Source organism: Rhinolophus ferrumequinum, chromosome 3 (assembly GCF_004115265.2).
Source record: "Rhinolophus ferrumequinum isolate MPI-CBG mRhiFer1 chromosome 3, mRhiFer1_v1.p, whole genome shotgun sequence".
Lineage (NCBI taxonomy): Eukaryota > Metazoa > Chordata > Mammalia > Chiroptera > Rhinolophidae > Rhinolophus > Rhinolophus ferrumequinum.
The window spans coordinates 75,450,450-75,584,180 of NC_046286.1; the positions used below are offsets into that span (position 1 = coordinate 75,450,450).

Consider the following 133,731-nt stretch of genomic DNA (forward strand, 5'->3'; position numbering starts at 1 on the left):
ATCCAAAGGATAGCTCCCCACAATTCTGAGAATAACCACTCATTCCCTTCATATTGAACCCTAAGACTTTCAATCAAGTTAATCATTCTGGTGTGCCCTCTCTCTTCCTCTAAAAACTTTGGTTATTGTCATGCAGGGGCAGGGTCTCAACTCCTGCTCCCTGAACAAGAACGCAGGATATGATGAGGCCAAAAGGGAACACCAACGGAGCCATAGATAGGGGAGTCATATCACTATACTCTCAATGATGGCTGGGTTGGAGACACAGGCAGCAAACATCCGCCAGTACCTAAATGAGGGGTCTTCCTGCACACCAGTCTTGCTGGTGGCCCCGCAAGACATAGGAAGTAGGATCAACATGATTCGCAATGTAATCTGCTTGCTAACCACACTTTCTAGCTGCAATCCATCATCTGCTTCTCTGCCAACCAACCACCCCTTGCTAACTGCAATCCGTGCTTGCTAGTCTAGCCATAGCAGTTGTATCAGTGGCTAATGGCTAACTGGTCACAGCTGATGGCCAACTAATCACAGCTGATGGCCATCTACTAACTGAGCCAGCCCTTACCACATGAGGTCAAGAGCCTGGAAATTGCTCTCTGGGACTCTGTCCCCACAGTTATCTTCTCTAAAATGTTCGCTTTCAGCACCAACCCTTCCCTGAACAGAGATTTAGAGTTGTTCAGAATCATTCTCTGATCTAGGTGCAGTGATGGCTCTTGATAAAGATAAAGGGATGCAGGTTGATTTGAGCCCCACCTCCACCTTGGCTCCCACCCTATCAGATATTTTGAACCTATATCTTATCCCATATTCTTTCCTTTCCATATTTTCCTCCCTGCTTTGTGAGTCCACACCCTCTTGTCACTTGGTAAAAAGATATAGGCTCACCAAGACAAAAATAAGCTCCTACAAAGTCACCAGATGAAAGGACTGGAAAATCATAGGATTACCAGCATATCCTAGGCTTCCTTGTTAATAAATGTCACTTGAGTTGCTTGTTAAATATACAGATAAACAGGTACCTCCCCTGGAAATTGACCTCTGATTCAGTTGGTCCTAAACCTAGACTCTGAAATCTATTTTATTAGCAAGGGTTCTAAGTGATTCTTATTTTTAGGTATATTTGGGAAAGAGTAAAGCAGTGTGCCATTCAACCCTGATGGCACACTAGAACCTGGGGGAAGTATTTAAATCATACAGATGCCCCAGTCACCAGAGATTCTGATTTAATTGGGTTGAAATAGAACCTGTTCATCAGAACTTTCAATGGCTCCCTCAAATGTTTAGTATATCATTGATGCAGCTTCTCAAACTTGAATGTGCATACAAATCACCTGGGAGAATGGTTAAGATGATTCGGGAGATGTGATTCAGCAGGTAAAGTGTGGGGCCTAAGTTTCTGCATTTCTAACTAGGCAATCTCAGGGCTATTAGTCTGTAGACCACATGTGAACCGCAAGGCCTAATAAACTGTTATCTTTGGAAATGGAGCCAGAGCTAGAGCTACTGCTCACTCACTCCCCCTCCCTCTACCCCTCCCCCTCCCTCTACCCCTCCCCCTCACACATTATTTATATATTTTAGATTTTGGTGGCGAATAAGACAGATAGCATGGAAGAAAAGATTGAGAATAACCTGCGATCCTGCCTGGATGCAAGAACTATTAGGCAAACAAATGTGACGACATGCTGTCATGCAGGAGACCCTGCTCGCTGCGCCATTTGTCCAGCAAGGTGGCCTGCAGGGTCTCAGCTCCCGCTCCCCACATAAGAACGCAGGATGTGGCTAGGCCAAAAAGGAACACCCACAGAGCCATAGGTAGGGGAGTCATAACACTATAGTTTCACTGGAGGCAGGATCCACACGACCTGCAACTTGTTGTCCGCTTCTTTGCCTGCCAACCAATGGACTCCCCAACCAACGCAGCCATGGCAGTTATATCAGTAGCTAATTGTCTAACTGGTTACAGCTGATGGTCAATTAGCCACAGCTGACAGCCATCTACTACTCAGCACCTTTCCACGTGAGGCCGAGAGCCTGGAAACTGCTCTCAGGGACTCTGTCCCCACACATGCTATAGTGCCTTGCCTAGGGCCTGGAGCGTGAGTGCCCAGAAATTGCCAGTGGATGTGAATCTGAACATTCTGAAGGGCATTTGCACAGAGTAGGCTATTCTGTTGGTCTCCAAGGAGAGAGGAAAATCTTTGAGCCTAAGTCTTTCCTTTGAAAGTAATAACTTGAACACCTGAACTGCCCTTGCCACTGCCCTTCCCCTACATTTCAATAAGATTTGCTTCAAAATCTGGCTTAGCCTTCAAGTCTTCAAACACTGGTACCTTGACTGAACAGACCTAGTTCTACTCATTTCTCTGTAGTCTAAGAGTAATCTTTTTCTAGGGATCAGGAAGTATACGCAGCATAACATTTTCATTGTTCACATATTTCTTCTAATCTTCTTCATGACTAAATTATGAGCTCCCAGAGACCTGTATCCTTCATTTCTTTGGTGCTACTCTCATAACATTTAATAAATTTATGTTTCTCACCCACATAGTAGACACTTAGTGTCATGCGGGGTCTCTGGTCCCGCTCCCCGCATAAGAACGCAGGATATGGTAAGACCAAAAAGGAACACCAACAGAGCCATGGATAGGGGGTTCATACCTCTATAGTCTCGCTGGCGCCTGGGTTGGAGACACAGGAAGCAGGAGCCACATGATGCGCAATCCTCTGGCTGCTTCTCTGCCAATCAACCAACCCCACTTGCTAGCTGCAATCCACCCTTGCTAGATTAGCCACGGCGGTTATATTAGTGGCCAGTGGTTAACTGGCTACAGCTGATAGCCAACTAGGCACAGCTGATGGCCATCTACTACCCGAGTGAGCACCTTTCCACGTGAGGCCAAGAGCCTGGAAACTACTCTCTGGGACTCTGTCCCCACACTTAGCACTGTCACTAAGTGACATTGTGGAAGCAGAATCCAAGTGATTTTTATATATTGCAGTAATTTGAAAATAAATAAATAAATTTCAGCAGTACAACTATAGGGAAATAAATGGAATAAACACATTGCCTTATTTATTTGAGCAGGATATAAATTTTTTTTCTTAAGTATAACTGATAAAAAAAATATGGCCACTTCTATAGCAAATTCATATTTATCTATTATTTTAAAAAATGGGCTTCAGTTCAGGAAGTAAGTGCAAAAATATTAGATCTTCCTTCTATTTAGAATTCACCTGAACCTAGACTTTGCAAATACTAATATATGAAAGTCAATGAAATATTAGTAAAAGAGCCAGAATTACAGTGCTTAATCCAAGAAAACATATAAAATCATAATTATTTTAAACTATATAAAGGGTTCTCTGTTTGAAAATGGTATTGAGGATGGAGGACAATGCCCAGAGATGGCACTAAAGGAATGCTGAATAAAAGTGAGTGAATGAATGAATGAACTGGTGAATGAATGAACTGTTCTCAGACTCCATTGACAGGGAACAAAAGAATATGGAGATCCAAAGCAGCATGAGTGATGAAACACTGGATCCTGAATAAAATAGAATTCAGAATTCTGGTGTAGTCGAAAGTATCCTGATAATGAGAGGAGAGGGAGGGAGTTTTAGTCTCAGCTTTGCTAGTATGGCCTCAGGCAAGTCATTTAATCTTTCAGGTCTCAGCTTCCTCATCTACAAAATAAACTAATGTATACTAGATAATCTTTAAGAGTCCTTCCAGTTCTAGAAATCTGTGAATTTTGCAAGCGAAATTAAACTAGGACTTTTATTAAGAATCAGACATTTTACCAATTTCTAGGCAAAGACTCCAATTTGTTTTTGAACTTTCATACCAGTATGGGTAACTTATGCTGGCATCACTGGCCATTAGAGAGAAACGCAATTTGTTCTGTCTTTTTAAATCTTGCAGAAAAGATTGGAAAGGTCTTTAAAACTAGTATGCACAAAAGGTCTTTACAACTAGTATGCACTTTTGTCTCTCAAGGATTCTTTAAATGTTCTCTTACCTCAGGTTCACGTGACAAACAGGTTTCCCTCTTGTACTCCTGCTCCCATCAACTGGCAGTGACAGCTTAGAGCACTGTGTGTGAAGGATCCTGGACTGGTGATTCAGTGCCAAGATCACATAGATAACATGTACTTCAGAGAGAGGGAGTTGTGGTACCAGACTGAATATTTCCCACATGTGAAAGATTAGATTAACCACCAAACCCTTCAAGTTCTCTAAAATGTGTGTATTGTCAACTGGGTATTAAAGGTAATTATTCTTTAATAATAGACAGAAAATAAAAGAATCCATCCTTGTATTTAACTTTTAAATACTTCTTAATTCCACAACAGCAAACGTATCTTATTCCAAAGGACTCAGCTCTTCCGTCTTTCAATCAATCTTGCCCATTATCAATAAGGACCTTTTGAATCTCACACTGCAAATTATCCATTGATTCTTTCTTTGTTATTTTAGTGGAAATTGTGTATTTTTATTCCCTCATGTATTCCCCTTCTGCACACATATCTTAATTTGTATATGCTAGGACCTATGCTGACAATGGAATCAGAATCTGATTTAAAGGAAATTGTAGTAGCCTGGTAACTACCAAGTTGTGTTTCTTACTCATGCTGTGTGTCCAGCATAGTCAGCAAAGGGTGAGGAGTGAGAGCGCTGTTCACCACAGTTCCAAAGGGACCGAGTCTGATGAAAGACTCATTTTCTCATGGACTTCCATGACCGTCACAGCACTACAAAAAGAATGTTGTCAACTTGACCCTGGCTCTTACACTCTTACAGCTTTTATCTTGCAGTGACTTAATGTCTGTCCCTTCTGCTCTCATTTCTTTCAATTTATATGTTCTATGCCTAACTTTAAAAGGAGGAGGGGTGGGGCAATGAAATCTCTACAGGTGTTCAGAGAGCACGGTGAAGAGATGCAGACTATTTGCTGAATAGCCCCATGGTTACCCATAAGGCCATGCCAGGGCCAGCATTATAGGGAAATGTCCTTTGGTCACTTTTTACCCATGCTTGAGTGCTGTATAAGATATCTCTGGCCCCCAAGCAAATCTGCCTTTGACATTATATTAGGTCCCTCCAATATAGGGAGGAATTTTGGGTCATCCTCTGACTTCTATTATAAATTTCTTATAGACAATTTATACATGGCCCTAGATATCCATAAAAATTCTACCCCTCCTACATGAAAAGGGACATGAATTAATATAAGACCCAGTATTTTATATTATTATATCATATTGTATTGTATTATATTATATTATATTATATTATATTATATTATATTATATTAAAGACCCAGTCTTATATTATAGTAAAATAAGACTGGATCTTATATTAAGTTTTGCTCCAAAAGACGCCTTAGAGCTGACTGTCCGGCTAGGTCTTATTTTCGGGGAAACATGGTAGTATCTAATCAAAAATATTTATGTTGTCACTGAAGGTTCCCCCCAATGAAGCATTTAGAAGTCAGTCATGGCAAAGAAAACCCTTTCATGCAATCCTTACTAACAAGTATCAAAAATATCATTTTCAATAACAATTAATTTTAAAAAGGAAATAGATGTAGAGTAAAAATGGTACAGTACGTTTTATCTTACATATATATTTATGTCTGAGAGTGTATTCTCATCTACTTTTGATGTTCAAGTGTACTTTCTTCTTTCTTATCTCATTGGGCATGCTAACTCTCCGGTGAATCTACATCAGGGAATTTTAAGTTAATTTTAGAATAATCCATTGTGTAATATTTTACACAAATTCTTTCTATTGCAATAAGGTGTCTAATTTAAATTTATATTAGTGCTTCATAGGGCCATGCCTAGGAAACTGAGTTCATCCTTGAAACACTCACATCTCCCGTTCTGCTGCTGCTTTTTCTTGCAGCTTCTGTTTCTGCCCTTACTTTTCTACCTCCTATTGTCACTAAGCATCCTTATTAGACACAAGTCTCCCACATACATTTCAAAATGCCCTGCACAAGTCAGACCTTCTCCCCTTCCCAAACGCCAGAGATCTGTTAAGAAGAAAACAATCTAATTCAAGTAATTTGCTCATGTTTAACTTTCTTGGGAGTATTTGCATTTAGAATAAATTTCTAATTGTGATGATTTCAAGTAGTATGTGTAATGATGTGAGTAATTTCAGCAATGAGAATAGAATGTTACAGAGAGAGAGAGAGAGAAAGAGAGAGAGAGAGAGAGAGAGAGAGAGAGAGAAGAAGAGAGAGAAAAAAAAGCTATACATATCAATATTATGTGGGAGAGACATCTGGAGTTATTACCTATCTATTAGAAGTCAGGCTGGCCTTACCATTTCTAAGTATTATACCATGTATCTTTAACAAAAATATGAAAGACACCATATTTTAAATAATTTAAATTAATTACCATGTTACTAAAAAAATTATTGATTCTTATGATTATGAATAATGAAAATTCACTATAAAGTCATGCAAAATCAATGCGTCATTCTTAAGTAAGCCAGAGAATTAATTAACACTGAGGGAGAAATCCACTAGTTTACTTGCCTCCTTCAACACTTAAGGAAAAATTTTGCAGAAATAAATGAATCTATTTCACTAAATCTTACAATTATGGAATTTAATAAGATAGTGGCTTTTTATTCCTGTGCACTAAAATGATAAGACTTTCCATCAATTTTAATAGACAAAAGGAAGCTCTCTTGGGAAGACATTTACACAGTGGTTCTTTTAAATGAGGAACCTTCTATGTTGTAGTCACAAATCTTAAGTAATGCTCTCCTAACTCTTGAGACAAGAGAGAAAGGAGGGAAAATAACAGGCTGGTGTTACCTCTATATAAGGGAAGCCCTTGTGACTTCCCCAAGATCAGAATGCCCCAACAATTTTTTCTCTATGAGTTCCAAACCATAATGGCTTTCTACTTATGGACTGAAGGCCAAAAATTCATTCCAGCAGTGGCCTGGAACTTTCTACTTATTTAATATTCTGAATCCTCACGACTGAACTTGAAACTCAATCCAGAGAGAGAACTAATCTAGAAGCAGAACACTCTTTACAGAAAAGGTACATGGTAAACCTCAGTTTTACTTTTTTGTTTCAATTCAATGTTACTTTTCTGACCAGACAAAAGATTTAAAAGCTTCACTTTGAAAAGATAAATAAACTGTTCATCAGCTCTATAGTGGATTAAAAACAGCCAACAATTATTTGTCTGTTTTTGATATCAGTCCCTTTGATATCAAAAGATGGAGTCTATTGGGTAAACCCTGGAATCTGGGCTGGCCCTGTAACATGCTTTGACCACTAGAATGTAGTAGAAATGACATTGGAGAACTTCCAAGGGGACTTGGAGCTTCCCCTTTTATGTATCTAGCACCCAGAAAGCTCCATACTCAGAGGATGAAAAACCGCTTGGGGACAAAGTCCTACCTTCTCTGCCATCTCTGTGGAGTCCAGGTCCGGTGACCCGACAGCTAAATGTAGCATATGAGTGATGCAAATGAGCATATGAGCAAAGACCAAGAGAATAACCAGTCAACTCACAAATTTGTGAGAAACCATAAATAGTTGACATTTTAAGCCACTAAGTTTAGGGATAGCTTGTTATACAACAATATGTAACAGATACAAGTTCCCTAGGAGGCAAATCCTTTGTTTCCCTCCATCTTCTTGCAGAATACTTCTCACTGAGGCAATCTCACCTATAAATATAGAATACCAGCTGCCAAATTGGAAAAAAAAAAAGTGTCAAGCAGGCTAGCATCCAAATGTTAGTACCACCAGCCAACCAGAACCATTTTTATTCCTCATATTGAAAATGGCTTGAAATTCCATACCTCTGGGGTACACCCCAGAGGACAACATGAAATCAAAACATATTTCTAGAAAGAAGGGACTATATGGGGAGAAAAAAAGAGAAAGGGGCAGAACTAAGCTAATGCTTTATCACTAATGTGTGCATTAGGGTTAGTCTGTAGAATAGAGAGCTTCTAATGTGACAGGGCTAGACAGCAGAATGGGCGAGACTCAGTGGGGAATTTTGGGGTAAGGTTGGGTACACAAAACTCTGTCTGGGAAAACATGTTGCAAAGGCATACTAGAATCTGTGGGGAATGGTGGAGCACGGGGGTTGGAGCAGGAGAGTAAGAGCAGCCAGACACCTAGGAAGGCCAATCCTCATTTCTTTGTTGGTTACTCTAAATATACTCAAACACTTGTAGGAAACAGGAGAAGTGAAATGCCATTTTTTTCACATGAGAGGAATCTACCTACAGTGTAGCTACAGTAAACTGGTCAAATAATTAACCTGCATAGACCCCCCACAGGTATCAGTCATTAACAACACTCCCACGTGGTCAATACTAAGCCACATTGAATTGGGGGAGGAGGAGGCAGCCTATACCACTCCCAGAGTATGGCTGCCTCCCTAGCAAGCAGGCAGACAACCGTGACCACTGACTTCCACAAAACAAGATAGAAGAACTTACCCCTCCACCTCTGAATCAGGGCCAGTCTAAAGAAAAAGAAAGAATCCTTTCTTATCCTCATTAATATTCACCATTAGTTCTTTAAAAGCTGCACATCTTAGACATAGAGTTTATCTCCTCCCCAACCCCAAGCATTGCTCCTATTTCCTCTTCCCACAACGTACTGCACAGCCCTTATCACATAGCATTTATTTTATGGAGGCTTTAATGGTTTAGGTGCCTGCCTCCCTTATGGAGTGTGGTGACAGAGCCCCAAAAAGCAGTTTCCAGGCTCTCGGCCTCACATAGAAAGGTGCTGGCTCAGGTAGTAAATGGCCATCGACTGTGATCAAATGGCCATCAGCTGTGGCTAGTTGGCCGTCAGCTGTAACCAGTGAGCCATTGGGCACTAATATAACTGCCGTAGCTAGGCTAGCAAAAAAAAAAAAGGGGGGGAGCTAGCAAGAAGATGGTGGCTGAGTCTGCAAGCGGCACAGTGAGGGTTGAAAATTGTGTTGCTCCTGGTTCCTGTGTCTCCAACCCAGCCGCCAGTGAGAGTATAGAGATAGGACTCCCCTACTTATGGCTCCGTGGGAGTTCCTGTTTGGCCTCACCATGTCCTGCGTTCTTATGTGGGGAGCGGCAGCAGAGACCCCCCCTGACACCCCGCACGACACATGGCAAAGTTGGCAGGATCCCCTGCACTACAGGAGGGTGTTCTACTTGAGGGCAAGGCCCTAGTCTTCATAGTTTTGTATCTTTGTATTTGCCAGATGTTCAGTGAATGTTGATAGAAGAGTTGCTAGCTGACCAAAAGTAGCTACTCAAATGCATCAATATTAACAAACATAAACCATAAATGATAGGTAAGTATTTGTAGATGGAGAGAGGGTTTGTTTGTTTGTTTTTTTTAACATAGCTGCTTTAAAGAGATGTTTCCTAAAGCTTATTGTTGAGCATACCCTTATGTGCCTCGACATGCCATTTTATTTCTTTCATAAATCATACCCTTGCTTTTAACCAGAGCACCAATGCAACCTGTAAGGTCATCCTTTAATAGTCTTAAAGGCCATGCATAAAACTTTGTTTCTTTGTCTAGCCTGGAATCATCTGTAGTAGGCACCATCAACAAACATTTGTGGGATGAATGGACGACTGATTTACCTTAGTTGACGGCCTCCACTACTCTTTCCAGTACGGTACTCTCACTCACCTATAGATTGTGAAAGACTAGTTTTAGACCTAGCAGGAAAAAAATAAATAAGTAAAACATGCATTTGTCAAAACAGCCTTAAAAATCAATGTCATCCTTTGCTGCTGCTGCTGCTATATACTGACTGCCTTGTTCCTTATTTTCCTATTTATCACCTTGTTTCTGAAGCCTGAATACCATTTTGAACATGACCTTTGTTTTGTTCTTTGCCATTCTGATTCTAGTTATTCACTCTGGTTTAGCCCACGACCTTGCTCTGAAGTCTGTTATGTGCCTGCTTCCTTACTTGATAAGCCTTCCTGACTTGTAAACCTCCAGCCTCTCCTGATCCCCTCCCTTTCACCCAATTCAGTTTTAATCAGAGTGCATTCCAGTGGAAAGGCCAGAGGACATGGTAGAAAAAGCAAAGTCTTTAAATCAGACAACCTGGTTTCAAGTCCCAGCTCTGACACTTATGTGTCACTTAGGGACCCAGCAAGAATTTTTGGAAGATACTTCTACAAAAAGACTATTTATAATAATGCAGAGTTCAGGGAAACAACGGGACATATGAGATACCCAGGGACGAGAAACAGTGGGAATCTATTTCCACTCCTATGCTTAAAGAGTGGGAAGAGTAAATAGTGTTATTGAAACCTGTTTGAGAGTTAGGGCCACAGAAAAGGGGCTGCTTGACATAGCTATAGTCACCCACAGGGGTACGGCCACTTCAAGAACTAGGCCAAAGCAAGGAGGAAGCAGGAGCATTTTCCTCTCATGCTCCTGCTGGTGTCCCCAATTGACTGAACCCAACCAGAAACCAGAGGAAGAAAGCTCCCAACCGACTAGTTCATAGATGCTGACATTGGGAGGGACAGGGAAGGCAGGGAAATAAATGTTGCGGTAATATAAAATAACCAGAACAGTTTCTACATAAGCTCAGGCAAGTGAATCACCTTTCTGGCTTCAGTTGTCTCATCTATGAAACAATATTTTTTTAGGCTGTTTTGAGATAACACATGCAAAAGCAACTGCAAAAGAATTGCTCGTTAAAATTATCCCTCCTCTAGCCTTGCACTCTACCTCTTACTCTTTGTATGTATTTTTATGTCTTTGATAGTAATCCCTCGACCTAAAGCTGTGACCACAGCCACTCAAGCTTCACTGTTGGCTTTCTGAAGACTTTTCTGGGACAGAGACATGGATCTAAATCCTCATCCAAAGATATGGATAGGAGAAAGAAAGGAATAATACAAAATAAAAGGGACAGCCCTCACTCAATGAAATCCATGCTCCTTCCTCACCTACAATGCCTGAAAACAAGTAGAGGCTGAGTGGTAACTCCAGGAGTTTCAAAAGTTCTTTTCCCTACTCTCTCTGGGCACCTGCCCAGAATCTGAGGTTTAAAATTTGTGCTTCTTTGTCCCAAAGTCTAGAGACATTTGGAAAAATTAAAGTAGTCCTGGACCTATTTTGCTAAGCCAGAGTTATCTAGGATTCTTGTAATGGGTTAGACATTTCCAGAAAATCAACGAATTGCCAAGCAGATTTCTAAATCTGAACCTGTTCAATTTAACACAATTCCGTAAGTGAAAGCTGTGATGTCACATAACTAGAAATAGCTTTGACATTTGCAATTATAAGTCTGTCTTTCTTTTTTGGGTATATTGTCTTGTTTTCAGAGTTAACAGGGAGTTTGGAGATCATGTAGTTGAATTCCCTCATTTTTCACATGAAGAAACCTGAAACACAACAACAAATACAGAAAAGGACCGCCCTTGATCCCTACATTGCTGTCTAGTGCACCACACATCCTCTTTACATTAAAGCTCTATAATCAAATAACGTTTTCTGCGATATTAAATTCTTTACGTTAAGTACTGTTGGACACTCATTTTTTAAATGAACCCAGCAGTTAACTGATTTGTGAAAGAAAGAAGTTATTAAAAATAGGCACACCTGGTTTCAAGACAGTGCTCACCACAATTTTATAAGTGTCCCATTAACTTCATCTGGGAGGAAGAACATTCCTTCTTTTTGACAGAAAGTAATCCATCATGGGTCTTGATTTTCTCATTTTCTTCATGCTCTATAATCATTTAATCACTTTTTAAAAATTGCTATAATAATTCTGTCTCCTTGATTTCTCTCTCTAAAAATAGCAGTTGTCCTTCATCTAATTTCAATGGCTTTCAAATACTGGTGTCTGCTCTATATTTCAAAGATGACTTCTAGCTGCTTCCGTTAAACAGACCCCGCCAGCAGTACCCTGTTTCACTTACTCAGATGCCTTCAGATCTGAGTAACTGGAGAGTTGAGCATTTTCGGGATCTGCATGTCAGCCCTGTGGTATTATGACTGATGTCAGCCCAAACTTTGCCAAACATCTCTCATCACTACTAGTTATACCCCATTCCAAACTATGGGCCTTGCTCTCTCTTTGTGGAGCACACCCCCTTTCACATATTTGCAGTATGGATTCAAAAGTATGACAATCATTGTCTCTTCTTTAAGTGCCATTGCTGTGACGGACAAAAATAACTTATTACTGTTGTCACTGCCTGGTGGGGCAGGTGGTAAAGGAGAGATGAGAAGTTTGAGTAACTAGTCTGGATTTGTTTAATCCCCTATCTTTGTCCAAAATTATTCTGTTCTTCTGGCTCAACCCTGTTAAACTCCTGGTTATCCAAATTCCCTGGGACTTTAGTTTTCTGGAGAAAAATAACAAGCAAATATTGAATTCTATGCTGAGCCTATGGTTTTTAATTTGCTTTAAGCTTGGGCCCTAGAAATCATTGGCAGCCCCAGGCTTCTGTGAGTGTTGCTTTCTTGATTTGAGGGGGGTGGGGAAAGATACTATGTTGCACAAAATAGGCCATGGCATGCTTTTATAAGCTGCTAGGACAGTTAAGGGAATGTAAGACTCAGCCAGGCAAGCAAACACACATTTAATAGTATGGTAACATGGATCAGGAAAAAGTTATTCTAAAGCATAGCGTCAAGAGAGAAAGAGTACACTTACCGTTTATTTAATGTTTTCCTTATGTTTCCTCAGAACAGCGCTTATTCCTTGACAAGCTTTTCCTGCCCACTGCATCTAGTACTTCTTTTCTGGGATGGCTCAAGAACTGCAGCTTCTCACTGTGTTTATTTATTTACACTGCCATTCCTGTTCTCATCCAAGCTAACATGTGTCTGCACAACACACAGTGAAAAGTAAATGTCTTTCTTAGTGTTTATTTCCCTAAAGTTGTTCACCAAATTGCTTTTTTACATCCCTTTTGCAATCTCATCCCATCCGGCTCAAGTATCCTGGATTAGACCTGCCTTCTCTGGAGTCCTTTTCAAAGGGAGCCTCCCACAGCCTTTAAATCCCCCACATTTTATGGTGCAGATAGTCAGGATCTGAGGTATTAAGTGAGAAGGAAAGGAAAGCTGACTGTGACTGGCACAGAAAAAGAGTAGCTTCTTTTTTGGATAATCATTATTGGAATTGTCCTGTTATTTGTGCCGTTTCTATTTCAAAGCGATAAAACTCAGTCATTTGCTACTGGACATTATGCAGCAGATAAAGGAGGGGAGTGGGTGTGTGTGTGTGGGGGGGGGGTAAATACAGTCCCATCCCAAAAGAGAAATGTTGCAAATGGGGATCCTTAAAGATAAGCCAAAAATCATAATCTTGATGGGACTGTTTTCTTCCCCATAACATAAAACCTAAAGTAAACTATTCTTGTCTTCAAAACTCCAATACAAGTATGCAAAGTAATAAAGAATATTTAATTAAGAAATTAGTTAATGCATGGAAAGGTCAGTCTCTCAGATTCAATTTTTAGCACCTTGACAAGAATTCATGTTTCATATTCCCTTTCTTTTTCATACAGGCCATTTTATCTCCTCCATCCTCACTTTTGGGAAGTATAACTGACGACTTCAGAGACTCACAATTGGAAGTGTTACGAGCTTGCAAAATGGGGTGGATAGGACCAATAACCTTTTTTCTCCTGTCTCTTATCAACACATAAATTGAAGACAATCCGGTACTAGGGATTACAAATGGAGGAAAGAGAGAGGAATACAAATCTTACTTGTCCCAATCCTCTCCCAAAGCTTAGCTATTTTCTAAACCTAAATTATTTGAGCATAAGAATTAGCAAGGTGCCTATGATTCGGGGACTTTTTCAAAATGACCTCTCAGAAGTTTGGAGCCGTGTAAAACTGTCATGCTACAGGGTGCAGTCCTTCCGCTATTCTGTTAACTGCAGTACATAGGACAGGTTTATTTTAAAACCACTTTGGGGGCTTGTGACATTCAACTAAATACTTCTTCAGTAACTACTAGAAGCTCATTGATTTGTGCTACTGGAGAAGAGGTGGGACGCTTACCATTACTAATAACAGCCGGCCCTCGATTCTCCCACCCCTGGGTGGACCAGCAAACCTTATTTTACGCAGCCATGAGACTCCTACCTGCGCTGGGAACAGGAGGAAGTAGTGGACCCTCCCTTCCTCCCGTAAGACCGGGGAAAATCTATCCAAATATCATTCCCAGTCCCCCAGATGAGAAACCAAATTGCACAACAGATCCTCTCAAGAAGACTGGGAGACAGAGGGTGAAAGAGCGCCGAGGAGGACAAGCTGACTACGGAGGGAACTGCCTGAGGGAGGATGAATCTTCCCGAGCCGCTGCGACAGCTCGATGTGGAAGGAAGCAGCAGCACAACTGAATTTCCAAAGGGACGGTCCTGAGCGCACAAACCTCTGGGTCCTGCCCCCTCCAGGCAGGTAACCCGCAGCGGAGCTGACCATCGGCAGCCACCGAGCTTCCTGCGGACCACCCGCCCAGCGCCCAACTGCAGCTACTTTAATTGAAAGGAAGGGAGAAAAGCAACAGAGGAGGGGCTCAAGAAAACTGGGAAGGAGTCCGCAGCCAGGAACCTTCCAGCGATCTGCCAAGCGGGCAAGGGGAGAGCTGCTCAGGGGCAGTGGTTGCGCGCCGGCGCTGGGGGAGAAGGCGCGGGGATGCAGGGGCGTTCGGCCCGCCAGAGCAGGCTATACCCAGCCTGACTAGGAAGTAGGGGGCGAGGGTCTCGTGCCCGCTGGACCTTCGGCCTCAACACTCCCAGGCCGAGCGTGCCCACCTCTCCCCGGGAGAACAACCCTTCGGAGGTCTCTTCTCCGCAAGCAGTGCCTCCCCCACTCCCCCTCCCGTCTCGTGTTCTCCCTCCTTCTTTGTAGTGTCCAGAGATGCTCCGCCACAGACTCGGGACCCCTTAGGCGCCTCTTCCCGTCCCTCTGCCAAATCGCAACGCCTGTACTTTTCCAGCTCCCTCTTTCCCTCTTGAAATTGAAAGTTATTGAGGTCGCTCAGGGTTGTTGCTCCAGCAGTTTCCTTCCCCGCCCCCGAGCTCCCCCCGCCCCCCGCAGCCATACCCCCTCCCCTTCCTCGCCCCGTCTTTCCCTCCCTCTCTCCCTCCTTCCCTCCCTCCCTCCACCCCTCTGGGGTGCTCCCGGCAGCCCAGCCCAACACTGGAGCCGCTTCTACTCGTGAACGGCAGAAGCAGCTCAGGGTCTCTCCGCCGCCCCTTGGCCATGGCCGCGGTGCCGACGGCGCCCGCTCCCCTACGCTCCCGGGGCCTCCACCTCTGCCGCCGTAGCCGCTGCAACCTCTGAGCCCCAGGGGCCGCCGCCGCCGTCGCCCGCCCGGATCCAGCCCGCGGCCCCGCCGCCGCGCACCATGCTACCTGCGGCCGCCCGGGCGAGGCCGCTCGCTGCTCCTGGAACCCTCGCTCGCGGCGTTGACAGCCACCCTTGCGGACCCGCCGCATTTGAGGGCTCGGACAATTTGAAAGTACAATAGTTGGTTTCCCTATCCACCCGACCCGCTTCGTTTGCCATCCCAGCACGCCCATCGGATCTGAGTGGAGAAGTCCGCTGCTTGGGTTCTCTTCTGCTCTCTCTCTATACGCTAACACCTACATCTATTTCTAAAACATTCAATATAATTAACAATCACAAGAAAAAGGAGAAAAGGAAGGGAAATATTACTGGGTTACTATGCACTTGCGACTGATTTCTTGGTTTTTTATCATTTTGAACTTTATGGAATACATCGGCAGTCAAAACGCCTCCCGGGGAAGGCGCCAGCGAAGAAGTAAGTGCAGGGTTTTTTACGCGTTTGTTCCCTCCCGCCGCGTTCACCTGTCGGGTCGCTTTGCTTGTCCGGAGTTGGCTCCCAGCGCAGCTCTCCTCGCGCCCTGCACCCCACGCCTCCGAAGGAGGTAACAGTTTGGGCTCCGGTATTGACGGCGTCTCTCACCGGTCCCTCTCCGCTCCCGGCTCTTCCCCCGCATCCATGCGGGTGCCAGAGTCGGGTGGAACCCCGCTAGTGTGGCTCCCGCCCCCTCGTAACTTCAGGTTCGCACAAAAGTTCGGTCCTTCGTTTGATTAGCTCTAGGGATTTGTGCTTTACTCCGGAGACTCGAATGGGGACTTCGAGCCCCAGGGATGCCCCTGACCACTGAGTAAACGCCAGGGGAGGCGTCCTGACCGTGGTGCCTGCTCACCTCGAGTCGCCGCCTCCCGTAGGGAGACCTGGCTGGGTTCTCCAGCGGCGCTCGGCTACGAAGAGCCCGCGGGGACAGCCAGGGAAAGAGCCAGCGAGCGCCTGCGCGACCACTTCCCCCGGCCACGCGCGAGTGGAGAAGGGCGCTCAAAGCGCTCAGGTTTCGCGTGTTTGCTCGCTACACAGAACAGTTGGCGGTCCCATTCCCGGGGCTGTGGGGACCTCTGAACAGGACGCTGGGAGCCAGGTTTCCAGTAACAACGTGGCTTGTCACGCGTGAGCGCGTTTACTGTCTCAGTTCCTTTCAACCGGGTCCCCTGGGACAGACACACACCGAGGGTGGGATTCCCCCTAAAATCTCAACCTTGCCTCCTCGATGTGTCTTACTCTGACTCCTGTTACTTGGAAGGTTGGCTTGTGAAGGCTCCTTAAGACAGTGTCCTAGCTGAAATTAAATGGGCACTCCCAGAGCACCCTCAACACGGTTGGTCTGTGTGAAAAGTGGCGTCTTCCTGAGATGAGGGGACTGACGCGAGAACGGCACCTCTCCCTGCTCCGGGGTAGCCCCGGGCGCGGGCCGCTTTGGCCTCTGTGCCGCGTGGGGGAGTCGCTTCGCAAACAGCAGAGCTGGAGGTGGGGACCCTAGCTCCAGGATGTAAAGGGGGGAGTTGGTGAATAGAGGGAGGGAGGAACTTTCCCGAGCTCTTGGGGCGCAGAGATCGATGCTATTGCTTTGGCCCCTCAGACCTCCAGGCCCGCGGAGCCAGAGACATTGGTCCCACGCGCGGAGCTCTCTCAGCCCCGCGGTGCAGGCGCGGGTGCAGCACAGAAGACACAGGACAGGCTTGTGTGAGATGGAGATTTAGTAATCACTTCTCCACCGCTGTTTGTCTCTGCCCTGCCCCTGGATGTGAGCGTCGCCTGAAAGCTACCTTTGTACCGCTCGCCTAGGGTAGACAAGGTTTGATTCACCTGAAAATTGCCTTTAAAAAAAAATGTAGCTCGGTCGGAGCGCCAGGGGCTCCAGCCGGGCCTCACCGGCTCTAGGATCGCGTAGCAGGGCGCCGGAGGATCTAAGCTAAACATGTCAGGGCATCCGATTTATTATTCTTGCCCTCTGAATGGTTTGTATTCTTCGTAACTCCTCCAACTACCCTTTCACTCAAGCCTTGCCCTCGCGCCTGGCGGTCCCCGCCTCCTCTCCTCGAAGGGTCCGACCAGGGAATTTAGTCTCAGGTCTGTGGGGAGAGGGAATACCGAGCACAAGCGCAGCCTCCTGCTTCCCATCACTCTTCCAGCCAGTACCCACCCGGCGCCCAAAGCCCATTCCCGCTTTCGTCCCACTAAGTCTCCGCAGAGCCAGGAGCTACACAATTGCTGAGGCGGGACAGGGACCTGAGTGTCAGTGTCAGAGGTGCCTCCGATTGCAGTTTTGGGACCCCTGTTTCTGAAAGACACGGGAAAGAAAGTTGGCCATTCTTTTATTCCCACCGCCCCCAGCGAGGACAACGGTGCGGTCATCTACCGAGTAACGCTCCCGCAAGGCTGCGGGGAGCAGCGGGATAAGGCACCTCTAGGATCACACTAGAGAGGAATCCCGGAGTCAAAAGGCGAACTGCTTTCCGACCTGCCTTGGTCGTCTCAAGGCCAAGTCAAAGGCGCCCTCTGGTTGTGTAGCGGGAATGAGAGAGGGAGTGGGTGGAATTGGGTTGAAATTCCAATTATTCTGTGGGAGTGGGACTGGGACAGAACTCCCCGTAGCGGGCGAGGCTCCTTGCTCCTTAGCACGTAGGGCTGGGTTTGCTGGTGCAATCCTGGGAGAGGGGCGACCCCTTGCGTTCTCCGAGGAGACAGGCGAGTCTTTCTTGGCAGGTGCAGTTTGGGGTTTTTGTTGTTGTTGTTGTTTGTTGTTTGTTTTGTTTTTTTGAGAATGGGGACGGGGTGGAGGGTAAGGTGGGAGTTTTGCTAAATGTCCAGAAACTCAAGGTCAAATTGTATGTGCACATACTCATTTCTTTGGACATTTCTGAAAGAAAAACGCATAAAGAGCCTTTTTCTCAAATAAGTCCTAGGAAATGTTTTTTAGTGAAAAATAAGGCAATAGTCAAAGATGTTTTAGAAAGAAGTGGTCTTTCCCTTCCCCCCACCAAGAGACAATTAAAATGAATATTTAAGAGTATTTCTCCTAAGCTGTAGTTAAATAGCTTCACTTTCCTAAACTCTTAAAAATCTTAACTAACTATATAAGAGAAAATTGAGGTGTAAGATCTATTTTTCAAAGCGGTCTCTGAAATGTTTTAGTAGAAAAGTGTCCTGCAAAAAATGATATTCATTTGTAGAGTTATTATTGTCAAGTTTAAGAAACTATGGCTAATCCTCAGATATAGCAGATAAACAATACCAGTGTTCTCGGTTCCCTAAAACAACTGTTATACCATATGTCTCGATTTTGTTGCACGTTAGTGATCTTGTTTCTGTTTCTAATAGAAACAGCATTTTAAACAGCAGTTTTGTACTTTAAAGATATCTATTGAGTTATGGGTGAATACACAATAACTTGTTTACCTATTTGGATTCATATACATTTGAATTCATAGAGATGATGAAATTGAACTTATTCCAAATAAAAATGAAATGCAATCATTATTTAAAAATCCTCAGGCAGCAATGTTTTCAGAGGCAAGCCTTAGGTTTAAGTACAGAATGGTTAATCAAGAACACAGAACCCAGTTAACTTATTTCCAACTCAGCATTTGCAACTTGGTACAGTCAGCTTCTAAACTACAAGTTATCCGCTAATAATATTAATGGTCTAATTTGCCGTAATAATAACCACAGTACCTTACTATTGCACTACATTTGCCCTTGAGTTGTTCACTTGGGCCCCTACATAGCCACTTGAAGTACAGAGGCAGGTATTAATATTCCCACTTTACAGAAAATGAACCCAAGAAACAAAGGCTAAGTAACCTATAAAAGCCATACAACAAGTAAGTGGAACTTGTCTCCTGCTATTTATACTAGTATATGGTCATTCATGTCCAAAAGAAGATGTCGGGTGTGTTAAATAATAAATATTATAATCTCCAGACCATCAGTTTTCCCAATATACTTGGAAAATATACTCTTCTATTTGACCGAAAATTTTTGAAATGATATAAATACAAATTTGTATGTATTATATATTAATGGCCATTGCCAAATAATGAAATCTCTAATAGCAAAGTGAAGCTTGTTAAATATAATATTATTTGATTACTCAGAAGAAATTGTAGGATCATATTATGCCAAAAGACTATTGTTAGAAACGTCTGTTGCCATTGTAATATTCTTTTTATTTGATGCCATCTATTAATTGGGTTTTAATTGTTTAAATTCCAGATAAATACAAGTTTTAAAAAGCCATTGTATGCATACTAATTACAAAGCATCTGTTGCACAATCTATAAAACTTTTAAATCTTTCATAAAAATGCTTTAAATAAAGGAGTAAGAATACAAGGAAAATAATTTAATGGTTATAAAATAAAATCCATTTATTGGAATATACTGGTTATTGCTCATGACATTGTTTCAGATGTTGAGCCATTCTTTGACATTCTGATGCACTCTTTGAGATTCTGATTACACTGCTACTTCTGGAAAACAACAAGCTAATTATAAGGTAGAAAAATATTTTACCCTGCTATGAATTTTGTAATATTAATTTTGAATGGAAGTATGGTTTGCATATTGGCTACAATGTATTTTCTCACCTGTCTACTTTTGTTACGAGTCTACCATGTTTTTGAGATAAACATTGTTTAATAGATGGAGACATGTAAAATTTGCTGGAGAACATATATTCCACAACATATGTGATACCTGTGTGCATCAAAAACACAAATTAAAATTCTTAGGCAGTAATGGCAACATCTTAACTACAATCAAAAAACATTTATTTTTGTGAATTCTAATTTAGTCATCATTACTCTATCAGAACTATTTCTTAAAATACCCCTTTGTTATACTATTTTAACGCTTTCTTATTTCAATAGAAGGATTTTACTAGAACATTAAGAATAATAATTTTAAATATTATCTTTTAGTTTTAAGTTATTCTATGTAAAGTAATTGAGAATACAAGAATGTGAAAGTGATTTAATGTCATCATTTCAATATCCCTTTAAGCATGAAATATGAACACTATTTCAACTTGTAAGGAGATAAGTTTTGCTAAATCATTTCTCAATTAAATATTTCCTTTGAATTTAATATTCTACAAATTAGGTCCCAGGAAAGCTATGAATGAAAATTACAACATGCAGTTAAATTTGATTTTCAAGTTATCATGGAGAAACCCTTGCCACACTACTACAAAACAGATTTCTTAGTCATCTGATCATTCTAGACTATTTGAATCTGGACAGAGATTTCCAGATTGCTACTACATGTCTAAAATATTTTAAAGTTAAATGGTTATCTTTTTTAAAAAATACAATAGTTCTTCTAATTCTATGTAATGTTGATAGACTATTATGTGTAGTCAGAACCCTATGTAGGGTTAAGACCAAATGATCCCTCTGCAGTTATTAGAATGAACTATCAAGAAATACAACTATTCTACGTATAGTAATTTAGTCAATCATCTTTCCCCCCATATTCAAATGATTCATTTTGGACATTGTGTTAACCTCTCTTCCCACTGCCTTACTATTCACTCACTCCATCCCCCAGAAATTTTTTTCCAAGTAGTGAATTCTTGAAATGCCATCAGAGTGGGTATTATGTTTCATGAAATGTAAGAATCAACTTTGGTTACCATTAGGAAAACATCATTCAGTTTTGAGAGCATGGTAAGGATCATGCAAGACAGTGTGTTGAAATTGTATGTTTTACTTGGTTAGGACTATTTCTTCTCTGAACTGAGCATTGTGCACTGGCATTCTTTAGAGAATGATTTGAAAAAGTGTTGCATCATAAATTAGGGATTTTTTTTTCCCCCTTGCTTTTGATTTTGAGGAATAATGTGGGACCATGATTTTTTTCTTAAGGTTTAAAATGATTGGATTATCTTAGAATTTATCATCTGATGGACAGCCTAGTAAGTTTGAAATGTTTTGCAGTTATACCATAACAAAATTATATAAAGCATAAAATATACATCTGTAGAATATGCTGCACATTTTTTCTACTTATTTAATTCTGCCCATTGGATCTTTCCATTCAGGAATATTACTAGCATTCTGATTAAAATACTCATCCAGCAATACTGAAAATAATGCAATATTCCATTCTCAAGAATTGTGACAGTGCTGAAAATGCTTGCCATCTAAGTGCCATTGAATGGGAAGTAATCTCATTTTCTTCTCCAAAGGTGTTTCAACAACATGAAACTTTTAAGCAAAATACCTGAATTCTTTTCACATATGAAAAGTTGAAATAATTTCAGACATTCATTTAAAAAATATGGTTACAGGTGCCTCTTCTCTGATGAGAGTATTTCTGCCTTATTTGTAATCTTGGCAAGGGATCTAATTACCTTCTGCTGTCACTAAAATTCTTCTAGAAGTTTTTTAGTGAAAACTCACTAAAGAATATGATTGCCCAATTAAATATGTATTTTATAACTTTTAATTGTCTTTTTGCCTTATGCAAGCATCTAATTCAATCTTCAAAACACAGCTTACAAGGGTTCCATCTAATCTTTAACAATTTGATGAATAGCAAGCATCATAAGCTCACGATAGGAACTGAGACCTAAGAAGCCATTGAGGGACAAGCCCGAGTGTATGTTGGGAAAAGCAGACTGAGAAGAAGAAGACTGGATTCTAGATCCAGCACTGCTGCTAGTATCTGGGTAACCCATTCAAGTCCTTTTCCCACAGTAGGTTGCAGGTCCTCATCTTTAAATGAGGTGATTGGTCAAAAATTTAGATCTAAGGGATTCCTATAGACTTTTAAACTTAAAATCTTTTGGTGAGAACCTAAGTCATGACTACAGAGTTAAACAGTGCTTCTAAACTTAAGTGATTTCATTTAATTAAGTTTAGTGAATAAAGATGAAGAATGAAAACAAACATAAGTTGCATTAATTGTAAGTAGATTCATCGTACAAAGATTAATTAGTAACTTACCAAAGTAGATAATGAGTTTATTATGATATTCCTTATCCTTCACAATTTCTAGTGCCTGAAAGCCATAGCCAAAGCGTATCAGCATACTCTGTCTTCAGCAGGTCCATCTTTTCCTTGGGCTTAGAGTCACAGAGAGCTCGTTTGGAATATAAACTAGAGAGATGCTTCAGAACCCCCCTACCACAACAGGCTTTCCGAATTGGCCCATGCTGGGATGGGCAATTACAATGGCCCAGGTTTAGGGTAATAAGCCCTGTGCTACAATTACAGATTGAGCAAGCGAGCATATACAGCAGATAATTTATATGAATCAAATCCATAGGTCTTGGCAACTAATTGGATATTAAAGGAGAAGAGGAGGAGGGCCATATTTGGCACTAAACTTTGGACTATAAAGACTAAAGTCTAGGTAAATGGAAAAACTATGGAGATAAACAAAAAGATGGAAAAATAAGAAAAGCAGCTTTGGTAGGAAACTTATTTTTCTTTTGAGTTATCTTTACTTTGAGGGCCAGTAACTCTAACGCAAAGTTTCAGAGAGAGTCAGGGGCTAAAGAGAAATATTTTGGAGTCATTCACACTCACATAAAGGGGGTAGTTGAATGCATGAGAAAATCGATTAGTGTTTTGCTTATTATTTAAAAGTGTTTGCAGTGCTGACGTTGAGACTCACTCTTATTGGTAGTATCAAAATAAGAATAATCACATTAAGGTGCTTTGTCTATTTTAAAGAGTCTAGTATGTCATTCTCAACTGTGTGGCTTTTATAGTACTTTTTGTATTAATTATATAAGAGAATGGTCACTGGTATCATGAGCTGCAATTTTAAGTTGCCAAATCATTCAATTAAAGATTATACTTGGATGTCTTATCACCTGTGGAACTATATTGCTTTGCTGCAGATCATAGGAAACTGGAAAAACTTTATGGTAATGAAAAATAAGTTTCCTTTAGGTGTAAAAATGATTTTTTATATCATTTCCTTTGGTTTTAGCATCTACTCCTAACAGTGGCATTCTGCTTTCAAGTAGATTGATTTCTCTACAAAGTGTGTTCTTGTAAAATAAGAGAATCTCAGGATGGGATGAAACTTGAAGGAATCCAGTCCATCTACATAGAGCATGGATTACCTTTGCAATATCTCCATGGAGTAATTGTGCAGCCTTCGTAACAACCTGGCCCCATGCCCTCTCTTTTTCTTCCTAGTCAATTTGGGCCTTCTGCATCAGAAGCAGGTTATATTTTCTAGTGAGTCTATTCTCCTAGCTCTCTTCTGAGACCTTGGCATGGCCATGGGATTGGACTTAGTTACCTTGAAACATCTTTCTAAAATGAATACACAATAATGCAATGCACTATTCACTCCCAAAAATTGACCTCAGAAAACTAGCTGGTAAGCATATTTATAATTATACCCCAATACAAAGCACATTCCTGAGAGTAAGTGGTAAAGCAGCCCCCATTTTATAACCACATAATACAAACCACCACCACACAATATAAAATAACAGAATTTGTGAGTTGCTTATTTTAGAACACTGTTTTCTTAACATATGATTGATAAGTTGGAAAGAAAAAGAATAGCTAGTTTCTCAATGTTATGTTCTCCTCTCATACAAAGGGACCTCACTGATACGAACACAGTCATTTCAACAAAGGCTGTCATATAAGGAGAGGAGATAACAGTCACATTTTCCTGATAAGGAACAGGTAAAATACTATGCTAAAGTGTGTGTAAATGCTTCATAGCAAAATACAGCTTCCCAGTTCTCAGAGCCACTGTTAGTATTTATATACATTTTATCTTAATATACATTTATATTTACTTGTTGAAATGAGTGTTGTGATAATGATCACTATTTAAATAGCTGTCGTGGTTTGATCATCTGTGAAGTGTCAGACCCTGTACTTGATGTTTTTGCAAATATTATTTGATTTAGTCCTCACCCTGACCCTGGAAGGAAGGTACCAATAGGCCCACGTTAATTGCCTCAGATCAGTCAGTGAAGGTGGGGTGCTCCTGGAATTCCAGCCCAGGTCTGACTCTAAAGCCCATATCCTTCCTTGATTTCTTCACATCCCCTCAGCTATCGGGATTGGTACTGGAGGTGATCGTGGAGGCATTTTTGCAAACCCCACCGTATTTTTTCTTTCCCATACTCTCTCTTTGCTCATTATCTCTTTCTCATTTAACAAACCACAAATCTTTTTCAAACATTTGCTGTGGAAGTTGCTTCTGGTATTCTAATACCCTCTCCCACATTGCTTTCTTTTCTCTACCCTTTTTCCTCTCTTTCCTTAAATCTTCCCTCTTCATGATTCTTAAACATCAAAAGTTGCTGGGTTTTTTTTCACTAGAAACAAAAGAATAGCACAGTTTATTATGAAACACTCTAAGATTATTCTTCCCATCTACAGTTTGCATGTCCAAGAGAAGATTAACTTAGGCATGAGGATGTGGGCAGAGTCTATAATTTTGCAGTTAAATATCAAAATCCTTCTATGTAATTTACAACCACAATAGATATTTCAATGGCTAGTTTTTGTGATCCAGAAAAGTTATCTTTATGGTGCTTCATAAAATTTGTTATTTATATTACGTTTACCATGAACATTAACAGTAACCTCCGCTCCAAATTCTTGCTTTATGGGCTTTGCTACAGTAATTTTTCAACCCTGATTTCAAATGAGAATCACCTGGGAACCTTTCAGAACAAAGAAACCAATACCAGACTCCACCCTAAACCCAATGAAACAGTGTCTGGGGATGGGGCCTGAACACCTGTATTCTCAAAAGTAGTCCTGGTGAGTCTAACGTGCAGCCAACTACTGTTGGACCCTTCATTCAAGAATAACTATTACGGTTGAGCAACTGTTGTAAACAGTGCCAGTTCACAAGGGTGAGACAGACGAAACAGACTTGTGTGGAGTGAGATAAGAGACAAGGTATCTGTCATTTGAACAGATAGTAGTTTAAAATATAAAGAAGTCCGATAGTCCTATGTTGTTTATCAATAGAGTATTGTTAAACTTGTGGCACTGACTAGTGCAGACAAGACTATCTGATAGAGAATTGTCTCAGCCAAAGAGTCTAAGAGAAGAGAGCGAAGTGCACAGTCGGACGTGATGGTGAGTTTCACAGATTCTGGCTTCATAGAACAAGAACACTGCTGCTAGATACAGTACAGTCCGGGCTGAGTGGGTGTACTGCTGAACTCTATATGCCTTGGGTGAGTGAGGTACTACAGGAAATAGGAAAGAAGATGGGGGATCGGCCATACCAGAAATGTTTTTCAAAGCTACACTTAATAATAAGCAACTGTGTTCATGTCTTACCAGATGATTGGTAATATACCCTAGCGTCCTCTTTGATTTTAGGAAAAACATAATGGTTAGAAAACCTCCTAACAATAAACCTCCCTTTCTTTTGTAGTTTCTATAACTCCTGACCAACTTTAGATTGACTACTGGTGATCAGTAAAACTACTATAGATAGCATAACTTTAACTCTATCTTAATGGGTTAAGTTTTGTGGTACATTGTTTATTTGTGAACTTACTGTTTTTACTTCTTTCCTAATGTGCTCTTCGTTGGATGGCTATCTCCATTAAATCTTGTTTATTATTCTTTTCTAGTCCATGAAGGATTTTCAAACGTTTCATAAAGCAGGGAAAGCTCCATGTAAAAGCGAGGTGGAAGTCTGGGCTTCCTGTCAGACTTAATTCTGCTTGTTAAGGGGGCTCCTTGGGAGAATTTGGGTTCTAGTGAGTCACTAGGCCAAATCCCAATAACCACAATTGCCAAAAGTAATTAGACTGAAGAAAGCCAGGCTCCCTGGGAGAAGGGTCATCACAGCACGCTTGAGCCATTGCTCCGTGGTCAGACCCAGTTACTTGTCCCTAAGGATTGGGAGCAATCATGAGTTACAGAGAGCAGGAAATCCACCAGAAAACAATGCTTTCCACCAATTTTTTTTGCCTCAATAGGTTATTCACCCTAAGCATGCAAGAGATGGAAGTATGCACTGGTATACGTGCATTTATGTCACCATCATCTTATAAACCACCTTGTCTGCCTGCATCAGTACAAACGCACACATACAGAACTCCTGTCGTCATCATTCCAAGTTCTCCTCCTCCCTTCCGGAGTAGATAAAAAGAACCCAAGGAATTTAGTCTGAATCTTTGTAAAAGAGGTGTCTGATTAGGAATGGAAAGGGAAGGGAAGGGATCCTTGTAAACATCCTTAGGTCAATGTAGATATAATATTACCAAAGTAACATTTGGAAATAAGAAAATAGTAGTACATTCCACCGGGATAGGAGTTCTAAAATCTCTATAGAGCTTGGAAAAGGCCAAGAGCAAACTTATGACTTCTTGTGCTGAAAACAATACCATGCGGAAACACGGTGCTATAAGCAGCTAAGCAGAAGTTCTTGATACTGTAACTAAGCAGTGTTCTAATTTTAAACTTTTAATAGGTTACAAACTAGAAGATTGGTAAACCTTTCTATAGGCAAATATTCAAGTAGTGCAAATATATCTGTGTGCTTAATAACCTAAGTGAAAATTCACCTTTGCAACTATTGGCAATGCCTCAAATACTGGGGCAAGATACTCTTGTCACCTCTTGTGATTGATCATTAATGGAACAAAGACACAGAGCTCCCACTGATTGTATCCTTAATGTGATGAGTTTCACATTCCTTTATGATTCAGAACGACTTCAGTATATTCAGCATGCCTATGACTACTAGCTCTTTTTGTTTAAATACGTGGATGTGTAATATTGCTTACTTTAAACCCACAGACAGGCAGGCAGTCAGATTCACTTTCTGTCCAGCTTTCTCTGGCAGCTGGCGATCTCCAGGTAATATTTGGCAAATAAACACTGACCTCCTGCACGGTGCACACTAGAGGGTTATAACGACCTGCAGTCCGTGTATTACCAATCTAGTGGAACTATATATTTTATTTTCTTTGATCTTAACTTTGACCATGAAATAATCTAAGAATAGAAGAATCCTAATTTTTGGAAACTTAGCTGCAAAACCGTGACACCTGTGTTTCCCTGTATCACTGCCTTTGGATGGCATGTACTTTCTGCCATGAAACACAAATGAGATGGACAAATGCTGCTTGGCCACAAACTAAATGAGCACATCCTGAGAGCAGTTGAATATTTGTTTCTTACAGAATTTAATCTTGTTTTCCAATTTACGAGTGATTTGTTGATCTAAGTCCAAAAGTACCCTCATTACTATTTGGTAACAAGAAATAAAGCACAAAAGTGGTCTCCCCAGCCCCTCTGGCCTCAATTCACCCACTCATTTCACATCATCCTCAAGATGGTAACTCTTAGCTCCCTCTACAAAGACTAATATAATTTTAAAGGGGCAGTTTCTCTTTCACATAGCACATTTCTAAGACATCCACCCAACTTCCCAGTCTGTCCAGAGCTTGTTGTAGACCCAAGCCTTTAACCTCGATCAGCGGGATTCCTTTGGAAGCCAATTAGCTTGCAGGACCATGTCGATGCATTTGGGCCCTAATACAATCAATAGCATGTGCTGTTTCATCCAGCTCCAAGCCTCCAGGACCCAGCCGTGATTCATGTGTGTTTTCAGACTTGTGAGCATTATGTGCTCATATGTCAAAGTTTAATTGCTAAAGGAATAAGGGAGAGTTTCAAGAAGAGGAACTCCAAACCATTTCAGGCTACTGCTGCCATTTTCAGCACCCATGTAGACATCTCACATTCCAGGAATTCATTATAAACTGTTTGCTTCTGAACTTAATATATTGCCCATACTATACATGGAGGGCTTACAATACCAGAAAACTTTAAGTAATAGCTTTTAACCAAACTACTTAAACCACAGGCTGAGGGACATAAGTGCTTATCATTCATCAGATAAGAACACATCTCAAATGAAAATTGCCAAGATTTTCCAGTGCAGGATATTTTCTCCACCCTTCCTAGCCCAAACTCACTTCCTCATCCACACCCCAAATTCTAAACCACTACTAAGATGAATTGAACACCCTTAATTGTAGAATCTTCCAACGAAAAAACAAACACACAGATAGCAGAGTTAATTTATAAAACACTGCTGCATTTATCTTGGCAGATTTCAATTCTCTCCTTTCTGACTCTTGCATGCTGACTTGCACTCAGCAGCTCATGGAAGAAGCAAGTCATTTCTCTATATTAAGTGCCTTGAGGACCGCTGCACAGAGTAAGTTTGGTGTTTCTTCGTGCTTCTTGTACAGGTTTCTTTCCTCAGATACAATTTATTTACTGGGTCCCTGAAACCTGAATAATCCCTTTAAGCCTGAAGCAAATGGAGAGTCATTTTTATAAGCACAATAAATGAAAGTGGCTGTTCAGATATTTCCTTGATCTGGTCTATACACTGATGTATCCTTTTGTTAATACAGACCCTTGATATTCTAGCAAGCAGCTCCCTGAAATTCTAGGGCTGCTTAAAATTACATGACCAGGACCCAGGCATCTCCCCTCCCCCACACCCAGGCCGCTATTCCTGGGAGAATGCCAACAATTTTGCAGGATTCATTCTGACAACTGTTCTGGTGTAAATATTTAGAGAAATCCTTTCCATTAGAGATTAAACAAAGTGTGAGTAACTGTTCCTAAATAATAGATCTTATTAATGTTTGCAACAGCAGGCCTTATGCTTTCTGATGCACGGACTCCAATACTGTACACTGAAGAAAAGACTAAGGGGAAAAGAATCAAGACAGGAATTGGTTTGAACTGCATGTAATCTGAACTGCAAAATATTATTTTAAGTTATCACTATAGAGATGACATTAAGTGCACAGAATTTAGGGGAAATGAGTTCATTTAAATTGAAAGTAGCAAAAATTTGCTACTAGTGTTTTAATGGCTTAAAAAAGGTTGAGGGTAATTACAGGGTTTTTTTTTTATTGCTATGACAGTTCAAACGTAGTTCTTAACTATTTCTCTATATTCCCACCAAAATAAACTAATACATCTGAGACCCCATCTGATGTATGCTCTGGTTTCTATATCATTATTCAAGAACTATTGAAAGGCATAATGGTAGGGCTCTAATGCTGATATCAAATGACACTTGTTAAAATAGCCTCAAGTCCGCTAGCTCAAGGAAGCTCACCAGTGTTCCACTTCTTGCTTTTCTGTTTGCATGGCATTTTCAAGTATTTATTATATACCGGGGGATTAAACAACTAAGTAATTTAAAACATCAGAAGCTTCATTGACTGAATTTCTAAATTAACTTTGCAGTATTAATGATTACTGTGATACTTGATTAGAACAGGTATATATATCCTTTAGACTAGTCACTGTTTCCTCCTTCCTTTGATGATTTAAGGTCTACACTAAAATATGAAAAAACATAAAGTTTAATTCAATTTCTTTATTGACAAGTCACAATCTAAGTTTTCTCATTAGTATATGCAGCAGCTTTTCTTTACAGGAGAAGGATTTTTTTTTTTTCTTTTTGCTGTACGTTAGGATTTTTTTCTATAGAAAAGCATTTTAGAAAAAAAAGATGCTATGTAAATAATATTGAAATGTCCATAATGGGATTTTACTTCTCTTTTATTTCAAGCAAATAATGATAACCATTCACTGCTGAGTCTCCAGTTGAGTCCCACTCGAATCCTGTATTTATTCAAGATTTAAAAAAGAAAATAATAAAAATAAATATAAGAGAAATGAAGTCGAAACTTCATAAAGTTCAGTGAAGGAGAATGGCACCTTTCTAACTGCCTTCCTTGAATCTAGATCTTCTTGAGTTCGGACTATGGTTAGAGAAATCCATATTAGGGGGACAGATGGATTGATTTCTAATTAATACTCTACTGTAAAATTTAGACAAATCACTTAGTGTGTGATTCAGCTTTATTCATTCTGAAATGGGACTCATAATCTTTCATTTACCTGAAAGCAGGAGACTGATCTTGAAGGCTCTCGAACAAGATGTTCTTTTCCTTTTCCTTCTTGTAGCATGCTCTAACCTTAGACGGTTGTCTGACAAAATTTCAAGAATGTGGAGTTAAGGCTTGAATTCAAAAACATAAATTTCTTTTTGTACTTGAATGCAGTTTCTTAGACCATAGGTTTAGAAAGATAACAAATAAAAAAAACGAAGGTTGTGGGGAAAAATTATGGAGGAAAATTGAAATTAAACTTAGTCCTAATTTAAACAGCATAAATTCATTTATTCAACAGCCATCTGTTGAACCTTTAGTATGTGGTAGTATTACAAAAGTGAGCAAAACACTCATGAAACCTGCCATTGTTGCCTGTAACAGTGGTTAAGGAAAGAAAATATGAAGCCAAAATTAAATAATATTTGGCTTAAGATAAATTAAAACTGTTACTCTTTATAAGCTGTATAACATTTTTAAAAAGGCTTGTCTAAATAGAATTGGAAATCAGATAGTTTACAAATGAGCCTAATGTATACCCAGATTCTTCCCTGGAAAACAAAGATACTAGACATCATGGGGATGAAGCAGGAAGGTGGAAGGAAGATCAACTGAAAACACTGGAATTTATTGGGCCTCTCAGTGTTTTCTTGTCTGAAAATTTATGACCAATGAACGAGAGTTATCATTTAGCATGACGTTTGTGACAATCATAGGAAGTATGCTATGCGCACTGTAAACGTAGTTGGCATTGTTAGGTAAAGCTTGTAATGGAGTGGCATAGTTTGGCTGAGTGAATTTCCATTTTTGGCACATTGACTAATTTCTATAGTTGAACTTTCACACTAGTTCATTAACTGGAATTACTTTTACCAAACAAACATTAAAATATTTTATGTTTAAAAATAGTTCTTTTTTGTCCATCTCTCTGAGGCATTTTTCAAACCTTTTATGGTAAACCCTTGACCACCGCATGGAACATACAATCCCATCTACTTTAAGTACCAGTTTGGCAAACACGTATCAACAAGTTATTTGGATTTCTTATGTAAGTCTGTTGATGACCTTTTTCCTAACATCAATTGATAGCATTAAACATGTCAGTTGCCAGAATTCAGAGTCTTCAAAATAGCATGATCCAGTTCTTTTCTGTATGTCATTACTAAGTTGAGAAGGGTTTCGAGTAGCTATCACGTATTTTTATGAGTTATCTCGTGTAGCCCTCAAAACAATCTCATGATATATTGATAACTATTTTATAAATGAAGAAACTGAGACTCAAAACAATTAAGGAACAGACCAAAATGACATAGCCAGAAATGGTAGAACTAAGTGTATATCCAGATCTTCGGACCTGAAGCACGGTTTCCCCATTATACTCTGCTTTTCATTAAGCCTGTTAAAGGAGAATGCCAGAGGAGGTTTAAATGATGGAGAGTTCCCTTTCTGCAGCTCAGACTAAACTACTAATGCCCCCTTAAACAAAATGCAGTGAGAGTAAACCGGACTCATTGACAGAAGTGGTTACTTGGGAAGTGCAATGAGAAGCCTTTAAAATGTTTTTAAAGCAGGAGCTTGATAAGATCATAACAATTGTTCTTAAAACATCACTCTAATTGCTAAATGTTAGCAGTGGTGGTGGTAGGAAATGGAAAGTTGTGAGCTCTGTTAATTAAGGAGATAGAATCCATAGGAAACGGTGATTGGAAATGGATGCCATTTAGTGAAATAGAAAATACTAGAGAAAGAACATGTGTGGGTTAGATGTTCAACATATTTTAATAGTAAGGAAGCTTTGGGGATACAGCATAATCCCCTCATGTTACTTTCAGGAAAAAAAAAGGCCAAAGATTGAAGTCACTTCCCAGTGGAGAACGGAGTAGAAACAACTCCTGTGGCCATTTTGTAACACCAAACGCCACATAGCAGATGGATGGCTCAAGGACTAACATTCTAGAGAAGTGCTCTGCAGATATTCTGGCAATCTCACTTCTTATTTGTTTAACTCATGGTCATTTCAAAGAGAATTATCTGTTCACTGGCTGAAGAGTTATTTCACAATCTCTTTATTTCCTTACTCCATGAAATCCAAATCTTAAAAAGTTACTATAACTATTGGCCTAGTCTAAGGTGGCTCATGATAGGGCACCATTAAAAAAAAAAAGTTACACATACTCTCATCAAACACAGTTGTCAGTTTTCTTATCCCATGTGTTCTTATTCTATTCCTGAGACTGGTTAGGTTCAAGTCTGGCACTGAGTTTCTAAAGTATCTGTGGGACAGACGCCCAGAGAGCAACTTCCAGGCTCTCGACCTCACATGGAAAGGTGCTGGCTCAGGCAGTAAATGGCCATCAGCTGTGACTAGTTGGCCATCAGCTGTAACCAGTTAGCCATTAGCGACTAATATAACTGCCGTGGCTAAGCTAGAAAGCGTGGATTGCATTTTGCAGGGTTGGTTGGTTGGCAGAGAAGCAGACGCGGATTGCACCTCATGTGGAGCCTGCTTCCTGTGTCTCCAACCCAGCCGCCAGCGAGAATATAGTGGTATGAACCCCCATCCATGGCTCTGTTGGTGTTCCTTTTTGGCCTCACCATTCCTGCGTTATTATGTGGGGAGCAGGAACAGAGACCCCGCATGACAGTGTCACTATGCCCATTATTAATAATAACATATCATTATAATTTTGTATAGCTTATTTGATTTTTTCAATAAGCTTTTGAAATGGGCAGAGCAGGTTTCACCATTCTCATTTTACAGATAAAGCTTAACAATATTAAGTGGCTTGTAGAGTATCACAAAGGTAGTAAGTGGCAGAACTCAGCCTCAAATTTCTTATAGGGGACATTTATTTTGTTTTACTAGAAGTTCATGGCCTTTCCTGCATTGCCAATATCCCTGTTTATCTCATGTGAAGTTCCTGCTGTTAGTATAATTTCTTTGGATTTGACATTAAAAACGTGTAAGTTAGGGGAAATCTTTGATGAGATTATTCTTACTGGCGGACATGGTGAATTGGTGGATCTTTAAAGTCCTTTCCTATTTGAATACCCGCGTGTGAGCCCCCCATGGGGGGTAGGAGATAGGAGGGAAAAGGGTGCCAAATAAGCTATTTTAAAGACTTAACAAAAATGCTTTGAAATCTAAGAATAAAACTCTAAGCCCGTGGCTCCCCTGACAGTTCTTATCAACTAAAAGTAATTTTTAAAAAGAGACTTGTAGTGATATATTATTTTGTAAAATGATTAAGAAAAAAAATCCTATTTTGTTATTTCACCGTCTATAATCAATTTTTTGTTAGATTTAGGGCAATGAATTAGGATCCTGAAATTAGCTCCTAATTAAAATTGATCAGCGAGCCTTTTGGTGAGTCAGAGTGTCCAAAGCAACATGCCTGTTGGAGGTGTGACGGAAAATGAGCCATGTTGGATCTTTTTGTAACAAAAGGTTTTGCCTCTGTAGTCTCAGTGTAGGTTGGTCATTTATAATGGACCACAGGAAAATTTGTTTTATCCTCTGGAGAAGAGGGAAAATCAGAGGAATTACTGACAGGTGTCTCTGCTCTTACTCTGGGCAATTTTCATGGCTAACTTTCCAGGTCCTGTCTCTACAACGATTCCTCACCCAGAAGTGAATGATCGCAAACCCTGGAAAACGTAATGGGATGTTGTTACTTTAAGAAATCAAGCTTAGCTCCAGCTATTTAGCTCTCTTTGACTCTGGAAAACGCTTCGATTCCATACCTAAACTCTTGCATGCTCAGGTGTAATGTTTGAATTGCTGTATTGGAAGCATCCCCCAACTTTATTCTCTGAAATCCTGTAACTTGTGAACATTTCCTAAACTTTTATCACCTCTAAGCAGTGATGTTTCCTTACCTTCACAGTGAACTTCTTAGCCTGCTCCTAATGTTTAATTTTAATGTTTTTTCTCCCTAAATTTTACATTTCAGTCAAACAAAAAGAACCCAGAAGTGTGCCACTAACGCTGGGTGATCCTAGTCAAGGTACCAAAACTCCATAAGCCTCAGTTTTGGTTTTTTGGGAGTTTTGTGGGGTTTTGCTTTTTTATAAAATGAAGGAGTGTATTTATTCTTTATGATTTATTATGAACCTGTTAATATACTTAGTCCTGGGCTATGTGTTGAAATACAAAGGGGAAATGGGGAAGTAAGACGAGTCCAAGCCCCCAGGACCTCACAATGAAATAATCATTTTTACCTGCTGTTCTCCCTCCCTCACTTATCTTTCTAGTTTGATATCTGAATCCCCTTTTCTCAGTTAATTACGTGATTTTGTGCTTGGTTTCCTAAGTTGGAAACCACAATATCAACATTTATTACTCCTTCAGTTGCCCACTTAAAATTGATTGTCAAATCCTGTCAATCCTGCCCGTTCTTCTTTGGAAATAACTTTAAAATCCATGCCCTCTTTTTGCATACCATCAACACTATCCTTATTCAGCTAACAACAGTACCAAGTACAGAACATAACATCCCATTGACTCTCAACTTTTAATCTCTCCTTCATTGATTCTTCTCTCTGCCGTCAGATCTTAAAACCAAATTAGATAATGTCACTGATCTGTCCATAAGTAGTTATTCCAAAATGCATATAAGGTTAAATTCAAATCCCCACCCAGTTTCCCCTTATTTTAAAAATTCAGTTCAATTGTCGAGTCTTCCAAGTAGGTACTGCCAGGTGGTTAGTTATTTCCTATCTGGCAAGGTCTTGTACATAATCCTTACCACAATGGCTTTACTTTGTTTATGGTTTCTCACCATACTTCAAATTCCTAGGTCTTATCCACCTTTCCATTTAAAGCACCAAGTACTGTTTGACAAACTGTCTTTAAAAAAAGGAGAAAATACAGTAATACCTTTGTTTTCGAACATCTCCACTGATGAACATTTCAGTTTATGAACGCCATAAGTTTTATGGATCTATGCTATCATTAAATAGTAAACTTCATGCCAAATTTGCAGTTTTAGGGGTTGATTTTAAAGGTCTGGAATGGATTAATTCATTTTGCATTACTTTCTATGGGGAAACCGTGCCTTGATTTTCGAACATTTCAGAGCTCAAATGGACTTCCGAAACGGATTACGTTGGAAAACCAAGGTACCACTGTGTATTGGGTATGCTCTATGTAGTATTAGAACTTCCTGAAAGATAGGTTGACATTCAGTATGGGGAGATGTTTTAAGATGTTCAATGTGAGGAGATGCTGTAAAATAATTATACTGGCTGCCCACAGATATCATAAGATTTGTTCTACTAGGCTTTTCTGGGAAAGTTGTTTAAACTAGATCCCTCTGAAGTTCAAAGGTTTGCGATTCTATCAGCTGGGAGCTAATCAACTGTATAGATCTGTTCTCCATTTGTCTAAGTTCTTCTTTTTCTTTAAGTTTCATAACTGTTCCTAACTGTTTTCTATAGTCTTCAAATACTTCAACCATCAGTAAATCTTCCTGCCTTTTAATTTCTGTTGCACTACATTTCTGGTCTATATATTTATGGCCTGTAGGAATAGAAAAAGACTATTTTAGTAAATGTATGGTAGGCTTCTTGATCAGAGACCATGTTTTGTCTCTCAGTCCCTATAAGGGTTATTTCCAATAATCACTGAAAAAATACTTATTTGTAAAGATGGGAATTATGTGATACTGAACATATAGTGTTTATATCACCTGTATCACATTTACCTGGGGTACTTATAAATGCTCTACCTAGGCCTACCTCTTCATTCCTGAATCAAAATCTTTTGGAGTAAAACCTATGCGTCTGAATTATTACAAAGTACTCCAGGTTATTTTTATACATAGTAAAGTTTTGGAACCACTAGAATAGACCTTCAGGTACTATATACCCTTTGGGGATCATTTCTATAGCATGCCTTACCTCTTTCAGTATGTTTAAGCAGGTTTTTGTCTTCAGGGTAGATCCCAGAGGACTTCTTGCCCAGAATGCTGTGTGAGAGCATCATTTATACCCATTAAAGGCTGTGTCTGCAGCCTTTTAAAAGTAGCCTCTTCCTATGACTATTAGTCTCTGGCTCCCTGAGGTTCCCCAAATCTTCTGTGTTAGAGGGAAGCATCAGCATCTGCCCTCTCTCCAGCCTCCTTGCTTGGAGGTTTCTGAGAGAATTATTATTGACTAAAGTTTCTAGCTACCTCAAATGAGTGCACATAGCACAAGGATAGAGTTAGTACTTCTCGGGTAAAACAAAATGTCTTACACCTACTGATTTGTAATGAGTGCCTGTAAGAGGGCTGGGTGCCTACATATCATCTCAGTTAATCCCCCACTACCCCCACTCCCACCCCGTATCTATCCAGTAGATATTCTCATGTTACAGATGAGGAAGCTTAGGCTCAAAGAGGTAAACAATTTTGTCTAAATAAATAATCAGACTGTGAACTCCCTGACACAGATTATGGGTTTTATCCATCTTTAGATGCCCACTAACAAGCAAAGTGTCTGGATATTACATAATTTGTTTAAATGAATAGCTGGATGAAGAGATACATTTTGGTTATTCAGTTAGTAAATGTCAGCACTCTGTATGAGTCCAAAGCCAGTTCTCCACGACCCGCTCTCTGTGCTCCTCTGGGAAGTATGCAGGGCCCATCTCTGCATAAGGTGTGATAACAGTGAGTAGACACATACGTCCACAAATGCATCATACTCACAAAGGTGCACGTTAGTACCTCCTGTTCTCTCAGCAATTTTGTGAATCTAGGAGAAAAATCCACTTATTTTTCAGCTCAGGACTTTAAATGTAACACATAAAGCTGGATTTATTTAATGGTATACCCACTATTTGCACATCTTCTCGTGCCTGTTAAAATACCACAAGTCCCTTGCTTGCTGTTTGCTTATGCTAAGACTTCAGCCACCAGATATTCTACTTGAGCATGTTATGTGGCAAGAAGATCCAAGTTTATTCATAATATAACAAAGTGGAGTTTGTTTTTAGCACAAACTGAAGTTTGTTTCATTCAAGAATATGAACTTAGTAGTTATGGAATCACACCCATGCAGATTCATTACCATTAAACTATCACATTTTCTGTTTATGTTGATTTCTAATTAATTCTCTCCTTAAAAAAAAAAAAAAAAAAAGGAACGGCTGTCTCAGCCAGACCAGAGCACATAATGATTCCCACTGTTGGATGAATACTGTTGGATCTGTCTCATGAAAAACGCTGTTATTACCACCCACTAACTCATCAACAGGTCCTGGCTCTCTACAGAAACTGGGTCTCCGTTACCCCTATCCACACCCTCTTGTCCTCTATTCACCTCCACTTGGGAACATGGCCACTTGGAGAAGGAGAGGCTTTCCCTCCCTTAGCTACAGCTGGAGATGCTGATTCAGTACCTTACATTTCACACCCGTAGCAGAGTGCAATAACCTTATGATAGAATTTCTACTTGTGGTTAGGAAAAGAACCACTATTTTTGTTTCTACAAATGTTTTTTTGTTGCAGCTTCGGCTGCAGAATCAACTATAGCGATCTGGTAGGTCATAGGAAAACTAATATAGTTTTCAATACTTTTGAAGAAGCGATTTTGGGATTAGCTGGTAGGTCATTAACTCATTTAATAGAAAACGGAACATAATGTTGATATTCTAAAAGGAAGGTTATTCTAAAGGCAAAAACTATAGTGTTGTTCCTCTAAATTAGACTGTGTCAACATGCATCGCTAATGTCAAGAATTCAGAAAATACAAAAAGATTATACACGAGATTGCAAAATGTTTGTTTTTATTCTCTTTATCCATTTCTATAACCTCTTATATATTTCATAACTTTCCTATCTCTCTTCACCACCATCACCACCACCACCACCACCCTACACACACTCCAGTAAAAGAGAATGAAAATTTAAAACCCCAAAGCAAATTGAAATTACTGCGAGAAGCAGATGGGAGGAACAAAGGAGAAATGAAATGTTCCCAAGGAAGTTTCCCAAGAGCAAAGAACACGTAGATCAATGCACAGTCTCTTCAAAGGTTATAATCTGAATGTAAATTCCCAAGTTATGGCTAGTTAGAACATTCTCCTCTAATATAAAAATTAATGAGAGAACATGTTTTTATGGAATACAAGATGCTGGTTCTGTTTCATAACCCATAAAATTAACAAAAATTAAAATGAATAACTGTATCAGGCAAAATGTGTTCTTGCCTTCTCTCTGATATTTACTTGCAATGCAGAATTTAAATGCACTTCGTATAAAATCCCAGCTTTTTTCTTTGGTAAGAGAAAGAAATCCCTTCTCTAATCTCTCTCATACCACTCACAGCACAGAGTCCTCATTAGCTCCCCTTGTGCTGCTCCTCATGCCTCATTCTTTCCCATTCTTTCCCTTAAAATCTTTGTACTTGCTGATGCTCCGCCTGGAATACTCTTTCTCAGGTTTCATGGCTGACTCCTTCTCATTCTTCAGGTCTCAGCTAAAGAGTTACCTTCTTAAAGGGGCTTTCCCTGACTACCGTATTTAAAGTAGTTCCCTAGAGCTACTCTCTACCTTATCCATCTGTTTATTTCCTTCACAGCACTCATCACAATAATGAATCAATTATTTGTTTACTTGCTTATTTACTGATTAACATCCTGGGGTCAGGAACCCGATGTCTTGTTCATTGTTACATTTTCTGCATCGTGTGTAGTGTTGGGCACATAGTGAGTTATCAGAAGTTTTTGTTGTAAATCTTAATCAGTCTCCCCAATGTATATACGATGCAGCCCACTTTTGTCCATCTTTTATTTCTAGTCTGATTCTATAGCCTGTGCATAGACAAAGCACAGCCATCAGCCACCAAGTTGGCATCTAGCTACCAAATAGTCATCATATCTTAGATTTCAGGAATTCTATATCTGTCATCATTTGCTAGCCATTTTCTTAATATTTTGAGCTGGCTTGATTTTAGTGGAAAGTCTAGCTAATTGCTACCTAATGTTAGGTCTGTTTTATTGCTGTGGTTTTATTTTAAAGTATTTATAGAATATAAATATTAGACTCCCTTCAGGAAATTATTATTCAGTAAGAGAGAGAGAAAGATTTTCCAAGTTTTCAAAGAAATAGTTTCCATTAAAAACAGTATGTTTCCCCACATAATAATGGTGGAGCCCTAACTGGGCTGTATTCAGCAGCTAGCGATCACATTCCTCTCTGAGACTGGTAGGAATTTGTGAACCCATTGGTGTGGGCACAAACTTGCAGAGTATTTAAGGTTGACTCACTGGGACAAAAGATGTGACAGACACTATTATCCTAACTGTTCAGGTCAATTAATGTCTGTGCTCTGTGCTCTGCACGTTGATGAAAGACCAAATAGAATGTGCGTGTGTGTCGTGTGTCTGTCTATCTATCTATCTATCTATCTATCTATCTATCTATCTATCTATCCATATATATGTATATTTAAATAACATCAATAAATTTAGTTCATGTAATAATTAAAGCATTGGTATATTAAAACTTTAAACCCATTAGATGATACACAGTATTTCAAAAATAGTAAAATTTATACATGTTTGTATTTATAAATGTGCCTCTTTCAACAAATTATTAGTCAAAAATAATAGAGGATCATGGTAGACTTTTATTCATCCACATATCATTGTTTGAGAATATAAAGGAGTGTTGTATGCCAGTAAGTAATTATATTTATTGAAGCAGCTTTTGATATTTTGCTGTCTGTACCAATCGCTCTCAAAATGTCCCAATGGTTGTGGAGATCTAGTTATTGTCAGTTCTGCCTTGAATGCTTCAGCTTATGAACAAATGAGAAATATTGACTCTCAATGTTTTCTGGGGTTGGTTCAATAGAATTTGAAAGAGATTGCCAAGCTCAAATGTTTAACATTAGATTTTTCTTAAAGTGAATATGATCAAGCATTCCAGAGGAACCACAAAACATGTCTTTCCCTAACCATAACATTACATTACATGTAAAAATGATTCTATAGCAATTGAGTCCCAAAATTTGATAGAAATATGCTGTCCTAGCTTAGGCAAGAAAAGAAGTCTACATTTTTCTCTAGGTGAATGGCTAACTGAAGTAAACAGCACCTAGAAAAGCTTTCATTATTTTGAATGATTTATTTCATAATTAAGCATCCTCAAAGTGTATGTTTTGAAACTTGATTTTTCACTAGATGTGCACAGCCCAAATAAAATTAATTTTTCAGATATTTCCTGTTAAATGTTTATTAGTTTGACACCTATATATATTTTAAAAAACACAAACACGTAGCTTATCTTTTATATTTATTCCTTTTATCCATTCAATAATCAAAAATTCTTCATTGAGAACCTATTCAATAAACAGCAGCCCTGTGTAGAAGTTGGGATTATCAAGAAATTATGAAGACCAATCAGACTCCTGCCCTCAAGGAGCATCCAGTCAATGTGGACACCCTTGTGAAAGAGGAGAGAACATGGAGGAAAGGACAGATGTAAAAATAACTTTGATTATAGAATCCCATTGGTCTCTTCTCCTTACCCTGTCTCTTACACCACTACGTAGAGAACAGCAGGAAGAGCATGTTGTGAAGACCAGAATGCCATAGGGGGAATCTGTGGTTTTCGGGGTTTTTTTTTGGTTGGTTGTTTGTTTTTTGCCTAAAAATAACTTTTATCAAATTTGTTAATTTATTAATTTTTCATTATATGAACTATAAAATCAACACATTAATATCACGTATGTAACACTTCCTTTAAACTTAGTCAATCCAGTTTTAGCGCCTAAAATCTATTAAATTTCGTACTTCTGTAAATTCTCTAGCCACAAATAAATGACCATCAGAGGTAATTGGCAGCCTGCAATAATGGATTTCTTCCACATGGTAATTTATAATAGATGTTAGTAAATTTGCAGTTGGGCTTTAATAGGGGATTAAAGTAAGGCAGAACCTTAAAGCTTGCACTTAAATTGTTACAGAAACAGAACTGAGTTTGCAATGTTGCAATTGGTTGGGTATGTCATAAACATTGAAAATAGCTAAATATTGTATATAGCAAATGCTCTAGTACCATTTAAAATTCTATTTTCTGGAAGTTTTATAAAAAAATTTGAATAACTCTCATGACAGTAGCCTTTAGAAACTGTTACATCAGTTATGCATCACAAGCTTTAGGAAGCCTTGTGATGCGTAGGAAGCCTTGTTTAACAGCTAAAGAAAAAAACTGAAGTCACTTATTCAGAGTATAAATAGTTCAGACACTGAAAACTGGTCTAAGTTATGCGTTAATATAATACTTGTTTCATATGTAACCTTCATATACAAGTTAAGAAAAGATGCTTTCCTGTTTTTTAATTTTGGGGAAAGATATACTGATTTTACCATGTATTTGACACATTTGTAATTAGAAGATCCCAATTTAAAGTTCTCAGGAATTCAGCCCATTTTTTCACTTACAATTACCCACATTGCACATCTAAAGTTTACTTGTATGTAAAAAGATTGGTATGAGATATCAAAGATCTAGGTTCTCACTTTTGATCTAAACCCACTATTTGTCCAGTAGTTTACAGCATTTATTTGAGTATCACCTTGGAGTTTCAAAATAAATACTTGTGATAGCTTCTACCATTTCTCATAGCAGTTACCACAATTAATTTAGTTTTCTATGAGACACATGCTTTGAAATCAAAAGTGGTACAGAAATACAAACTGTTATTTAAGGTAGCTGGTAATATATCTTCTTTTTCTCTTACCAAATGTCCCTTATTTTGGACATTTCCTTCTTCTGATAGTCTTCAGTACCTCCCTGTTTCAATATGTCTTCTCTAATTAAGTAGCTACCACCAGAGACTCACATATACATCTCTAGCAACTATCAAAATATGAAGCATCATCTATTAAGCATCACTTTCTAGATATTTCACAAAATCTGCAAAATCAATGATCCCAAACCATGTTTATATTTTTAGTCCTTTTTATTCTTATGTATCTTGCCCCAAACCTCCAACTAAAGGCTTTTACGCCTCCCAGCTATCCCTCTTCTTTCCATTGGCTGGAACTCAAAACACACCTCTGCAATCCTCTTTCTTATGTAATTCTCATTCTGTTGGTCAGCATGTTTGATTTCACGTCCTAAACATCCTTGGACTATGCATACCTTCCTCATCATATTACATTCACTGTGCCATATCTTAAGCTATCATCAGTCTTTTATCTTAATCACTACATCAGTCTTCTGCTTTCTGTATCTGCCACACTCGCAGGGAAATTACCTTTCTAAAACAAATGTGATCACATTACTCACCAGATCGAAATCCCCCGTATCTACAAAATAATTTCCTCAGCACAGCTCACAAAGGGTTCCATAATTTAAATCTATCCTGAGCTTCCGATTTCCTGGATGTTCTTCATACCTCCATTAACCACTACTTATGCATCAGTTGCACTGAACTCACGCTGGTCTCCTTCCTGATATGGTCATTATGGTGTTTCTTTCTCTAGCTCCCCCATGGCCACTTCCATACTGAAAAGTTCCACTCCTTTTCTAAAATTAAGTACAAACATCAGATATTTCAGGAAGCCTCCCCACCAACAACACCTCCATTGCCCATGTGAAATATAGTACAAAAACATTGTTTGAAAAAAAGGTGATTCAGAAATACAAAATGAAGTTATTATTAAAGGGACAAAGAAGAAGCATGACAAAGTGGAATTCTATTCTGTCTTAGAATCATAAGATTTTAAGGCCGAAAGTGTTGTTACAGTCAACCCAGACCAAAGTTTTCTGTGGTTTCCATATAAAAAGTAAAAACACTTGCCTGAAGATGAAGTTTGGGAAATTTGTGTCTAGTTGTGTAATACTGTCTGTATAATTTGAATGATCCTTATACAGCATTCAAGAAAGCAATCAATGGCAAAAAAAAAAAAAAAAAAAAAATCTAGAATCATAGAATCTGAGCTTCATAGTCTTAATTTTTCTTACTTCCCACAACATAATACTTAAACCTTCCTGAAGAAATAAAGTCTGCTGTCATTTGTACCAGCCATATTTAAAATTTCCCTGATTAAAAACAAACAACCAGGAATGTTCTTTGCCAGTTAGGACAACTAAGTCTTTTTTCAAAAATCTATTTTGTCGAAAACTTTTGTCTAAAAAGAAAAAGTAGGGGGCAGAAAGCAAACAGAAAGGATGATTGTAACACAGTGTGTGAGTCAACGGGGCTACATTTCATCAAAGTTTTAAAGAGGGTAATGAGCAAGTACTTGGGTGTCCTCACAATTTTGGTGCAAACTTCTAATCATTGGGCTTATATAGCTTTTCCATGGAGAAGTTTCCAAACATCCAAAACCCAGTTTTTTAAATGAAATTTATGTTAAGGTATGTCTGTGTTTGAGGCTCTGAACATGAGTCATGTTTGTTTTCATAGATGATTTATTTAAATCTATATCATAATTGACAAACGTTTCAAGGTGCTCAAAATTACAGTTGTGTTTCCTTTGAGCAGCTGCATTTCAGAGATAGGGATAGATTGACGTGGACCAGTCCAATCTGTCTTCATTTAAACTCACTTAGTGCCCTGAGCTTGGAGTGATTTCCTTTCAAACTGAGGTCTACTTTTCCATAGAGTTTTTATGAAAAGGTTTTACAGGTTTTTATCTACACCTCTTGCTTCTTAAAGTGGGCCAGTTAGATTTAGAACACATGGAGCTCTCTTCACCCCTTTCCTTTTTAGGGTCTTTTCCCGCTTAAAATATTTACACATTTTCTGTAAGTCTCCAATGCTGAGTTACTGGCATGAAAAATTACCTTGTTACTTGGAAAGCAGTTTTCACTTACAAGTCCCTCAGGTCCTATAATGTCTAAACCTCCTGTGGTCCTTTCTATGTCCGCCCCACCCCACAGAGGACCATGTACAGGAAAAGCAGACTTCCCTTCCCCCACACATTTCCTCAGTTTATTTACAAAACGTCTTGGAATGAGAATGAGCTGCTTGTGGTTCCTGTGGCTGATCCAGGGATGGTTTCCTCCAGGCAGAGGATGCTGGTCAACTGAGTGACCTCTCTGTAGCTAACCCCAGCACCCCTGTGGTAAAGATAATTGGGCTTATGGGTATCCCTTCTAACTAAGCCTAGTGGGATTTGTTTTTGTGGTAAAGAACTTAGTAATAATCAAATATCACTGTGAAGAAGACTTAATAACGGTAAGATCCGTCAGAGCTTATCCCTCTCACCACCAACAAAAGTTGACAAATACACTGGGATGCTTTTATATGACTACACATCAACCTTTGCTTCTCATAAGACTCAGAATTTTTCTCTTCTGGATTCCTGAAAGGACAGTAAAGCTATTAATACTGTATTTAACTAGAGAATACATTAGGAGAAGTAATCATTCCAAACACCAGCTAGATTTGGGATTCACCTTCGTCAGTAATTTTCCAGCAGCTCACACGTATGTGTCAATGACCAGGTGGTAGAAAGAAGGCTTAAAATTGTCACTGTCTCAAGTAACATGAATTTTCCAAATGTTGGTTTGTATTTGTTCAGATTTGCTAATGAATAGACTTACCACACCACTAGGTGACTCTTGGAAACCTTGGAATTCTCAGGAATATGTGCAGCAGTAGTCCTTAGTGTGGATGGGCCATGTCCTCACCAAATATGTATTTCACTTGAGTATATGAGAGCACCAAAACTATAAGAATCTCCCAAAAGGTAAAATGTTGAATGTAAGTTTTATTATAAATATTACTAAAGGGCCGGCCAGGTGGCTCAGGTGGTTGGAGCACCGTGCTCCTAATGCCAAGGTCACCAGTTCGATTCCCACATGGGCCAGTAAACTGCACTGTCTACAGCTAAGATTGTGAACAACAGCCCTCCGCGGAGTTGGGCTGCCATGAGCAGCCGGAGATTGGCGTGAGCTACCGTGAGCTGCTGTGGGCTGCTGTGAGCGGCCAACCGATGACTGTGCACAAGGCTCATAACACCAGCATGAGCCAGGGAGCTGTGTCCTACACAACTACACTGAGAAACAATGGCTTGAACCGGAGTGGGGGGGGGGGGTGGAAGAAGGGGGAAAAATTACTGAAAATACATATGATCCACGTGGAAATACTGGCAAGATAAATATCGTATTTCCACCATTAATTCAATTGAACTGATAAATATTATACTCATGTGAGAAGGAGTATTTCAAGTTCTCATTGGCGGATAGGCTGCTGAACAGCTACATGGTTTCAGCATCATTTTGCATCGAATCAAAGTGTAAAACTGTGTTCTCTAATAGGCCATAGTTGAAAAAAGATATCCTAGAACATAGTGTCCTTACTCAAGGTAAGCCCCAATCTATGTTGTCATCCTTGCCTGAAGAAATTAGAGACATGTGCTTATCAACCACCACAGAAGTGAAAAGCAAAACTCATGGGTATTGATTTCAATGAGTGAGCACAATATTACACAGTCTCCAATCTGTCAGGATGCTAGTTCAATAAGAATATTTTAACTTCATATATATATATATATAATTATTATATATAACATTATATATATATATATATATCCATATATAAATCCATATATAATCTATAAATAGTTTGAGGCAATATATTTTTATTTTTCAAATGCTCAAATTTTAAGAACTTTGAAATTAATATATAAAAAATACCAGATCAAAGAAAAGAGAGGGGAAAAAAATCCAAACTCATTTACCCATTATCACCAAATTGAGGACTAATGAAAGAACATGTATATCCTGCCCAGAGAATGTCATTGAACTTCTATATTTATGATTTAACCTTTGTTTTTGTCTTTCTACATTTGTCCCCCAGTGCATCCTAACGTCAGTCAAGGCTGCCAAGGAGGCTGTGCAACATGTTCAGATTACAATGGATGTTTGTCATGTAAGCCCAGACTATTTTTTGTTCTGGAAAGAATTGGCATGAAGCAGATTGGAGTGTGTCTCTCTTCATGTCCAAGTGGATATTATGGAACTCGATATCCAGATATAAATAAGTGTACAAGTAAGTGCCTACACAAAATTATGTTTTTATCTCATCCTTGGGAACGTTCCAGATTTGAAATGGCCTCTAGAATATTTGTGCTATTCAATGTTAAGTAAATAATAATATTTACCTGAAAATTAGGCTAAAGCATACTTGGACTTAGCCCTCAGGGCAGGAAAATTTTCACCACTTATGAAAAAACACTCAAGTTTTGTGTTTTGTTTTTTATTGTTTCATTCATGGTTATTACTCATTGAACCTATAGGAAAATACTGCAAGCATCGGTGCCATCCAAGTTCCCATTATTTATAAAATCTAAGTATTTAATGACTTAAAGAATCAATTCAGCTATTTTCATTTCAAGAAGGATTCCAGTATAGCAACTGAAATGTTTATTTATCAGTTGGAAATAAATGTTGGAAACACTGTCATATCATCACCTGTCATCAGGACTCTGAAAGTCTACTCTCTACACTGTAGACTGAATAGCTTTTTAAAATGTAAATGAGGAAATAATTTACAGTCCTCTATCCTACACTACATGTAGCCTTGCCTACCTCTCCAAACTCCTCTCCTATGACTCCCCCCAGCCACTTGACATTAACCTCACTGATCTTCTTACAGGGTCTTCCCACCTCAAAGCACTTGCAATTACTCTTCTAGACTCACTGTTCTGGGAGTTCGGAAAGCTCTGCCCACATCTTTGCTTGGCAGGCTCTCTCTCTTCATCCAAGATTGGGCTCATATGTCACCTTCTCAGAGAGGCATTTCATGACCATCTTATCCAACCTCCTCCCTTTATCAGTCATTTTTCACATTTTTTCCTACCTTTTGTTCTTGTTATTATTATTATTTTTCCAGAGCACTTATCACTCTGGAACCTGGTTTTAAAAACCAATCTGCTCTGTGATCCTAGGCTAGTTAGACAACCTTGCTGAGCCTCGGTTTCTTTATCTGTAAAATGGGAATGATAATAGGGGCTACCTCATCGGGTTATTGTAAGGTTTCAATTAATATTGCAAAATATGTGTAGTAGTGTCTGACTTATCATCACATAAGAGCTAACTAATATTGTTTTTATGGTGTCTCCTCTCCATGAATGTAAGCTTTGCAAAGTCTGGGCCTTATTTTTCTTTGTTCACCGCTGTCAACCAATACCTAGAATAGTGCTTGGCACATAATCAGGAATCAAATACTTGTTGAATGAATGAATAGACCTCAAGAACAACACAAAGACAATATCATAGTATTTCATGAAACTTCTGATGAAAAATTTTCACTATCATTTAATATAAACAGATACTTGTTCTTATAAACATTCTTGGCAATAGACATATTGCCAAAATTTATTCATAAGGCAATCAGTACAATAATTTTGAAATCAATAACTGATGTACATCAATCAAATGACTGTGGAGGAATTCTTTATTTACTTTGGCAAAATAATTTTGAACCCTAAATGTGTGTTTGACACAAAAGTCGTGTGTGACTGTGTTGTAAGCATACAGAACTGGACCAACAATAGTTAAGGTAATGAAAGCCTCTTTCTCTTTCCATTTTCCTCTTTCAGAATGCAAAGCTGACTGTGATACATGTTTCAACAAAAATTTCTGCACAAAGTGTAAAAGTGGATTTTACTTACACCTTGGAAAGTGCCTTGACAATTGCCCAGAAGGGTTGGAAGCCAACAACCATACTATGGAATGCGTCAGTATTGGTGAGGAGAAAATATAAGATTTAGAGGGGATGAGAAACACCTCAGGTGATAATATCAGTCTCCATGGAAGTGCTTCTTAAAGTCCTATTTCATGAGAACCTGAGGGACTGTTTCTAAGAGACTCTCCCCATTCTTCCATATTAGTGGTGTCCCCACAGCTTTACTCAGCATGTATTACAGTACAATTTAATACCCTGTGGGTGCTGTATAATTTATTAGGAATTGTTTCCTGATAATTGCTTCAACTATTCTGACCACTATAGATTTATTTTGTATCATTATTAAATGAAATTTTACTTATAGTAATTTATATATATTTACATATACATAAATTTGGTCTTGAACTAAATATCTACCTTAGGGCAAGAGTTTCACAAAAGACCTATGTCTAATTTCAATCAGTGACCTAAGTTATTTTCCAAGGGGAGTAAAATATTCTCTTGATACAGTGCTCAGTAGATGGATCAAAGATCTAGAAAACTGGAACTGATACAGTTAAAAAATCTCACTTTTTTCTTTCACACTGCTTTGATGAAATGTCCTGCTTATGCAGGTATTCACAAACAAGGAGAGAATTTTGGACTTACTCAAACTGACAGAGGAGACAGTCCCAGGGTCTGATTAATTGCAGACTGAGTTTCCTGGAAGGGAGGTCCCTCAGACAAGTTGTTTGTGTAAATAACAGATCACTGTCAGGCTATATTTTCCTTCTTTTAAATGCTGTGCAGCTACTACAGCTACAAGTTTGATGAACACTTGGGGAGCAGATGCTAAACCAAATGCGAAAATAGTGTACTAAATCTCAAAATCCCCTGGGCAAGAGCTGCAAGAACCTTTGATGCTGCGCTGATGTTGGCATCTGAGCACAAATGTCCTCCTGATTCAGTACAAGATAGTCTCCAGGACTTCCCTGGGGTCTCCACAGACAGATCCATTAGAATCTAAAGTGCCAGAGTAATAACTCTAAAGTAGTGGTTTCACCATTTCAGGTCCATATGGAACATTTATTTCTAAACAAAGTTTTTGGCAGAATGAAATAAATAGGTGATATGTTAAAGATAATTTCAGAAGTATCTGGAAAAAAAACAATCCTGAAACAATTCATGGTTCATTTTGGTTCAGTCTTTTTTTTTCCTGTAGTCAATAAAAACACAGAAAAACAGCTTCAATGTAGGTTAAAAAGTACATGAGAAAGCACTTCAAGTTTGTCGATTTTGTAGATACTGAAGATTGATGATTAGAGGTAATAAGTTCCAAACGGTGGGAAAAACATAGGAAACAATTCTGTAGAATATTCAAGAACAGAAATTCAGAATGAGTTGCAGAGGGTTTGTCGTATTTCTTTAACTAGAAAAAGGAGCATGTGTTTAAATTGTCTTAGTTGTTGAAGTTGTAGCAATCAGCCCTTGAAAGGCTATTTTTCTTAAATATATCAATGCTTTCTTATCAAAGGGAGCATTGAACACCTGGCACTATTGGATTAGACTTTCAAGCTTGCTGGCAATTTATATTACCATTGAGACAAAAACTATTTCTTAACACAGTAAAATTTAAGAAATTATATATTTTAAAGTAGGGGCTAACAATCTAAAGGCCATTTAGTAAATCTAGCTCATTGAACAGATATAAATGACCTAGGACACACTAGTAGTGCAAATCAGCACCTTTGGTCAGGGCTGGTGCTTGTTGCCTGCTCCATATGGGATGTCTCCCACCTTGGAGACATCCGTGGTGTCTAGCCTACAAGCACTCCACAGGCCATGACCATGGGCTTGCCCCAGAATTTCACAAAGAGTGATGACCTTCTTGATTATCAAAAAGGGCCATTAAAACCCATTCCCTTAATAAATATGAAACTAGGACCCAGCTGAAATGATGATCCCAAGGATGCAAGTGAGTTATTGTCAGTGCTACAATTAGCACCTTGACTCTCTAGCTTTCTACTGCTCACCCAACAGGTTGAAGAATGTGTCTCTCCCTTTGCTAAAATCTATACTCTATGACTTGTTTCTGATCCAGATTTTCAATGGGGAGGAAAGGTTATGAACAGAGAAAATACCACCTTGATAGACAGCTGGGGTGAAAAACTTGCAAACGTATTTATTTTCCATAGTTTGCACATTACATTAAGCAGAATCATCCACTGAACCCAATTTTATAAGGGGGCATATTTCTTCCACTTCATGCTCCAGATATTTGCTTCCTTTCTGCACTGTCATTCCGCCTTGGAGAGTTGGCCTTAGTTAAGTAGTCAAAAGGGAAGGTACCCAGCTCCAAAGAGTGAGTAGTAAGGAATATGTCCTTTCTGTATTCTGTGAAACCATGCAGTTAGTCAATAAGAATGAAAGTGAACAAGTAATGATGTCGTAATGATGTTGTAAGTACTGATGAGACATCCAGTTCAACTTTCCTCCCAGTTCAAGAATCCCTTTTACAGTGTCCAGACTGATGATCAACCACGGCATGACCGCTGCCAGGGACAGGGAGCTAATTTTTTTTTTTTTTGAGACACTTGCTTCATTAGTGAATAGTTAATTTCCAGTGTTAAGACTGCTATTAATACAGAAGGTAGAATACATACAGAAGTGGAGTTCTGTTTTTTCTTTATTACCTCTTAACCAAATAGTGCCCTAGTACTACAATGTTCATGTAATGACCTGAATGTAATATGGTACCCTTTTTTTGTTGTTGTTTTACATGTTTTCCAGAGTTTCCATGTTTTCCAGAAATATTTTTTGGACACTAATACTGTAGATTCATTCTACAGTATTTTTCTAGGAAAAATTCTCCTTCTCTCAAAGTTGTTTTTTTTTTTTTTTTTTTTAACTATACCATTTTATTAGAGCTTCTTACTATCTGAACTCACTAGTTTTGAATAGTTTTCCTCCTCTTTCTTCAATGGAATTATCTAAGATTGTTACTAGAATTTTATTTTTAGAACCATTCATCATCTCACTAAAAACTCACAGCTAACTATGCTGTAATTTTCAAAAGTTGTTTTTCTGAAGTCTATGTATACATTTGCCTATACCAGTTTGCTATTGTGACAAAGGATGAAAATCCTGGTCACTTTCACTTCATATAGTTTTTTCTAGTTTACTCCTCTTAGTTCTGGCATTAAGTGAACACGGGACCAAGTGACAGCTCACAGACTTTGATTTGTATTTTTCTATTTGATTTCTTTGAGTTGTTTTCATTTATATGTGCTAAAGATTCACTGCTTTTTAATGATTAACATCAGTATGGAGATAATGTGCTTAACTGGCAAGAGATTACAATATCATTAAGTGACTTGGCTGCTCTACTCTTTAACCAAAATTATAATGGTATAACTGAGCATGAAAACTATTTTGAAAGTGGTTCAATAAAGTTCATTTAAGTTCATAAAATTTAAATTCACTTATCTAACCATTTTCATTTAACTCTGTGTTGCTTTCAGATACCAGAAAGTGACTGAAAAAGGATATGAAAAAAAATGTGTGGCCAATGTGTTTAAATTTCTAAAACATTTAGCTTCTATTCCTTGAGGTTGTATGAAATAGAGCATTTTGCTCTAAAGTAAAGATTCTTTAAATCAGAAGATAGCAATAAAGTTTACTGGAAATTTGTTTTTGTGGAAAGAGTGTCTTCTATCTATCTGAGTTACTGTTACAAGATGTTTCAGTTGTAAGTTAGGAAGTCTTATGGACATTAATATAAGAATAGCACCTTGCAGATAATTACTTTCATTAGACGTGCAAAAATCTCACCTTGAAGAGCCATGCTTGAAAAGAAGAGATTAATACCTACAGAAAAACGAAAAAAATCTACACAAGAAGCTTTAGAAAAAGTATATCAGTTCATCTTAGCCATCACTCCATCCAGTTAATTCTACAAGCAGTTTTTCAGCTGAAATTGACCCAGAATCCACTTACAATAAATGTTGCCATGCCTGAACCATTCCCATTAAAAATGACAATGTTTAAGTACCCAAAAGCACATGAAGTAGAAAAGATAGTGAATCCAAGAACCTGGATTCATTTTTTGCTTAACCATTCTCTAGCACAGAAGTTCTCAATACCTGGAAGTCAGTATTACATGTATTGTTAGAAATGCAAATTCTCAGGCTGCCCACCAGACAACTGAATCAGAAACTCTGGGGGTGAGGTCAAGCGTTCTGTGGTTTAACAAGCCCTCCAGGTGATTCTGTTGAATGCCACAGTTTGCAATTCAATTCTCTAGCACATGGTAATGACTATTCTATCAAGTTATGGTCAGGATCAATCAATAATTGTTCAGTGCTCTAGAATTGTAAAGCATTGGTCCATTGTGAAATTACATTAGTGCCTTGTGAATCGAATCTAGAGTGAAAAATAAACCTAATGCAAGAATGAGTTTACCTGATAATATGAGCACTAAAAGACTAAAAGATAATATGAACACTAAAACATTCTATGCCAGCTTTCCCATTTCTCTTTGTCTTATCTTTAAACCATCTTGCCCAACTTTGTACTGCAGGATTTCTGCTCAGAATTTGGGCAAGTATTGATGGAAGCAAACCTTTTTGTTTGATTAACAATGGTGAACATATTTGTGAGCCAGCTGAGGCTGTTTCTGCTGTTCTGTTTCAGTGCACTGTGAGGCCAGTGAATGGAGTCCTTGGGGTCCATGCACGAAGAAAGGAAAAACATGTGGCTTCAAAAGAGGGACTGAAACAAGGGTCCGAGAAATAACACAGCATCCATCAGCAAAGGGGAACCTGTGTCCCCCCACCAGTGAGACAAGAAAGTGTACAGTGCAAAGAAAGAAGTGTCAGAAGGGAGAACGAGGTACAATCATACCAACAAAATGCACTTATTTGAATCTTCATAATTTCATGCAAATTTTACTTTATTTCTTAGGACAGATTCAGTATTATCACCTGTGTCTAAAACCCTAAAAAGTGTACCAACCAAAGAATACGTTGGCTGTAAATTATGGAATATAGATATGTAATTTTAAAAATGGACCCTGATACCAGAACTTTAAACCACCATAGAGGTGTGTTCATTGAATCCTGATGAGGGAGACCGCATTACAGGCATTTAGGCCTAATTTTTTTTTTTTTTTTGGTGGGGTGCATTATCTTTTTTTTCATCCACCTTCAGAGTACCTGGAAAACTTTTGGGAAGCCTCGTAAACACAAGGTCTAATACCATGTGGTACAAAACCATGATGAAGAGATGCCAGAAATCAACATACTCTTTTCTTCATTGCCTACAAACCAAAGTAGTGCAGTTAGGTTGTAGGCTTTTATAGCTAAACCTATTTTAAAAGTAACACAGAATTTTTTAAATCTTTAAATGGATATATGTTACTAATACTGACTTTACATTTGAGGGGAAAAAACCAAGGCTATATTTTATAACTATAATACAAGCATTAATGACATTTGATTCCCCCCAATTCTTTTTCCATATTACACTAACTTTATACACCAGATTACAGAACCTATTAGATCAATATTAAATAACTGCATCTCAGGGCTTGTTCTGAAGTCTTATGATTACCAAGGAGAAATAGACCATTTAATATGATGTTTTGAGGTGATTAAACTTCCATTTAGGAGTGTTGGCCTTTAAAATTAAATTTTTTCATCTTTCTCACTAATGTTTTCAGCACCCCTGCCTGCCTACAGATATGCTATATAGCTTTATATAACTACTGGTAATTATCTGGTGAGTCAATAAATGATCCTCTCAATTAATTGTAACTGGAAAAGAGTTTGGCTGCCTCTGTAGTTGAACTTCCTTTGCTTATTTCATTCATTCATTCTTTCATTCAACATCACTTTATTAAATTGTTACTTCCTGGCCACACACCGTGCTAAGCCTTGTGGATTCCCAACTGAATAGGGTACAATTTCTATTCTGAAGATTCACTCAGAGTACAACAGAAGTCTGAGATATTTAAACAGATAATCACAATACCATGCATTAAGGGAGAATATATGTGTGTGTGAACAAAGTTCAGTAGGAACACAGAGGAGGGGGCTGTGCAGCCTTGAATATTGCCCATACAAGAAAGAACTTGGGGCACCTGTACTTTGCAAAGTGTCTTTCACTTTTCACCAAATGAACTGGCCATCGTCAGAATGTGGAGAGCCTGTTGCTGCATTAGTAATCAAATAGTCAATGTGATGAAATTCTTGAAGACATGGATTATTTTAAAGGGAACTTCAAGATTTTGTAAATTTGTGAGAGGTTTTGATTAAAATTAGGTTTAAGGAATAAAAGTTGGCTAGTGAAAAAGGTATTTCTGGCATTTGTGACCAATTGATTTAAAACATGTTAGATTTTAAAAGTTGGATTTGGAAATCAAATATTTCATCACTTTACTTGTTGGTAAGCTCCCGTACCCGTACGTTTACTTATGTTTACTAAATGTTCTGGAAATTTAATGACGTACAGGTGGTCTTTGCTCGTATTAGTCTTTCCACAAATATTCTATGTTACTGATCAGTATTCAGTATACTTGGCTTTTAAAATATAAGTAAAGAAACTCTTATCCAACAAAAAAATTAAATTATGATACTAACTGCCTTTTATTTCTTTTATTTGAGAATGTGGGCTTCTAATGTATTTTGCTAGCACTGGACTTAAACATTAACATTGAAGATGTCAGTTTTAAAACTAGGAATTGATAAGATAAATAACGCCACAAGGAGTTTAACATAGTAACCTGTGACATAAGCTTGGCTTAAAAGTTTCTCTCTGGTCTATTTACCTCCCCTCCAATAGGATACAATGATATTTTATATTTGCAAAGAGAACTTTATACAACCATAAAAATGTAAGTGTTTATTCTTTTTTCAAATTTGATAATGCATAGACAATCAAGTAGGAAATATATGGATTACATTTAAATTCCAGATTTAGTTCCACTTTTATTAATCTTCATTCATGTTTTTATTATTAGTCCAGGTGTACAAAACAACATAATGATTAGACATTTACACACCTCTCAAAGTGATAACACCCTCAAGTCTACTACCTCTTTTACATCGTATGAAGCTATTACAATACCATTGACTGTATTCCCTATGCTGTACTTTACATCCCATGACCATATTTTTTTTTAAATTATAGTTGACATTCAATATTATTTTATATTAGTTTCAGATGTATAGCGTAGTGGTTAGGCATTTATATAATTTATGAAGAGATACCCCCAATAAATCTAGTAAACATCTGACACTATGCATAGCTTTTACGATATTATTGACTATATTCCCCGTAGTGTATTGCACATTCCCATGACTATTCTATAGCTACCAATTTGTACTTCCTAATCCAGCACCCCCTCAAGACCCCTCCATTCTAGCAACCATTAGTTGTTCTCTGTATCTATGAGTCTATTGCTGTTTTCATTCGTTTTTTTATGTCAAAAAATTTTCTCAAGTAGCCTAAAAATTTAAAATAGAAAGGAAACCACTTCTCCCTTCATTCCTTACTTCTCTAATCTAAGAATTTTCTTAGCTTCTCTTAATGGTAACTTATCAAATATCCTATTTGAATATGACGAAACCAAATATAAAAGTATTTATGACCTCTGGCACCATATATCAAATATCACAGAAAATAATATTACTCAGAAAACTCTCATTTAGGCTTTGAGATATTCTGTGTATATGTGTGTGTATGTATGTATGTGTGTTTATAATGCTATATGTCCAGTGTTTTATATATGTATATATATAGTATTAAACACAATAAAGGGATAAGGACATAATTTCTCCTACCACTAGAATAGCTATTACTTGAGTTGCTCCTAATTGCTTATAGAGTCATAAAATAAGATCATTTGAGTTCATGGCTTGTGCATTTCTAGATAAATAAGCTAAAAGATGAGGTTTTTAAAAATAAAATTTAGCCTGAAAATCTTGAATTTAAACTTACATCTATCATCCCTGCCTAAGAGGTTAACAGTAGACAAAGTTAGATAAGTCATATTTGGAAAAGGTGTGGAGAATGTGTTCAGGATTTTTTCTGCTGTTTTGTAATTGCCAGAGGCAAGGTCTTCGGGGAAGAATGATAAGATCCAGAAATGACTTTTGGAAATATACCCAAAGAGGCTGAATAGAAGTAACTAGATTTTAGTAGCGGAACAGATCATTCTAGTTGTGAGATGCTTTTTAACATATACGTATATTGGAAAAATTCGTTGCTGATCTTACACACACACACACACACACACACACACACACACACACACACACAGTTTTCTTTACTAAAATTCTTCTCATGCTTAGGGTAGTTAGAATAAATGAGTCTGTGGAGAAAATGTAATTGATGTAGCCCCAAACCTGAATTTTTATCTGATGTACTATTGGTTTGCACCATTTAAGATTATTTGCCTTTACCTGACATGCTACGTTTTAATCAACGTTAACTTCTCTATCAATTACTAGCTTTAATAAGTCATTACCATTGCAATAGTTTCTAGCTTGAGCCTCTCTCAATTGAATTATATACCTAAAATATCAAAGATATAAAACATATTTAAGAGATTATAAAGGCTACCATATATAGTACTGACATATGCATGAAAACAATATATTGAAGTAGAAGTAAACATAGGAAAAAATGCACTTGCAATGGTTATCAATTTATATTTATTGACTCTTTTAATATGCTACCTAGGTGTAACCATCTTAGATAAGGGGGATGAAATAGGACAGGAAAATATGTATGGGCCTGCATTTCATGCAAAAAGGTGATTTTTGTGTGGGAGGAGGGAAGAGAATGGAGGTTCACCAAATATGTTTCTCATTTATTGTCCATTCCTTTAATTAACTGAAGAGAATTCCATATAGATATTGGGCATTAAGGCCATTCACAATGGATTAAAGAAATTCGCTTCCTTGGCTAATTGCATGAAGAACATACTAACTAATTACATGCAGCATGATCCAGGAAAGAAAACAGTCACAGAGTAAATCAGGTAGGGTCTACTTTCTTGGTGTCAAGAAGAAATAGCATTTTTTCCAGCAGAGAAAGATAGAAGAAATCCATTCAAATATAAATAAATAAAATGTCCAGAGGTATTTCCAGAGAAGAAACAAGTGTGGGAATTACTGCATTATTTGAACATATTGTAGGTTGCCTTATGTGTCTTTCCAAAACTAAGTTTAAAGTAGTAAACGTCTAGTAGGTTTTACATCAAGGAAAAGTATTATATGTTAACTTCTAAATTGTTATTAGTCATACCTTCAAATGCCAGTGTTATAAATATGCATTATATTTATCACTAGCCCTACATTTAAAATTACAGCAAAATCAGTTTTTAAAAAAATCAAGCAAATTAAAAAAAAAAAAAAATGAGTCTGCTTGGTTCCTAGGTTTGCTACTCTGTTTTTTAGTTTACTTCTTAAAATCTTTATAGCAACCATTCCAGTGATGAATAGTTAAGTTTTCTACAGGAAGGGTTTATATTAAATATTCGTTCAAATTCCAAACAAGACATTTAGCCAATATTTCCTGAACAGTTCTCAAATCCAAATAGATGGATTCATTAGCTCAAATTGTAGGGTGCCAACTGGCTGAGAGTGTTTAGATGATGTCCTCTCCCCACCTTCACTTCATGGAGGAGGTCCAGCTGGCCTGCAGACACTCGCCCTGTATGAGCACTGCAGGATGGCAGCTTTCTGCTCTTTCCTTCCACCAGGAGAGTAGACTAGCCCTCTGACATACGTCAGAGAAAATTTGACAAAGTACAGAATGGAGGTAGTAATGACATTAGAGGCTATGGTTCTCAGTTGGCATGATTTTGCTCATTTGTCTAGGGGTCATTTCTGATTATCACAATTTAGGGGAGGGGAATACTATAGGCATCTAGTGGGTAGAGATCAGGGATGCTGCTACATACCCTATAATGCACAGCCCAGGCCAACACAACAAAAATTACCTGCTAATGCCAAGGATGAAAAACTCTGGTATCAACTCAACAGTCTCTCTTTATTGTGCCTTCTTGGAGTCTAGTCAGTTCCTACCCAAATGGCTTGGTTGTTCAGATTCTGGGGAGGACCTGTTGCCACCAGTGCAAACCTGCACCTGGTGCAAAGCTTGGTAACAAGGACAAGATGGTGGAACAGAGGGGAAATTTTGCTCCCCAATCAATATAAAGGTAATAATCAATTTTGTTAAAAATTAACATTCTAATTTAAAATATTTCATTACCACATGACAACATGCAGCTACTCTAAAACCTCCAATAATGGTAGTCCATTGCAGTAAATAACACCTTTTGCCCTCAGAGTGATATTTTCCTAATATAAATGTATATACATCCTCTTAAAGGCTAAGCCCAATTTTTTCATGTAATGTCCTCGATGGAGAAGCCTGCCAGTTGTTTAATCACCATTTACCTTTCTTTCCTCCAAGACTAATTATGTGGTTACAGCTATCTCTGTTTTTCAATATTCCCCTCTCTATTAGGTTGAACCATATGACACTGCCATTTGTAAAGATCACATAATGGCCAAATATTAGCAGTTTCATATGGTTCAACCTAATACATCAAAATTTTCTCTCTCAAATTTTTTAAGTACCAGAGCCAGACCTACAATACAGTCATTACTAACGGAAAGATTATACTTTGTAAACTCCACAATCTAATTTAAATGGTAGGCTTTTGATATTCATACAGGTATACTACTATTTTTGAAGGATGTAGTCACTACTAATCTCTGAAGACTCCCATAAAAAACATGGCTCGTCTTTAGATCCTTTTCAGTCATGTTTTCCAACTTCCTATTCCCTGACTTTATCTAATTGTATTGTTTTCTCCTTAGCTGGATTACTCAACTCTCACTCCTTTTTGTTTCTTTCCTATAACTACAGTTTAATCCTTGAAGCATCAGCTTGCAAACTCAGTGGATATGTGTCAGACTTTATTACCCATATAGCTAAGAGAATGGTAGAGCCTCTGCAATAGGCCCCAACCTCTCTTATCGTTTCCTCTGACACTGACTTGACAATGACGGGATCTTTGTGAGGCTTCCCTGTTGCTTAGGTCTGTGGGTTGAAGACCACACCAAGATCCTTCCTCTATATAGTTTGCTTCCCTCTGTAATCACGGAGCAGAAAGATCACAGCCAGCACCTGGGGAGATGTTGAAAAAAGTGAATTGACCGTAGTTAGGCTTCTTGCCTCTAAAGCATTTTACAATCCCATTGTATGTTCTTAAACTTCTCAACCTTAAAGTAAAAGCTCAGCAGAGAATATGAAGCCTTTTATTTAATGCCTTGCAATCCTAAGAACTATGCCGTGTATGTTTTATCATTCTCCCAGCAGTTACCTCTTTAGAATTAATACCAAATTCACATTATTCTATTTTTGCAGGTTCTTTAGGATTTGGGGGAATGCTATTCATGCTGGTCGAAATTCATGGTGGGAAATACTTAAGTGTTGCTATTATCTATGCAGGCCCTTCCTTGCTATGGTGATAGAAGAATCATTTTTAGGCTTCTCTGCTGTGTTGATGTGTACCCAGCATTCCTATTCTAAAACCACTTTTATAATAAATTATCCAGACAAATGCTTATATTTTCTCAGATTTCTTTTTTTGTGATGTTTATAAATATCTAATGCTTTTCGACTTATTGGTGTGTATAACATAACACACGTGGGTCAGGTTGTTCAATAGAGTAGTAGCTATATCGTACAAAGCATTCTTCAGTCCCTGAGCAAACAATGATTTTGTCATTGTTTATATCCTGTCCATGAGAGTAAAGTTGTTTTAGTTAGCTGTTGCTACATAAAAAATAATTCCAAAACATAGAAGGTTAAAACAACAATAACAATCAATGTGGATGGGCAATTTGGGCCTGAGATCCCCAGTGCAATTCCACTGGACTCTCTCATGTAGTTGGCTGGCTGAGGGCTGAGGGAACTGTGCTATGTTTCTATCATTATCAAGGTGGGTAGGGGTTCTACAAGTTTCAAGAGGGAGAGAAGAAGCAGTTTTCTCTTGAAGCTAGGTTCAGAACTAGCATAATTTTACTGTTACCACATTTTGTTAGCCTATGTAAGTCACAAGGCCAACCTGTGATTCAAGAGTTGAAGAAATAGATTGCACCTCTCGTGTGGGAGAAGCCACAAAGTTACTTTGCAGTGTGGCGTGCATATGCAGAGATGAGTAGAGAACTGTAACCATTTTTTTGTGATCTACCACAAAGGTTTCTTCTCTTGTTTGCAGTTAGATGAGTACAACTGCTCATCATTCAACATTCGCTTACTATCTAAGGAACTGTCTCTTTATAAAAATACACTCAATGGTTGATACAGGAGACGTTGTGTAAGAGATTATTTCTACTGTACTTTTCAATTTGTAAAGGGCAGAATAGGAAGAATAAATAAAAAGCCAGGCCAAGATAACTTTACGCACTTTACAAATATTTATTGAAGCACCATTTATGTACTAGACACTCTTAGGTTCTAAAGGTAGAAAATGAACAAAAGAAAGAAACAAACAAAACCCACAAAAGTCCCTGCCACCATGAGCCTTGTATTTTAGATGTTGGCGTCATGGTTGTTGGCGGTCCTCAAGGTAATGAGCATTGATGAGCAGCTCACTTGTAACATATACCTGTACAGGCACTTTTTAACTTTGGGATTTGCTCCATCAGTAGCTTCAGTCTTCATTCGAGTTTGCTAACACGTTTACAAAGACATGTGTCTATTCTGGCAAAATGAAATATCTCTGCATACTTTTTGTTTTGGTCTCAAGGTAAATATTGTATTTTTTCTGTGACCACCATGTTTGCAAGATGGCTAAGTAGGGTTAAAGATACAGCTTGTGGCTGTGGAACAGAGCTGAGTTAACAGGCCCTTTGGAGAAATGACCCCAAGACCTTGGCTTCATTTGCAGCCTGTTCTAGCCAACTGAGATCCCTGCCAATTAGGAGGGTTCCCTAGAGAGAAACTGGGAGAGCATCAGCATAAATTTAAATTTTGGACCCCCAAGTATAGTTTCCAAAAGGGCCTTCTTGTCCTTTGCTAATTACAAAGTAAACATTTCTCCAGCAAAAAGACACTTCCTCCTTTCATGCTCCGGTCCTCTTTCCCACCTCCCTAATACAGTCACTCCTTAAAACTGCTGGTGTTGCTGAAACCTCTTTGGCAGAGAAGACACCCCACATTTGAAGGCACAAAAGAATTATTCTTTCCATAGATCATTATCTTGTTCTCCTTTTATCTACTCCAACAACTTCTCCATAGAAGTGTTACAGACTAACGTTGTGGATCGTTACAGCCTGAAGGAAAGAACTGGATACCTTGTTGTCAGGCCTCTCAAGAGGTGTGACCAAACAAATACAACCAGGTTACAATTAAATTCAGTAACATCATTGAAACAGAAACATTCTCAAACTTGTTTGCATTAAAACTTTATCGTTTTTAGCATCATGAATGGGAATGCACTACTCTAATTGTTTAATTTTTATGCATTGCTGTCAGAGCAGACCCCAAATAGAGTAAGATATGTTTTTTTACTGATGGACGAATTCAAACAAAGTTTCTAGCAGTATCTGGCACCAGTAGACTATTATTAACATGGACAAAAATGGGTATAAATGGCAAATTCTTCAAAACCTTTTAATCCATTATGTTTCTGCTGTTTTCCCACGTGCATTTCTATTTCCACTTAATTGTTAATTCAGACCCTTTTACCTTTCATTTAAAGCACACCATTTTCCATGTCCTAAATTGGAAATGCTTTTCTATAATGTTCTTTTCTGTCTTTCGGTTTCTTCAAAATCATTACTTTTAAATATATGTGATTATTGCATGAACAGAAAAACAATATATTAGTATTTATCTACCATTGATAGTCTTTCGATTTTTTTAACCAAGTTCACAGTTACCCCCTTTGTGTTCATAAGGACATTTTAGTTGAAAATGACAGATTTCAAATTACCTTAAGCAAAAGGTAAACTTTTGGCTTACAGCAAAGCTTGCTTTAAGTGCTCAAATAATATCACTTGGCTCTTTCTCACCATTTCAAGTCATCCTGCCTCTGTTTCTCATTGTTTATTGGCTTTGTTCTTCCCTGCTGCAGAGAGTCTTTCTCTACTTCAGGTTCAGGGTGGAGTATAGGCGTGGGGAGATGGACCCGGGCAGCCCTAAATCTGTATTCATATTGGTCTCAACCCAGAAGGATAGTTTTCTCTTTCAGTGTCCATTCATCCGATATCATGAATGGACTCACATTGACCCTGCCTGGGTCACGTGTCCAGTCCTTAAACCAATCACTGAGAGGGGGGGACTGGAGCACTGTGATTGGTCTACTTACGTCACATGCTCATCATTGAAGCAAAGGAACATGTGGACCATGTTGAGTGGCAGTTCTATGTGGAAACAAGGGTGCTAGATGGACAAAAACAACAGATGCAAATGACCTCCTTCCAAACAAAAAGTTTCACATTTACAAAATCTACGAGCTTATACTCTTCTGTAGGGGAATCCCGGTCCAATATTATTTGTGGGGAAAAATTAAGGAAGAATAACCAAAGTTTTTCTCCATCTATTTTAGACTAGAAACATGTCCAGCATAACACTAATAATATTTTAATTTTTTTTCTGATATTTCTGGTTTGCTAGAAACATTTTTATGTGAGTAACATGGGTCTGAAATGAGTAGAAAAAGAATCCATTGCTCATATGAGTGGTTTCTGGGATTGATTTGTGCAAGCTTAAGCCATGTCCATTTCCATTTCTAACTGCTGAGTGTTCTGTGTCAAATGTACCAGTGTGGGTAATGACCTTTTGCTTGATTATGCACCAGGCCACTGGAACTTTAAAATTAACTCAAACCTAATTACTGAACTCTTGTGTTTATACTGTGTATACACTACCGGGTCATAACTCTAGCCTCTGTGAGCCCAGGCTGCCATAATTGAGACTTTTGGCTTGTAAATGGTTGTTTTGTTTATTTGTTATTTTTGTGGGAAAAGCCTGCTTTTCCTATTTGTGCAAAGGATCAGATTTAGAAAGAGTGTCTGAACAGAATCCAATTACATTTTATATCTCAATGCAAAATATGCCATTTCATTGAGATACTCATTTTACTTTTGCATTACATGAAACCGAATGTCTAGAAGCACAGTGCCACATTTTTCACTGATGTTTTGAAAAACATCACATTTTAGGCAAGGAAAGAAATATCAACACACTAAACCCACACTTGGGAAATATGAATAATTGCTAATTCCAAAAATAAGATAAACATAGAAATGTATGCATACTTAGGATAAGCATTTGATACCAAACTAATTGCAGCCTTATTACCCTAATCGCCAGAAATAATAACCTGGTTTTTCCAGAATGTAATTAGTAGAATGCTAATTAGACAGCTAATCATTTTGATGTAATATGAACATAGGATAGTGAAATATCCCTCAGAATATAAAGTACACGCTGCAAACATCTGCTTTCTACACAACACCAAAATTGTAAAGGAATTTGGTTTTATTTCAAATTTGGTTTGTTTCAATAGCTAAGACACAGTTTACTGAAGTATTTCATGGTCAGAACTCTAGTAGATTTACACTTATTCTGTCTGTCAAATTTTGTTTGAAATGTGTAGGAGAAGGAGTAAGGAGTTTTTATATTTCATTTCTCTGCCTCGGTCCTTTGGTTTCCTACCATTTCTTATGCCCTCAGTAACCCTCCCCCTGCTTCATATCTTGCCTTATCCTTTCCTCCCTCAGGTTTCCTGCTTACAGGTTTCCTCAATTTTCAAAGAATTGTCTGCTCAGAGAATTGTTTTCTTTCGTGTTCACAGCCTTTAAAATATAATGTTTAATACTTGCAAGGTCAGCTTAGTGAAGTAAAAATGTACTGAAATAATGTGAAAAGCAGAACCATCTCAGTTCAACTCTGGATTAGCTGTTATTTGTTTCTTTGTTTTCACAAGAGCAATATTTTTAAATATCAATAATGGTATGCATGCTGTGATTTGTGTAGATACCATAGTGGGATATACAGTATACCATAATAGTATACATGTATAATAACATTATTTCCTGGTTTTTCTCTTAGTACTACTATAACAATAATCTCTGCAATGTTAATGAAATGATGCACTCACTTTCTATCAGAGGCAAAAGAGGTAAATGCATCATAGTATTTCGAATACAGGTTCTGGAACCACAATACTTGTTTACAAATCACAGTTGTGCTTTTAACCAGGCCTATGACTTAAGCAAATTATTTCACATTGTGTATGCACTGTTTTCCTCATCTGTAAAATGGGGATTATAACAGTAACTACCTCAGAGTTATAGCGAGGAATTACATAGTGAGGGGTTAATGAGTGTATATAAAACTCAGGTTTGTGTCTAACACATGGTAAACATTCAACAATTGTGAGATCTAATATAAAATGGAGTCCCAAACACTGGGTGGATGGATCAAAGGATGTACACATTTTAAATATTAATGTTTTCTGCCAGATTAGTTTTCAAAAAGGTTTTAGCAGTTCACATTTGCAGTGTATCAGAAATCCCTGTTTTCTTATATACTTGCCCAAACTGAAGTTATAAGTTTTTTTAAATTCTTGCCAATCTGTTAGATTAACAGTGGTATCCTATTGTTTTATTATTGACATTTTTCTGACTGCTGGTCAGCCTAATCATGTTTTATTAGTATTTGGATTTCTACAGGATAACTCTTTATATGTTTTGCCCATTTTTCTATTAAGTTGAGTTCTGAATCAGTCATAGGAACTCTTTGTATAGTACGTATATTAGCCTTTTGTCATGTGCTGTGCATAGCAAAATTTTTCTTACTCTGTTATTTATTTGACTATGTTTATAGTGGGTTTTCCTATCTTTTAAATAATCACAACTTTTCCTTTGGGGTTGCTGATTTTTTAAAAACCTGTTAAATACTATAATCTTATGTGTGGGGTGTTCATTCAACCAACCTATATTAAGTAGCAATTGTATGCTAGATATAGTGCTAGGCACAGCAGTGTAAGTGTATCTGTGTGGACATGTGATGATGCAGATATATATAGACTATCGTGCCCTGAATCTCTCAGAAAGTCATTTCTGCCTCTATCAAGGTAATTAAAAGGGGATGTGTGTTAGGACTAATCTTATTCCTCTTGTATAGTAATAGCAACATATGAAACATCAAACGCGAGAGCGTCAAAAGAGATCATAGAGATACTTAGTTGATCCATCCTTTTTTGGCAATAACACCTAAAGAGATTTTTAATCTTTGCCCAAGTGACCTTGGCCCAATCCTGGTGCACTGCAGTTCCCACTATATCATTCTGACTTATGGACACAATATTTTCTGTAGTATTGTTTTATTGCTTTCCATTAACAACCGTGTTGATCTTATTAATCCAATTTGTGGAGCTATACAGATATTTAATAACGTATCATTGTACTGACTTTGCCTGCTTTTCCTTCTTAGAATTACTTCTTATCAACCCTATTTTTAAACAGCAAAGGGTCTATGACAGCTATCCTTAAATGCTACAATGGAAAAGAGACAAGTCTCCATTCAATGAAATAGATCTTTGTTAGTGAGTTTCTTCTCACTATCTGGAATGGTTTAGGGCCAGATATTCTGAAAAGCATATTTGAGCATTAGGCTAAGAGAGTTCTACCTGGTAAGGTGGTCTGGAAGGGACACACACACACACACACACACACACACACACACACACACACAGTAATGAAGACAAGCGAAAGGTGTCCTATAAGGAGAAGAGCAGTCTTTTCAGTGGGCATTGTACTGAGTCTTGCTTTGCTTCTGGTAATATATTGCTGGGCTATCTACAGATGCTTACAAGATGAGAAGATTGGATGAGAAAAGTCGTTTTAAAATGGGCTTTAATAACAGAACCCTCTGCTTTATTGAAATCTTATGCAGAGCCCAATATATAAAATAGATAAAAATAGAAGTGCATGTTGTTGGGAAGGATGTGGAGAAACTGATTGGAACCTTTGTGCACTGTTGGTGGGAATGTAAAATGGTAGAGCCAGTATGGAAAACAGCACGGTGGTTCCACAAAAAAGTTAAAAATAGAATTACCATATGATCCACCAATTTCACATCTAGTTATATATCCAAAATAATTGAAAGCAGGGTCTCAAAGAGATATTTGTGCACCCATGTTCAAAGCAGCATTATTGACAATAACCAACATGCTGAAGCAACCCAAATGTCAATTGATGGCGCTTTTTTATCCAGGTGAATGGATAAACAAAATGTGACACACACACACACACACACACACACACACACACACACACACACAATGGAATATTATTCAACCTTAGAAAGAATGGAAATTCTGTCATATGCTACAACATGGATAAACCTCGAAAATACGATGCTAAATGTGATAAGCCAGTTATAAAAAGACAAATACTATATGATCCCACTTATGTAAGATACCTAGAGTTGTCAAATTCATAGAGACAGAAAGTAGAATGATAGTTTCCAGGGGCCATGGGAATGTGGGAATGGGGAATTTTATTTAAAAGGTATAGAGATTTAATTTCACAAGATGAAAAGGTTTCTGGAGATGGATGGGAGAGATGTTTGCACAACAGTGTGAATGTGCCTAAGTCCACTGATATGTGCACTTAGATATGGTTAAAACAGTTAATTTTATGTTATGTGAATTTTACCATAATTTAAAATGGTTTAAAAACATAGAAGTGCTTGTACTGAAGCATGGGCTAACCAACCAATAACCGTGTGCTAGAGTACTCTATATGAAACCAATAAAGAATATGGTTTATAAAATCTCTTTCATGTTTTCCTCATGTTTTCCAATTAGATTCAGGTAAAAGCTGAACTTGAGACTCCTATGGACACTTGACTATAATAAAGCACAAAATTTTTTCTTTTGAAAATTTCTTGAATCTCTGAAGGGAACTAATATATCAGTATGTGGCCCATGGCATCATACAGAGGTTATGTCAGATGTCGTCGTGTGTATTATGCTGTCGCTGTAGGATGTTCAGGGTGGCAGGAAGTAAGGAGCTGTGAACATTAGCTCTCTTGGGATACACTAACATGCTGGGCTTTATATTTGCTTGTTTCTTGGTTTTCTCCTCAACTTTGTATTCACTTATACTAATTTATGGAAATGTCGATTCCACATAGCCATCTGAAGCAACACTGTGGAAGCGAGACTGAAATTTTGTCACATTTCTAACACATGCACTGTACACATAACCTTTAATTTGTTGTAATGTTGAATGCATGGCACCATGTCATTTCAGACAACATCTTTGCTCTTCGTCACACCTAATCCCCTGGCACAGTGCCTTTTTCAGGATTTCTTTCATTCATATCTCCTTTTTCGACTGCCAAATACATAATCTAAAACACTAGGTTGCAAACCAGTCTTAAGTTGGCTAAGAGCTTTGGAGAACTTCTCTGAACACTTTTTATATAAACTCTAAGGAGGTCAGATTTAGAAAAATCTCAGCTGCTGTAGTTGGATCCCATGGGCCACTGACCATTTATAATTAACATTAATAAATGGCAGATGACAGATGTTTATTGCTTAACTAAAAATGTGTGTGCAATACTAAATTTTTTTTAAAAATAAGCTCATTTAAGACCCAAAGGACTTGAATATATGTATTTGGATAATGAAAAGAATAAAACTACCAACATGTGATCCAGAATCTCTAACTGCAAACACCCACAGTTTCATAGGAAACATATAAGTATTTTTAATCTGTCATATTAAAAATTGGATTGTCATGAAACTCTATCCCTTTAAACTAAAATGCCTGTTTCACAAGCCTATATTTCTCTAGAAAGGAGGCTTATGAAGCATTAATATGCCACTAACTATTGGTCTCATAGTCTAAAACCAAATTGTTTACCATGTACAGCTTTTATTATCAGAACTTTTTTAAAAATAATATTCAAATCTGAGTTGGTTTAAATCCTACTATTCCATGGATTTCCACTAAATAATATAACAACTGGAAGGGAATTTATTCACCTCTGAATTTATTCACTTCTGAATTTAGGACACAGTAGTTTAGTTACCTACTTATATTATTCTGGGAATCTGATAAAATGATTAAAATAGAGATGAGATTTCTAGTTATTGAAGAAGTAAAAATAGTTTCCCAAGGGCATTACAGTGGACTTCAAATCATCTTACAAAAAGCCAAGAGACAGGAAAATAATTGTTTGGATTGTATGTCCTTACTGAAATCCGATAACCATGTCCATTGACATAGATTCTTTCCAATTGGGCTGTGATTTAATAATATGATTTATCTAAAGCTTGACATTTTTCATATTTATCTCATGTGGCCCTTTAAACATTCTGGGCATCTCTGCATTTTTGTTATCAACTCCATTTTAAACATGAGGAATTGAGGCGTTGAGTGTGAGTAATTGATTTAAAATCACACGAGTAAGTGGCAGACACCGAACTCAAAATTCCTCCTCGATACCTGACTCCACGTCCAGTGAGATTTCAAATAACTGAGGCTGAAAAAAGTTTATAACTACCATAGGAGTGTTAGCTAGTAAATAAGTGAATCAGGGCTAGAACCTGCATCTTGTCTATTAATCCAATCTCTTCCATGCTATCTCTTTCAACACTTCTGCCTCATGTTTAAGATGTCCATTTATTTCTCTTTTCTGACCTTTTCTAATTATACCCACCACACATGTGGTTGGCATTCGCCATTGTTTCTTATTATTGTCATTGTTGTTGCTGATAAAAACTGAGAATGTTCTATTTCTACCACCAAATCAGTTAAGTCTTTCTTTCTGTTTACAACCATTCTGTTGTTCAAAGAACAAACTTGAACTTATGAACACATTGGCCAATGATTTCCCCTTTCGCCTCAAATCACAGGGATGTTCAAAGCCAAATGGTTTTCACACAATTGCCAACATCATATTTCAAACGCAGTAAATGGTTATGTTTAGTGGCATCATTCTGTCTAAACAAAACACTGTCAGTCAATAGAGTCAGTGACCTTCAGGCTCTAAGTGCTTTATGTAATTTTCACAGGGTTATGTTTAAATATGGATCCTAATAAATATCCTTGTTTGGTTTTTAAAAGGTCATGAAAACTAATACCCCACCCAACTACTATAAAATAACATTGAAGACACAAAATGAAATTCACTAAAAAATGTATTTCAAAGGTTCAAAATTTCCACTCAGTTTATGAAGTATTGTATATATGGTCTCCTAAGTGTCATGTGAATCAGTGGATATGCCAGACGTGGAGCAAATTTCCATCCCCTGGAGGCTTCCAAGCCTGAAGCAAGCTGTAAGTGGATAGAGTTCCAAGAGAGAACACAATGTGCATGTGTGAATAAAGCAGATGCAGCATGACTTTTGGTTTGTTCTTTGGGAACTCACGACTATATGGAAAAATCACATGCTGCTCTCAATTGCTGTAGACATCTGCTGACGGCACGGGAGACTGAAGCTAAGGCAATGGTGCAAGATTCCTCCTAGAATATAGCAGCTTAACTTTAGAAACAAGGGAAACTGTTAGCAGAATAAGAGTTTTATGTTAACATTATAAATGTACAGCCTGCTCATCCAAGTTGGCAAATAGAGGGCAATAAGCTACTTGTTTGCAAAAAGATGGGTGCATTTGTTTTCTGCAGTAGAATTACTAGATACCTATTTACAGCCTTTAGTTTGGGCCTGTCAAAGACCAGCCTATTCTAATGGCATGTGTCATGTTTATGTAAAGAGGCTTTTAAATATTTTTTTAGACATGAAATTGAGCTCACAATATAAGCTTAATGGCAAGTTACTCAGAAACACATGGACATGTTTCCTTTAAATTACATGCAGATTTTTAGAATTAAGATGTGGTTAAACCTACTCGCTGTCTATTAGCCTACTAGCCTTTTAAAGCACTTGAAACATAATTAATTTTTTTTGTTTCCAAATTCAAGGATGTTCTAATGGAAACAACAAATTAGTGGTTGTCATTTTGGCGTTGCCTATGTGTTTTTACAAACACTTCATTTAGCCTCATTTTGGAATAGTGGATATGCTGCCATCAGGAAAAGACCAAGAGGTGTGAAGATAGAAAAAGAAACATGGGATGTTAAAAAAATCAGAGTAATAGATACATCATGAAATTGCTGTGCTGGGATTTATTTTGCTGCTGTTGTTTCTATGGGAAGATTAAGACCATAGCTTCGTAAATTGACCTCACTCACTGCCACCATATTCTCTAGGTCCATTAGAATGGAACTAGACTTACTACATTTTCATCAAAGATTAAGTATGTATATGTTACACAGTAATTAAAAATAATGCATATGGAGTCAGAGAACTGAAAATGTAGTCACCAACACATTTTTTTTTAAAACAATACCTATTTTATGAACTATTTGCATTCATTCTCAGCTAGCCAGTAGATTTCCATTGAAGTACTCAGTAAAATTTTCCTAAGCCAGTTTTTGCAGGGTGGTCTGGGAGAAATATTGTTTATATGTGTGGAGAACTTTCTACCCTTGGGCAGCTTTGTCTTAACTCTTTAAACTAGCCATGGAGTCATTTGAGTGAGAACCTCTTAAATGGCTTTCATTTTGTTTCCCTTATTGGAGACGCAATGCATGAAAATTGATTCAATTTTAAAACTTTCTAATTAATAGATTTTATGGCACATTTAATGTGAAAAGAAATAATATCTGCAGCTTACTTAAAACATTCAATGCTCACCTCACTGTTTTCTTTGCATTCTATAATTCATTTGTCCGCTAACATATACATTTTCCCAGTACAGAATTATTTATTGATTTGTAGTTTTATCCATATATTTTACCCTCAGTGTCTCTTATCATTTGTTTTGTTTTGTTTTGTTTATTTGTCTAACTTAGAAAATAGAGTTCCTCTATGAAGAGAAAGTCCCAAAGCACAGTATTTAGTTTTTGTTGGGGTGGAAGTATGGGAAAGTATCTTGCTGAATATTGAAAACACAGAAAATCTAAAGAAGTCAGAGGTTTGCTAATGTGAATTACAGAATGTGTTTGAAAGACATATGATTGTGTTACTTTCTTCAAATGCATATGGATAATCTATTGCTGTCAAGTGGATATTGCTTAGGTGACTACTTCAGTTATCAAATAATATTGCCCGGTAACATTGATTTTTTTTGTTTCCCCATAAATGACAAGTGCTGGAAAACTTTATACTTTTTTCATAATTTAAATACCTCTAAAAACAACAGTTTGTTTCAATATTAAATTTACCTAACAATTCTTTTTTCCCCAATGATATTGCAACGTCAATTTTAGCACATATCATAGTGCCTTCTGAATCACAGATTCAAAATTCATGGATTTATACCTGAGTTTTATTATTATTATTATTATTATTATTATTATTATATTATTATTACTCAAGCCTGGCTTTCTCATCTCTTTGCTGGTCTCAGTCTAAAAACTAAGTAAGAACAGATCTAGTAGTATTAACGCGAGTATTATTAAAGACTGAATCCTTTATGACTGGTTCACCAAATATTCTAATACTGGTGAATGAGGACCATACTATATTGAATAAGGGTATTGTAGCCATATTCTAAGATTGATCTTAAATTGTTTTATTATAAGCATTAGATATGTACCATAAAAAAATCGCGATTGTTTTAAAACACTTATAAGGTGGCCCATCTGAAAATGATATGCTGTTGGATGCTTTGTCATGTGAAGCAGATGCAGACATAAAGACAAAAAGCAAATTCCCAGAGTAATTTTGCAGCCATGCAACCACCATAAAAAGAGGTTTGTGACCCCAATGTTACCTTAACATTGTCTTCCGCATTTCATATTTAATTATAGTAGATTACTCACCAATATAATAAATATAGATTTATGAGATGCTTTAATGTTCTTAAAACAAATGAAAACCACCCAAGAGGAGCCTCACCAACCCTGAGTTTGTCCAGATTGTATTGGCTAAGATTAAGTGGAAGATCATTCATCTCCAAGGGTCATGCAATTAATCTCAGAGTGGGAGTTAAAGCAATGACTAAGCAGAAAGGAAGCTGAAGTACAAGCCTGTAACAAAAGGAGTTGGCGCTCCAGTGTCAAGGAACTTGTTCTTTCTTTCTTTCTTTCTTCTTCTTTCTTTCTTTCTTTCTTTCTTTTTCTTTCTTTATCTTTCGTTCTTCTTTTCTTTTCTTTTCTTTCTTTTTTTCTTCTTTTCTTTTCTTCTTTTTCTCTTTCTTTCTTTCTTTCCTTTCTTTTCTTTCTTTCTTTTCCTTTCTTTTTTTTTTCTTTTTTCTTTCTTCTTTTTTTCTCTTTCTTTCTTTCTTTCTCTTTTTTCTTTTCTTTTTTCTTTCTTCTTTCTTTTCTTTCTTTCTTTCTTTCCTTCTTCCTTCCTTCTTCTTTTCCTTTTCCTTCCTTCCTTCCTTCCTTCCTTCCTTCTTCCTTCCTTCCTTCCTTCCTTCCTTCCTCCCTCCCCTCCCTCCCCTCCCCTCCCCTCCCTCTCCTCTCCTCTCCTCTCCTCTCTCTCTCTTTTGTGAATAGACCTAAAATACTTCTCACTATCAGCTTCTTTGGGTCCTAAAAACCCATTTGTTTAGTTAGATATTGTTTATGACAATTATTGAGATGGTCAAACAGATGAAAAGAATAACCTTTTAAAAGATCACAACCTGTTTTTATGTCTAAGGGGAAAAGGCATTTTATGTTAGAAGTCACCAGAAAGTAATTCTAGATGAATTTGTCATAATCCAGAGTTTAGACAATGAAAACACTCAAGACTCACTTTAAAGAATAAATATTCTACTCCAGGGTGTGTATATTTATCAAATTTTAAATAAAAGTCAAAGCCCATCTTCATTTAGCTCAGGTGACATCTGTTGGGAAAAAAAAATGAATTCCTCATGCCTAAATTAGTATACTCTTGATAATCCCTATGATTCCTTGTGGTAGTGATTTTTATTTCCAAAAAACATTACCTGTTTCCCCCTTTCCTCCACTGTACAAGTCTCATACCTTAAATTTAAGCCAAAACTTCTTTTGAACTTGGTCCTTCCTTAATGGGTAATGCCTATCTCTAAACAGGGAGAATTCTCATGCAAAATTAGGCTGCCTTTGGGGTTTTTCATGTGGTGTGCCATGGCTGATGGCTTGTGAAAGTGACTGCTCAGTCTATTGCTCACGTCAATGTTCCCACTGGATATTTTTCTCATTCTTTGGGAATTTAAAAGAATAACAAATAACTAACAAATCATTAAAAACTATAACATGTTACCCAATTCTTGGGAATAAGCCAGTGAGCCTAAAATCTGCTTAAATGTCACAAGTATGAATTCCCGGACTTTCAAGCTACCACATGCATCAAATGCTCACCAATGACAACTCTATATCTCAGTGTAGAGAAGAGGCACATTCATCTGGCAGCTGTCAACTGTGAGGTTCTGCCCCCTTGAACCCTGTCGGTGATGCAGCAGGCAGGAGCTGTGTCTTTGCCACTGAGACAGTAGATAGCACCCTGTCACAAAGAGGGCATGAATGCAAATGTAATCTGAAATCGATCTGAGGTTGGCACCAAATATTCCATGCCAGTCATAAGTGCTGGTCATAAGAACTTAACTCTGTTCTATTAGAATTAGTGATAAGTTGTGAACATGGCATGTCACAAGCTACAGAAATGAATAACCAGAGCTGGGTGAAAAACTAAAGTGGTGAAATCAGAACTGAAAAGTTTGAAAAAATGGAAACTTTCCTTCTTTTTGTAAGTTTAATAAAAATGGATGAAAGACAAAGGGAGAAAAGACTCACAAGTAGCCAAAATTTTTAAAAATGTGTTTGTTTTTCCTCAAAAGTCAATTGTAAGTGCTGTCCAGGGAAGGGAGTCAGAGAGAGCCAAATAGTGGTGTTAAAATTTTGTGTTTTTATTGGGGTTTTTTTGTGTTGTGTTGTTCCCCCTTCCCTTCCCAAAAATAGAATGGTGAAATAAATTTTATTACCTAGTATTTGTCTCATAATCTATGGGATATACTCCTTGTTTGACTCATTTCTGAAATAGAAATGAAGTGTGAAATGAAAATGGTATTCATTGAATGTTAGTAGGCATTTAGTTGGCTGCTATTCTAGGGCTGTGCATTCTGTGAGAGTCTTTATAGTTATCTTGAATTCAAACATCAAAATGTTAACTAATTACATTTCACTGTATAGATTTTTAAACAGATTATATTGTAGTTGACAAGCAGAGATATTTTGTATAACTGGACAATTATACTGGACAATTTGTTATAATGTTGGCTGGACAACAAACTATAAATATCACAGACAATCCTTGAGATTCACTCAGATATATACGTAAGCTTCTTAATTAAAAGTTATATTGGAATATATTTCTTAAAACAGCTTTAATTTGAGCCCTATTTTTTTCACAAAAATCCTAAAAATAAAAGGTAAGTAAAATGATTAAATTTGGTGCAGCTTAGTTATAGGTACCTCTTCAAAGATTTTCCTAAAGTGATTAGAAGTCCTGAGAAATAAATAATATATTCTCTACCATACAAATATGCTCAGTTATAAGTCAGAATAAATAGTAGAGTATCATTTTGTATGAATTTACAAAGAAACATGCTGAACTAAGAGTCAGCATCAACATGATAAACATTTGTGGCCTCGTATTACATATTATATATAATATAATATAATAATACTATTATATATGATTATATATGATTATATATGCTTATATATATAATCTTAGGTATTTTCCAAGGATCTTTACATTTTGTGAATTTTTATAAATGGAATCAATAAAATATGTAGATATACAAAATACATATTGTTCTTGGTTTCAACTAGAATTTTGTCATGTTATAATTCAAAAGTATGAAACTATTTCTGAGAAAGGAGCATCTGTGTCTTTTCATGTATAACTTTTCTTGATTATTTCTAGGAAGGCAGACTAACATGCAGTTCTGACATAATGCAGCATCCCATTTGCTTTCTGGTTAGCTCAGAAGCCTTCACCAGCTGAAAAAAGCCCTCTGAAAAGGGGCCACATTTCTGACCTCAGGAGGGTCTGATAGGAAGAACTGAAGCAATGAACACCAAGAGTAGAGAAAACACTGGGAATAAATTCCCCAAAGTTCTGTGACACATTGGAGTGGGCACATGGAGGAAGGCATAATTTCATTCTTAAAGAATCTCTCTGTTTTCGCATTCTTTCATTTCTCTCAAAGCTGATCTTACAGATGACATAGTCCAGATGAATTTCTGCTTAATAAGAATTCTTGTTCACAAATTGACACTGAAAGTGTATCCTCCATGTAGCTAAAAATAAGATGGGGAAGATCCACATTGTTTCAAAATTTGGCTAAAAATCAGATCATTTTTAGGAAAAGCAAATTTTGGGTTCTTAATTGAATAAATAATAGAGGTGTGAACTTTAAAAAAAATTAGGATGTAGTTCTTTCTGACTCTTGGCTGCCTTTGATCTATTATTTTGCATCTGGTCATCAATAAATTCAATTTCTCCAAATTTCCTGAACTAAAGTTTTCAGAAAGGAAATTGAAGTCCATGTAGACAAGTTAGGTGCTGTTCATAACCAGCATCCATTCAAGTTACCTAGAGCATTTGAATAGTGGTCTTTAAAACTGTTTTTGTCATATGTTTATGAACTAAAATATAAGAAAACCATTACAGAGTTTGAGCTTGTGTTAGTTTTCTATTGTGGCCATAAATTACCAAAAATTTAGTGTCTTAAACAAAACAAATTTATCCTCTTCGTAGTTCTATAGGTCAGAAGTCCAACACTGGCCTAATCATGCTAAAATCAAGGTGTCTGCAGGGCTTTGTTTCTTTCTAGAGGCTCTAGGGGAGAATCCAGTTCCTTGTCTCTTCCAGCTTATAGAATCTGCCAACATTCTTTGGCTCATGGTCCCTTCCTCTGTCTTCAAAGCCACAAATAGCAGGTTGAGTCCTTTTCACATAACATTTCTCTGACCCTCTCTTCTGCCTTTTCTTCCACTTTTAAGGACTCCTGTAATTAGACTGGGCCTGCTTGGATAATCTCAGATAATCTCTCTATCTCAAAGTCAGCCAATTAGCAACTTTAATTCCATCTGCAATCTTAATTCCCTTTGCCATGTAAAGTAACATATTCACAGATTCCAGAATTGACATTGTCATTTTGGAAAGGCTATTATTCTGCCTACCACAGGGGCGGTTCCAGAAAAACAGGTCATGTTTCTTAGAAATTTGAAGAGCCCCCAATTTACATAATACTCTCTTATAATGGACCCTAGGTAAATGGTCACCAAGCCAAGGACAAACATTAACTGGCATTGCTCATTTTTATGAAGTGGACACTCACAGTACTGATTTCCTCTATGAGAAATTGTTGACAGATTCAGTTAAGTCTGCCCAGTTCTTTCATTACTCTCTCTGTTCCCTTACTATCTTTTACTGATTTAAAAAGGAAACTTAATTTTTTTCTTATAAACAAACTGTAGAAAAATATGACTAAATCTATCATCCCTAATGCATGCATGCGTGTGTTGTGGATATTAATCAGAGGACAAACTAAAGCCTAGAAATTGGAAGCTGGATGCGATGATACTGTGAGTAAGCCTTGTATCTTCACTGCTCCCAGCTGGGGTGATGTAATGACACCATGCCTCATATCAAACAATTTTATTTACTAGATCACATCATCACCTAAAACAAAGATTCCTTTACTAAGAACAGCATAAAGAAACTGAAAAAGCAATATAGTTGTGACAAAGGATAAGTAAATCTAATAAAATAAATTGATGTCCAACTAGGAAATTTGTTTTTAATGTGTAAAATTGTTATTAAAATGTTCTGTTGTTTAAGCCTTGTGGTATCACCACTCGTCTTGCTTTACATGGTTCTGTCGTTCAACATTCTGTCTTTTCATCCTTTTATTCAAGTTTGTGTATTAAACAACTACTATATGCCAGGAACCATGCTAGATGCTAGAAGTGAAAATGACAAGAGAGATATACAATAATATGAAATTCATTTGAGAGTTCATCATTTCATGGGAGAGTTGGTTAGAAACAAATAATGGCAAGTTAGGTGGATGGGTATGAAAAACAGAAGAAGTAAATTGTTATGGGCTCTGGTAGGCCAAATAGGAATCTTTCCAGCTTAAGAACCTTTTCACTGAGGAACAGTATCTAAAGTACAGAAGCAAGAAAGAGCATGATGTGATCAAATGATAGTGAGACATGTAGTGTGGCAGAAGCAAAAGCAAGCTAGGGAAACAGATGATGCTTTATAAAACAGGCTGGAGTCAGATTCTGAAGAGCCTTCTAAGCCATATAGCCCAAACTTTGGAAGTACTGGCACTGGGGAGACTTAAAAACAAGAGATCAAAAGGAACAATGGACCAGCCCCCTACACTATAAGAAAGTAACCTGACAGCAAGGTGGAAAACCACTGGAAACAAACAAACGAACAAAAACTATGACCCGATTTTTGCAAGAATACATTCTAGAGATGATTGAGACTTGAACTGAATGAGATTAAAGAAGGAATAACACATTTAAGAAATATGTAAGAGGTAAAATTTTCAAACTTTTGCTAAAGCAAATGGACTTGAGTGGATTAAAGACTTGCACCAAAAGTCTTAAAGGAATTAAAACCTGACCAGGCTTTACCCTAGTCAGATTAAGTCAGTTTTATTTTCAAAAGTGACATGATTCACTCAACTATTTTATATTTTCATAGGGACCCTCATCATCATCATGTTAGGGGTTACAATTTCATAATTCTGTATGTTTTCTAAGTACTTATATATCACTTATTCCTCACACCCACCCCAAATAGTGAGAAAAACAGGAATCATCCACTCGTTTATGAATGTGGCAACTGAAGCACAGAAAGGGCTTCAGTTAAGGTCACATTGTTGACAAATAATATAATCAAATCTAAAATGGACCTTTTCTGATACCCGTTTCAGTTTTTGACATTTAATTTAATGTCACACAGGGTTTTTTTTAAGCACAGATTTTTAAAAATGAGGTCTTAAGAGTTTAAGTAACTGACCCAAAGAGAGACAATGACTAAATGATTTGTCAGAGAATCAGACTCAGATCTTTCTAACTTCAGAATGTAAGGTCATGAAAACTGGACTTCACTGCCTCTCTCCTCAGCTGCTGGAGAATGAGAGGGGAAGACTTTGTATAGAAAGCAGCCTTTAAAATGGCTGCTTTCTGTATCCTGAAGGATGTATATAAACAAGGAGTGATTTTTCAAAACATTTAACAACAACTACAATAAAATATGTTAATACAATAGTCCGTGTATGAATCAAAAACGTTACATATATTAATATACATAAAGAATACAACAGCCTACCATATGTTGCAAGTGGCAGTGAAAATTACCTATTAGATTATTCAATGATCTCTGAAATATTTGCTAGTTTTTAGAAATGAGTGGTTTCGTTTTTTGTTAGGGCAGATTCAATACCCACACCCAGACCTGTTCATACTCAGGAGACAGTTTGTGCTTAGCTCCTTAAGACTTCTGCAGCTCAAAAGTACCACCAGATTTTACAAGGCCCAAAATGTACTTTCTTAGGGGTGGCCAGGTATTATGAAGAAAGGATTCTGCTCCCTATTGCCCCAACCCCCAGCACAGCAAAGAGACAACTCTGCCATCTTTATATAGTTCTGACTTCCTTAAGTATTTTTACTCCCCAGTATTTTTAATTATCTCCGAACCATGACCTCTTTTCCTGAAACTCCCCTGGAGATGAGGGAAGAGCTTATATACAATCGTAAACCACATGTTGCCTTTCTACCTTATCATGGTCTTCAAGTGCGCAAGGAGATTGTTCACTTTGCTCAGAAAGTAAATATCAAAACATGGGTTAGCGAAAACTATTTGTCCCTTGAAAACTTTTTTTTCCCATTTCGTTTGACTTTTTTTTTTTTATTTACGATCATATTATTTGATTCTTAAATACTCAACTGAGCAGTTAAATGTTCATTTTTGTGGAGACTGAGTAAGACACAGCTCATTCCTGCAGGGATTGTCATGACTTCTTTAATTTTCAGCTCCTTTGCTTAAATCTTTTCTAGGACTTTCTCTCTCTACTAATTGCATTAGACATGCCATCTCTGTCTTGCTATACCCACTTAAATTGGAAATTACATCATACTACCCAGTGGCCTTTCATTTTGGTGGAATTCCACTAAAAGCAAAATGCAAGGGATTACAACAAAAGCCACAGTCATCCAAAACTCATGGGGAAATCAGGCAGGCTTCTGAGACTGTGTTTTGCCACTTCAAAAGCCCCAAGATTGGGCCAAGATGAACCAGGGTCATATTTCATTATTTTAAAAGAAGACTGCATTCCCAACTCTACTAGATAAAGCATAATTTACTCCTGCTATAGAAGATAATTCAAGGAAGAAGAGGTTATTTTGCCATCATTCAACTTTTCACAGTCATCCAAAGTCCCTTTCCCTCCTCCGCCATTTCCCCTTCCTGTCCCTCTCCCTAACCACCTTTTATTCTTCAGTTTCAGAAACATGTTAGGCCATGGTTTCCCAGCTTTGGGCTGCGAGATGGACTCTGGTCCACACTCCCAACCTCAGTGAAACTTTAAAGCCCTCAAATCCCTAAAACTGCTTTAGAATTTCAATTTCTTTTCAAAATAGAAGAAAAGAGTAGGATGCTCTGTAACCTCTCTGTTACAACCTGGACTTTCTAATCTGTTTTCTTGAAGCAGTTTTAGGGATGCTCTATTTACTCATCAGGGGTTTGATCCCAAAGATGATCTTCTAGAGCATGACCATGATGAAGCTCTCTGGAACGGGCTGTAGTCATTTGAGGCTGATATTGGAACAGAAGTAGCTAATTATCTGAGGACTCCATAATAATAACTGGGAGTCATTAAGACAAGTTGTTTGAAATACTGGGTAATCACAGCATGCTTGCATATGTGAGAACACCCAAAGCATCTCTTCCAATGTCTGTCCTTCCTTAACTCTCCCTCAAATAGGATGACAGGCATGAAATCAAGGAAAGAGAGCATTAATCATCTTTTCATTTAATTTTTTCAACAAATATTTATTGAGTAGCTACTGTGTACAGGCTCTTGCCAAAGAGAAAGGCAAAGCTACCTTATCTGGAACAATGATAGCAATACTTATCAGTATACCTGGTATGTGGGCCTCATATGCCTCCGAGGGTCTCTGTGCACAAAATTATGCAAATGAATCAGTAACCCACTGCTAAAAGCCCCAATATTATCCACCCTGCGCCACCAAAACATAGCCTGTGCTGTGAATTATATTTCCTTTTTAAATATTTTTATACGAAATCAAAATTAGGGTTGAGTTTCTATAAAGATAAGTTTATCATTTTTGCAGTTATTACTACACAGAAACATACTTTACTATTACATGACAAATTACAAAAGGGCCTAGAATATAGATCAAAATTTAGTAGATACCATATTGTGATATACTCAGGGACTCCACTAAAAAACAATGGGAAGAAATAAGTTAGCAAAGAAAGAGGAGGGAAGTTAGGCTTCTAATGATAATGTCATTGTTGAAAATGTCCATGTGTAGAAGGTTGAGTACCCAGAAAATGAAAGTAATTCTTTGGTTTCTTCTGCATTAACCAGATGCTTATTAGAGGACCATATTCTATTTCCCCTACAACATTTTGAAAGTTTGCAAAGAACAAAAGTGGAGAGGTTGCATGTGTTAACATATGGAAAATATATTTGATAAGAAAAAGTTAAAAGTAATAACCTAGCAAAGTCACTTAATTTTAAGGGTCCAAGCAAGTGCCTGAAGGAATAATAGGAATGAATCTCATTTCAGGTTTATTGAAAATTAAATTGGAAAACAGATTCTCTGTCTTTGAATTGATATTTTTAAATCCACCAGAAAAATAGAACTTTTCCATCTGTTGTGGGGAGGGACCTATAAATAAATATGTGCATATATATTTATATATATATATATACACAAACATACACACACATTTGTTGCACATGTGTCTACTCACTCAACTCTCCTCCCCCACTCTAACACGCATTAATACAGTGATAAAGGGAGCACAGTGAAAAGCTGTAAAATGAGACCTGTAGAATCTTACTAATCTTGCGTAAATGTAATTATAGGGTCGATATTTCTAGATTATTGAACTGCCAAAAATTTTAAAGAAATTAGGTTATTTGTATTCCACTGAAGTGTATGTAACCGCTATTGATGAAGTAATTACAAGGAGCTATCTTGCGGGTAATGGAAATGCATGTGGAAAGTATTGCTGATTAAGAACAGATATTTGCACCAACAAATAGAGTATGAGACAAAGTATTTTGAAGTTTGCATTATCTGCCATAAGTGAAATGTGCCCCTTATAATTTTATTTACATTGTGAATGAAATTTATTTATTACAAATTTTAATGTAGTACAGGCTGGGTGAGGTTTTTCTGTTTTCAAAACTAGTTAAGAAATCAATAGTTTGAGATAGAGTCTATAACAAACATATAGATATATATGTATATATATATATATATATACACACACATATATATATATGAAAGAAAGAAAAAAGAAAATACTGAAGCAGAATGAAAACATTTGAGAATATACTAAAGGTGCATTAAAAATTAGCTTTACATAGGTAATCAATAAATAGCTGGAAATATTAAATTATAGCCATAAAAGTGTGGAATAGCTGGAAATATTAGATTATAGCCATAAAAGTGACATGTGTTCTAAAAATATCATGGCATAGCACACACTAAGTAAGAAACTTGGTATTTGCCTTTCCCCCAGCGATGTAATTCCAGATTAGAGTTACTTTTTTTTCCTCTCATAGAACAGTAAAGAGCTTCAAAGAAAAGAGTGGGCTATGGTTGAATGAGAATTAGCAGAGGCAACTAATGCATAAAATGATGAAAGAGAATAGCATAATATCAACATTTCTTGTATAATCCATCACTGCAAATGTGTCAGCAAGTATGAGGCCATCCCCTCCTGTCAATACAATGGAGCAGACAATTTGGGTAAGGGAGGAAGTATAGCACAGTCAAACATGGCTATCAACACTTCTTTTTCTGTCTCAGAAGAACAAAATTCTGAGACAAGTTCTTGGAGCAAATGGAAATTTATCCAAATGAAAATCAAATGATAAATGCCAAGAGAATATTCTTTCTTTGGAATTCTTTCAGTTCTTCAATTTAACCAGCTGGAATGAATTTTCAAGTAGCATTCTGTTCAGCCTTTTGAAATGAAGGACTTTCCTGTTAATTGGAAAGCTATATTTCATCAAAGATGAAGACAGCAGTGCTCTTGGCTTAGTGATTCTCAGAGAGAGAGAGAGAGAGGCATTTGGTGGATATTTACCATAAACAGATTCCAGAACGTGTATATCAAGTGTGAAAGACTGAACTGTGAGTCTATGCATCTAACTCAAGAAAAATGGCAAAAATTCAAATACCAGTGTTATTCTAAACTCTGTATGAAAACTCACTATCACTGTGCTCCCTTGTGACAGGAGAATGTAAGGATGGAAAAAAAATCAAATAATATTATTAACTTTCAGAACTAAATATTGATACAAGTGAAGTATCAGCTGGTTTTTCTGAGGTAAATGAATTGGGTAAGTCAACAAATTTAAGCATTCCTTGTCATGTTACTTTAATATGTGTTATTGGGCTGGGGTAGCATGGTTGTCAACTCAGATTTAGAGCAAGAAAATAAAGTTCACCGGGAAACAAATATTTTTAAGACTCAGATTTTCAAAGCAATCTATACTTTAGGCAGTACTTCAATTGATCTGTTGATTAGTGATATATTAAATAAAGTTGTTACATTTAAATTTTAAATTGACATGAAATTAGGCAAACTAATTTATCACACAGAATGTGAAAAGTTTTTAAAAATAATTATAGTGAAATACTAAATACATAATTTTTCCAGACTTTTTACAAATATCGCTCAATAGATGGTCTGGATAACAATTGTGTATTCTGCTTTAAAATAATTTTATAGGAAAACCTATCCATGATTCTAGTACTTACATACTTTAAGTTTGGCGATATGTATATGAATTCCAAACAGGCTATTTCACTGGTTTTTCTTAATATTTAAATTACTGAAATTGATTTTTTACAGGATGATATGAAAAAAATGTTTGGCATAAACATTTCATAGACTCACACATATTCTCTACCTTGAGATACAAGATGGTGGTCGACAGCGCAGTCAGCGTGAGTCGGGGGTGGGCAGTGAGGAGGGAGACCAGGTAGATTAAGAATGCCCCCCCCAAAATAAACACATCAATTCACTTTTTATATAGTCATTAGTACTTTGAAAAGACTGGTCTCTACTGAAAATGTCAGAGAGGACACTTGACAATACTACTAGGCAGGCTTCAATGGTTTTTTGAAATAGTGGAGCCAGCCACACTGCTATCTAAATTTCTGAAGATTAGCAATATCTCCCTACTACATAAATCTCCCTACTACAAGTTCATAAACAATATATAAAACCATCAATATACACACAGAGTCATTTTTTTTTCTTAAGGGAGTAATAACATTCATTTTACAAACTAGTCATGAATTTCATGGCAAAAGTAATGAACAAAATTTAACTGGATTTAATAGGTGAAATTTATCAACACACCCTTTGACACCAAGTAAAATTCAGAATGTTCACATGCTAATCCAGCAGATACAATTGTCTAAGACCCAAGATAGAATGCAAAACACATTACTCAAACATGTTTAGATCCAGAAATTTTCAACACGTAAATTAATGTGTGTGATTTAGTTTCTGAGAGTTTTGTAATATAGCCTAATGAAGTAGATAGAATTTCAAAGTCAAGAGATTTTGCACTGAAAAGAAGAAACTCTAAAATAAGTAATTTCAAATGAACTTTTAACCCAAAGTAGTTGAATCAACAGAAATAAGCCCACATAAAGAACTACTAAACTTTTTTTTTTTATAGCACAGTGTAGCTGGGTTGACAGCTACTTTTTTTTTTAACTGAAGTAACTAACTACTAAACTTAAAATTGTTATGTAATATAAATTGTAAACATATTTTTTAAATATTATAAAATATAGGATTCCCTCTATTTTTATAATGAGTAAATTGTAAATATTGCAAATAGTAAAAAATCTTTGGGTACTTTTTCCTCTTTGCACTTTCAACTATTCTTTTAACACTGGTGATTTACAACAGGAAGAAAGTCTGGTATGCAAAATTCAGCATCTTGAACAGTTTCTTTTGGACTCTAGTTAATATCCCTTTTGAATGCCAGGAGCCCAGGCTAGAGTTTTGAGCAACAGAAGCAGCGAAATTAAATGGAGTTACCTTGGGTGATAGGGCTGTGGAAACTTCTGTCAAGACATAGAGCCCAAATTCAAAATCTTAGATACTAAGCTTTCAGTGAGTAAGGAAAGTATTTAAGCAACAGAGGAAAAACATCTGTAAAGGCCTATTGACACAATCAATTCATAAGAAAAGTATTTGATTTGGCAAGAACAGTTCATTATGCTAAAGGAGATTACGGAAATACAATAGATTCTAAAAAATGTGATTATTGGTGTTTATGATGTTTGTTATAAAATGAAATGATAAGACTGCATTCCAACCTCTGTGGGATTTTAAAATTTAAATGCATGCAGTTTTCCTTTCTCTGTTTTGGTATTAGGTGTAACAAAATATAAAAGTCTCTGGTAATTTCATTAGGATTTCAAAATGCAATGGTGGTAGTTTAAAGGTAAAATAAAGTTTTTAAATTAGAGATAAATTGTATACTATACAAATAATTTTCAAATTACTTATATACTACATCCTGCCTCCATATGATTGAAGGTGGGGTAGAAATACTGAAAAATAAATATACGTATGGCAATAAAAAAGAGGAGACTAGAGAATGTGGTAACTGAATGGTGCTGACAAAAATGCTGTCAGGTTCTGATGCTCAAGTTGCTGCTCAGAAAATTCAAATTTCAAGAGGCTCAGTAAGTACGTTGTAAACCTTAATTTTTGTAAAATTCATCTGTGTAATAAGTTAGTCTATACCTGGGCACTTTCCTTGCCTTTCTTTTTTTTTTTTTTTAAACTCAGTAGCTTAAGTGTGAAATGAAAAAAGGATGCCATGTCACACTGTGCTCTATCGAGGCATAATGTGGAAGCAGAAGAATACAGTGGTTAAGAGACCTCTTTTCCTCCCCTGTTAAGTGGGGTTATAATAGAGATTGTAGATACAGTGTTCTTACTTAGAAGTATGCCTGGTACTTACAAGTGTTCGTTAAATTTTACCTATCATTACTTGTCCTATTTTTAAAAACTGATCACCCAAGTTATCGTCACCTTGATTATTGCAACAGATTACTAATTGGGAGTTTATGGGGCAAAGAGAAGAGAAATACGTAACCTAGTCTAGGAAAAGATTGGGAGAGTAAGGAAGGTTTCTGTGAAAGGGTGACATGTGGCTAGAGAGACACTAAGTCTGAGTTAGATCTTTATATATTTTAATGATCAGAGCTATCTGTGCAAAAATGGATTCAAGGTAATTTCCCAAGCTAACAGCATCTAGTAGAGTATGTAATGACATGTCAAATTATAATTCTGTGAATAATTAATCAGAACCATCTTGGAAGATAAATAGAAATGCAATTGAATTAATTTATGTGTTAAACTACAGAGTAGATAATTCAGATAGCTTCACATTTCAATTTGGAGAAAGTTAGTGTCTATTTTTATTTTTAAAGGTATCTATTCTTCCATTTTTACCAGGTTGTTATAAATTTCTAGGTTAAAATAATAGCAGGGAAATAAGTATTTCTATTTTATTAAAACAAACAAGCAAACAAAAGACAAAAGGTTTGAATGCCAGTCAATTCCACATGGTAATAATATAGCTAAGAAGGAACTTGACCTTGCTGACTTTTCCACTATGCTTCACCACTGGGTCAGGCTGTCCTGTTTTTATATAGCCCACATTCAAAGGCTTTTAAATATGTATCTACACAATAGATCATAGTTGCTGAAATTTTACTGTAGTGATTTTCCCCTTCTTTGCTCATTTTCTCCAGCAATATCTAAACTCAAAGGAACAAAAGTTGGAATTTTCATCCTCTATACATAAAAGTCAAGTCCAATTCTAGATGAAAAGCTCATCAGATTAACTGCATTATCACATCATTCGTGCTTTCTGAAGGTATAAAGCCATGGTTTCCAATGGAATTTCATTCTACACCCAATGGAGAAACGACCTGGCAAAAAACTTTAATTTTTAATGAGATATTTATTTAATTGGTTTGCTTTGTAGATTCAGTGATATTTAGTCCTCAGTCTAGAGTGTGGGATACAGTTTAAGGTTTTTGAGAAAAAAACCATCTTAGTTTGTCTTGGAAGTGGAGCTACTTAAAGCTCAATGGCTCCCCTTAGTGGTCTTGCTAGAAATTTACCAAGCAGCTGCTTTTATAAAGACCTATGAATAGATGTTTCTAGACATCCAGAAAATTGTGAGCTGATGTTCGTAATTTGCGTAATTCTCAATAAATAAATTCTATTTGTTATTATAGGGAAATATTTCTATTCATAACCTCATTACATTTAAAAGTGTAATTGAGCATTTTATATAGTTTTTATTTTCACTTGGAACTTAAATATGTGATACATAACAGGAAAAATAATTCAGGATCCTTTCCTTCTTTCTTTGTTCTCTTTGCATGTTTATTTTTTTAGTTAACAGTTCTATTTGAACAGGTTTTAAAAAGACAATGAGCAACAAATTTTCATTTTGTATCTAGGTGTCTATTTCAAATATACCTAATCAGAAAATTTGCCTTAAAAATTAGTAGCGCCAGTAAGTAAAAAAAAAAATCATATTTGATATACATCAGGAAAATATATAAGAAATTAAATGAGAAGTTGTATGATGTGAAATGAATTTTGAAAATATACGTTTAAGGAAATTGGACCTTCTGTTGATCTACAGTTGTGGTTCTTAAATGTGACTGCACATCAGAATAAACCGGGGGTGAACTTGTTATTAACTGCAGTTTCCTGGGCCCATCATAAGAACTACTGAAACATAATCTCCAGGGATGCGGCCTAGGAATCTGCATTTTCAAAGTCATTAATGTTTGGAAACCTGGTCTGCAGAAAGCCCTAGGAGATGCTTATATAAATGACTTTATTCTTACACTAATAGAAAATAATTTCAGAATCTCAACATTATCAATCACTTATTCAATTATGTGATACTGGCTTGCGACAAAATCTTAAATAATATGTGGCTGTATGTTCTGCATAGAGATTTTAGCTCCTCTTAAAAGATAAGGCTCAGGAATCAATACCAGGCATTGCCTACACTCCCTTTATGGATTCTTGTTACTTATAGGAGTATTTCTGAAATAAGAAATAAGGTTACATGTCAAAGTATCCTATTGACTTTTTCTAAACTAGTCACAGAAACATCCAAACTCTGCCCTGCTCTCAGATTCTGATACTTGCCCTCTCCAGTTTTCGGTACCACTAGTCCTCAGGACAAGCTCCCAACATGGCAATCAAGTCCCGTATATCATTCCAGCTTCTCTGGGTAATATCCTATATATAGACTCTGATCAAACCAAGGAGGTCTACTTTCAGTTCCCCAGATTCACCATGTCCTTGCATGCCTTCATACCGTTGACGTATTGTTCCCTGACCCACATGCCCTGCTTCCCTCATCAGCCTGGCAAACTCTCACTCATTCTTTAAGGCTCAGCTCAAACATCACCCCATCTGGGGAGTCTTTTTCAATTTCCATTGGCAGAGTTCCCCCAATAAGATCTTGTGCATACCTCTATTTCAGCATTAGCTTGTGACTACAATTATTGTGTCTGTCTCCATATCTCATTTGTATCCCTAGGTTTTAGCACAACGTTTGGCATGGAGTAGAGGCTTAATTCATGTTTGTGTAATGAGTTAATAATGTTAACTTTCATTTCTCTCATGATTAACATGTGCCAGGCACTGTGCTAAGTGCTCTACAAGCATCTTGTGTAATCCTTACAAAGTTGAACATGTACTCATGATTATCCACATTTTAAATATCAGAGAATTAATCCTGAGAGATAGTAACAATTTGCCAAAAGTCACACAACCAGTTAGTAGCAGATCTAGAATTTGAACACCATGCTTTTCTGACTCTAAACAGTGTTCTTAAACATTGCACCATGGTGCTTTCCTACAAGGGCTCAGATTGTTTTTCATTGCTAATGGCAATTTCTCTTTGATGGTTTCAATCCAAACACCACCCTCATAGCTGGAACATTAAGGGAAGATGAACATTCTTTTAATCATATGAATGCTTTACAGCCCAATTCTGGGGCATGTGTGCACGTACACACAAGCATAATCAGGGAATGACAATACAAAAACATATATGTAAGATTGTGATCATTGGAATGCTTAGTTTGCAAAATTACCAAAAAAATTATAAAAATAACTGTTGACCACATCAATGAAAAATCACCAGAATAGAAAAAGAAGTCCCTTTTAATGAAAACCTTACAAAATATCCCAAATTGCATGTGATTTTTAATGGACTACAGCCACTCTTCTGCATTTCTATTTTATTTCTTGGACGAGAGGAAAATATATTATTTATGCAAACGGGTAGTTAGCATTTCCAACCACTAACACATGGCTTGTAAAAAATAATCCCATTTTTCTATTGTGCAATAGCCCTCTGTTGGGCAACAACAACGTACAATGTGCTAGTTTCCTGTTACTTGACTAGCGCCTCCCTTTCACTCACCGCCCAGACTAAATAGCTATTCCTTGGATAATAAAACAATAATACTGAGTTTCAAGCTACTTCCAAAAATGTTTCTGCTTGTCTTAAGAAATAATCATATCAGTTTGCTAATAAGCAGAATATGCTGTAAGTTGAGTATGTTGTCACATGTGGCTAAAAAACATATAAATCAATTTGTGACCAAGAAAGAAACAATATATTTCTTATGTGTCCAAAGCATTATGGTTGGGATCACAGCTGTAAGATATTGGACCATCATCAAGAGAACAATGTCAAACATTGAACTTTTGGATAATTTCCATAAAAATAACATTTTGTTTGGGGTCAGTAGTTTTTTATGAAACTTTGGAATGATTTTACTGACAATTATTTTAGAGTTGAATACCTCCAAAGTGTTCCTCACTTTGGAAATATTATGTAATCTAACCTCTGTAGCCATGTCTTTCTGAAAACCAAGCACATACCATGCATTTGTCTCTTTCAGTTTGTGTAGCTTTATGAAAATCAGTTACCAAGTGTAAATCAACACTTCAAATGTATTGTAGTTAAAGCCAGTATAGGGGAAAACAAAACAAAACATGGATTTCTTCTGTAGGAATCTTATTAATTCAGTGATATTCTTTTAAGTGGAAAGAAAAATAGAATTGGTGAATCAGTGTATAACTAGTTCAGCGGTAGTCATAATAGTCTACTCTAATAATTTTTTTTCACCTCTACATATCCACAACAATTTGATATTTGCTTTACAGTGAGCTGAATTCTGATTTTCATTAACTGTCCTTTTAGAGTCCAGAATTTGGAGGTGTGTTACATTGAGCCCAACAAGGCAGGTTTTCATCAAATAACTGGAAGGCTTTATAAATACAGTCTCAGACAAAGCTAGTTGCGGCATAAAATCATTAATCCGAGGAGACTATATTGGCTGAGTACACATATGCATTATTAATAATACTGCTCTCTGGGATTCCGTAACCAGAGCTCAAGAAAAGGAAAGCCAAACCACTGAATTCAATATTTGCAGCCTATTTCAGGATTTGAAAATATTTTGGTTCTTTCATGCAAATAAATTCTCCAAAATACCTTGATCCAAAGTGGCTTTTTGTAGACAGAGACTAATATCAAATTTTACATGGTTTAGTAGATGGGGATACAAATTATCAGAATTTGTTCCACATCAATAAATTGTTGGTCCCTAGTTTTCATTTACTAATATTCATTTAAATCAGTAATTTCTCATTGGGATATATGTATTAATAGATGTGACTAAAACCATGCTCTTAGAAATTATTTTACACTGCTGATTATATATATATAAAATGTTTACAAGACGATAAAACACGCAGTTAATTCATTATTTAGAAATCAATAAAAACAATCCATCCCATTTGATGCCAGTCTCATGCACTTTGATCAAAATACTCTCTTCCTCTAAAATTCTCAGTGAGTCTCCGATGCCAAGGGGAGGAATTGCGTTTGTTCACCCAGCTCCGTCCTACCTTACAATATGCCTTCCCACATCAAAGCCTTAAAGTCGTGTTGGTACCACTTTGTAAAATGCCTCATCGTGCAAATCTGAATTGAAATCTATGCTTCAAAGTCAGAGACCTCCATGGAATCCAGGATATGTGCAATAACTATCTACTTGTTTGCTTGATAGAGACACAATGTCCCTTCCCTCATAGCTTATACTACCAGATTATTGATAGTCATCTCCACCCCTGCATGTAGTGTAATTGCAATAAAAATTAATTTCAACATATAAATATTTCTGTTAAAGTTATGCTGGTATTCCTCATGAACCACTATTTGCATATTTGGTATCAAATCAGTTCTCTTCTAGTATATGGCCGGCAGATATATTGGCAGATTGCAGATAAGTAACTGCTACTTGGAAAAATGTGAATACAAAATAGAGCCTTAATAAGAGCCAGATTACATATACAGATTAACAAATTTCTTATGTAGCAAGAAATGTATTCAAACCTTTACACTTAAATATCCTTAAATAACTATCATGTAAAATAATTACCAATCTTTTAACAATAGAACCTTTTAGAGTTCGGGACTATTATATATTAATTGCTTCATTACATTTTCTATGAATTTCATATTTATATTGCTTGAAATATAGTATGGGCTTAGTAAAGAGTAGCTGAGTAAGTGATTTAAATATTTGTTTCTATGGGTATAAGAGAAATTTAATTTATTTTTTAAAACTTAGAATAACCCAGTAGAACATAATTGAATGCTTTTTTTAAAAGGTATATCCTTTCATTTCAGGGAAAAAAGGAAGGGAGAGGAAAAGAAAAAAACTTAATAAAGAAGAAAGTAAGGACGCAATACCTGATAACAAAGGTCTCGAACCCAGCAGAGAAACCCCAGAACAACGAGAAAACAAACAGCAGCAGAAGAAGCGAAAGGTCCAAGATAAACAACAGAAATCGGTATCCGTCAGCACTGTACACTAGAGGGTCCCATGAGATTGTTGTAGACTCGTGATGCTGCTATCTCAACCGAATGCCCAGGACAGGTGCTCTAGCCATTAGGACCACAAATGGACAACGCGTCAGTTACTGTTCAGTCTAAACAACATTCCAAATAGTTGCTATATCTTCATACAAGCATAGTTAACAACACGGAGCCCAGAGTTCAAAGAAGGGATGCTTTTGAATGGTAATCTTACATGCTTCTGTGCATTTTTAAGAGACAAGAAATTTTGTACATAATTATCAATAGGCTATAAGATATAACAACATAATGGTGACATCTGGAGAAGCAACATCTATTCCCTATAAAAAAATATTTTTTCAAGCTATTGTTTTGAGAAGCAAAAGATAGTTCTGCAAATTGAAAGATACGGTATCCCTTCAAAACAAATATGAGATCAGGGGAAAGAAACATCTTTTAAAGGACAGTGTCGTTTTGTCCAGATCTAGAGAGTGCTCAGATACTAGGGCCTGGCATTTGGAATCATAAGAATTATCACCACAGAAACAACTATTTTAAGATCAGTTCTATTGCCCTCATCCTGTCCTTCCGTAAGAAACCTGAAAGTTCACATAGAGTTCAGTATACTGTATGGGATTGGAGAAAGGCAAAATGTGGAAGAAACCATAGAATTGGAGGTACCTTTTGTGCTTAACAAAACTGTGAAGGGTTGTGATTCCCTGGATCAGGTTTCCCATCTATGTCAGCACTGTGTGGTTCAGCCTCTGCTGCCCCTTGGGTTATATAAGTCTGTAAACATGTACTTGTAACTTACTCCCAAAAACAAAATCGTACCTATTAGAGGAAAATTCTAATTTCATAGAAAACAAAACCTAGAGCAAGGAGAATATAACATGTTTGCAAAGTCATGTGTTTTCTGTGTCACTCAATGAGAGAAAAACAATTTTATTACCTGCTTAATGGTCCACTTGGAACTAAAAGGGATAATACTTTCTAACAAGGTGTATCTAGTAGGGGGGAAAGCCACCACAATAAATATATTTGTTGATAGTTTTTAAAGTTTTGTTTTGTTTTATTGTCTGTTTTGTTGGAAAATTGTTCCTCTTAGAGACACATGAATTAGAAAAGAGGATTCTGTAGCCTATGAAATTCAGAACATATTACATTTCTTAGTATTTTATTTTTGAATCTGACTTTGGACGTGAGTTGATAGAGATTTGCTTATAGGGTATTAAGAGGTATTTATTCAACTTTTTTTTTCTTATTTTAATCAACAAAATTGTAGTTATAAATGTAAAGACCTCCCTAAATTATTTCACTGCTCCCACTTCCTTGCTGAGAAATTAGCATCTTTTCTTGTGTGTTGGTTCCTCCTGAATCTTGAACATTTGTCCTTTTTTTCTGCATATTTCCTCTGTCTGTGGACTTCTTTGGGGGATTGAAGTCACCTAGCTGGAGGCCTTACTAGTGTTTCACAGAGTACACAGTCAGCCCAGGGCAGGAGGAGGCACCTCTGACTGTGCAGCACAGAATCTCATGACCCACCTTTACCTTCCTGTTGGAAGGTGAATGGCTGCTCTGTCCACCATGCTTGCTAGTCCTCTAAAGATCACTACTTTCTGAAGAATTTGCAATGACTTAGCTGTCTGGCTTCCTATCTCTGGTCATGCGGACTGATTGGATTCATTTTCCACTTCTCTTTTGCTCTCCCAAAATACAAAATTTTTGACTGATGTATTTCTGTTTCTTACTCTGATGTTTTCTTGTTCACATGAAAGAAATATTTCAACTAGCTAAATCTATTCCCAATGTATATAAATAATTTTATCTTCAAATACAACTTATGTTACCAAGGACAATTTTTTTTCTACAAAACCATGTTAAGTGGAAGTATTTTCACATGTTCTAAAACTTTTGCTTGGTTTCCACTACCATCTTTGTCATCAATCTTATCTAGTGAAGCATAAGTGGGCAAACTATTTTTGTGTATCTTTCTATGTTTATCATTGCCCTCATTCTTTCAAGAAGAAACTACTAAGAAGGTCTATGCCTGCATATGCAGTGCTGGACAAAGAGTTAAACAAACTCCAATTGTGGCACATAATTATCATGTCTTCCCATGTGTTTTGATTCAAGACTTTTATCTTGTGGTCCTCCAGACAATGGCAGACAATCTAAGTCTTTGATGCAGCACTTAAATAAAAGTAGAATTGTTACAAAGGAAAGAGAAATGAAAACTAACATTAATATTTATACATTGGTGAGATATAAAATGCAGACAAAGATAACATTGATTTTAACTCTAATTGTCAATCTACCTGTAATATCTTTAGGCACATGGAATCCTTATGATCTTTATACTAGCACATACTCAACTTTGAGCAAAAACTCATGATCAACTTCTGGTCGCAGGAGGCATTAACTTTCTCCTCTGATTCTGTCTCTAAGATCTGGTAAACTGTTGGTGGTAACAGATGGCTCATAAATTCTTGCTACAAAGAGAATTGAGAGAGTGCAGCAACATAAATCTGTCTATGTCTGATCCACACTCCTGCTCTGGTCTCCAAATTCTCTATAATTGAAGGGAAGTCTCTGTTTTATTGGCAAATTTAGGTTCCAGTCCCAGGTATTGGCAAATCAGTTATCTGCTCTGTGTCCCCATTTTGTATGTGCGACACGAGAGAGGTGGGCCAGAGATGATCACTATAGTCCCAGTTGGGGGGGGCATGTGACACTTCTGTTAATTCAGGGTGATGTCCCTAATGATACCTCATTAGTGACTGTCCTTTGGGTTCCCCAACCCTACTTTCCCCAAAAGTGGAAATGTATAGTCTCTTAAACTACACTGCTCTGATGTGATTGAATTAAAAGTTGTTTATACTAGTGGTTATTAAAGTATTGACATGAATACATTGAGAAGGAAAGAAGAAATATATAAATATGGTTAATGCCAGGAATAGAGGCTGATTCCCACAAAGGGAGACAGCAAAGTGGGAAATTCAACTTAGCTAAAATTAGACAGCCTGTGTTAACATCCCAGTTTTGTTATTTAATTGGTCATAACTTGTGTGACTTTGGGCGAGTTTTGTGGTCTTTTAGAGCCTCCATTCTTCATGTACAAAAAGGAAGTGGAAACCCCTATCTTGCAAGGTTGTTATGAAAATTAAAAGGTTAATCACTCATTATAATAATATCTATTCTGTGTATAAATACATATCAATGGAAAATAATGACTAATTCCACAAGTCACACATAGAAATCAACTGTATTTCTTGATTCATGATATGCGATAATATCCATATAAGTATACACATGTAATAATTTCAAAGAATAAGTGTATAAGTGAGAATAATGTAAATGAACTGAATAATAGTAACTAAAATGTAAATAGCAGTTTTGTCTTAGATCCTCTTAAAGTTAAGGAATTACTTATTCTTTAAAGTATGCACTTTTATAAATGGGCATAAATAGGCACTCCCTCTTTCCCATGGATATATTTTAATAGCAGAGGAACTGAGTAGACTTTCTCAATATAAATGCACTATTTCTGAGCAAATTAGGGGTTAAAGGCTCTTTCTAAGGTTGAATTGTTACAAACAGGGCATTATTTCTTATATTAATAATACAAATAGAGTTCTTCTAGAAGCTAAAATAAATCCATCCTCCACTAAAAGAATAAGATTAAATAAAGATGGTAATTGGATCAAATGACACTTCTCATTGCAAGCAATAACACTGTATCTCACTAACTTAGTATGTATTATTATTATTTTTATTATATTTGTAGATTTATTAGAAAAAGAGAAACAAAAAATTGTATATACGTCTTTTATGCTAGCCTTATTTTATGCTTACTCATGACTAAATTATATTATGTAAGTATCTCCCAAACCCTCTGAGTTATTGATATCTTTGTTTTTAAAATGGGGAAATTGAGGCACAGAGAAGCACCTAAAGTCATGCAGTCAGCAACCAGTGATCCTGGAAGTCAGTCCCAGTTATGGATGACTCCAAAGCCCACGCTCCTGCCTCACATCATATCCCTTAAACCCATATTTATTGTTAGTTCCAACAAAGTCTATGATACACATTACGGACATATTTTCCCATGATCTGAACTAGAACCTTAGGAAGGAGAAGCCTGCAAAGTCCAATCACTGAGGCCTCAATCCAGGATAAGACTCAAGGCTGAATCTGAACTCACATATGACTATGTATATATGAATGTGTGTGTGTGTGTGTGTGTGTGTGTGTGTGAGAGAGAGAGAGAGAGAGAGAGAGAGAGAGAGAGAGAGAGAGAGAGAGAGAGAGAGAGCGCGCTCTCCAGAGGAGCTGTGCGTTGCCTGGTGGGGCAGTGGATTGGAAGAGCAGGTGTGCTTAGAAGGAAAAGAAGAAATGAGAATTATGTGCCTTCAGAAAAAAGACCAAAGTTCAGACAGAAAGGGACAACAAGTATGACTCCTGGAAAAAGTCCGGTATTGCTCTAGCCCTGTATGACTCTGGACTGACTCTCAATTCAGTTCTGTTCCAGTGTAAGAAGAATATTTTCCAACATTATCATCTTTTTCCTGAGTCCTTTCCTAGAATTGCCACGATACAGGAAGAAACATCAACAGATGTTTTGTTGGAATGGCCCAAACGACTTCCTTTAGACAATGCCTTACTTCCTTGCAGGTACTTCAGACATTCAGCATCACTATTTTGTCACATACCTTTCATTCCCCATCTTGCCTCTCCAGTAATTCAAAGAGTAACATATCTATCATATAAACAGGTAAGAAAAAGGAAGGGATGAAAAGAAGGCAGGCAAAAAATAATAACCACTTTTACTCATATTCATTAAAATACAGTTGTAAGAGAATCTCTCCTAGTAGGAATATTCCATTAGCTGGAAAGTTGGCAACATGATAATTTTAGAAGACAGAAATACATGAGCATAAAACGATCTGATCGATAAACACTTTGGAAAAATATCTTACACTTTTATATCTACAGTTGTGTGCAATGGAAAATATTGTTCAAAATAATGCTGAGACCATCCAAGACATTGAATCATCTACTAAAGATTAAGTTTTACTTTTAAAAATAGAGAATTGGCAAATACACATTAGAAATGCTTTTAAACAAAGCTGAATAACAATTTTAATTACCAAAGTTTTCTGACTAATTAAAGTTTAACTGATGTACTAGTTTATACTATTCATATCAGTGACTATTTTAGTTATCGCCATCAAATTTCCATCATAAATAGATTTTAAGCAACAGGCATATTTTTTTTCAACCAATGTTACAACTCTTTAAAAATTTTACAGAGGCATCTACATTTATAATAAAATCTGAAATGATATAATGCATTTATAAGGGCTTTAAAATTGTCAAGCATAACAAATATATGAGCTACTATTGTTGCTAGCCATTCACTAACTACAGCAACAGATTTCCTTTCCTGTTCCCATTCCTCAGACTGTTGACCTCCTGGGAGACTTCGTTCTTAGAGGAAATTATCCCTATCCTTCCCAAAAAGAAGTTAATAAAAGCACTAACTTTTGAGGTGACTACAACTTTGAGAATGCAGCGTGCAGCGTTTCCCGCAGTAGTTTTCTGTAGCTCTTGGCACTGGAGCTATGTCAAAGGTGGAGCACGTGGCACCACTTCACTTTGTAAATCTTCTAGTGCCCAAACACAGTAAAATAAACTACCTTAAATCTGAATCTATACCAGAGAAATTTTTGAGTCAGTTGATGCTAACAAGCATGCTTGCTCTCTCTCTCCCCACATCATGCATATTCTTGGTGGGTCCCAACCTCCCAAGAGGTAGGAAGTTCTGCAGTAGCTCAGCCAACCATCTGGCCATGATAGTCTCAAGGTTTGAAAAAAGAAAGAGAGAGGGAGGGAGGGAGGGAGGGAGGGAGGGAGGGAGGGAGGGAGGAAGGAAGCAAGGAAGGAAACTTGTGATCCCAAAAAGAATAGGGGCTCTTAATTTCAACCTTACCCTTATGGCTAGTCAATGACAAGCATGTACTATCTCTCCTGTTATAGAATGCTATACCAAAAAAAAAAAAAAAAAAGCCATGCTCGGACCTAGCCCTGGGGCATTGGGCTCTCCATGGTGGCAGTGTCAATCATCCTGGACTTTGGCTTCTTTCCCTGCTTTAGTCTTGTACTTTGTTTGTTTATGTTTTTTGGTTGGCAAGTTTGAGAAAAACAAACAAAAACTACCTAATGATTTAAAAATTAGTCCAGGAATAAGTTGGAAAAGAAACAATTTATAGTAAGTTCCTCTACTTTTAATGTAAAACTAAGAAAAACATAGTATTTACACTTCTTACAGCAGAGTTGAATTTAAAAAAAAAAAAAAAGGAACTTAGAAAAACAAAAAATAAAGACACTTGGTATTTAACATCCAGGAGATTTTCCTCATGTGGTAACTATTTAGAAGCAGGTCCCATTTATCACTGTTTGCCCTTACTGATTTTTTTTTTCCCATAGTAAAAAATGGTTATGACTCACTTTAGGAACACACCAAATGCTACAGGAAAATTGATTTTAGTTTTATCCAAACCAGCAGTGAGAATAATTTATGATTCCAAAAAGACAGAGACAAGCAGAGTCAGTTTAGGAAAGTGAGTCATTTTCATGCAAATGAATTCTAGTTTTCTTGATTGCTATCCTAGTCTCCTTTTAAATGTTGGAGTTTTTAGGGTAAGAGGGAGGAAGAATGAATTATTGTGGTAAACCAATATTTCCGCTTGTTGACTGTGGAATATTTAAAGCACAGCTTAATATGTAACATGTGAAAGGGTCAAGAGAATAATGCTTAATTTGTATTTCCATATGATCCAATCAAATCCAAAATGGTATTATTTATAGAAGAAAACAGATCATTAGAATGTGGTGTTCTAGGTCTCCAGATTTCCCAAATGTATTATGAAAATTATGCTTTCCACAATCATCAAAATAGATTTTTCAGTCACAGACATTCCTGCATGCCTAAACAATTGAAATTCAGGACCAGTATCAGTTTCCTTGCCTCCACCCTTTCCAACGCCCCCCCCCAAAAAACAACCAGTTAATTGCATAATAATTAAGACTAAATCGAAAAACAAAAAATAATTTAAAAAGAATAAACTTAAAAAGAGAAATGACTATAGAAAAACATTACTTGTTTCAGAAAAAACGTTAATATACCCACTTCGGGAAATGAATATAAACCCCGTCAGTAGAAGCACTTCCTGTCTGAGTCCATCTAGGGCTGCTAGAACAAAATACCAGAGACTGGGTCACTTATAAACAACACTTCTGGATGCTAGAAGTCTAACATCAAGGAGCTGGCAAATTTGGTGTCAAGCGAGGGCCCACTTTCTGCTTCATAGATGGCATCTGCCGCCTGTGTCCTCACATGGTGGAAAGGGCTAGGGAGCTCCCTGGAGCCTCTTTTGTGAGTGTACTAACCCCAGTTCTGAGGGCTCCACCCTCATGTTCTAAGTACCTCCCAAAAGTCCCATCCCCCCATACCATCACACTGGACATTAGAATTTCAGTACATGAATTGCGGGTGGGGTAATACATTCAGACCATCCATCAATGAAGTATCATTTAAACAAAGAGATAATCAAACTATAGATTCTACCATCCTTATTGTACAGCTAATTAGGAACAGTGCTTTGAGTGACCAATAACCTACTCAATCAGAATTAGTATTTTCATATGTATAAGCTACATAAATATTCTAAAATTTTCTCTAAAGTCTCTAGGTAGAGATCAAAAGCCTTGTGTTATTTTTGTGATAACTGCTGTACCAACCCTGGCATCCACAGCAAATATTAATGTTTTTCAGTCTGTAAAAAATAAAGAAAACATATGGCTTTTGTTGTATAATTTTATGTTTTGATACCAAAAAGAAAAAAAGAAAAGAAAATGAGACAATCTCTAATTTTGCAAAGAGATAAAGTGATTTAAGTCTCAGTTCGAAGGAAAATGCATTTATCTAAAAATAATCATGACTGAACTACTGAACTAGGTAACAAAACTAAGGTCTTAACCTGCTGCCCAAGAAGGTCACAAAGGATTTACAAAAATAAGATGCTTTGAGTAGCATTTCCATTGGAGAAGTAGCTGGATATAAGATTATTTCAGAGCCTCAAAGAAAAGGAGTATAGTGTCCTTCTTTCTCTTGTGTTAGTTACTTGAAACACTATCATTAAGTTAAAAATCAATTGAGAAGAATACTTCAGAAAACAAATTGATTCCCAAATAACTTCTTTAAGAGCAGAAAGAAAAATGACACTAAAGTGGAGGAAAATAATTAAAAGTGGAATCCCCTGTATATTCTAATTTACAAAATGAGGCTTCGGTCTTCCTGCAAAGTCTCGCACGGTGGGTCTAAAGACTCCATACCAGCACCAGTCCAAAACTGTCCTCAGAGCTTCCTTCACCTTTGCTAGATCTCGCATTCCCAGCTTCTGTTTTGCAATGTCGCCAGCCTACCCTCCACAAACGCAGTGCTGGATTTCCCATTAATTACAAAGACTAAAGGCATTCTGAGGGACTCCACAAAACAGAGGTAAGGAAAAACAATTTTTTGAAGGGGAATGCTATTTTATATTCCAAAACAATTTTCAGAAAAAATACTATTCCGTTTTACCAAAGTAGCATGGAAGTAGTCACAGTAAGGGAAAGAATTCTGTTGAACTTTCTCATACCGGTTTTACAGTTTAAAGAACTCTTACACATCTGGCTGATGATGAAGGAATATAAAGAAGGATTAGATGAGCTGTTGCTGTTTAATTTTATTAGCTTAGATTCATGCATTATGACTAAATCTAGAGACAGATGTATCTGCAAGTATTGAAATAATTGTTCGCTAACCACCAGTGCAAAAGTATATTGTAAAAAAATAAATGTTACCATAAAAGTCTTTGCAACTTGTTTAAAAAAAAAAATTGCACGAAGTCCTAGTCACCCATTCTGCCCTGTGTTTCTTTCATTTCCTGTCAGGGTAACAGCTCCAGGAGCTCATCTCTTTCTCACAGGGTAAATCATGTAAAACCTTACAGGGTTAAAAGAAAAAGACAAGAACAACATTCTAATGATGAAAGGAATAATAGAGAACACACTGGAGAAAACCAGCCGCACCCATTCTTTCTAGTGTTGTGTAGCTTTGCCCCACACCCAAAGTAAATTGTCTTCACTTCAAGAAGCTGTCTCTATAAATAAACTGACCAATGTATCTTTAAAACATAAACGGCTTGGACTATCATAATAAACATTGCAAAATAAATACGAAATAACATCTGGAGGCAAAGCTTTGGATGGAGTGGGGTGAGAGAGAGTGCTAACTTTTCTTAGTTCCATTAATAAAGTATGAATTTCAGTTTTTAATTTTAGGAAATGCTTTCCATTATTAATCAAATACAAAGCAAAGACATTCTGATTTTACTTTAAAATCCCAAAGAAGGGAATACTGTCTATTCATAATGTCTTTTCACAAATTAGGCTACTCTTCTTAGTAACATTTTAAGGCTCTTTGTTTTCTACTATTTGAAACTAGAATGATAAGCACTGGTACTAAGCCAGTTCACTTAGGTATGAAAATATTTCATGTTTAGCTCTAACTGTTGTTAGAACTGGTAGACAAGAAAACTACCTTCTTTTTGCCTTAGGAAACTAAAATCTCCAATGTAATGTATTAGGAAAATGCAACACTTCCGTTGTAAGAGAATGTTATAGTAATGATTACATTTAATTGTCATTACGTATTGCAACTACAAGCAAAAAGATCATGTTTCCTGTAGTTCTCATACGCATCCAACCTGTGTGTAGGAATCCCATTTAGTTAATATTTTTAGAGAGTCTGCAGCAACTGGTCAGGCTCTTTTCCTGTGAGTTCATGAGTCTCTCCTGGTTAACCTGAAGATTCTGGTGTAGATACTCCCCTAGGAGTCACTTTGCTTATTTTATGTAATGCTCTGATAAAATTTTTGTAGGTGATGTAGTAATAAGCATCGTATGTACAATGCCAAAGAAAACATTATAAACTTAAGTCATTTGTGAGTATATTGTAATACCTCCTAAAAAATCATTATGCTTAATTTGCAGTAAATAATGATAATTAATTATCAGCTAAATTACTCCAAACTTACATATTTTGTTCATAGTTCATAAATTTCAATTTATTTAAAAATAAAACAAACGTATTAATTACTAGTGGGATAATAAATATTTCTCATTTAGTCAAATAATTATGCAACGATATTTTTTTGTTGTTGTTTTTCTTTTTTTAAGTGTACTTCTCTTTCCATAGGGAGTCATTGGCAGAGGAAAACTGCTGAGATAAGGTCTGATGTGCTGTCTCATCTGCTAATAGTCTGCTCCTCATGACACATATTTATTGTATTTCTCACACGTATCCTCAATTATATAAGCAAAAAGGGAACTCGATTTTCCTTAAGAAAAGGTTCACTTTTGAAAATAACAGTCATTTCATTACATTCTTTTTCTTCTTTCTTTTTCTGATGAACCGAAATGCCATTTGTAGCCAGGCTGCTTAAAAAATGTTCTAAATTCTAAAATGTTCATCAGGTATTTCAAAGTTTGAAAATATTGCGAAGGTTAGAGGTAAGTCAAATTTACCCAGGCTACAAGTCATAATAAATTTAAAAGAATCATCCTCAGCTGCAGTGATTAACCATTTCCTCTCTTTCAACAACAAAAAATCATCAAAAAACAAAAATTCATTAATATTACAAGTTTCAAAAAGAGCATTTTCTTTTCATACTAAAAGCTTCTAAACATGACAGAATAAAACATATTCAGCCAAAAACAAATATTTTGTAACTCAGAAAGGAGAGCACATACGTACAGATGTGGGGGGCACAGTGTAGCCTTTTCTGCAAATCCCTTCATCAGCCCCCCTGACTTCCCTCTTCTGTGACCCCTGGCTCCTTTCCTTTCCAGTCAGTAGACTCCCATTTGACTGCATCTCAAAACAATGCAAATGCACTTCAGAAGAAACACTCAAGATAAATAGACAGAATCATTAGAGAACACTGGGAAACAAGTCTGGAGTTGCTTTATTGAGTAAAAGTTAGTAGAAAGAGCACTGGCTTTGGAGGCAGGACTTGCATTTAAATCCCCCCACCACTGACTAACTGCACTCTTGGAAAAATAAGTTCTTCAATTCTCACATAAGAGGATATATCTTCTTTATATCAGAGGATATAGAATGACTGTATTATTACAGACTGTAGAGAGTGGCTGTGAGGATTAAAGAAAACAAAGTATATGGCATGCCAGGCACATAGTGGGTGCTCTGTAAGTTGTTGCTATCGTCATCAGATTTTATATGTGTTTCGTTTAAAATATTCAGAATTTCCAAATCACAGAAGTTTGTATATAATATGATATAATATAACATAACATAATACATATTACACACACGTATACACACAGGTATATATCACATATATATCCCTCAATACTTGACTTTCCTATAACGTTCAATGTAATGACTATTTATTGTATATCTACTGTTTGCCAGGCAACATGTTTGATACTGCTGACACAAATTCACAAGACAAAATCCTTATCTCTGAATCTTCCTAGAAGAAGAAACACAGAAGATACCCAAGCGCTATTACCTAAGTATATGCCTAGTGATGTGGCAGATCAAGAAATAGCCCTCAGCTCAGCCCTGAGAGCACAGCCAAGAGAGGGTGAGTGACTGGTAACCTGAGCCAAGTCTTCAGGTACAAGTGGTTCTTTGCCGGTGAAATAAGGTAGAAGAGGAATGATTGCGTCACTGTCCATGAGGAGAGTCTGGCATAAAAGAGCATATGCTGTTTAGGGAACTCTGAGTAGCTTTTGTGTTCTGCAAAAGATTTGGGAGGTGTGTGGGCAGGGAACAGATGACAAATGGCCTTATATGCATGTGAAAGACTTTGGAGTTTATCTTGAAAACAGTGATGAATCTGTTAAGGGTTTTAAGAAGTGCGATGAAATGATTCTATTTGCCCCACCAACATGTCTTTGGTGGCAATGGAAGAGGGGAATTTTTTAAAGAATGAAGGAAAGAAGACTCAGATGAGCAGCAGTTTTAACTTTATAGGGGTATAAAATTATATTTTTCAACTGCAAAATAAATAGAGCCTGAATTAACGCAAAGAGAAAGGTGAAGGAGAGGAGGGACTAGGTCTCAGAGATCATTTGGAGGCAGTAGCCACAACATTTGGTGACCAGTAGGAAGAAACAGGTGAGCAAAGTGAATCACTGCATTTGTCTTGGCTAGTCTGAGGAGGGCAGTATCAGGCGGTGTCACCACCCAGGGGATCCACTGCCAGCAAGAGTGAGATTGCTTGTTTGCTTTGAGGATTTTGAGATGTGGGAGACATTAGACATTCAATGGAGAGGAACTCATGGGAATCTGAAATATAGGTCTGTCCCTGATTGAAATGTGTGATATGTGGAGATATCGATTTAGGAACAATCCTCTAATAAATAAATCAGAGGGCATGGGATCCATAGGCCTGAGGAGACTACCGCAGTAAAAGAGAAGAAAACCAATTGAACACTATTAATGATATTTAAACAGTGAGTACAGGAAAGGCAGTTTATAAAGGAAACTGAGAACGACAGACTGACAGACAAATAAAGAACAAAGAAAGTGATAACACACAAACGTTGGAGGTGAGGATTAAAAGGTGTGGTTACACCAAGCTCGCCATAACAAAATCAATCCACTGGCAAATCCCTGGGATTTGCCAATGTGGCTGTCTTTAGAACGTGTTTCAAAAAAGTTTCGTAGAAGATCTCAGTGTGTTGTGGGTAGAATGGGAGGAAGGGAATTGCAGCTACAGAACGTAGGTAATGCAATCGGGAAGTTCCTTCTTTGCCTAGTAAATGAGAAAGGGAACTCAAAGCAGGGCCCACACAGAGGCAAGGTATGATTAACCTGGGTCAGTGTATGAAGAAAGACATTAGACTAGAGCACCATAACCTGCTAAAGCAAAAGAAAAATAAATTTGCTGTCTTAACAGACAAGGAGTAGAATTATGCTAAACTGTAATGAAACTAAAAGTGCAAATAAAAATATTGTATTAAGCATGGTGGACAAATATCAATTGAAACCAAGTTTCCATTCTCACCTGTTCCCCCCAATACATCTTCCAACACTCTTTTGAATCCCCATATTGCTTCATAATTCTCAGCAAGGTAATTTGATTTTTTTCTCCTTTATTTGGCTGTCTCCTTTCTTATAAAAACACATTTGGTAATGCTATTTCACCTTAACTGGTTTTTACATCAAAAACCAATCTATATTACTGCCTTCCTTAACACCTACCTCAAGTTTCTCAACTTTTAGGCAATAATGCCTATATAAATTTTTACTGAAAACTTACATATACTATATATATATTAATTTTTACTTTTTTGTATGTTACTTTACAAATGAATTACAAATGAAATTGAAAATGGTTGTGAGTCCTTTTAAAATGTAAAGTACTATAAAATATCAAGTATAATAATCAAATATATAAAACAGATACTTAGAGTATAATAATCTTATCAACTTAAGGATGCTTTATCTCTTTTTCAATCAAGTTGTATGTCAGTGTTTGAATCATGAATACAAATCATTGACAAGAAGGAAAACTGTTCAAGTCAACTTATCACTACCTAGTAGAAAATTTGTACTAAGAAAAATGTAGTGTATTTTATATGAAACATAAATGTTTTGCTTCATATTTGCTTTCCTTTTTTCAAATACATGCAGCAGCAGTCCACTATATGCAATACTGTTCAATGAAAACTATTATATTTTGTTACAATTTATAACTCTGTCTTTCACATATTGGCACGGGTTCAGCCACTCAATTAAAAATTAGATGTTTTATTAATGTGTTCAGTTGCTGATAGGAAGTGTCTTGTGCTTAACACATTCAGCAAAAATAGGGCTAAATTGTCTCCATCAACTTATTTCATGTCTAAAAACAGAAAGCTAATGTAATCTTATAGTATAGATTCAATGATAACTATAGAATTCTAGCTTTCTGCCGATAGAAACCCATATAATCAGTAAAAATCAAATATATCTTTACAGTTTCTCCTAGGTAAAAAAAGAGAGAGAGAGAGGTTGAGAGAGAGAAATAATTGTTTTCTAGTCAGATTCTAAATCATAAAATCTGGTATAAAAGGATCATAAAATTAAGCAATTTTCTTACATCTATTGTACATTCTTAAAAAAAACCACATCAATTATGTTTTACCACTCCCCTCAAAACTGCTCATTTTTTAAAATTATTTTCTTTTCAAAACCTTTTTTTCCCCTAAACAATAGGGCCTGCCCTGAGGAACAAATGTAGATTCTGAAGACTAAACAAAATTCTAAAACTAATATTAAGCTATTAATGTAGAAGCAGAAGACCAGACTTCACCATCACAGGAGGCTGTACATGTTCCTGGAATCACCATAGCTCTCAGACTTCAGGCTCTGCCTTACAAATCCCACTTTCCTGCCATGTTTCTTTGGTTTGGGAGTTTATGTTTTATTTTAAAAGTTTTTAAAGTAGTAAATAGAGAAATTACATAGACTGTACCTTGAATTTAATGAAGAATTTGACAGAGTTTCTCTGGATATTTTCATGAATAAGATTTACAGAAGTGGCTTCAATTACATGAATCCATATCTAGCTGAGCAACCCCATGTAAAGAATATTGATAAAATTATCTATGTCAACCTGCAGGTTCGATAATAGTGGACCAAAGTCTTTGTCCTTCATTCTTTAATGTTACTTCATCTCAATAGCTTAGATGAAGCTAAAGAAAGCATGCTTATATAAATTTGAATATATAAGACAATGCGGAGAGAAATAACTGATACTTTGGATGAGAAAATAAAAAATTGTAAAACAGCCTAACAGACTGGAATGATAGACTATGGCCAAAATGATAAAATCAGTAAGATAAGAAAACATAGGGCTACATTAAAGTACAACAAGCTACATAGGGACAAGGGAATTAATAACCATTGGCATGGAAGAAAACTCAACTCTGAGATGTGTTAATTGACCACAAGCTTACAAGGAGCTGAGTCTGAGCGAGTGCCTAAAGGAGTCAATGAAGCAATGGTGCTGGGGACAGCTTGTCACCCCCTGGACTACTGCTGTTTCCCTCTCAGGGTCAGGCCCTGGCAACTAGCTAGTCTGGGTGTCTGCATACCTTGGCTAGAATTTCTTCAGAGGCCCATAGTATCCTCATATCAGTTAGTTTGGGCTCTTGAAAAATGATAGTTCACTCAGTGTTCTCTCAAGTTCACCCCTGGTCTCGATGGGGAAATGCGAGGCCAGAGCATCCCAGAATATAAGGTGGGATTTGCACAGTAGGAGAAAAGATGTATTTACTTAATTAAACACCAACTGGGAGGATGGGTGACTCAGTTGGTTAGAGCGTGAGCTCTGGGCAACGGGGCTGCCTGTTTCATTCCCACATGGGCCAGTGAGCTGTGCCTTTCTCAACTAGAATGAAGTCAAGGAGCTGCCGCTGAGCTCCCTGGTGGCCAGATGGCTCAGTTGGTCGGAGCACATGCTCTCAACCACAAGGTTGGGCCCCCTGCAACTAACAACAGCAACTGGACCTGGAACTGAACTGCGTCATCCACAACTAAGATTGAAAGGACAACAACTTGACTTGGGAAAGTTCTGGATGTACACACTGTTCCCCAATAAAGTCCTGTTCCCTTTTCCCAATAAAATCTTTAAAAAAAAAAAAATTAAACACGAGCTACCCTCTCCAATCCACCCCTGTCTTTGAGAGAATAATTCAAATTTCAGCTAACGCAAGGAAATGGAGTGCTCAATTTACAAAGAGTTTCGTAATATATTGGATTCTAGTTGTGGGATAGAGAGAGATGAAAGTGAATAATGGATAATTCAGACTTGAAACAACATAGATTAAACAAGGAAAAGACCCAATCTGGGGGAGATGACCAAGGATGAAAGGAATGTGCATGGAGGAAGACGACCCAAAAGAATGAGATTTTCTGTCACTGTTTTTAAACGTTAACCTCTTAAAATTCAGGACATCTAGCATCAACATTCAACTAGCATCAACATGTAGCATCAACATCCAGCACTTACATGCAACTATTGTTTTCTTACTCCCAACTCACTTCCTACATGGTTATCAAAGACTTGAACAGAGCAATCATAAGGTCAGATTTTCACCCCTATTTCTATTGCATCTTGGATGACTGCCACTTCTGTGCAGGCAATACACCAACCTCATTGTCTATATGTCACTGTATAGACATTCTGAAGCATACCACATTGATAATACTTCCACCTCTAGATTTATAATTTTGGATCACCACACTCTGGTGATTTCCTAATTTTCGGCTAAATCTCCTAATTTTTCTGCTTCCTCAACCTGTTGGTCCACAAACAAAATTCTTCAGTCTCATTAAGAACTCTAATCCTTGTTCCTTCAATTTATCTCAATCTCTCATCCTCTTTCTGATGTCATTAAATTATTCAGCTGAGCTTCATTTTCCTCATTTGTAAATGAAAGTAGTAATACCCACCTCTCATATTTGATGTGAAGATTAGAGATAAATTATGTAAAACACATAGCATTGCTCTTTGCTAAGAGTAGGCACTAAATAATCATTATCAAGCTGGCCCACCTAAATTTTATGAATTGTTAGTTAAAAAACTTTCTTGCCATAACCATCAGTGCCCTTGCCCTTGAGTCTTCCTTTGCACCTAATTAGCAAAACTGCAGCCCTGGGTCAACCAGGAGTGTCTTTTCCAGCCTCATAGCTGGCTGCCAAGTACTGCTGAAAACAAATGCCACAACCACATGGATTGAAGCCACTACAAATTCATGGTCTACCACATCAGTTGCGCTATTAACACTACACAGTAAAACTTCTAACTGTCCCTAGTCCACTTCCTCTCTCATTCCCCACAATAATATTTTCAGACCCTCACCACTCTGATTTTCTCCATCACTCAGAAAATGAACTCTACTTTAGAGAAAATATAGAGACCATTATGCAAGAATGTTCTCCACTTCCTATCTCTCCCCACAACACAAAACAATATAAATATAGTTAGAGCCAGCCTTACCCCTTCTCCTTCTATTTTAGCTAAGTGGTTGTCCTACATTTCAAATGTTAATTCTTCCATCTGTTTTTGAATCACATGTATCCATTTCTTTGGAAACCCTATAAATCAAGTGTATCTCCTCTCTTCTGTATCTTTAACTTCTTCTTTCAGCATTTCCCATCTAGTTTATTTATCTCCTTCTAGTTATCACCTCACTTTTCCTTTTCCTTGTAGAGCCATGTTTCTCCAAAGAGCTATAGGTACTTATTTCCACTGTCCCATTTCCTAGGACTGTCTCAACCACTGTGCATCTTTACCTCCATTAAATCCAATCCTACAAATGTCTTTCTACTTGCTAAAAACAACTTTCATATTTCAGTCCCTAACTTACAGGACCTCTCTGCTACTCATGATGCTATTCATCATCTTTCTTCTTGATTTTTTTTCCCTCATGATTGCTATGACATCACCAACTCTTGATTTTCATCTTTTATCTCCCATAGAGAAAATCTCATTCATTTATAGGATATTAACTGCCATTTAACATTAATACTCCAACATCCAAATCTCCAACCCAAGTCCACTCCAGATCTATGTAATTAATGGATAATTCAAGAAAAACAAACATACAAAACGTCTTGACTTGGACAGTCTATAGCATTTCTTTTTTTAATATATATATATTTTCAATTACAGTTGACATACAATGTTATCTTAGTTTCAGGTCTAGAGCGTTTCAAATTTATGTTCCAAATTGAACTCAGCCATCTTCCTCCTACCTTTAAATTTACTTATCTCCTCTTTTCCCTGTCTTGGCAAACTACCACTTCCCATCCATTTTCTCAAGTCAGAAATTGCACTCAACCTTCACATTTATGCAGTGATTAAATCCTGTCAACTTTTCCCCTTACTATTTCTTAAATTAATTGTTTTGTTCTAATTGTTATTCCATGATCACTGTCATATACCTGGCTTTCCTTGTAGTTTTCTACAAAATGTTCCTTATTGTGTGTGCCAAAAGTCATTGGAGCCATAGTCATCATCCACACTGCTGCGAGGTATCCACCTAATCTAAAATCCCCCCTAATGTTCTCCATTGCATTGATAAATTTAGTAACAACTACTATTTATTAAAAACTTACTATGCAAGTAAGTACATATGAGACTTTTTGCCCAGAAGCCTCTGGACGGTCTCATACTATGAGGGACTTTCCCTCTCATGCAAACTTGTCCAAGCACCACCCAATAAAGTTTGCTGTGTGTTACTACCTCTCATGGGCATTATATATTTCCTTGATGAGCTCAAAAATCCCTCGAACCTCAACAATGGTCATATTACAATCCTTCCAATATAAAATCTAAACTTCTCAGCAGCGCATATCAAAGAAGTCATCATCTGGTCTCTGCCTGTTCCTCTAGCCTCATTTCTGCAGATAGATAGATAGATAGATAGATAGATAGATAGATAGATAGATAGATAGATAGATATAGATAGATATAGATATAGATATAGATATAGATATAGATATAGATATAGATATAGATATAGATATAGGTGATATATTTTTGTACCTGCTACATGTTCATTGTATTTCCTCAACTGGCCACATTTTAGTGCTATGTCTCATTTTAGTGCTATGACCACTTCTTTATTAGGATGATAATGCCCAAACATCAGTAGAAAATTTAAAATCAACCAAGGCTAATAAAAGATTAGATAACTATTTATGCTATATTCCTCAGAAGAGCCTCAAATCAATAATCATTCACTTGCTTCTTCAACAAATATTTAGTACATACTTACTCTGTGCCTGGAATTATTCCAGATACTCAGGGAAAGTCATTGAATAAAATAGACACACGTATACGTACACAAAATCCCTGTGCTTGTGAAGCTTCATTCTAGCGGGGGATGGGACAACAGTTGACAATTTTAAATAGAGTGGACAGAGAAGATTTCAGGAAGATGACACTTGAGTGAGTTTGGGATTTTACTCTGGGATATATGGGGAGCCATTTGAGGGTCTGCGCAGAGAAGTGCCGTGATCTAATATCTCAACAGAATCATTCTAGCTTCTAGGTTGAGAATAGACTTTAGAGGACAAAGGAAACAGCTGAGAAAAGGTGGTCTCTTAGAATATGGTGGTAGCACTGGAGTTGGTGATAGAAGGTCAGGTCTTGGAATTATTTTGAAATCCAGGATTTGCTCATATGTTATAAATAGGGTGTGAAAGAAACAAAGCAGTTAAGGATGACTTTAATATTTTTTGGTCTGAGCAACTAGAAAGATGGAGTGGCCATTAACTGTGATGGGAAAGACATGTAAGGTCAGAGGGTTTATCCTTTCTCTTCAAACAACCTTTCTCCTCAGTGAACAGAAATTGCTACTATGTATCAAAGCTTTGAAAAAAATATCTCGATCTCTGGAAAAAAAGAATCTAAAACAAGTAATCACATCTCAAATTGTACAATGAAATGACAAGTTGGAAGGATCAGTGTGTTCTACATACTCTGATATTCCATATGCAATCCAAACTGCATCCATAATAAATGAGTCACAAACAGGAACTGCTTTAGGATAGCAAAAATACAAATGTCAGAGTGAATTTTAAGATTTATTTTGAAAACTCTACTTTTATTTAGTTTTGTTTTATAACTGTCCTTTTCCCCTTCCTTCTCTTCTTCTCTCTTCTTTTATTACCTTCTATGTTGTTATTATTTTCTCCTTCCTAAAACTGCATTGTATTTCTTGATTACTGTTTGACCCTTTAAATTTTCAAGGCCTCAGTTTTATCCTGAAGTTAAAGTGTAATTTCTGGAGCATGTGTGGATTACAGCTGACTCAGGTACATTTACCCTAAGCAGTCTCTTCCTATTAGCTAAGCAAAAAGACCCAAATCTATTACAAAATTTATTTGGTAACAGATGGGCAGTGGTGACCCTTTCATTGTGAGTAGGTGGAATAGATACTTGCCTTATGATTTGCCTGAGCAATATATACACACTGCTATAAAAATAGAAAGCACTAGGATGAAGAGAATTAACTATTTATGTGAGCCTGAAAAAAAAAGTGCATACATTTTAAAGCCAGAAGACACAGGAACTATGCGCTATAGCTTGTAAATTGAGTGACTTTGTGCAAGATGTTTAACCTCTCTGAGTCATAGTTTCCTCAGTTGCAAGACATCATTCTTTAGTTTTTGTCTTTCTTACTTCCTGTTTAATCTTTTTGTAATGCAGGGACTCAGCTCCTGCTCCCTGCCAAGAATGCAGGATATGGTGAGGCCAAAAAGGACCAACAACGGAGCCACGGATATGTAGAATACCACCATATACTCGCTGGCGGCTGGGTTGGAGATACAGGAAGCAGGAGCCACACAATCCGCAATCCGCAATCCACCTCCCTGCCAAACAACCAACCCCCTAGCGTAGCCACGGCAGTTATATTAGTGACTAATGTCTAACTGGTAACAGCTGATGGCCACCCAGCCACAGCGGATGGCCATCTAATAACCGAGCCAGCACCTTTCCACGTGAGGCTGAGAACCTGGAAACTGCTCTCCTTGGCTCTGTCCCCACACTTATTTTTCCTTCCTTTAGTCTTTACTTTCTTTTACTTCCTCTCTCTACCTCTACTTCCCTCTCTCTTTTTGTCCCATCCTTCTTTCCTCCCTTTCTTCTTATTACACTTATCGCACATCATGCCACACAGTATTTCAGAGCTATTTCAATAAGAATATGTCCAACAAAATAGTGGAAAAATGAAAACAGGAGTAGAAAGGCAAGACTACAAATAGGTAACCTAAAAAGCATTGACAGTGCTGAAATAATTGGTCTTGAAACCATTAAAAGTTGAAAAGATTTAACTTAGGTTATTACACTTTGATTAGAATTAAGGTATTCAATCAATGCTGTCAGCGGGGTAGAAGCAAGCACACCATTTCATGGAGGTGTGTGCACCCTCAGTTCTCAGTTTACTCCATCACTTGTACATATGCTAAAGGTATTTCCACCCCTAATGTGGCCTTTCTAAAACTCTCCCTATACTATGCACTTACTAGGTAGGTAAACATCGGCAAGTTGTTGAACCTCTCTGGAGTCAGTTTCATTTTCTGTAACCACTGAACTAAAACATAAATCTATGTATGTATTGCTATAAGAATAAAATAATACATGTGAAAGAGTTTATATTAGTTTCTCTGGCTCTATAACAACATTGCCACGAACCTAGAGCCTTAAAACAACACAAATTTATTATCTCAAATTCTCCTAGGTCAAGAGTTTGCTTTCTTCCTAGGTCATTCTCCCCAGGTCATAGATGTTTGCTTTCTTCTAAGCCAGCAGGAATGTATCTTCTGCTGCATCTTACCTCTTTTAAGAGCTCACCCAATTAGGTCCAGCTCACTGAGGATAATCTCTATTTTGACAGTGGTTAGACAACTGGTTAGTAACCTAATCGTTGGAGTGACATCCCACCATTTTTACAGTTTCTCCTACACTCATGGGGTGAATGTTATACAAGGTCATGGAACATTGGAAGTCATCTTATAATTCTGCTTGTTGTATGTAGCATGCCATGACACCCACTCTCCATAAATAAAACAAGATTTTATTAAAAATGCTACTTGGTTTATGTTTTCACACACCAGAATCCTGACTATAATAATCAAATCAGTCTAAGTGCATGATAGACAGTGTTACCTCAAGCATTTCCAAACTTCATGAATTTTTCCTTCATTCATTCATCTCTGTTGTTCATTTAACAAACATTTGTTGACCACTATATGCTATACACAGTGCTAGGTACTGGTGACATCAGATAGGCATGGTTTCAGCCTTCACAGAGCTTATAATTAGTTCTGAGAGAACAAATAAAAATCCCAAACAAATAAGGAAACAAATAGATACAATCTTTGCTAATTATGAGCTTTCAGTCATTGAAGGGCTTTTAGCAGGGTAATGACACTACTCAGACGACATTTTTAGAATATGATACTAAACAATAATATTAAGAGTTTAGTATTTGTTGAGACTGAATCCACTCATGAAATGAGAATTAGGTACTTTCTACCACATTTAAACATAAATATGTTGGCCTTAGGGAGAATGCAAGCCTCTTCCATAAGACTACCTTAAGTTCTGCTCACAACAAAGAAGAACAATTTTAATTTAATTTTGTTCTCATGTGGAAAAAAAAAAAAAAAAAACGTGAAGATATGTGTTCTGGGGCTGGTACGGGACTCCACAATGTCACAGACTGAGTTTCCATCAACCTTAGCTCATGATTTCCACCTCATGGTCCAAGAGAACAGGTCAAGTCCCAAGTGGATTGCTTTACAGCCAGCTGAAAAGAAGGAAGGACCAAGGGGCCAAGAATATATGCCAGGTGACCAAAAAGTTGTTAAAAAACAACAACAATAGCAAAAATACCTTCCACTCACATGCCATCCATCTCATTGAGCAGATCTTAGTCACATGGCCATATCTCACTGCAAGGAAGATCCAGGCAGCCATATTTCCAACTCAAATCCAAGGTTTCCATTACAAGGAAAAAAAGGAGAATGGAAACTGAAATAAATAAGCAACTATCAATCTCTGCCATGCGGTAAAAACCAGTAAGTGAATTTGAGTGGAGTAGGCCAAATCCACAACTTTTGACCAGTTTTGTTCTAGGCCTCTCAGGCTAACCCAGTCTAGACAAAGGGGCCAGCCCCAACAACTAGAGTTCCCAATGTAGAATTTGAAGTTGAAGCCACAGTTAGGAGTGGTATAGCAATTTGTAAATGTTTTTGTTTTTGTTAAAAAAAAAAAAAAAAAAAAAAAAAAAACAGTAAATGAAAGTCTTGGTGTATTTGTCAGGACAGGACTGTATTTAGTATATGTGACAGAAGCCCACCTTGAACTAGCTGAAGCAAAAAAGAGGGTTTTATTGGAAAGATATTTGTCTAATGCTCAGAACTTAAAAAATTACCAAACAATAAAGACTTTGGAAGAACAGGTGATGATCTAGCTTCAGGGATAAACCAGATACCAAAGGGATCTTTATATATGGTGATATTCTCACCACATTTTCTCTACTTCTCAACTATATTTTGGAGGGTGTGGGAAGTCAGCTTTATTTTTTTAGATTTCCCAATAACTCATATGGTGAATATGGAAAGCCTCCTGATTACTTAATCAAAGGTTTATGATCACAGAGGTGATACAAAGAGATTCAGTTCTTGGAAAAGAACTCTGGTTTGCTCAGTTTGTGGAATATTTTCATCCATGAACCAATCAGTGTCAGCCCCCAACTGAATTAGGTGGATGAAAACAGGAATGCATGGGATTTGTACATGAAGAAGGAGGAAAGCTACTGAGCAAATAAACTCACCAGAGGTCTGCTAGACTTGGAGCTGATATACTAAAGTTTTGGGAATCCTGAATACCAGATCCAACAGCAGAATAAGAGGCAAAAAGAAAATGGATATTTCTGAACATATTTTAGAATTTTGATAATTTTTCAGAACTAATATGAGAATAAGATTCATTTAAGGGATCTTTCATTTCTGTGTGGGAGCAAAGGATGTTCTTGATTAAGAGAAGAGGTTCATTTTGTTTAGTTTTATAGGAAGAAAACAATTTCAGACACTTTATATTTCTGGCCTCATATAACTGAGCTAGGCTTTTATCTGGTGTATGTTGCATAACCCTGGCTAGTTCTTCCACCCAGCTGCATAAGAAGAGCCAAGGGAGCTCCCTTGAGCTCCTCTCCCAGCCAACCCAAAAAACACAGGGAAAGGGAATCCAACCACCTCTGCCCTATGCCTTGGGCCAAACACTTTCTTCGTTTTCTGTGCTTTCTTTCACTGTTTGTTGCTAGATGGTGTGCTTTACTTGACTCAGAGTGCTGCCATTTAGAATTAAATTTAAACTTTGGAGTACAAGTAAAGAAAGCAAGTAGGCCTTTCACTGGTCTTTGGTTCTATGCTGCTTAGGCCCAAGTAGCCCAGTCAAAAGAATCAGTGTATGGCTGACGCTAGCGTAGCCTGCTGGAGCTTTCCATGGGAATTTGGAGCCAACCCTGAATAGCAATAAAGTGTTCCTTTGTTTTTTTGTGCATGTATTTTATTTTTTTAATTTTTTTAATTTTTTGGATTTGTGGGTACAGGTACATGTTAAGAATAGAATTAAGGCAGGGTGGAATCCAAGATGGTGGAGTAAATAAACACTGTCCCTGTTCAGAGACCTTCTCTGAACACATTAAAATTACAATTATAGAACAATCAACCTGGAGAACCATTTGAAGTCTAACCGAACAGAAATCCTATAACTAAAAATATAAAGAAGAAGCCACTACGAGACTGGTATGAGGAGCAGAAATGCAGAACGGGCCACAAACCTCTGTGTGGCAGTTGAGAATCAGGAAGGATATCTTGGCTGTGAAGGCTCCTCCTAGAAGAAAGAGGGACACCAGCCTTACACCAGGCTCCCCAGCCTGGACTACTAGTGCCAGGAAGAGGAGGAGCCCCCACAACATCTGGCTGTGAAAAACCATGGGGATTCTGATCATCCAGGTGTGACAGATGGCTGTGGGAAACCCAGATGTCCTCTTAAACGGCCTGCGCACAGATTCACTCACTCACAGGCACTTACCTTGGGTTCTGGTGGAGGGATAGTGACTCGGGGATGTCAGAGGCATATGAGGGGCAGACTGAGGTATGTGGCTTCTGGGCAAGGGATGGAGGACAGTCGTCATTTTTCCTGTGAGGGGTCCTCCTCCTGTGCAGCTAGCAGGTAGGAGCCATCTTTCTTGTGTTAAGCCCTCCCTTATAGGTCAAATCTGAATCTGAATTGGGCTGGTGAGCTCTGCTGAGAATCTACCCTACCCAACTTGCCCAATGCCGGAGGCACTTTCTCTGAGAGCAGTCTGCCCGGCCTACATTGCACTCCTTCTTGGAAAACTATCTGAGTTCAGCAGGCCCCAGGGAGGCAGAAACTGGCCTCAGTGTGCTCTGAGACTTTTCCTGAGTTAGTCCAGGTTCAGCACTGGCACCAAATCAGAATTTACATTAACCTGGTGACCACAATTCTTCCCACTCTAGTGACTCCCTTCGACCTTGTCTCACCCAACTTCCATGCTGCACGAGGCTCTATCAGCAGCTGAATGTTAAGGATGCCAGCAGGTGGCAGCAGGCCTCAGGGTGTCCTGCTTTTTGTAGAGCTACCCCAGGCTCAGTACTGGTGGCAGATGGCCTCAGTTCACAGTGTGGCATCTCCCATCAACCTTCAGATTTAGTACAACAACTGTGGATCACTTTGTAGCTCCTACCAGGTAGACCCTAGCCTGTCACAGGCAGTGGGTGACCTGGGCCTGAAGTGGAGCTCCTCCCAAGATGCCCCAGAACCAAAACACTTGGAGGTTGTCTTCAGATCACAGCAGAGCATTGCCCAATTAGCCCCATAAGCAGCACACCCAAAAGGCAGTCTCAACAGGCACCAGAGCCCACTGGGGTGAATCCCACTCAGTGGGGTAAGCCCATAAAGCTGTGAATGTGGCTAAACCCCACAACCAATCAGCTTGAGGGTCAACCCCATCTACTGATGTGCCAACAGCAATCAACTATAACAGAAGTCCATACACAATCCACACAAGGGACTCTCCTGGAGTACCCAGAGCAGGTGATCAGAGAGACTGTGCCAGGGCCCCACAGGCCTGCTATATAAGCCCACCTGACCAAGACTGGGAGACATAGCAGATCTACTTAATACATAGATAATACATAGCAACAAGCATTGAAAGATACATACAGACAGATAGTAAAGGGATGGAAAGAGATATTTTATGAAAATAGAAACAAAAGAAACAAAAAAAAGCTGGGGTAGCAATACTTATACCAGACAAAATAGACTTTGAAACACAGGTTATAAGAAGAGACAATGAAGGACCCAGAAATCCCACTTCAGGGTATTTATCTAAAGAAACGTAAAACACTACTTCAAGGGGACTTGTGCATCCATGTGTTCATTGCAGCATTGTTTACAATGGCCAAGATGTGGAGGCAGCCTGGGTGTCTGTCGATGAAAGAATGGATAAAGAGGAGGTGGTACATGTATACAGTGTAATATTGCTTGGCTATAGAAGGGAATGGGTTCTTGCCATCTGCGGCAGCATGGATGGACCTGGAGGGTGTTGTACTGAGCAGAATGTCAGACAAAGACAGATGCAGTGTGACTTTGCTTAAATGTGGAACCTAAAGAACAAAATTTACAAACAAAACGAAACAGAGTCATAGATATACAGAAAACATTTTGATGGCTGACAGATGGGAGGGGTTTGGGGGTGTGGGTGAAAAAGGGGAAGGGATTAAGAAGTACAAATTGATTGTTACAAAGTAGTTATTGGGATGTAGGGTATAGCATAACAAATATAGTCTATAATATTGTAATAACTATGTATGGTGTCAGATGGGTACTAGATTTATTGGGGGTGATAATATGGGAGGGTGTTGGGGGGGCAAGATGAAAGGTGAAAAGATTAAGAAGTACAAATTGTAATGGGAATATAAAGTAAAGCATAGGGAATATAGTCAATGATAAGCTAATAACTATGTATAGGGCCTGGTGGGTACTAGACTAGTCAGAGGGATCACTTCTTAAATTATATGTGTCTAACCATTATGCTGTACACCTGAAATTAATATAAAGTAATATTGAATGTCAACTGTAATTGAAAAATTTAAAAAGGGGGGGAAAGGTGAAGGGGAATAAGAGGTCCCAATTTCCAGGTATAAAACAAATAAGTCATGGTGGTGTAATATACAGTATAGGGAATATACTCAATAGTATTATGATAGAATGACGCGGTTTCAGATGGTTGTTGGATTTATCATGGTGATCACTTCTTTAGGTATACAGATGTTGAATAACTATGGCATATCCCAGAAGCTAATATAATATTGCATGTTAGCTATACTTTCAATAAAAATATTTTTTAAAAGAATAGAATTAAGATACTTGTGGTGCTCTGTCCTGACTAGTCATATCTCTTTCCATAAAAATCTCTCGCATTTCACACATACATATAGATATGCACATTCACACACTCATATACTTTATCACAGCTAAATATGTGCATACAGATGTGGAGATCTGATATACTAATATAGTGGGGTTCTAAAGCAGATTTTCAGTTTCTTTTTTCTAAGGAGCTTATGAGACCACTTTAGCCAATATAGATGAGGCTATATAGTATTTGTGCTGCTTCAATTTGGAATCTGCTTATATTCTCTTCTACACTTATGATAGTTTTTCTCAGGTCACCTACACTGGTATCTGTGTCTCTCTTATTAAAAAACCCTCATTATTATTTTCAGAATAGTCTTCTTTGTTATATATCTACATGCTCAAATTTCACCATCAGTTGACTTCTATAGAGAGTTGACTCCTCTGATTTGTTCCATAAAATACTTTCAGCCTGCTTTAATTCTTAACCTTGAAATTCTCTCTCCTCTTTCTCCCATTCTCTCTCTCTCTCTCTCTCTCTCTCTCTTTCTGATGGATAGATGGATAGAAAAAAGGAAGGATGGAAGGAAGGAAGGAAGAGAGGGAGGGAGGAAAGGAGGGAGGGAGGGAGGAGAGGAAGTTAGTTCTCAGATAGCATAGGCGTTATAGTCCAAAAATGTCAAAAAGAGTTATCTCTGGATGGGGTAATAACAACTTTCATATTGACTGACATAAACATGTCCTATGTCAACACTGATTACAGTCATTAGGCTGTATCTACATATTTAACAGTTTCACACAGAGCACCATAGTGGTTACAATGAACCACTATGAAGGAAACTCAGTATTGGTTTCCCTCACTTTTGGTAGAGGATACCCATAAAGGCAAAACATTCACAGGAGCCCTAGGCAAGGCAAAAAGAGGCTCAGAAAACAGAGACTGGCTGCCAAATGCAAGTTTCACTATCTCCCTGTTTGGCCTTTTCTGTGCCTTAGGAACAAATCAGTGAAAGGTTTTGCAAGGCCTAGGAGTGGAATATGTCCATTTGGCACCTCTGAAATCAGGAAATCAGTAAGAGATGGGTCCTCTCTTCTTCTTTTTTTTTTAATTAAAGTTTATTGGGGTGACAATGGTTTGTAAAGTTACATAGGTTTCAGGTGTACGATTCTGTAATGCATCATCTATATATCACATTGTGTGTTCACCACTCAGAATCAGTTCTCCTTCAATCACCGTATATTTTATCCCATTTACCCTCATCTATCACCCCCTCTCCCCTTCCCCTCTGGTTGTTTCTTGGTGGCCTAGGCCTTGTCAACTCGCCCAACACAGAAGTTAGCTATTGCTGCCTCATTTAGAAATCTGTTGACCTGAAAATGTTAATGAACCTATGATATGGGGTAACCTTGAAATGAAACCTCTTCTCTTTCGTACATCAGTATTACTTGTTAGTACAATTGTAATACAAGAAAAATGAATTTGAATTAACGCACAGATATGCTATAGTTACTATTCTAAAAGTAAAATAATTTTTACTTTTAATGAAAGCTAGTTATATATAAACTGTGTTGTCATGACACAATGAGTGTTTAACAAATAGATGTGGAGAATGCCACCTGCATGTGTTAAAGCATCAAAGCTTATGAGTGATTTGTTTTTAAAAGTAAATTTGAACCAATTTTAATTTTATTTCTAAAAGAATGTCACTTTCATTCCTTACATTTTCATATGTGTAGGGCTGGGAACACTTTTCGTGTTTTGCATAGATCTTCTTGGATCCTCTTCCCTCCCTAACACCCCTAGCCCCCCCCGGCCCCCCACACAGTTTTTGGCCTATACCCAAGACTCTTTTGAAAACTGCCTGAGGAAAACTGAAGCTGTTTTCCCCACAAACTTAAGAGCAAAAGAGCTGAAAGTGCCTGACAGCGTATGTACCTCCTATAGCCTCAGCTCTTGGTCAATTACTTCCTGACACAGAAATAGGAATGCCCAAATCTTTTCCCCTCCGATCAGGACAGATGCTGAGGTGAGTTTTATTACATCCCAGAGAATTTGACGTTGTCCACAACACCAGGCTGAGGCTTCTCCCTGGCTTCTTTTGTTTCCCTGACCTACTAACCCAACTCCCTTCCTGGTGTCTCTAATCAGCATTTTCTTTACATATCACACGTCTAGGGGTTTGTTTGCTTCTGACAAACCTGGCCGAAAATAATATGCTGTCTTCAACAGAAAATAAAATTATCAGCTTGGAGATGTTCTGTCAGAAATTGTAAAGGGCTCCAAGTCCACCCACAGAACTGTCATCTGTCAAATAAGAATGTCATCTGTCAAATGTGCCACTCCCCCGCCCTCCTTAGATGAAGCCTGGATGAGGAATATTTTTATATATTCAGTCTTTGCACCTTAGGAGAGAGAAAAAACATAAATCAATGTCCATACATGTTTAAAGATTATTATACCAATTAGAAAATTTTTTAAAGAGAAAAAGTGTAGTACAATCCACTCACTTTTTAAAAATTAGTCATGAGAATGTTGAATTCTACTGATTTTTTTACTTTGAAAATAATTTTTATTTTAGTTACTTTCCAGAGAAAAATGAGAAATAGAGGAAGAAAAGAGCAAGAGACAGGGAACGGAGACAAGGAGACCCAGTGAGAATTCAAATCACGTCTAATGCTGCAAGGGCTTATCATGTGGGCCAAGTATTATTCACATATGCACACATAGATGTGCATGTACATATACACATGTACATGTAGATTATATACGTGTATGTGTGTATGTCTGTATTTATCTACCCAATAACCTCATGAGTGGGGGATTATTATGATCTTCACATTTCAGATGGGAAAACTGAAACCCAGTATGTGACAGAGATGAGATCTGGTCACAGGCAATCTGGCTTGGGGGTCTATACTCTAATCCACTGTGATGTGCTACCTGTCCTGGCAGAGAGTGAGAAAAAAATAAGTGGAAAGAGGCAGAGATGGAAAAGGAAAGGTGGAAAGCTAATAAAGCATGCAAAAACTGAATCATACATAAAGAATCGGGCAGAAAGGTATCAACAGAGAGAAAAATACACACGTCCCACAGAGTTAATGGAAAGCTAATATAAAAATGACTCATACTATAACACAATCACAGAAAGAGATCCATATACTAAAAAAGGCATGTTTCCTTTATAAAGACAGGCCAATGTACAAACCAAGGCAGTAAAGGATGGACAAACAAATAAGAAGGACTCAAGAAGAATGGAATGGGCCAGCGAAAGGAGCCTGGAAACTGGAATTCAGGCAGACAGGCCTTTAAATATTGTAGGAATGGATTTGGTGGTATGATTTGAAGGAAACTATCCATCTTCATGGATAGAGAGGAGAGGAGAACTATACTACAGGAAAAAGAATCAAGTCCGACATTCAGAATGTCTGCTTATTTCCATTATTTACTGCTGTGTAAAACAATTCCAAAACAGAATGACTTAAAACCTTTTTACTATATGTCATCATTTTGTGAGTCAGAAATTTGGACATACTCAGTTGGGCTAGTCTTATGCTCCTGAGGGTGCTGAATCACTGATTTTCACCTGGTGGCTGGACTGGACTGGGTTGGAAAGTCTAAGGTGGCTTCACTCTCATGAATGATACCTTGCCACCGTCAACTAGAACTCTGGGCTCAGCTAGACCCCTCTGTCTCTCTCCACGCATTCTCAGGCCTTTCCATGTGGTCTCTGCAGGGTAGTCTAACTTCTTACCTTGTGTTTTGGAGCTTCAGAAACCCACAGCAGAAGCTGCCAGTCTCATAAAAACAAGGTCTAGAAGCACCATAGTTTCTGACACTGTGCTCTATTAATCAAAACAGACTCATGCTAGCCCAGAGTCAAGAAGAGGGCAAACAGACCCCACCTCCTGAAAGAAAGTGTCAAAGAATTTGTGGCTGTTGTTCGTCTGTCACACCTTCAAGCAGAAACAGAAATTGCAATCCACATATGCAGCCACTCCATCCTGATGAAGCCCTTTCTCACAATGATGGATTTAGAAAGAGCAGACATTTAGGTCTATGTTCCTGACCTTGGAGGGCAAATATTTTTTCTTTCACTACCAAGTATTGGGTTAGCGGTGGGTTTCTATAGATTTCCTCTTTCAGGTTGAGGAAGTATTCTTGTGTTCTTTCTTTGCTGCACATTGCTATCAAAAATTAATGTAAAATTTTGCCAAGTGCTTTTTCTGTGTTTGTTGGGATGTTTTCAATATGTTTTTTTTTCTCTTTTAGCTTGTAATTTAGTGAGTACATTGGTTTATTTTCTGTTGAACCAGCTTAATGTTCTTGGGATAAAACCCCACTTTGTTACGATGTTTTGTTCACTTTAATATATTTAGGAGCTTAGTTTACTAAGGAACATTTTTAATGTCTTTCTGGACTTCAGGGTCATCATAGCGTTGGCCAATGAGATGGTTGGTGACATAGAATGTGTTGCTTGGGTTGGTGACAGACTGTCGTTTAGCCGACATGCCAACAAGTCGTTCACCATCTGCTGTTAAGGCCACAAGTGAAGGGATGGTTCTGGTACCTTTGGCATTCTCCAGCACCCGTGCTTGTTTATCTTCCCTAACTGCCACACAGTAGTTGGTAGTATGCAAATTGATACCAACCACTGCTCTCCTGATTGCTTCTTATGCATAGTCCTACCTAGAAACAATTCTAAAAGGCTCATGACTGATGGCAGGTGTCCATGGGTCCCCAGGATGCTGCAGCTGGGATGAGACAGGCTGCCACAGCTTGGCTGGTACTTATTATACTGATAGGTGGTGTGAGTATGAGGCAGGCAACAGGCACTCAGACGCCCCAGAGCTGCATTGCCTGAAGGTGTAAACATTTCTGGAAACATCCCTCCTTCATGCTATTTTTGTCATAATATTATTCTATGAATTCTTTAAACTGCACAACACATTGTTATTATTTTTGCTTTAAATAGTCATTATATTTTGAAGAGATTTTAAAAATGAGTGAAAAAATAAGATATCCATCTTCCGTTTCATAGATATTGTTCTAATGGACATTGAGTCTTTATTTTGTTGTTTAATCTATTTTTTCCTCTCTGTGCTTCATTGTGGCTATTTCTATTACTATGTCTTTAAGTTCACTGATCTTCTTCTACTGTATCTAGTCTGTTGTTAATTCCATATAGTGCACTTTTCATTTCTGATATTGTATTTTTCATCTCTAGAAGTTCCATGTGAAATGTTTTTATATCATCTATGTAAAATATTCTCCTCATCATTTCATGTTCTGCTCTACCTTCTTGAACATATGAGTCATATTTATAAGAGCTTTTTTTTTTACATCATTGCTAATCCCATCATCTATGTTATTTCTGGATCAGTCTATTGATTTATTTTTCTAATAGTTATGGGTCATATTTTTCTACTCAGTTGCAGAAAAATTTTAATTTTAATTTCGATTGGTAATGGACATTGTGGTGAATTTTGTTCTGGCATGTCACTGGTAACATGTAAGTTACAGGTAAGTTACTTATCAATTAGATCATTTTTGTCTCTTCTTTTAAACTTTATTATAGTGTGTCTATAGTGCAAAAACTAAAAGGTCAGGTGCTACTTTGATATCTTTGAGCCTCACGGGGCCCAAAGGCCTACTTGTGAATTTCCCTGCTCTCATCAGATAGTGTCCTCCACCCATTGGGAAAGGCTGCCCCTCTGGTTAGTTCCCTTATCAACTGCACTGCACTTGGTCTTTTCTCTAGCATATTTCACCTTCTTGTCAGCCCACAATTTTTTTCAAACAAACCAATTACAAAATCCTGTTTAAGAACCAAAGAACATGTCTTGTTATTACAAATCTTGTCTCCTAAAACCTCTTTGGTAAACCTCTTTGCTGCCCAGTGCAACCCTCATGTGGCCCTGCATGGTATATGGTGTCCACTGCCCAAGCTGCGAGTATATGTGGCCAATAAATTTCTGCCAATCTCTTCTGATATTGTTGGGTGCCATGTGTTCAGCCATCTCAGATTATTTAGAGTCGAAGACCTCTCCTTCCCTGACAGGGTGAATAAGAAGTGATCAGAACAGTGTCCAAAGCAGCCTTCAGTCTAGGGCTAATGGCATCCCATTAAGGTGATACTCTTTTGAGAATTCTGTCTGGTGAAGTTTGTATTATAAGGTCTGTACACATTTGCTGGTAGGAAAAGGAACAATTCCCAACCCTGTGTGATTTCTAGGAATTATTCTGCCTACCTTCATGTGGTTCTTTCTATGATCCTCAGGTAGTATTCCTCTTACTTATGTGTAGATTACTTCTCAGCTAACACTCAACAGATCCCTGTTTTTTAAAAAAAAAAATCTCTAGAACTCTTTTTTTGCTGTTTTTTCCTCTTCATTAATTTCCCCAGCAAATACTATCTCACTCGGCCTCCCCATAATCTGATTTACTTTCTCTTTAACTTAGGAAGACTCTTGGGCTCTGTCTGGGATCCTGCATCTGTACTGCAGCATGAAAACTGTTTCTAAGCAATAAACTGGTAAAATCATATGGCTCACACTGTATATTTCCTTTATTTCATGGGTCAAAGTCTTGTACTGTTTCCTCTTCAATATCTAAAAACTTACTTCTCGTGTGTCTCTTTTTGTAGTTGTGTAAGGCAATTGTGGGTAAAATCTGGTCCCCATTCATCTTGACCGAAAGAGAAAGTTCTAATTTGAAATTTTAAAGTGTATTTTTAACAAGTAATTAAGTTGCCAATAAAATTTTTAAAATATTTTTTTCAAATATAAATAAAAGCTAATTTCCCTTTCAAAACTTCTGAGAATTTATAAATGAGTGAAGGACTTAGTTTTTAAAGATTTACTTTGAAACCCTGGAAACTGCTGCTTTTCATCAAGATGTTTTCTTATTCCTTGGCAATGTTTCCTATTTTTCCTCAATTCTGTCTTGCAGATCTCTTGTCATCATATATCTCTAGATTAAAATAAAGTCCTTCTATCTGATCTTTCTAGCTCCATTCTCAACCCCATTTCAGATCTTGCGCTCACCAGTGCCAAATAGTTCTTCTTTACCGCAATCTTCACCATAATATTATCTTGCTCAAAACTGAAAGATATGTTTTAATGCTTACATAATTAAATCAAAACTTTCAAAATGTGAACTATTTTATAAACTATACCACAAAACTAATGTTATTTTTTAATAAAATTATACTCTGCCTAAATTTTAAAACCCTAACTTACTTCAACTAATAGTATGAATCACAGGCCCTATGATATTAGACTAATATATGTTTAGCTTCCTGTTTTGTTTTGTTCTTTTTTAAAACTTATTTGTCAGTATTTGAATACTGATTTAGGGATTGTTCTCCGCATTTTTGATGTAACATTTGTTAAATGTTCACTATTTGTCAAGTGCTATATTACATATGACAGGTAGATAGATGATAGATAGATAGATAGATAGATAGATAGATAGATAGATAGATAGATAGATAATATAAAAAATAGGGTTACATATAATATAGTTTTTGAGTACTTTACATATAAAATAGTGTTTAGTTTTAATACAATCCTATAAAGTAGATTCTATACTTATCTTTATTTTATAGTTTAGGAAATAGACAATTAAAGAGGAACACAGTGGGTTTATCACAGACCTGAGATGTATATATGGTCTCTCTGCTGCCAGAATTGATCATCTTAACCATTATATATATAAATGAGCAATTTTTATATAGATATATATCCATACACATAGAAATAGAAAAGATGAAATTTTTATTTATTTATGGGATCTTGAAATAACAAATTGTAATTCAAGCAAAAAAATTATGAATAGGAAAGAAATGATATAATGATAAAGAGTAAAAGCCACAATAAATATGTAATAGCACACACATACCATTGCATCTCTTACAGATCACACCACTTTCTAAACAATTTATTTATCATTTGAATAAATACCATTTATTTAATACCATAAAAATATAACAAAATAGTTAAAGAAAAAAAATTCACAAGCACAAAAGGAGTAAATAAATGTGCCATGTCATTCTCGGTTCATGAACGGTCAATTAAATAAAAAAATATAAGTATACGGTATAATTGAATAATTTAATTAATAAGATTTATATAATAGCTATATATTGGTTGCATTCTACAGAAATTACATGGCCTTTTCAAGCATCCTTGTAACCGGAAAAATTTTTTTGATTGCATAATTTTGTGCGAGCTAAATCTCAGTGAATTAAAAAAAAAAAAAACAGATACAGAAGAACAAGGAACAATGCTACAAATGGAAACTAAGAAAATGATATTCAAAACATATACTCCTTAGAAAATTCTTCATAGAGAAATCAGATGACTTAAGTGTTTTTATAAAATTAAGTATAAAATAATAACAGAGAAATAAGAGATCCAATCCAAAAGATTAGAAAAAAATAGTAAATGAAAAATAAGAAAGATATAGATTAAATGAATTAATAAAGCTTAAAGCTGGAATTTTTATCTTAAAAAAAGGAAATTAATGGCAAAATTGGAAAGCAGAAGAACATAAGCAAACATGGTGAGACGAACTGTTATAGATGGCTTCCAACTGACTATAGAGAAAATTCTGGTTGAAATATTTTTAAAATGGTTTAATACAATTCTTAGCTTGAATGAAAGATAAGAAAACTCCAGGAGCCATAAACATAGAATGAAGCAATAATAGAAGCTGAAGCTGAAGTCCAGAGCCATGGAGAATTTAACCAGCTATATCAGGAGAAGCTAGGGCTGAGTTGTAAGGCAAATAGGGAGATTGAAATGTGACAAAGTATTGACATAGTATACAATTTTAACACAAGTCCCTCAGAAACTGATAATTAAAGCATAGTTACTGATAGTTAATGTTAAAAAACACTTTTAAAAGATGTGAGCAACCAAATTGATAATTTAAAGAACAATTAGGGAATGTATGGTACATCCTTTTCAAGCTCAAATGAGATATTTTCAAAAGTTGATCAGTTTCTGGACCACTAAGAATTCTTAACAAATGCCCCCCAAAAAATCATAACCTATACCACATTCCATAATTACTCTGCTACAAAATGAAAAATGAATAATGTATAGCCTAAAAAATAAATTAATTAAAATCATAGTAATAAATTTCTGGAAATTTAATAGAGCACAATTCTAGATAAGTCATGAGTCAAAAAAATCATAATGGTCAGTTATTAAGTCATAAATTACAACTAAACTCCTATATAGCAAAACTTATGGAATGCAATTAACAGAGTTTTTAGAGGTAAATGTATAGTCTTAAAATACAAGTCAAATATATGATGATGGAAGGAGACTAGATTTTAGGTGGTGAGCACAATGCAATATACAGATGATATATTATAGAATTGTACACTTGAAACATATATAATGTTATTAACCAATATCACCTCAATAAATTTGATAAAAATAAAATAAAATGCTTATATCACAGAAAAACTAAGAGTTAATAAGTTAATCAACCACCCAAGAACAGAAAAATAATAATAGGGGAAATACTAGAAATAGAACAAGGAGAATAATAAAACTAAGATCAAATATCAATTATTATAAGAATCTAAGACACAAACCAGAGAACCAAATAAATCAAAAAAATATTGTTTGATAAAAAACTAATAAAATGGAAAAATATATAGCAAGATTGATGGAAGAGAGAAGAAAGAGGGAAGGAGGGAGAGGGAGAGAGAGGAGAGAGAAAAAGAAAGTGTTATGCTGGTAAACCAGCTGTCTCTGTGGCGAGGATAGGCCTCAATTTGTGAGATTTCTGATTTCCATAGTATAAATACTCCCAGTATCACTGAGTTTACTCTACAAACATGAAGTTACTGTACACAAATTGGGAAGAGATACACAGTTGGCTCTGGGCAGCCAGTACAAGCCATCCAGCACACCACTGGAGAGAAGGCACAAAGAAATACTAGTAAAACTGAAAAATAGAACATAATGCCATAAATATTTAAAACATTATAAGAAAACATCCTAAATAATTCTGTCAGCATAAGTGAAAACTTGGAAATAATGGACAATTTCTTTGAGAAGTATAATTTACCAAAGATCCCAAAGTAAACTAGACTAGAACTAGGTCATTAAGATAGTGAATTAATACTTTAAAATTCACCGACTTCTTAAGAAAACAAAATGAAACCACTTGGCCCATCAGATTTTATAATGAGTTTTACCAAGTATTTAATACAGTGGTTCTTAAAGTCTGCCCTCAAAACAAAAGCTTCAGCATCACCTGGGAACTTGTTAGAAAGCAAATTTTCAAGTTCTACTTCACACTTACTAAACTAGAAATCTGGGTGTGAGTTCAATTAATCTGTGTAGTGGTGGTGCACGCTGAAGTTTGAGAATTATTGTTTCATGGAAAAGATCAACATAAAATTATACAAATTATTTTAGAGGGTAGAGAAAGAAGAAATTCCCCTGTAGTGATCTCATTTTATGAGGCCAACACAGCCTTCACTCCAGAATCACTGTAAGAAGTGAAAATTTTAAGCTGATGTCATACGGGATATAAACCCTCTAAACCACATGTTAACAAATGGAATCCATCAATGTTTGTTTGTGTTTGTCTCCGTCTGTGTGTGTCATGACTAAGTTGGAATATCTCAGGAACCAAAAGATGTTTTTTATAGCAGGTAATCTGTTACTATATTTAACACATTAACAAATTAAAGCCATATGATGAACTCTATAGGTACAGAAAATATTTTTGATAAGTTTAAATACCTGTTCAAAATAATAATATTACAACAAATAGAATTAAATATATACTATACATAGCTAATATATTAAATGTATTAATAATAAACATAACTAAACCCATAACTAAACATAACTATTCACAATAACTAAAAATTTTAAGTCACTTAAAAATAAATCTAACAAAATAAGCAAGATATACAACCAATTTATCTAGTGATATAAATGCTAAATGAATTTAGAATATAGAGTATTTGTCAAAAGGAGGACAATATTTTACAGATGTCATTTCTTCCCAAATTAGGGTTGCCAGATGTAGCAAATAAAAATACAGAATGCTCAAACTTCAATTTCAAATATACAATAATTAATAACTCTTTATATAATTTTTCCCAAATATTGTATGGGATATTCTTATGCTTAAAAATTATAGTATTACCATGTTACATATACCAGGGGTGCCAAAAATTTGTACACATGACTTGTTATCTTTTGTTATCGGTATATATTGAGTATTACAATTTTAATACAGTTTTTTTCCTTTCCTAAAACGTGCATACATGTTTTTGCACCGCGTGCGCGCGCGCGTGTGTGTGTGTGTGTGTAATTTGTTGTTTATCTGAACTTCACATTTAAATGGGCATCTTGTATTTTATTGGGCAACCTATGCTGAATTAATCTATTGATCCAGTATAATCCAATACAATTGCAACAGGATTTTTCATGGAATTTAGAAATAATCCAAAAAAACATACAGAAGAATAAAGCATATAATATATAAATAGGAAAATGGCTTTTCCAAAAGTAATGAATAGTGTAAAGAAAACCTTTGGTACTCCTGTGTTTTTCCCTTACTCACACTACTATCACATTCACAACACTTTTGACACCAGATATGTGGGGTTTTTCCCCATACCAAGCAATTCTGGACACCACCAGACAGTTGTCCAACAATTTAATTCAATTCTGACACTATTTACTTGGAGACAGCATTATATCCCACAGGTTACGTGCTCAGTCTCACAAGATTGCTCCCAAGCCATTCTCAGATGTCAGTAGTGAGTCCAGGTTGTTACCTGTACTTCTGAGCAGTCAGCTATAAACAGGAGGGTCCCATGACCCCTCTTCAGGTCCAATGAATTTGCTAGAGCAGCTCACAGAACTCAGGAAACCAGTTTACTTACTGTTTACCAGGTTATTATAAAAGGATATGATAAAGGACCCAGATGAACACCCAGATGGAAAAGATGTACGTGGGCAGGGGCGCGGAGCTTCCATGCCCTTTCCAGACACAACACTTGCACAGCACCTCTATGTATTCAGCAATCTGGAAGTTGTCTAGCTGTCTGGACCGTGTCCCTTAGGGATATTTATAGAGGCTTCACTATGCAGGTATGATCTTCATTAACTCAAGTTCCAGCCCCTCTCCCCTTCCTGGAGAATAGGGGATGGGGCTGAAAATTCCAAGCTTTTAATCATGTCTTGGTCTTTTTGATGACCAGCCCCATCCAGGAACCCACCAAGAGTCACCTCATTAGAATAAAAGACACTGCTATAAACCAGGAAATACCAAGGGACCAGGAACAGGCATCAAACATCAAATACTAGAACAAAAGATGCCCCTGGTGACCTTATTAGTTAGAAAATTATACAGATTTTAGAAGCTTTGTGACAGGAACAAGGAATATATATATATATTTTTTTCCCCTATTATCTCACAGGTAGTTTTTGCCTTAGATCTGTGTGATTAAAGAGGCATTTTTAAGAAGTCTAGCACAAAACAAGGGATTGTCTTCCCCAAAGATAAATTTAATTTTTCACCTCAGGACTCAAATACTTCTGCCCTGAGTATACCTGCGTCGGCCTATTTATTCCTGCCAGGTGGCAACATAAGGGAAAAGGAAAACCTTCATATCACTGGTCATTACTTTCATTCATTTTCTTTTCTTTCGATCAGAGACTCAGAGTGCTTATGATTCATGGCAATAAAAAGCAAAAACAAAAGTGCTGTAATTTGAAAATGAGTCATGACAGTCATTTGACCTCAACCACATTCCAGACAGGATCTGGTCATAGCCCCATCCTGTGGATAGATACAGCATCTCAAGAGAAAAGTACATCAAACGGGTAAATGTTGTTGGTAAAATCAATTTAGGATTTTATCCCGGTAGTTAGATGCAACTGAATAACAGGAAATTTGGAGAAAAAGCATACTTACATAAAAATGCAATCATCGGTAGAACTTGTATCAGTTAGGATTCGTTAGGTGCAAGCAACAAAAATCAACCCAGCCTAATAATCACAGAGGAATATATTGGAGGACTGAAGAATATGGGACATCTTTACACAACCTCAGAGTCAGTCTTGGAAAAGTAGCCAAAGTATCTATGGGGAAAATGGAACCGAATGGACAGTCATAGCCAGATGGGATGGAGTAGCTCCAACTGCTTTTTCCACCTTTCTCCGCATTCCACATGAGCTTCAAATTCCAAGGAGAGGAAAACATCTGATTGGTATAGCTTGGGTCACATGTCCATCTTTTGGCCAGGGGAAATGGGGACATCTTGATTGATAGTTCCATGGCTGTATCCAATAGTGATAGAGTAGTTTTCCCAATATAAGTTCAGGGCTCCATTTCAAAAGAAGAGGAAATGGATTTTTGGCAGGCATAAACAACAGATGTCCACTGCACGACTGAATAACACACGTTTTGGGAAATGTACCAATGTAGAACAATGCTGTGATTGCCAGTTGAACCTTGGTGCAAGACCATGATTTTTTTTTCTAATAAGAGAAAGGATTTTTCTCAAGATTAATCATTCTCAGAAGTGGTTAATACTAGAATAGGAAATGAGGTGGGCCTCTCCCTGGGAGAGGACAGGTCTTTCTTCACTCTCTGGGCTGGGAGGCATTATGCTGATACTAAGAAGTTATTCTAGAACTACTCCTGCCTGTGGTAGCTGTAGCAAATCTCTGCTCTGTGAGGTATAGCAGCAACAACAATGAAACAAGATAAACAATTTTCTGAGCTTCCAGTACCCATGACAGTGGTGGTGGAATCCTCCATGTCAAGAAAGATACCTCTGACTGACTGGTGGCAAAAACTGGGTGTGGCAAAAACAGAAAACAAACACAGAAAAACCTGCTGTCTCCAACCACAAAACAAACAAACAAACAAAAAAATCACAGTCCCTGGGAGTGCAAGAGAGTTTTCTTTGCCTAAGATCAGGATGGAAGTTCCTCAGTGGTGACCAGTAGAGGGTCTATGACCAGCAGAGTAATTCAAGAGAATGAGCAGCCACATAGGATAGAAGCATGAGGAGAATGCTGGAGGGAAAGAATCTGCTTATTCCAAAGCAAGCATATGTACCCTACACATTTAATGAAAACCCATGTAACCATTCTTGCATAATAAGGTAACATATAAGAAGGCAAAGAGGAAAACAGACACACACACACGTACATAATATATAAATGTGTATATATATATATGTGTGTATATATATATAATATAGTATATATTTCATTTAGGAAATAATTGCTACTGATACTTCCAACAGTTTTTCATTCCCTTTTAATTTATTTAAGGTATTTTTGATGCACTAAAGCTTGCCATTTTTATGGCATCAAACATCGTCCCTTTCCTCTGCAATTTCTTCCATTTCTTTTATGCTTAGAAAAACACCAGTATTATGGTGTCTATACTTCACTTTAAAGAACTTTGGTATAGACGGTGTGCTATCTATCATGTATATGCTATTTGGCTTAAGCTACGTGTTATGCGTGGTCATTTGCCCTCAGTGGGATTTCCCATCCAAAGGGTCATCAGCTGGCATCAGTCAGAAAGACCACACTCCCAGGACTCTGGGTGCTTCAGCTAGTGTATCTCTGATCACCACCAGGACGTTTATTAATTGAAATACAAACGGTAGAAATGGGTCTTTGTGGGTGAGATGGGTTCTTAGTGTTAAAATTAATGGCATTTGAGATCTGTGCATTGGATAAAAACATTCAGATACATTACCTATCCTTGCTTGAATAGTGTACAAGAATTTAGGAAGCCACGTATCTTGTTTGCTTAAGGATGGCACCAAGACTTGATGACCATCATAATAACGCGTATTTGTATTTTACATATTTTCATTTAGTAGACAGTAGGCAAAATAATGAGATGTTTTGCCTACTATCTACTAAAAACTTGAAAAATGGATAGATGTATGGAAGAATTTGGTCTGAGCACTGCTTTCTTTATAACCTGATTGAGAGGTTATAGGGAAGTAGTTAACACTCACTCCCCTCTAAACATTGGAGGCTAACAAAAATGACCTGAGTTGCACAAGATCAAATTGACTTAGGCCACCAATGTTTTCTTCTAATTTATTTCATGGTTTTATCTTTTATATCTAACTCTGGCTCCATCTGGAATTTTTAATCTCAAAGAGCTACAAGAGTGGAGCCTTTCATATAAATGCATGAGGCAAGCTGGCACAAAGCAGGAGGTAGGAAGAACTGTGCCAAATTGCAGAGCCTGGGGGTGGGTGGGGGTGGGGGTGGGGAACCTCTCCTCTGTTCATGCCAAATGCTGCCATCTGGGAATGTGGGTCTAGTGTTGTGATATGTTCTGATTTACTTTTTCTTCCCTAGCATTTTTTTTAACACTTATATTT

At 37.1% G+C, this 133,731-nt stretch overlaps 1 protein-coding gene across 1 annotated transcript; it reads left to right on the forward strand.

The window, feature by feature from the left end:
* The first annotated feature begins 15,204 nt into the window (after positions 1 to 15,204).
* On the forward strand, positions 15,205 to 92,291 carry RSPO3 (R-spondin 3). The gene is made up of 5 exons (XM_033103673.1): positions 15,205 to 15,825; positions 46,099 to 46,290; positions 47,843 to 47,989; positions 52,600 to 52,797; positions 91,068 to 92,291. Exons 1-5 carry the CDS (start codon positions 15,729 to 15,731, stop codon positions 91,253 to 91,255), a joined length of 822 nt encoding a protein of 273 aa, XP_032959564.1. The 5' UTR covers positions 15,205 to 15,728; the 3' UTR covers positions 91,256 to 92,291.
* The last annotated feature ends 41,440 nt before the right edge of the window (positions 92,292 to 133,731 follow it).

Bases quoted from the DNA above. Each gene is read 5' to 3' on its own strand.
- RSPO3 (XM_033103673.1), top strand. From the start codon at position 15,729: ATGCACTTGCGACTGATTTCTTGGTTTTTTATCATTTTGAACTTTATG. The intron at 47,990-52,599 runs GTGAGGAGAAAA...GTTCTGTTTCAG, and splicing joins TATGGAATGCGTCAGTATTG to TGCACTGTGAGGCCAGTGAA. The intron at 52,798-91,067 runs GTACAATCATAC...CTTTCATTTCAG, and splicing joins GTGTCAGAAGGGAGAACGAG to GGAAAAAAGGAAGGGAGAGG.